Raw genomic sequence first — 117,052 nt, 5'->3', positions numbered from 1 at the left:
GTTGGATATTAGGAAAACCTTTTTTACTAGGAGGGTGGTGAAACACTGGAATGCATTACCTAGGGAGGTGGTGGAATCTCCTTCCTTAAAAGTTTTTAAGGTGAGACTTGACGAAGCCCTGTCTGGGATGATTTAGTTGGGGATTGGTCGTGCTTTGAGCAGGGGGTGGGACTAGGTGGCCTCCTGAGGTCCCTTCCAACCCTGATATTCTGTGATTCTATGATGATCCCATATAAGGTGTTTTTCTAACCTGTTTTTAGAAACATTCAAAGCCGGGGATTCCAAAACCTCCCTTGGTGTCTCTTCCAGAGCTTAACTAGCCTTAGATTTTCCCCCTAATATCTCACCTAAATTTCCTTTCCTCCAAACTAAGCCAATTTCTTCTCAACCTACCTTCAGTGAACGTGGTGAACAATTTAAAACTGTCCTTTTTATAACAAATGTTTACGTATTTAAAGACTGTGAACAAAGCCCCCCTTCAGCCATCTCTTCTCTAGACTAAACATTCCCAGCTCTTTCAACCTTTCCTCGTCAGTCATGTTTTCCAAACTTCTTGTCATTTTTGTTGCTCTCTTCTAAATTTTCTCAAATTTGATCACAACTTTCTTAAAGAGCATCAATGGATGCAATAATCCAGCTGAGTTCTCACCAGTGCTGCGTAGAGTGGAGCAAGTCTCTCTTGTGTCTTACATGACTCCGTACCACGAGATTTGCTTTTTTTTTCTGCAGCATCACACTTTTGACTCTTATTCCATTTGTGATGCATTATAGCTCCGAGATTCTTTTCAGCAATACTGCTGCCCAGCCTGCTATTCCCCATTCTGTATCTGTGCTTGTAATTTTTCCTTCCTAAGTGTAGCACTTTGCACTTTCTTTATTGCATTTTATCTTCCTGATTCCAGACCCATTATCCCATTAAACAACATCATTTTGAATTTCAGTCCTCTCCTGCAAAGTGTTGCAGCCCCTTCCAGCTTAGTATCATCTGTAAATTTTATAACCATATCTTCATCCAAGTTGTTAATGGAAATAATGAATAGCACCAGTCTCCAGGACAGACTCCAATGAATATGTCCTTCCAGTCAACCTCGTATACACACAGTAATTTCATCTAGACTCTATTTCCCTAGTTTAATTATCAGATTGTCATGAAAGACTGTTTCAAGAGATTTAATAACATCAAGATATGTCACATTTACTGCTTCCCCTATATCCATTAGGCCAACAACTCTATCAAATAAGGAAATTAGATTGGTTTGAGATGATTTGTTCGTGACAAATCTGTGTTTCATAGAATCATAAAATATCAGGATTGGAAGGGACCTCAGGAGGTCATCTAGTCCAACCCTCTGCTCAAAGCAGGACCAATCCCCAATCAAATCATCCCAGCCAAGGCTTTGTCAAGCCTGACCTTAAAAACTTCCAAGGAAGGAGATTCTACCACCTCCCTAAGTAACGCATTCCAGTGTTTCACCACCCTCCTAGTGAAAAAGTTTTTCCTAATATCCAACCTAAACCTCCCCCACTGCAACTTGAGACCATTACTCCTTGTCCTGTCCTCTTCTACCACTGAGAATAGTCTAGAACCATCCTCTCAGGTAGTTGAAAGCAGCTATCAAATCCCCCCTCATTCTTCTCTTCTGCAGACTAAACAATCACAGTTCCCTCAGCCTCTCCTCATAAGTCATGTGTTCCAGTCCCCTCATCATTTTTGTTGCCCTTCGCTGGACTCTCTCCAATTTATCCACATCCTTCTTGTAGTGTGGGGCCCAAAACTGGACACAGTACTCCAGATGAGGCCTCACCAATGTCGAATAGAGGGGAACGATCACGTCCCTCGATCTGCTCGCTATGCCCCTACTTATACATCCCAAAATGCCATTGGCCTTCTTGGCAACAAGGGCACACTGCTGACTCATATCCAGCTTCTCGTCCACTGTAACCCCTAGGTCCTTTTCCGCAGAACTGCTGCCTAGCCATTCAGTCCCTAGTCTGTAGCTGTGCATTGGGTTCTTCCGTCCTAAGTGCAGGACCCTGCACTTATCCTTATTGAACCGCATCAGGTTTCTTTTGGCCCAATCCTCCAATTTGTCTAGGTCCCTCTGTATCCTATCCCTGCCCTCCAGCGTATCTACCACTCCTCCCAGTTTAGTATCATCCGCAAATTTGCTGAGAGTGCAATCCACACCATCCTCCAGATCATTTATGAAGATATTGAACAGAACCGGCCCCAAGACCGACCCCTGGGGCACTCCACTTGACGCCGGCTGCCAACTAGACATGGAGCCATTGATCACTACCCGTTGAGCCCGACAATCTAGCCAGATTTCTATCCACCTTATAGTCCATTCATGCAGCCCATACTTCTTTAATTTGCTGGCAAGAATACTGTGGGAGACCGTGTCAAAAGCTTTGCTAAAGTCAAGAAACAATACATCCACTGCTTTCCCTTCATCCACAGAATCAGTAATCTCATCATAGAAGGCAATTAGATTAGTCAGGCATGACCTTCCCTTGGTGAATCCATGCTGCCTGTTCCTGATCACTTTCCTCTTGTGTAAGTGCTTCAGGATTGATTCTTTGAGGACCTGCTCCATGATTTTTCCAGGGACTGAGGTGAGGCTGACTGGCCTGTAGTTCCCAGGATCCTCCTTCTTCCCTTTTTTAAAGATTGGCACTACATTAGCCTTTTTCCAGTCATCTGGGACTTCCCCCGTTCGCCAAGAGTTTTCAAAGATAATGGCCAATGGCTCTGCAATCACATCCGCCAATTCCTTTAGCACTCTCGGATGCAACTTGTCCGGCCCCATGGACTTGTGCACGTCCAGCTTTTCTAAATAGTCCCTAACCACCTCTTTCTCCACAGAGGGCTGGCCATCTACTCCCCATGTTGCGATGCCCAGCGCAGCAGTCTGGGAGCTGTCCTTGTTAGTGAAGACAGAGGCAAAAAAAGCATTGAGCACATTAGCTTTTTCCACATCCTCTGTCACTAGGTTGCCTCCCTCATTCAGTAAGCGGCCCACACTTTCCTTGGCTTTCTTGTTGCCAACATACCTGAAGAAACCCTTCTTGTTACTCTTGACATCTCTTGCTAGCTGCAGTTCCAGGTGCGATTTGGCCCTCCTGATTTCATTCCTACATGCCCGAGCAATATTTTTATACTCTTCCCTGGTCATATGTCCAATCTTCCACTTCTTGTAAGCTTCTTTTTTATGTTTAAGATCCGCTAGGATTTCACCGTTAAGCCAAGCTGGTCGCCTGCCATATTTACTATTCTTTCGACTCATCGGGATGGTTTGTCCCTGTAACCTCAACAGGGATTCCTTGAAATACAGCCAGCTCTCCTGGACTCCTTTCCCCTTCATGTTAGTCCCCCAGGGTATCCTACCCATCTGCTCCCTGAGGGAGTCGAAGTCTGCTTTCCTGAAGTCCAGGGTCCGTATCCTGCTGCTTACCTTTCTTCCCTGCGTCAGGATCCTGAACTCAACCAACTCATGGTCACTGCCTCCCAGATTCCCGTCCACTTTTGCTTCCCCCACTAATTCTTCCCTGTTTGTGAGCAGCAGGTCAAGAAAAGCTCCCCCCCAGTTGGCTCGTCTAGCACTTGCACCAGGAAATTGTCCCCTACGCTTTCCAAAAACTTCCTGGATTGTTTGCTGTTACTTATCACCTAGGTTCGATGACTAATTTTAGTTATACCAAAAATAAGTACTGAAACCCAAGAATTTCCAAATTAATGTTTGTCATAAAAATAAAGCGAAGGGTAAACACTGTTAAAATCCCTCCTGGCCAGAGGAAAAACTCTTTCACCTGTAAAGGGTTAAGAAGCTAGGATAACCTCGCTGGCACCTGACCAAAATGACCAATGAGGAGACAAGATACTTTCAAAAGCTGGGGGGAGGGAGAAACAAAGCCTCTCTCTCTGTCTGTGTGATGCTTTTGCCGGGGATAGAACAGGAATGGAGTCTTAGAACTTAGTAAGTAATCTAGCTAGATATGCGTTAGATAAATGGCTGAGAAAAATAAGCTGTGCTGAATGGAATGTATATTCCTGTTTTTGTGTCTTTTTGTAACTTAAAGTTTTGCCTAGAGGGATTCTCTATGTTTTGAATCTAATTACCCTGTAAGGTATTTACCATCCTGATTTTCCAGAGGTGATTCTTTTTACTTTTTCTTCGATTAAAATTCTTCTTTTAAGAAACTGAATGCTTTTTCATTGTTCTTAAGATCCAAGGGTTTGGGTCTGGGGTCACATATGCAAATTGGTGAGGATTTTTATCAAGCCTTCCCCAGGAAAGTGGGGTGTAATGTTTGGGAGGATTTGGGGGGGAAAGACGTTTCCAAACAGTCTCTTTCCTAATAATACCGGTTAGACGTTTGGTGGTGGCAGCGAAAATCCAAGGGAAAAAGGAAAATAGTTTGTACCTTGGGGAAGTTTTAACCTAAGCTGGTAAAAATAAGCTTAGGAAGTTTTCATGCAGGTCCCCACATCTGTACCCTAGAGTTCAGAGTGGGGAAGGAACCTTGACATGGTGGCAGAGCTGTGGGATTAACCTGAAATCATTTTGAGATCAATTTGAGATTTTTTGAACCAGAAGCACAGATTTTAAAAGGAAAATATTTTTTTTTTCCTTTGGGCTGCTGGAAAGCGGGTTTTAAGCTGAAAGCAGTTAGAGGTTTTTTTTTTTCTATGCTTGGGGGCGAGAGCAGAGACAAAAGGGAATTGTCTTTTGTGAGCTGGAGTTATCTCTACCGAAAGGCAGGGTAGTTAACCTCCTGCAGGGAAATTCATAAGTCTTCACAGACCTTAATTTTTTTTTTCCTAAGAGCAACTAGAGGGGTTTTCTGCCTATTTACCTGGAGACAAAGGTGTTAGGGTTTTTTTTAAGGATTTTTCTGTAGGCTGACAATCACTATCAGAGAACATAGGTATCCGGACAGCACAGAAAAATTTTACAAGCCAAGTTTATTTTTGTTTTCTTTCTAACTTTCAGATGTAAAGTTAGTAAAAAATAGAGAGGTTAGGATGACAGACTCCACGGTTCACCAAAAGCTGGAATTAGCCAGAGTTAAGGCTGAGGAAAAACAAAAGGAACACGAAAGACAGATATAACTCATGCGGATGGAAATGGAGAAGAAGGAAAAAGAGAGGAAGCATGCACTGGAGATGGAGAAGGCAAAGGCTCAGCAGAATATACTAACAAACCCTAGCAATGCTTCTCCAGGTACCACTTCCCATCCCAGAAAGTTCCCCACCCACAAGGCAGGCGATGATACCGAGGCCTTCTTAGAAAACTTTGAAAGGGCCTGCCTTGGGTACAGAATCTCTACAGACCAATACATGGTAGAGCTGAGGCCGCAACTCAGTGGACCCTTAGCTGAAGTGGTGGCTGAAATGCCTAAGGAACACATGAACCAGTATGAACTGTTTAAAACCAAGGCAAGAGTCAGAATGGGGCTAACACCCGAGCATTCCTGTCAGCGGTTCAGAGCCCTAAAGTGGAAACCAGATGTGTCATTTACCCGACATGCCTACCACATTGTGAAACATTGGGATGCCTGGATATCAGGAGCAGGTGTTAAATCTCCAGAAGATTTGCCCTTCCTACTACAAATGGAGCAGTTCTTAGAGGGTGTTCCTGAGGAAATAGAAAGATACATCCTAGATGGGAAGCTCAAAACTGTAATCGAGGTGGGGGAGATTGGAGCCAAATGGGTGGAGATGGCAGAAAAGAAAAAAACTGGTTGCAGTTGGAACGGATACCAGAAGGGACAACCTCAGACCACACCCTACTACCGGGGGCCACCCAAGGCCCCAGCTACCCCGCAAGGAACACTCCAGCCACCTTTTCGTCCCGCCACACCGTTCTCTAACAACCCACCTCGCCCCAGTGACCAGTCAGCTGGATGATGTTTTAAATGTAACGAGCCGGGGCATGTAAACGCCAACTGCCCCAAGAATCCCAACAGATTACAGTTCATTGCACCGGAATCACACCAGAGGTCCTCAGGCCCAGACACCTCCCAGATACCCTTGGAGCGGAGGGAAACTGTGAGCGTGGGCGGGAAGAAGGTCATCGCGTGGAGGGACACCGGAGCACAAGTGTCGGCTATCCATGCTTCCTTAGTGGACCCCAATTTAATCAACCCAGAGATCCAAGTGATGATTCAACCCTTCAAGTCCAACTCTTTCAATTTGCCTACAGCCAAGTTGCCTGTCCAGTACAAGGGCTGGTCAGGAACATGCACTTTTGCAGTCTATGATGATTATCCCATCCCCGTGCTGTTGGGGGAAGACTTGGCCAATCGTGTGAAGCCAGCAAAGAGGGTGGGAATGGTCACCCGCAGCCAGGCTAAACAAGCCATGACGTCTAGCTCTGTTCCGGAAACTTCTACCAGGACCCGGTCAGAGGTGATGGACACGTATCCCAGGCCAATGTCTGCAACAACAGTAGTAGATCCAGTCCCAGAGACCCAGACAGAGCCAGTCCCAGAACCGGAACCGGTGGAACAACCAGCACCAGACCCATTGCCAGCACTGAATCCAGTACTTGCAACCTCAACACCAGAGGGCCCCAGCGAACCTGAACCGGCAGCGGCCGATAACCCTACACAAGAGGCTCAGCCGGAGCCTGAACCCCAACATAGTGCCCCAGCTGAGAACGGTTCACAGTCAACGGAAGCAGCCCCATCCCTGTACATCGCTTCCAAAGGGACCAAGCCTAGGTCCACAATCCAATGAGGAACTGATGTCTCCAGCATCAAGGGAACAGTTCCAGACAGTTCCAGACTGAATAGGAAGCAGATGAAAGCCTCCAGAGCGCTTGGATGGCGGCACAGCACCTGCCACCTCTCAACTCTTCTAATCGATCCAGGTTTGTTGTAGAAAGAAGACTTTTATACAAGGAAACTCTTTCTGGTGGACACCAGGAAGACTGGCATCCTCAGAGACAGTTGGTAGTTCCAACTAAATACCGGGCCAAGCTCTTGAGCTTAGCCCATGATCACCCTAGTGGCCATGCTGGGGTGAACAGGACCAAAGACCGGTTGGGGAGATCATTCCACTGGGAGGGAATGGGCAAGGATGTTTCTACCTATGTCCGGTCTTGTGAGGTATGCCAAAAAATGGGAAAACCCCAAGACCAGGTCAAAGCCCCTCTCCAGTCACTCCCCATCATTGAAGTTCCATTTCAGCGAGTAGCTGTGGATATTCTGGATCCTTTTCCGAAAAAGACACCCAGAGAAAAGCAGTACATACTGACTTTCATGGATTTTGCCACCCGATGGCCGGAAGCAGTAGGTCTAAGCAACACTAGGGCTAAAAGTGTGTGCCAGGCACTAGCAGACATTTTTGCCAGGGTAGGTTGGCCCGCCGACATCCTCACAGATGCAGGAACTAATTTCCTGGCAGGAACTATGGAAAGCCTTTGGGAAGCTCATGGGGTAAATCAGTTGGTTGCCACTCCTTACCACCATCAAACAAATGGCATGGTGGAGAAGTTTAATGGAACTTTGGGGGCCATGATACGTAAATTCATAAATGAGCACTCCAATGATTGGGACCTAGTGTTGCAGCAGTTGCTTTTCGCCTACAGACCTGTATCCCATCCCAGTTTAGGGTTTTCACCATTTGAACTTGTATATGGCTGCCAGGTTAAGGGGCCATTATAGTTGGTGAAGCAGCAATGGGAGGGATTTACACCTTCTCCAGGAACTAACATTCTGGACTTTGTAACCAACCTACAAAACACCCTCCGAACCTCTCTAGCCCTTGCTAAAGATAACTTACAGGATGCTCAAAAAGAGCAAAAAGCTTGGTATGATAAACATGCCAGAGAGCGTTCCTTCAAAGTAGGGGACCAGGTCATAGTCTTAAAGGCGCTCCAGGCCCATAAAATGGAAGCATCGTGGGAAGGGCCACTCACAGTCCAGGAGAGCCTGGGAGCTGTTAATTATCTCATAGCATTCCCCACCTCCAACCGAAAGCCTAAGGTATACCATATTAATTCTCTAAAGCCCTTTTATTCCAGAGAATTAAAGGTTTGTCAGTTTACAGCCCAGAGAGGAGATGATGCTGAGTGGCCTGAAGGTGTCTACTATGAAGGGAAAAGCGATGGTGGCGTGGAAGAGGTCAACCGCTCCATGACCCTTGGGGGTCTGCAGCGACAGCAGATCAAGGAGCTGTGCAGTAGCTATGCACCGACATTCTCAGCCACCCCAGGACTGACTGAACGGGCATACCACTCCATTGACACAGGTAATGCTCACCCAATTAAAGTCCGACCTTACCGGGTGTCTCCTCAAGCTAAAACTGCTATAGAACGGGAGATCCAGGATATGTTACAGATGGGTGTAATCCGCCCCTCTGGAAGTGCATGGGCATCTCCAGTGGTTCTAGTTCCCAAACCAGATGGGGAGATACGTTTTTGCGTGGACTACTGTAAGCTAAATGCTGTAACTCGCCCAGACAACTATCCAATGCCACGCACAGATGAACTCTTAGAGAAACTGGGATGGGCCCAGTTCATCTCTACCTTGGACTTAACCAAGGGGTACTGACAGGTACCACTAGATGAATCCGCCAAGGAAAGGTCAGCCTTCATCACACATGTTGGGCTGTATAAATTAATGTGCTCCCTTTCGGGCTGTGGAATGCACCCACCACCTTCCCAAAACTTGTAGATGGTCTCCTAGCAGGATTGGGAGAATATACAGTCGCCTACCTTGATGATGTGGCCATATTTTTGGATTCCTGGGCAGAACACCTGGAACATCTACAAAAAATCTTCGAGCACATAAGGGAAGCAGGACTAACTATTAAGGCTAAGAAGTGTCAAATAGGCCTAAACAGAGTGACTTATTTTGGACACCAGGTGAGTCAAGGAACTATCAACCCCCTACAGGCCAAAGTGGATGCTATCCAAAAGTGGCCTGTCCCAAAGTCAAAGAAACAGGTTCAATCCTTCTTAGGCTTGGCCGGATATTAGAGGCGATTTGTACCGCAATACAGCCAAATCGCCACCCCACTGACAGACCTAACCAAAAAGAAATAGCCAAATGCCGTTCAGTGGACCGAAGAGTGTCAGAAGGCCTTTAACCAGCTTAAAGTGACACTCATGTCTGACCCTGTGCGAAGGGCCCCAGACTTTGACAAACCATTCCTACTAACCACAGATGCGTCCGAGAGTGGTGTGGGAGCATTTTTAATGCAAGAAGGACCGGATCAAGAACTCCATCCTGTAGTGTTTCTCAGCAAGAAGCTGTCTAAGAGGGAAAGCAACTGGTCAGTCACTGAAAAAGAATGTTACGCCATTGTCTATGCTCTGGAAAAGCTACGCCCATACATTTGCTGACGGCATTTCCACCTGCAAACCAACCATGCTGCAATACAGTGGCTTCATACCACCATGGGAAATAACAAAAAACTTATTCGGTGGAGTTTAGCTCTCCAAGATTTTGATTTCGACATCCAACACACCTCACAATTTTCTAACAAAGTGGTTGATGCACTCTCCCATGAAAGTTTCCCAGAATCAACTGGTTAAAATTGTCCTTGAGATGTGGAAAATATTGTTAGTCTTTATGTACTTGGTAGTATATTTAGAGATGCATGTGTCTTATTAACTCTGTTTTCTCCTAGAGCTCCAGGAAGAAATTACAGCCAGTGTTTCACCCTATCTGTGATTTGGGGGGCGTTTCATAAATATAAAGGGAAGGGTAACCACCTTTAAAATCCCTCCTGGCCAGAGGAAAAACCCTTTCACCTGTAAAGGGTTAAGAAGCTAGGATAACCTCGCTGGCACCTGACCAAAATGACCAATGAGGGGACAAGATATTTTCAAAGCTGGAGGATGCCGAAGTCTCTGAGTAATTACTACAACTCCTGAGGAAGCTCGTAGAAGGTAGGTAATATGGATGGGGGGTATTCAGCTGTTGTGACCTGCACTGGATGTGCTATGTTTGTCTTTCTTCCACAGGACAGAAGCGACTTTGTCTGTACAAAGTGCAAGCTGGTCGCCATATTGGAAGAGAAGGTTCAAGGTCTGGAGCAACAGGTATCGACCCTGCGTTGCATAAGAGAAACTGAAGATTTCCTGAACAGACGTCAGGATATGCTTCTACGGGCACAAGGTTCTGAAGATTCAGAGCAGGCTGCACATCAGGGACAGGAGGATGGTGAAGAAATTTGGCATCATATGACCTCCAGAAGAAAAAAGGGGAACGTCCATGTACCAGCAACACAGATACAGGTAAGTAACCATTTTCATGTTCTCTCCACAGGTACTAATGCGGAGAGTGGACCAGATGATACGTCTGAGGGAAGGGAGCAGAAGGAGACTCCGCCGATTGGAAGGCATGAGATGCACTATCCTAGGGTTGGGGGTTCCATGACCACCACTCCCAAAAGAAGGAGGCGGGTGGTGGTGGTCAGGGACTCTCTCCTCAGGGGGACTGAGTCATCTATCTGCTGCTCCGACCGGGAAAAACGAGTAGTCTGCTGCTTGCCAGGAGCTAAGATTCGCGATGTGACGGAGAGACTGCCGAGACTCATCAAGCCCTCGGATCGCTACCCCTTCCTGCTTCTCCATGTGGGCACCAATGATACTGCCAAGAATGACCTTGAGCAGATCACTGCAGACTACGTGGCTCTGGGAAGAAGGATAAAGGAGTTTGAGGCTCAAGTGGTCTTCTCGTCCATCCTCCCCGTGGAAGGAAAAGGCCTGGGTAGAGACCGTCGAATCGTGGAAGTCAACGAATGACTACGCAGGTGGTGTCGGAGAGAAGGCTTTGGATTCTTTGATCACGGGATGGTGTTCCAAGAAGGAGGAGTGCTAGGCAGAGACGGGCTCCACCTAATGAAGAGAGGGAAGAGCATCTTCGCAAGCAGGCTGGCTAACCTAGTGAGGAGGGCTTTAAACTAGTTTCACCGGGGGAAGGAGACCAACGCCCTGAGGTAAGTGGGATACCGGGAGGAAGCATGAGCAGGAGCGCATGAGAGGGGAGGGCTCCTGCCTCATACTGAGAAAGAGGGGTAATCAGCGAGTTATCTCAAGTGCCTATACACAAATGCACGAAGCCTGGAAAACAAGCAGGGAGAACTGGAAGTCCTGGCACAGTCAAGGAATTTTGATGTGATTGGAATAACAGAGACTTGGTGGGATAACTCACATGACTGGAGTACTGTCATGGATGGATATAAGCTGTTCAGGAAGGACAGGCAGGGCAGAAAAGGTGGGGGAGTTGCACTGTAAGTAAGAGATCAGTATGACTGCTCAGAGCTCAAGTATGAAACTGCCGAAAAACCTGAGAGTATCTGGATTAAGTTTAGAAGTGTGAGCAACAAGGGTGATGTCGTAGTGGGAGTCTACTATAGACCAAAAAGAAAAGGAGTACTTGTGGCACCTTAGAGACTAACCAATTTATTTGAGCACAAGCTTTCATGAGCTACAGCTCACTTCATCGGATGCATACTGTGGAAAGTACAGAAGATCTTTTTATACACACAAACCATGAAAAAAATGGGTGTTTACCACTACAAAAGGTTTTCTCTCCCCCGACCCCACTCTCCTGCTGGTAATAGCTTATCTAAAGTGATCACTCTCCTTACAATGTGTATGATAATCAAGTTGGGCCATTTCCAGCACAAATCCAGGTTTTCTCTCCCCCCCCCCCCCAAACCGGACCAGGGGGATGAGGTGGACGAGGCTTTCTTCCGGCAACTCGCAGAAGTTACTAGATCGCACGCCCTGGTTCTCATGGGAGACTTCAATCATCCTGATATCTGCTGGGAGAGCAATACAGTGGTGCACAGACAATTTAGGAAGTTTTTGGAAAGTGTAGGGGACAATTTCCTGGTGCAAGTGTTGGAGGAACCAACTAGGGGCAGAGCTCTTCTTGACCTGCTGCTCACAAACCGGGAAGAATTAGTAGGGGAAGCAAAAGTGGATGGGAACCTGGGAGGCAGTGACCATGAGATTGTCGAGTTCAGGATCCTGACACAAGGAAGAAAGGAAAGCAGCAGAATACGGACCCTGGACTTCAGAAAAGCAGACTTTGACTCCCTCAGGGAACTGATGGGCAAGATCCCCTGGGAGAATAACATGAGGGGGAAAGCAATCCAGGAGAGCTGGCTGTATTTTAAAGAACTCTTATTGAGGTTACAGGGACAAACCATCCCAATGTGTAGAAAGAATAGTAAATATGGCAGGCGACCAGCTTAGCTTAACAGTGAAATACTTGCTGATTTTAAACACAAAAAAGAAGCTTACAAGAAGTGGAAGATTGGACAAATGATCAGGGAGGAGTATACAAATACTGCTCGGGCATGCAGGAGTGATATCAGGAAGGCCAAATCACACCTGGAGTTGCAGCTAGCAAGAGATGTTAAGAGTAACAAGAAGGGTTTCTTCAGTATGTTAGCAACAAGAAGAAAGTCAAGGAAAGTGTGGGCCTCTTACTGAATGAGGGCGGCAACCTAGTGACAGAGGATGTGGAAAAAGCTAATGTACTCAATGCTTTTTTTGCCTCTGTCTTCACGAACAAGGTCAGCTCCCAGACTACTGCACTGGGCAGCACAGCATGGGGAGGAGGTGACCAGCCCTCTGTGGAGAAAGAAATGGTTTGGGACTATTTAGAAAAGCTGGACGTGTACAAGTCCATGGGGCCGGATGCATTGCATCCGAGAGTGCTAAAGGAGTTGGTGGATGTGATTGCAGAGCCATTGGCCATTATCTTTGAAAACTCATGGCGATCGGGGGAAGTCCAGGACGACTGGAAAAAGGCTAATGTAGTGCCCATCTTTAAAAAAGGGAAGAAGCAGGATCCGGGGAACTACAGGCCAGTCAGCCTCACCTCAGTCCCTGGAAAAATCATGGAACAGGTCCTCAAGGAATCAATTCTGAAGCACTTAGAGGAGAGGAAAGTGATCAGGAACAGTCAGCATGGATTCACCAAGGGCAAGTTATGCCTGACTAATCTAATTGCCTTCTATGACGAGATAACTGGTTCTGTGGATGAAGGGAAAGCAGTGGACGTGTTGTTCCTTGACTTTAGCAAAGCTTTTGACACGGTCTCCCACAGTATTCTTGCCAGCAAGTTAAAGAAGTATGGGCTGGATGAATGGACTATAAGGTGGATAGAAATCTGGCTAGATTGTCGGGCTCAACGGGTAGTGATCAATGGCTCCATGTCTAGTTGGCAGCCGGTATCAAGTGGAGTGCCCCAAGGGTCGGTCCTGGGGCCGGTTTTGTTCAATATCTTCATAAATGATCTGGCGGATGGTGTGGATTGCACCCTCAGCAAGTTTGCAGATGACACTAAACTGGGAGGAGAGGTAGATACGCAGGAGGGTAGGGATAGGATACAGAGGCCCTAGACAAATGAGAGGATTGGGCCAAAAGAAATCTGATGAGGTTCAACAAGGACAAGTGCAGAGTCCTGCACTTAGGACGGAAGAATCCAATGCACCGCTACAGACTAGGGACCAAATGGCTCGGCAGCAGTTCTGCAGAAAAGGACCTAGGGGTTACAGTGGACGAGAAGCTGGATATGAGTCAACAGTGTGCCCTTGTTGCCAATGACAATGGCATTTTGGGATGTATAAGTAGGGGCATTGCCAGCATATCGAGGGACGTGATCGTTCCCCTCTATTCGACATTGGTGAGGCCTCATCTGGAGTACTGTGTCCAGTTTTGGGCCCCACACTACAAGAAGGATGTGGAAAAATTGGAAAGAGTCCAGCGGAGGGCAACAAAAATGATTAGGGGACTGGAACACATGACCTATGAGGAGAGGCTGAGGGAACTGGGGATGTTTAGTCTACGGAAGAGAAGAATGAGGGGGGATTTGATAGCTGCTTTCAACTACCTGAAGGGGGGGGGTTCCAAAGAGGATGGCTCTAGACTGTTCTCAGTGGTAGCAGATGACACAACAAGGAGTAATGGTCTCAAGTTGCAGTGGGGGAGATTTAGGTTGGATATTAGGGAAAAGTTTTTCACTAGGAGGGTGGTGAAACACTGGAATGCGTTACCTAGGGAGGTGGTGGAATCTCCTTCCTTAGAAGTTTTTAAGGTCAGGCTTGAGAAAGCTCTGGCTGGGATGATTTAATTGGGGATCGGCCCTGCTTTGAGCAGGGGGTTGGACTAGATGACCTCCTGAGGTCCCTTCCAACCCTGATATTCTATGATTCTATGATAAAGAGAAGTTAGTGAAACAGAAATTAAAAGGTACAGTGACAAAAGTGAAATCTTGCCAGTAACTTGCTGGCAAGAATACTGTGGGAGATCGTGTCAAAATCTTTGCTAAAGTCAAAGCCTCAAATCTGGCTAATTCCAGCTTTACATCTGAAAGTTAGAAAGAAAACAAAAATAAACTTGGCTTGTAAAATTTTGCTATGCTGTCCGGATACCTATGTTCTCTGATAGTGATTGTCAGCCTACAGAAAAATCCTTAAAAAAAACCCTAACACCTTTGTCTCCAGGTAAATAGGCAGAAAACCCCTCTAGTTGCTCTTAGGAAAAAAAAAATTAAGGTCTGTGAAGACTTATGAATTTCCCTGCAGGAGGTTAACTACCCTGCCTTTAGGTAGAGATAACTCCAGCTCACAAAAGACAATTCCCTTTTGTCTCTGCTCTCACCCCCAAGCAGAGAAAAAAAAACCTCTAACTGCTTTCAGCTTAAAACCCACTTTCCAGCAGCCCAAAGGAAAAAAAAATATTTCCTTTTAAAATCTGTGCTTCTGGTTCAAAAAATCTCAAATTGATCTCAAAATGATTTCAGGTTAATCCCACAGCTCTGCCACCATGTCAAGGTTCCTTCCCCACTCTGAACTCTAGGGTACAGATGTGGGGACCTGCATGAAAACCTCCTAAGCTTATTTTTACCAGCTTAGGTTAAAACTTCCCCAACGTACAAACTATTTTCCTTTTTCCCTTGGACTTTATTGCTGCCACCACCAAGCGTCTAACAGATATATAACCGGGAAAGAGCCCGCTTGGAAACGTCTTTCCCCCAAAAATCCTTCCCAAACCCTACACCCCCTTTCCTGGGGAAGGCTTGATAAAAATCCTCACCAATTTGCATAGGTCAACACAGACCCAAACCCTTGGATCTTAAGAACAATGAAAAAGAAATCAGGTTCTTAAAAGAAGAATTTTAATAGAAGACAAAGTAAAAGAATCCCCTCTGTAAAATCAGGATGGTAAATACCTTACAGGGTAATTAGAGTCAAAACATAGAGAATCCCTCGAGGCAAAACTTTAAGTTACAGAAAGACACAAAAACAGGAATATCCATTCCATTCAGCACAGCTTATTTTCTCAGCCATTTCTTTCAACAAACAGAATCTAACGCATATCTAGCTAGATTACTTACTAAGTTCTAAGACTCCATTCCTTTCTGTTCTTGGCAAAAGCATCACACAGACAGAGAGAGCCTTTGTTTCTACCCCCCTCCAGCTTTTGAAATTATCTTCTCTCCTCATTGGTCAGTTTGGTCAGGTGCCAGTGAGGTTATCCTAGCTTCTTAACCCTTTACAGGTGAAAGGGTTTTTCCTCTGGCCAGGAGGGATTTTAATGGTGTTTACCCTTCCCTTTATATTTATGAGAGTCCCGAACCACTTCTTTCTTCACAGAGGGCTGGTCACCTCCTTCCCATGCTGTGCTGCCCAGTGCAGTAGTCTGGGAGCTGACCTTGTTCATGAAGACAGGGAAAAAAAGCATTGAGTACATTAGCTTTTTCCACATCCTCTGTCACTAGGCTGCCGCCCTCATTCAGTAAGGGGCCCACACTTTCCTTGACTTTCTTCTTGTTGCTAACATACCTGAAGAAACCCTTCTTGTTACTCTTAACATCTCTTGCTAGCTTCAACTCCAAGTGTGATTTGGTCATCCTGATTTCACTCCTGCATGCCTGAGCAATATTTGTATACTCCTCCCTGATCATTTGTCCAGTCTTCCACTTCTTGTAAGCTTCTTTTTTGTGTTTAAGATCAGCAAGGATTTCACTGTTAAGCCAAGCTGGTCGCCTGTAATATTTACTATTCTTTCTACACATCAGGATGGTTTGTTCCTGCAACCTCAATAAGGGGAATTGGGTCACCCTTCGGTGGCTTTCAAAATCTTCCCCTATACTGATTTCATTCAGAGCACGATTTAGAGCCTACTCCAATTTCCATTCAAGTTAGTCAGGGTCTGCTCCATCAAAACCAAACCTAAATGGGAAAGAGTTGGTTTCAGCAACTTTCCCATTTCAATATATATAGTGTTTAAGAAACGGCTTTCAAATTGTCAAAACGTTCCATTTCAACATTTTGTAAATGAAAAGTTACATTTTTCAGTTCTAAACAACTTTTTGTTTAGAAAGTAAGTCTATAGTAAAGAAAGTTTAAAAGGTCAACATAGAAAAAACAAAACTTGTTTTGATTGACCTAACCCCCGACTCCCCCACCCACAAAATCAACCAGTATGCAAAAAGTTTGAGATTTGGAGATTTTATCCTTATTCAAAATGGGTAAGAAATAAAAATCTCAAAACTTCTCACAGCACAGGAAAACCATTTCCTGCCAAGTACTAATTTAAACACCTAACCTGCTTTGGCATTTTTGAAAATCACACTAGGCACCTTTGTACATCTCCGAGTGCCTACATATCCTTGAAAATCTGGCCATAAAGGCCAGATTTTTTAAAGTATTTAAGCATCTAGTAGAATTTCCAAAAGTGTCTCAGCATGTAAAACTCACAGGGTTGCCAACCCTCCAGGATTGCCCTGGAGTCTCCAGGAATTAAAAATCAGTCTTTAATTAAAGATTACATCATGCGATGAAACTTCCAGGAATGCGTCTGACCAAAATTGGCACCTCTAAAAACTCATGGATTTCAATGGGTGTAAGGTGCTGAGATGCTTTTTAAATCCTACTAGGCACCTAGGTTCCTTTAAGAATCTGGCCATTAGGACTTTTGAAATGTTACCTCTGTCCCTTCGTTCTTAAGGCCCATTGAGATAAGGTGCAGAGCTTCCCTGGACTTTCATTAACCTGTGTGGGAATCGATGATTCTCAGAGCTTCATAGGAGTTACTTTTTAGGCCTTATTAATGCAAATACTGCAGCCAGCAGCTACAGCAGCACCACTATGGCGCTGTAGCAGTCCTGCTGTAGCACCTTTGTGTAGATAGTAACTACATCAGTCGAAGGGGTTTTTCCAGCGATGTAGCTGATCCACCTCTCTGCCAGGCGGTAGCTAATCAATGGAAAAATCTTTCCAATGACCTACCTACATCTACACTGGAGACGAGGTTGGCCTAGCTACAGTGCTCAGGATGCAAAATGTTCCTCAGCCCTGAGAGACATAACTAGGTCAATCTAGTTTTTAAGTGTTGATCAGACCTGAGGCTGGAACTTTTGAAAGATCATAACGGAATTAGACACCTAAATTATAAGTAAATTCAATGGGATTTAGGTGCTTAACTCTCTTTGCCTTCTTGGAAAATCCCAGCATGAATTCCATGGGGATTCTTGTGTGTGTATAGAAAGCTATGCAATGCCTATACACCACTAAAATCCTATTTTCATGTGTGGTTAGTGGGACATAAATCTATAAGGGGTGAATTTCAGGGCCAGTTGGAAATTTTCCACCCACACAGTTTTTCAATGGAAAATTAGGTTTTCAATTAAACATTTTTTTTTCTCTTTCCACTGAATGCTACATGACATTTTCATTCAAAAAATTTCAACCAGAAACCCCAACTATTTCTAGACTGAAAACTCATCCACAAAGCGGCACAGGAACCATGATTTCTGCTGTGGTGGAAATTTTACATTCAAGATATTGTCTTTTCCATTTCAAATGGAAACAAAAAGTTGGAGAACCGGAAGAGAAAATTTTGAACAATTCTGAGTGGGGAGTTGGCTGCCCAGGGAGCAGGATGGCCCAGGAGCCAGCTGCCCAAGGAGTCAGGGAACCAGGAGGCTGTCTAGTCCATATTCTTACCCCACAGATGGGCAGTCCAGAATCTGGCTCCCCAGAGAGCTGAGCAGCCCAGGAACATTCAGGGACCACAGGGAGCTAAGGAGACCAACCGCCCTCCAGGCTGCCAGCAAGGGAACTGGCCAGCTAGGGAGTCAGCTACCCAGGTACCTTGTGGAATTGGACAGTATGTTTCCAGGGAACACTTTGATTCTGCCAATTCAGAATTTTCAGTGCAAAACCGTTCTCTGTAAATTTTTTCAACTGGTTCTGCTCACCACGCCAAACCCAGAAAGTTTCCTTTTCTGGCTTGTGAACAAAAATGTTCCACAAAAAAATTCAGCAAAAATGATTTTATGGTTTGTTAGGTTTTGCCCAATTTCTTCCATGGGGGGAGGGGAAACAAAAAAACCCCTTTCAACCAGCTCTAATAAATTTCACCCCCAGGCACATAAAGTGATGCAGAGGATCAGGGCCTGAAGGTTGGGATATAAAATGGGTTCTAAGAGTGTTAGGTGCCTAAATCCTTAAAACACAATACATATCAGGTGCCTAATTCTCTAAGTCCCCTTTGTAAACACCAATCTAAGCATGTACCATTTTATTATTCAACAATTCCAATTTCTGAAACTCTTGGAGTTTATGACGGAGTGCTGGTTCTATTCCTCTGCACAGCAAAGCAATTGGAAGAAATCACACAGGAAACAGCTGGGTCCCAAAAGCTAAATATTTACACAAACATGCACAAGGCCCACATGCACTGCTGCTCTAATTGGTTTCTGGTGGCTTATGAAACATAGAACATGGTAACTGCAATGACAGGGCTTGCAAATTATTTAAGGGGATACTATCTAATTCCCATATACTGCACTGCTATAAACTGAGTACATTATATCGAGGGTTGTCAGAATTCATTTTTTTATTGATGCTATATATTTATCAATGATATCAATGTTATTTAAAGCATTTTCCCATTTGTCTTGATTTATTTTTGTACATTTGCACAAAATTATGGGTTTTAAGCATTTTCCCTATTTTTAATCAATTTAAATGTTCACTGTTGCAGGAAATGGGGAGGTGCGGAGGAGGGGTCAGGCAAAAGGATGTGTCAGAAAATTATTTAATGACAGCAGATGCTGAGATTCAAAAAGTTACAGCTTTATACACCATCAAAACACAACTTGTTGACATCATATCAAAATATGCAAAGTAAATATCCTCAAATTAGACTCCAGCTGCATTTTCCTTACTTGGCCAATCAGTAAATTTCAGTTATTATCGATGGAAATGTTTTTCCTTGATTTATGTGTGTATGGTGAAATTGGGATTTACTGACATTTAGGGATAAAAATCTAATTCTTCCAAGCCTACTTATAGCCCAGTTTTCAGCCTCCAATCTAAGTATATGACTAAAGACAAAAGATGGAGACAGACAAACGGCACAAGAATACAATGTGGCAATAGTGCAATAATGCAATCACTCCTGTAAACGTTTGCAAATCTATTGTTATTCTTTTCACTTTCCAGTCAGAGCCAGTCTACACAATAATATTTACCTCCATCTCTCTTGGGAAGGCTGGGGTAGTTTGCTGATATGGAAGGGACTCTCGGGTGGTTCAAAGTGTTCTGGCCCAGAGGAACCACCAGAACAAAGCAAATTGATCTTCTCTGGGGAGAACAGATGTCTATTCAGAGCGGGATGATGATAAAAGGGCTTCTTGTTACAGACTCATCAAGCATTTCCGAACAATGTGAGCTCGCTCCCCGATTCCTGTCCAAACAGGCTGAAGTCCCTGATACTTTCCCAGTGGTTTGATGTTTTGTTTGTTTGTTTTGTTTTCAGTCATGGTTATAATATGTCAGCTTGAAGGACGATTGCACCCAAACAGGTATGATCTAAAAGTTCAGTCTTCGGAATTTACAAATGCAAATAAGTGAGGTGGCACTGCTTCCTGAAATTAGTGACTGACTGACTTGCTTGCTTGCTTTCTACATGACAGCAAAGATAAAACAAGTTGAGCTGGAGACATAGAAGGTACAGTGCAGAGGATGATAAAGACACAGGAAATATGTTAGGGTCTTGTCAGACTGACAGACATATCTGATACGTCTCTCCAGAGGTGGCTATGGTGGAGTTTTCCAAAGGAATCTACAACAGATAGGTGCCCATATCTCAGTGCATTTCATTGGGGTTTGAGCACCTATCTCCCTTTGGAAATCCCAGCCTAAGGGCTTCAGTGAGGTTAGTGCAGTTTATACAATTAAAGGAGTCTTTATGAAGCATTTTGATATGTGCAGTAACATTCAGATTTTTCAAATGAACTTAAAAGCACTAGGCACCTAAATCCCATTGACATTGAATTGGAGTTAGGAGCACAACTCCTTTAGGCTCCTATAATAGAACAATTATATTATTATTAATAATAATTAATACCAGGTTAACATTCAGGGCCCTCTTATGCTGTGGAAGGTACAAATAAATAAAAAGGGATGCCACAAGGGGCTTACAAATCGAAGTAAGAAAATTATCTGGGCAAATGACAGTATTACCTTAATGCCCAACCTAGCCCCCACAGTGATAAGGGCAGTAGATGGTCTGTAATAGAATAGGATGTTCTATCTAATTTAGTTCTTTATAGTGCCACCCATCACCCTAGTAATTGAGCACCCTCCATTTAAAATCAGTACCCATAGCTAAGTCCCCTCTGAACTTCATGGGGTCTCTGATATGACTCCTTTTCCAGAGTTAGAGCTGGGCTTGGGCTAACTTGTTTGTTTTGTTTTCTCTGGATATTTTTAGAGTTTATTAATTTCTTCTTCTTCTTCTTCTTCTTCTTCTTTTCTTTTATTTTGCTCCTCCTCCTCTTCCTCTTCCTCTTCCTCTCTCTCACACACACACACACACACTTACTTTGGGGAGGTTTTAAAGAGGGAAGGAGATTTCAGCATTGTGAAAACCATTTTGATGGTGGAAAGGCTATTTGAAGGGAATGATATTGCAGCATTTCCTACAGGCAGTCACACTCTGGCTTCAGCTGATCTCCTTGGGAAGGTTGTTGAGTAACAATAGTCCTACCCCATTTTTATATAGCACTTTTCATCAGTAGGTCTCAAGCAGTTCTCAAAGAGTCACAAAGTTTAAGGCCAGAAGGGACCACCAGGCCATCCAGTCCGACCCTCTGTAGATCACAGAACACCAGCACCACCCAGCATCTGCACGCTAAACCCAAAAATGAAAATTAGACCAAAATGTTACAGCCCACAGGACACTAGATGGTTATGTGCCACAGGCAAAGAATAGTAGGGACCAAAGTTCACCAGTGCCTGAGGCCCCGACAAAGACAGGGCAATGATTAAGTGAGATGTACTGTATATCGTTATCGCCATTATACAGACAGGGAAACTGAGGCACCAGGCAGGGATGTGATTTGCCCAAAGTCAACCAATGGGCTAATAGCATAGCTGGGAATAGAACCCAGAGCTCTTAAGTCCTTCTCCCACCACTGGGACTGATTGCTGTAGTTAGCAAGACCTGCTGTTAAGTGATGGGGTGGGCAGGGAATCACAATCAGACCCCACAGCAGTCCTGACCTACATCATGGAGAGGCCAGCTCAGCATGCATAGGTAAAAGCACATTTGTCATGTAACCTCCTGGCCAGCCTGTGTGTTATGTGGCCCGCAGAGAGCGTTTGGTGCAACTTTGGACTTGAGCCACAGAGGTTTGCAGCTCTTAACTCGGCAGGCATCCAGTTCAACCCTCTTGTCATGCCCGAGACGGGGGTCAGTCATGCTAGCTCTTTGTCATGGATTCCAGGAAGGGGGAGCTTATATCAGGCATTCAGTCACCAAAGAGAAATCTGTTCCTGTGAAGCAGGATGTGTGGGGTGCTCATAACATTATTAGAACCCCCCCAACCCCTGGGGAATTACTCTTTTGTGGGCTGAGGTAATAACAACAGACCAGGGAAGTTTGACCTTCCTCACCATGACTCCTGAGGTGCACCTCCCTCCTTTGTTTGAGCACTGTCGTCTCACTCTCTCAGATCCTCCATTTCTGAGCCTCTCACTGCTTTGCCGCTCAGCAGAGAGGCAGGTGAGCTTTATGTGTGTTCTATGACCAAGACTTGGACCTCATTATGGTAGGCAATGTACTTACACCTAGCACAAGCCAGCCTCTACATTGAAGAACAGTTTAAAAAGACAAGACAAAAAACAAAGGTGAGAGGGGAAACTGAGGCATGGGGAGGGGCAGTAACTAACCCACAATCACACAGCTGGTCAGTGGCAGAGATGAAAAGAGAACCCAGCTTTTTGATGAAAAGTCCAGTAATTAATATCAAATCGACTTAATGACCTGCATCATATGGATTCCATGGTCCGGATGGACCCTGGAATCCAAACTCTCAGGAGGAGGTGTTTTTTTCAGTGGCTATGGATGAGTAGCAAGGCACAGCTTACCACAGAGCCTTCCCCCAGGAATGACACCAGAGAGAGAGAGAGAGAATACTCAGAAGCGTACGATCTTCAAATCCATCTACGGGAATTAGCAGAACAGCTCTCACTGAATGTCAATAACTGAACATTGGAATATAAGAGCAACAATACTGGGTCAGACCAAAGGTCCATCTAGCCCAGTATCTTCTGACAGTGGTCAATGTCAGGTACTTCAAAGGGAATGAACGCAATAGGTAATCATCAAGTGATCCACCCCTGTTGCCCATTCCCAGCTTCTGGCAAAAAGAGGCAAGGGACACCATCCCTGCCCATCCTGGCTAATAACTATTAATGGACTTATTCCCCATGAATTTCTCTAGTTCTTTTTTGAACCCTGTTATAGTCTTGGCCTTCACAGCATCTTCTGGCAAGGAGTTCCACAGGTTGACTGTGTGTTGTAGGAAGGAATATTTTTTGTTTGTTTTAAACCTGCTGCCTATTAATTTCATTTGGTGACTCCTGGTTCTTGTGTTATGAGAAAGAATAAATAACACTTCCTTATTTATTTTCTCCACACCAGTCATGATTTTATAGATCTGTATCATATCACCCCTTAGTTGTCTCTTTTGCAAGCTGAAAAGTCCCAGTCTTATTCTCTCCTCATATGGAAGCTGTTCCATCCCCCTAATCATTTTTGTTGCTCTTTTCTGAACCTTTTCCAATTCCAAAATATCTTTTTTGAGATTGGGCAACCACATCTGCATGCAGTATTCAAGATGTGGGTGCACCCTGGATTTATATGGAAGCAATATGAAATGTTCTATCTTATTATCTATCCCTTTCCTTATGATTACCAACATTCTGTTCAGTTTTTTGACTGCCGCTGCACATTGAGTGGATGTTTTCAGAGAACTATCCACAATGACTCCGAGATCTCTCTCTTGAGTGGTAACAGCTAATTTAGATCCCATTATTTTGAATGTATAGTTGGGATTCCAATGTGCATTACTTTGCATTTGTCAACACTGAACTGCCCTAGATGTTTTGGAAAATCCCAGCCTCAAGAAACAGGTCCCTTAACCTGCTTTGGGGAAGTGAGGGCAGAAAATAATTTTTTGATTTGACATCTAAGCCTTTGAATTGTGTCTGATACATAAACAGCCTGGTGATGAAGACCTTTTTAAACACCATAGATGGATGCTTAGTTGGATGAATATGTATGGCAGTATATGGATACATGAGACAGATGGCTACATGGAAGTGTATGTATCACAATAGATAGATTGACAAGGAGCATTAGGTAATATCTTTTATTGGACCAACCTCTCTTTGAGGATGAGGCCAGCTACACAGTGATCTATCAGTCCTCATTCTCAGAGGTAACCTGCACAACGCTTTCAAAAGATGAGCCTGGGAGTGTAAATTGATAACTCTGCTAGACATTAAAAATCCTGCACTGAACAGAGGCACTGAATTTATGGCTTATTACAACAATCTGTAACCCACTAACAATCCCCCCACCCCCAGCTGTCTTCCTTTTCCCTTTCTCTCCCCGCCTCCCTCAATGACTGGTGGGGTGTTAATTGGCCACTTCACTTTGAAAGGTCTCTTGAAATATTTGTTAACTATTTATGCTAAACAAACATTTCCACCTTGTATTTAGCTGGGACACTCTGAGTACCTTTCCCAAACCCAAAGAAGAGCTCTGTGTCAGCTCGAAAGCTTGTCTCTCTCCAACAGAAGTTGGTCCAATAAAAGATATTACCTTACCCACCTTGTCTCTCTAATATCCTGGGACCACCTGGCCATAGCAACACTGCACATGATAGATAGATAGATAGATAGATAGATAGATCTGCAAAGTGGATCTGACACTGAGATGCAGGGAGTTTCAGGGCTCATGTTACCCAGGGAGCAAATCTGCTCAAAGAAATGCTAGCAAAACTGTTGAAATGTCCAGAGCTGCAAAGAGGGATAGGATGTCAACTTTTCATTAATTTAAAAAAGAAATGGGCATCCGAATACCTAAGGCCCATTGAGAACCTCAGCCTCTGGTTCATATGCCTCCTTTTTTCTCTTTGTTTCCCCCCCCCCCCACTGCGATGGAGAACAGGACGGAGGTGAGCGAATTCATCCTCATGGGCCTGACCAAACTCCAGGGGTTGGAGCACTTTCTCTTTGCACTCTTCCTGCTTCTCTATGTGGCCAGCCTGCTGGGTAATGGGGCCATGGTAGTCATGGCACTGATGGAGCCCCGGCTTCACACCCCCATGTACTTTTTCCTAGGGAATCTATCCTGCCTGGACATCTGCTATTCCACAGTCACTGTGCCCAAGATGCTGTCTGGTTTCCTCTCGGGATGCCAAACCATCTCCTTCGCCGGCTGCCTGGCCCAGCTCCACTTCTTCCACTTTCTGGGCAGCAGCGAGGCTGTGCTGCTGGCCATCATGGCCTATGACCGCTACGTGGCCATCTGCAACCCACTGCGCTACAGGCTGGTCATGAGCCCACGGGCCTGCCTGTTCCTGGCAACAGCCAGCTGGGTCACTGGCTTCCTGCATGCACTAATGCACACAGTCATGACCTCCCGGCTGTGCTTCTGTGGTCCCAGCCGTGTCCCCCACTTTTTCTGTGACATCAAGCCCCTGCTGACCTTGGCCTGCGGCAGCACCCACCTCAACCTGAGCCTTCTCAACATCATCACTGGGGGCATTGTAGTCATCCCCTTTACCCTCACCCTCCTCTCCTACCTTTACATCATCTCCTTCCTGCTCCTGAAGGTCCAGTCGTGGGAAAGCAGGAGAAAGGCCTTTTCCACATGCGCCTCCCACCTCACTGTGGTGTCTCTATTCTATGGGGCGGCCATCTTGACCTATGTGCCCCCCTCCTCCGGGGAATCCCCTAAATGGGACATGATGATTGTTCTCCTCTACAGTGTGGTCACTCCTGTCCTGAACCCCGTGATCTACACCCTGAGGAACAAGGAGGTGCAGTCTGCCCTGAGGAAAAACCTGCACAGAAAACTTTTCCCAGACAGGATATGAATAAAGGGAATGTTTTGTCTCTTTCTCTGCTCTTCATGAGGACTGTGGGAGCTGGGAATATGGTCCAGGCATCACTGGGTGGTGAGTAATATAGGGAAGGGACCGCAGGGCCATGGGCACTGGAGTGCATAGCGAAGGGACCATTTCATCTTTGTACATGAGACACTAGGGATTGTAGTGCAGGAACCATTGTGCACCAGCAATGTGAATATTGTGCATTGGTCAATACAATCCAGGGTCCATTGTCCACTGGATGCAGGGAATAGAGCATAGGGACTAATGGGGGGAAATAGAATGTAGGGACAAAGCAATGGTCAGTCAAGGACCTGGATGACTCTCTGTTTCTTTCTGCAGCCTGAGGAACAGGTAAGATTAAATTTCTCCAGCTCTCTCTAGGACCCTTGTCCACCTCTTTCCACCCTCTCTCCACTCTCATTTGATGCCCTGTACTGAGTCCATGAGGAAGGAAACGGAGAAGCTTTCTGTGCTCGTGCTATGCTCTTAGGGACTACTACATCCAGGGGGTATGCCAGCACAGGACTTGCAGTAAGTTTTCACTGGTGCTGACTGGAATACAAGAATTTCATTTGGAAAAAAAAATCAAAGTTTTAACATTTGCTTTCATTCCTCATTAGAACAAAATGCAGATTTTTAAATATTTTCTCACCAGAGAGAGAGAGAGAGATCCCAGAAATAATAATGGAAAAACTAATATTGGAGTCAACTGATAAACAACTGAATGATGGATATAATTACTGCCCATCATGTGGCTTTATGCAAAATAGATTTTGTCAGAGAAACATGATTTAATTCTTTGAAGAGATTAGAAGTTTAGTTGGTAAAGGTACTGCATAAATGTAACATATTTGGTAATGCATTTAACTTAGTATGACACAGTACTGTGATTTAAAATGAGCACTATATAATATAAATAAAGCACACATATTTTTTTAAAAAAACTGGCTTGCTGATAGATCTCAAAAATTAGTTGCTGGTGTGAATTATCATGGAATGAGGGTGTTTCAAGTGGGGTTCTGTGTTGATCAATACTAGCCCCAATGCTATTCAACATTTGTACCAATGAGCTGGAATTCAATACGAAATCTCTGCTGATCCATGAACTGTGGATGAGACAAAGGTTGGTGAAGTGGTGTGAGCCGGACCCATTGAAACAAAATGTATTTTATCACAGCCAAAGGCAAAGTTTTACATCTAGGAACAAGGAATGCAGGACAGACCTACAGAATGGGAGACTGAATCCTGCAAAGCAGTATCCTACCTACAAGCAAAATGCTGAAAAGGATCTAGGAGTCATAGTGCACAAAAAACTCAGCATAAGCTCCTAGTGTCATGCTGTGGCAAAAAAGGCTAATGTGATCCTTGGATGTATAAACAGGAGAGTATTAAGTAGGAGCAGAGAGCTGATTTTACCTCTGTATTCCGCATGGGTCAGACTGATTCTGGAATATGGCATAGAGTTCTCTTGCCATCAATTTTAAAAGGATGTTGAAAAATTAGGGAGGGTGCACAAAAGTGACTGGAGGTCTAGAGAATATGCCTATAAAAGCTCGTTTGGTTTAGCTTATCAAACAGAAGATTGAGAGGTGATTTGAGTACCATTTATAAGTACCTTCATGGGGAGAAAATAGAGGATAGTAAAAGATAAGAAAGGCAAAACAAGAACCAATGGCTGGAAGGTGAAGCCAGACAAATTCAGATTATAAATAAGGCACAGATTTTAACAGTGATGGTGATTAACCATTAGAACAAACTACCAAGGAAAATGTTGGATTCTCCATCTCTTGATGGCTTCAGATCATTCCTGGATGTGTTGCTGGAAGATATGTCTTGGACAAAAGCACAAGTTATTCTTAATCAATTAAAAGTTATTAGGCTCATTAGCCAGGGTCAGACCCATATTGCTTATGCAATTGTCACAACTGTTACAAACTAGCTGACCAAACCTGGTTTGAAATGGGAGTTTTTCTTCTCCTAGGTGCACTGCTGGCCACAGATGATGAGCCCACCTACCCGATAGGGGCACAAGGAGGCAAAATGACATGCCCCTGGTCATGCAGAAACAGGAAGAGAACCCAGCTGTTCTGAGCCACAATCTTGTTTCCTCTCCACTCTACTGTACCACAGCACCCCCCTCTGAAATGTATTTATTTTACATTCTTTTCTAATTTCAGTGGCTATTAATCTTGGTCCAGACCTTGAGCTGCTGCAAGCTAATGTAGCTTCAGGCTGGGATTTTCAAAGGAGCTTAAAAGAATCCAATCAAATATTTGCACCTAATTCCCTCTTTTGAAAATCCCATCCCTATAGACTTGTGAAAGATCAAACAGTTTGTACCAGAGCCACAACGTGAAAGGAGAAAACTTTGCCCAGTGCTTTATCCCCCAAGCCAGTCTTCTTTCTAGACAGATACATATGTGGTCTCATCTTTTTAAAATGCAACACGTTAGAATAAATGGCAGTTAAGTGTCTGGACATATATGAAAATCCACCTAGACACTCACCCTCATCTTTAATAATTTGGCACTTAGGAATCTAATCACTTTCAAAATCATTGAGACTTAGGAATTGAAGCTGTTTAAATACTTTAGAAATATCCTGGCACTTTAGAAATGCAAATTTAAGCGGATTACAATTATTGAGAGCTAGCCACTGAGGCATATTTTAAAACACACTTAGACACCTATATGCATCTTTAGGAATTTTAAAATTCTGGCCTGTGGGAATCTAAGTAACTTTGTAAGTCATTAGGATTTATGAAGTTAAGGGTATGCCTACACAGTGATAAAATGCTTCGCCGGGTCTCAGAGTCAGGACTCCAGCCTGAGTCCTAATGTCCAAACTGCAATTTTATACCCCTGCAGCCCATGTTACACAATCATGAGTCAGCTGACCCAGGCCAGCTGCTGGCCTTTCATTGCAGTGCGGCCACAGCCTAACTCACTTAAATGCTTTTGAAAGATCGTGGCTCTTTCCAAATCCAGAATGAAATAGCAGTGTCTCATCCTATCTTTATTATTTTTTCACCTAAGATTGAAATGATCTTTAGGATAAAGAGATGTTTCACCAGAAATCATCCATGTCAATTAATTATTTTGTTCTAACATTCAGGAATCCATTTAGGATCATTCACATCACTAAACACTACATAACACATATAACAAACAAAAATTATGAAGACCTGTTCAATCATACCAAATATAAAATTGTATAGGAAGTCCTGACACCAAGGTGAGAGACAAAATATTTTAACAACCAGAAACCACCCAAAGGCATCCCAGACCAGTGTGATGTAAAATGTAGCATTTTTCCTGCTTAGAGAAGAGAAGGAGATGAAATGTAGCTAAAATCTTGAATTCCACTGTGTGGAATGTGGCGCACATGAGACTTACGATTCCAGTTGGGGTAGCAGTAAGTGTCAACTCTAATCAACAAGGAATGTAGCCATCCCAAAACTTTGCATGTCTTCATGTTCCCCAAGGAAACTCCCATTAGCATGAGTTAGGGACAACCTTAATGCTAACTGCCTTCCTAGTTGTGACGGGGGTCACAGGGGAGCCAACTGAGGTCACTCAGTTAGGATGAACTGCAAATAATGGGGTAGACAATCCTCAAAGCTGGTGGATATTCCAACACTCAGATTTACCAAGCCAGCAGAAAACAGCTTTTAGAATACCTCACTGGTTATCCAGAAGCCAACAACACAGTTTCCTTAACATATCCCAGCCTCAGGCCTCCACCCAGAAATTGAAGTAAAATCTGATGAGGATTACTGAAAATCTTTTTCATCATATAAAAAAGTTCTACGAAACCCAAAGGATCAGAAACATGGCCTCCCAGGTTAATGTATGTTCCAGATCTTACCGAAATATACGCTTACAGCCAATTCTTATTAACTAAACTAAAATGTATTAAAAAATAAAAGTTAGATAGAGAGCATTGGCAAAAAGATCAGTATACATACAGATATGATTATAATTCTTGAGGTCAGATTCATAGCAGAGATGGTGAGCTTTGTAGTCACAAACCATTATTTCAGAAACAGTTCATTGGTTATAGTCCAATGTTTACATTCAGGGTGATCCAGTCAGGACTGGGATCTCAGTCCTTATGGCTTAGGCTTTCCCTGCATGAAGCGTCAAGCAGATCTGAGATAAAAAAGGATTGGGACCCAAACATCTTTATACAGTTTCAGTCCTTCTTGTGACAGCTAGGAGTCCTTTGCGAACAATAGGCATTCATGGGGGTTTTGAAGTGGACCCATTTCCTAAGCATCCCTGGTAATTATCCACACAGATTAACATAAGGCTATTGCCTGTTTTTCCACCATTCACAGATGATTTGATATGCATACCAAAGACATATGAATACAGTGATATCCTATGTTTACAGTTCATATAACTGTTACAATGTCCTTTTGATCTTAGAATTAACAGAATACAGCATAAACAGGGACTGTTTGATTACATTGTTGACCTTTAACAATATATATGTAAATACACAAAACCACAAACATTTTCTACCCATACGTCTCTAACAGCTGAATTTCAGTTATTTATCCTGCAGGATGCTTTACCCTTCCAGGTCATGCATCACACAAGATATGACAGATTGATTCATTCCCATATCAGTCACTCTTCCTGAATTGCTGAGAGCTCCATACATTTATTGAAGACTTTTTCCAGGGCCTCCTTGACACCAGTCAAATAAAAGATTCAATACAAGACACCGAGAGAGGGTCTGCGGGGATGCAACCATCCCTCAGATTCAGAAGTGGGATCTGTAAGAGCTTAAACTATGGCTAGAGGATTGAAGGTTAGGTGAGACAAGAAGCATATGGGACTCTTTCTTCTTTTAACCCATTTTCCTCAATCCTGTGTTTCCTTAGGCAAATAAATCCCACTCTGTTTTGAAGAAGCTGTTCCTGTTTCAATGCAAACTCTCTGTCACATGCTCAGGGAGGAAAATCTATAGCAGGGCCAAACTAGAGTTAGACCTGCTGCGGTAACACAACTGAAACTAAAAAGGTGGTAAACTGGGGATTAGAAGAATGGTTGGACCTCAGAATCTCACCCAAGAGAAGTGAAAGCATAGGCTTGTCACTTGAAAGGGGTGGGCTCAGGGTAGTGGACAATGGTTCAAGAACGGACAGCATACCGATGGACCATGAGAGCAAATCCTCCAGAATGGCTGCCAGTCTTGATTTTGAAGACGTCAGGAGATTTATAATCCACAACTTTCCTCTGCACTTTGTTCCAATGGTTAGCCACCTTCCCCATTCATAATGTGTGCATTATTCCTCAAATGATTTTTTCTGGTTCTTGTTTTGACTTTTTCTGCTGTATTAAAGAGCCCTTTAGCCCCTTGTATTTTCTTCCCATGAAGGTGCTCATCATCTGTAAGCATGTCACCTCTCAATCTTCTTTCTGATAAGTAATGCAGTTTCAGTTCCTTCACTCTGACCTCACTCTGTGCCTAAGTGTCCACTGTAAAAGTTCCTTAGGAGCCTACATTTCAGCCTCTGCACACGGGCACTGCTGACTCTAGTTGTCCTGACACCTACTGCCTGCCTAAGCCCTAACACGATTCTCAAACTAGGGGAAGATATCTTGTCTTTGGGACTAATCCAGTAGGTGTGCTCAGAGCACTGCTACCTACACACAAAGTGGAGGAGGAAGAGGCTGACCTGCCTTTTAATAACATTTAGGCCAGCGGTGAGGGTACTCACCCTGGCATGAGAGATCCTGATTCTATTCCCCTCTCTAACTGATGAAGAGAGGCTCCCCATATGTCAGTGGAGTACCTTAGCCACTGGACTAGATGATACCCTGAAGTGGTGTGCACTATGTCTAGCCAGGTCTCCTACTGAAGTTCTTTCACTTTAATTAAATATTAAATGGTCCAGAAAAAGAAGTGAGAACCACTCTACCGTCTTCTGCTTGGGGTGCTCTCCTGAGAAGTGGCAGATCCCAAGAAGGCCAATGGCATTGCCAGCAGATTGAGGGACATGATCGTTCCTCTCTATCCGACATTGGTAAGGCCTCATCTGGAGTACTGTGTCCAGTTTTGGGCCCCACACGACAAGAAGGATGTGAAAAAAACTGGAAAACATCCAGCGGAGGGCAACAAAAATGATTAGCGGACTGGAACACATGACTTATGAAGAGAGGCTGAGGGAACGGGGGTTGTTTAGTCTGTGGAAGAGAAGAATGAGGGGGAATTTGATAGCTGCTTTTAACTACCTGAAAGGGGGTTTCAAAGAGGCTGGATCTAGACTGTTCTCAGTGGTAGCAGATGACAGAACAAGGAGTAATGGTCTCAAGTTGCAGTGGGGGAGGTTTAGTTTAGATATTAGGAAAAACTTTTTCACTAGGAGGGTAGTGAAGCACTGGAATGTGTTACCTAGGGAGGTGGTGGAATCTCCTTCCTTTGAAGTTTTTAAGGTCAGGCTTGACAAAGCCCTGGCTGGGATGATTTAGTTGGGAATTGGTCCTGCTTTGAGCAGGGGGTTGGACTAGATGACCTCCTGAGGTCCCTTCCAACCCTGATATTCTATGATATTCTATGATCCCTGTTCAAATCCTTTTGCCTAGCTTTGCAGATATGGAAAATGAACCTGGATGTATTACATTACAGAGGGGTACCCTAACCATTGAGCTACTTTTGCTCAATCCCTTCCCCAGACATTTTGTATGGAGTTAGGCCGGTGCCCGACTCATTCTCATAAGCAGAGAGAGGCACCTCCCTGAAGCCCTGACATCTGGTATGCCTATACGTACAGTACTGCAGATATACTGATAAAGCTGTGCCCTGTAGTGCCTCTGTTGAAGACACTCCATGCAGACAGCAGACAGCTCTCACATCAGCATTAAAAAAACCACCTCCACGAGCAGCAGAAGCTATGGAATATTCACACCCCTGAGCAACATAAGTTATGTCAACTGTGATGGGTTCGATCACAGAAACCCCCTTGTGAACTGCGATCTGATGTGCTGAGACTACCTCTGAGCCCATTGTCCCTGGCAGCTTGGGACTTCAAAACCCTGCCTTGTTGAGCCAGACATGCCAGTCTGCTCCAAAGACAGACCCAGGTCTGAACCACGTCCCTCACAAGTTTCAGACTTAACTGAAGCTTATACAGGGTAAACTCATAAATTGTTCGCCCTCTATAACACTGATAGAGAGATATGCATAGCTGTTTGCTTCCCCAGGAATTAATTACTTACTTTGGGTCAATTAATAAGCAAAAAGTGATTTTATTAAGTGTAAAAAGTAGGATTTAAGTGGTTCCAAGTAATAACAGACAGAACAAAGTACATTACCAAGTAAAATAAAACCAAAACACGCAAGTCTAAGCCTAATACAGTCGGAAACTAAATGCAGGTAAATCTCACCCTCAGAGAGGTTCCAATAAGCTTCTTTCACAGACTAGACTTCTTCCTAGTCTGGGTCCAACAATCACTCACACCCCCGTAGTTACTGTCCTTTGTTCCAGTTTCTTTCAGGCATCTCTTTGGGGTGGAGATGCTATCTTTTGAGTCAGCTGAAGACAAAATGGAGGGGTTTCCAGGGCCTTATATATTCTCTCTCTTGTGGGTGACCCCCTTTGTTCTCCTGAGCAAGATCACAGCAACAATATGGAGTCTGTAGCCACCTGAGCAAGCCACATATCTATGGATGATTCAACATTTTGCAGGCCGACACCATTGTTTACATGTTAATTTGAACATTCCCAGGAAAGCTCAGATGTGGATTGGCATCTCCCAAAGTCCATTGTTAGTTAAGTACTCCCAATTACTTGAATAACCCTTCACACTATGTTGACCAAATCTGCCTTATATGCTTCCTACAGGAAACACTTTAAATACAAGCATAGAGCCAACACTCATAACTTCAGATGTAAAAATGATACATGCATACAAATAGGATGAATATATTCAGTAGATCATAACCTTTGCAAAGATATGTTACATGGCATATCTAACATAAAAATTATTCCAGTTATGTCATATTTACACTCATAAGCATACTTCATAAGCATTATGGGGTACAATGTCATACCGACATAGACTGTAGTGTAGACATAGCCTTAGGCACTGAATTTTCTGACAGGGTGGAATTTCAGTCATTTTGCTAGCTGAGGCAGATTCATGCCTAGCATGCTGGCTTTTGTGAATTCTATTCTCTCCCCATGCATTGTGTAGGGAGCCTGGGTGGCTAACTCAGATTATGTGGATCCAATTGTTGTTCCAGATATTTTGTAGGCATCTAAAAGTTAGGCATTGTGAAGATCTGTGCCACAACCCTTTTGTAGGTCCGTGACATAAAAATACACATCCATCACTTACATACTTGTTCTGACCAATGCAGTTTCAGTCCAAAATTTTCAAAGCACTTCTCACAGGCATGTAAAGATCAATATTGCCATTTAAAGGTGGGGAAACTGAGACACTGGAAGGGGAAGAGATTTGCCCAACACCTCACAACAGATCACTGCAAGAGGCAGGAATCAAACCCAGCACTCCTGACCTCAGCACATGTAGCATATTCATTGGACAATGCTGTGTGTTAATTGTGGGTATTAGGTGATATGAATAGCAACAACAAACCAATAGACACACATTTTAATCTTGAACAATGAAAAATACAGATATATGAGTATCTGATAACTGAGGCAAATGCATAAGAAGGCTGATTCACATTTACAATGAGGCCCCTTTATACCGTAAACAGAATCATCTCCTATTTTAATGCCCCTTAAAACACCCAGAATGCTTTCAAGTGATCTGAGTGTAAATGAGAAACAGGCCCAACAGCATAGTTGACTACTCACTACATACATGCTGGTGTAGTAGTTATATGGCATTTTAATGTCAGGTTGACAGGTACTGTCAGGGTTCCTTCCCCACTCTGAACTGTAGGGTACAGATGTGGGGACCCGCATGAAAGACCCCCTAAGCTTATTCTTACCAGCTTAGGTTAAAAACTTCCCCAAGGTACAAACTTTGCCTTGTCCTTGAACAGTATGCTGCCACCACCAAGCATTTTAAACAAAGAACAGGGAAAGAGCCCACTTGGAGACGTCTTCCCCCAAAAAATTCCCCCAAAAAAACCCCTTTCTTGGGGAGGCTTGAGAATAAACAAGATGAGAACAAACCAGCATTGGATTTTTAAGACTGTTTTGGTTTTTAGATTTCTTGAGAAAAAGTCAAAACCAGATTGTTTCCTTGAAAATTTTCATTTAGTCAAAACCCAGCTTTCTGTCACAAAACAGGTTGAGTGGATTTTTTTTGACCAGTTCTATTTGTTAACCCTTTCTGTGTCATTATAACTGAAGCAGCTCAGCAAACTTCTTTGACATTCTACAACAGAGCACCAGAATTTCAGAAAGCTCCCGAGTCTACCTCACACTCGGTGAAGAAGGGGGAACTGAGGCAGGATGGCACCCAGAGCCTAGAATGAGCTAATCCACCGTCACACATGTACTTGCAACAAGCCAACACCATGTGGTCTGAGTCATATGTCTAGATTGATTTTGCCCAACTCAATGTTGGGTTTGCCTTATCCAGCTTCAGTTGGCAATTCTCTGCCTCAGGGTCATGTTGTATTTGAGGCAGCGAACTCCACACCTCCACACAGTCCCATTCCCCAAAACATCATGAGCTACACCCCTAACATAGAATATGGGGACAGATATTCACCCCAAAATAACTTCCTGTAGACAGGTTCTCTAGATACCCAGTATGCTATTCACACTGTATAGGACTGCACTCTGAGAATTATCCCTTTGACACCAGTGGAAGAACGGGCACAGTAAGGCATTTCTGGACATCAGGAGAGTATTAACATCTGACCCTCACCTAATATGGTGGTGGGGGACATGTCTGTATGTAGGACAGATTAGACAGACAGACAGATAGATAGATAGATAGATAGATAGATAGATAGATAGATAGATAGATTCTGAACTGATATGTCTTAATATTTACTCTGTGCTTTTAAGATCCGTGGAGAAAAAGGTGCCTAATGAGTTAAATCACCAGCCCTCTGCACTATGATGTAATGTTAGTCCAGAGTTTACACTGGTAAATTTACAGGCCCAAACTAAACTGATCATTCCAGGTTTAAATTGATACAAATGCCCACCCAGGAGGCTAACTAAATCAGTTTAAAAATGCAGCTTTAGTTAAATTGTTTTAAAAACCAGTTGTAGTTAAACTGCTGTAACTTCTGTGTATGGATGCGGCCATGCAGAATTAACTAACTCTTCTTTTTCTTTCCTTCTTTCCTTCTATCAAGAGTAGGACAAGAAGTAATCAGCTAAACTTGAAGCAAGGGAGATTGAGGTTAGGTATTAAGAAAAATCTTTCTAACTCTTAGGCTAGTTAAGCTCTGAAACTGTTTACATAGGAAGATTGTGGAATCCCCATCGCTGGAGGTGTTCAGAACAGGTTGGGACAAACACCTGTCAGGGATGGTCTAGGTTTGCTTGGTCCTGCCTCAGCTTTTGAATTTGCTCCCCAAGCTTATCTAAAACAACCCAGATCAGATAACCTTTAGGTCATGGTGCAAATGCATAGCAGTGGGGGGTTCAATTTATCCTTTGGAGCCAGCAAGGCAGACAATCCCTGACCTTGTAATTCCTCCTGCTTTTCACAATTTAAATGGTTTCTGATACATTTAATTTAGGGCTGATGATTAATCACAGTTAATTCATGTGATTAACTCAAAAAAATTAATTATGATTAAAAAATTAATCACAATTAATCACACTTTTATTCGCATTGTTAATCAATAGACTACCAATTGAAATTTATTAAACATTTTGGATGTTTTTCTACATTTTCAAATAAGTGATTTAAATTACAACAAAGAATACAAAGTGTACACTGTTCACTTTATATTATTTTTATTACAAATATTTGCACTGTAAAATCATAAACAAAAGAAACAGTATTTTTCAATTCACCTCAAAGTACTGTAGAGCAATCTCTTTATTGTGAAAGTGCAACTTACAAATGTAGATTTTTTTTTGGTTACATAACTGCATTCAAAAACAAAACAATGTAAACTTTAGACCCTACAAGTCCACTCAGTCCTACTTCTTGTTCAGCCAATCGCTAAGACAAACAAGTTTGTTTACATTTACGGGAAATAATGTTGCCCACTTCTTATTTAAACTGTCACCAGACAGTGAGAACAGGCATTCAAATGGGACTTTTGTAGCCGGCAACACAAGATATTTACATGCCAGATATGCTAAAGATTCTTATGTCCCTTCATGCCTTGGCCACCATTCCAGAGGACATGCTTCCATGCAGATGACACTTGTTAAAAAATAACGCGTTATTTAAATGTGTGACTGAACTTCTTGGGGGAGAATTGTATATCTCCAGCTCTATTTTATCCGCATTCTACCATATATTTCATGTTATAGCAGTCTTAGAAGATGGCTCAGCACATGTTCATTTTAAGAACACTCTCACTGCAGATTTGACAAAACGCAAATACGATACCAATGTGAGATTTCTGAAGATAGCTACAGCACTCAAACCAAGGTTTAAGAATCTGAAGTGCCTTCCAAAATGTGAGAGGGACGTGGTGTGGAGCATGCTTTTTTGAAATCTTAAAAGAGTAACACTCTGATGCAGAAATTACAGAACCTGAACCACCAAAAAAAGAAAATCAACCTTCTACTGGTGGCATGTGACTCAGATGATGAAAATGAACATGCATCGATCTGCACTGTTTGGATTGTTATCGAGCAGAATCAGCGCGGGCACATGTCCTCTGGAATGGTGGTTGAAGCATGAAGGGACATATGAATCTTTAGCACATTTGGCATGTAAATATCTAGTGACACTGGCTACAATAGTGCCATGGGAACGCCTGTTCTCACTTTCAGGTGACATTGGCAACAAGAAGCAAGCAGCATTATCTCCTGCATATGTAAACAAACCTCTTTGTCTGAGCGATTGACTAAACAAGAAATAGGACTGAGAGGACTTGACATTGTTTTATTTTTGAATGTAGTTATTTTTTGTACATAATTCTACATTTGTAAGTTCAACTTTCATTACAAAAAGATTGCAATAGGGGAATTGAAAAATACTATTTATTTTGTTTTTTTTACAGTGCAAATATTTGTAATCAAAAATAAATACAAAGGGAGCCCTGTACACTTTGTATTCTGTGTTGTAATTGAAATCAATATATTTGGAAATGTAGAAAACATTCAAAAATATTTAAATAAATGGTATTCTATTATTGTTTAACATTGTGATTAATTGCACGATTAATCACAATTAATTTTTTTAATTACATGATTAATTTTTTAATTGCGCAATTAATCACAATTATCTTTTTAATCACTTGACAGCCCTAATTTAATTCAAATAAATTGGCTTTTTGCAGTACTGTTACTATAACCTAGCCCAGAAATGACCAGATAATTGCAGATTTCTCTTAAATGCTCATCTCTTAGTTCTCCTAGCTCCATAGGATGATTCTCTAAGCCACCGCCAGGTTTGGAAAGATATTTAGGCACTTAACTCCCACACAAATTAAGGGGAATTAAGTGCCTAACTACCTGTTTACTTCTCATTCCTTCGGGGGAGTGGGAGGTGTGCTGGTGAAAAGGGAGAATGGAACACCCATTGCATTACACTGATTTAACAGGTACATATATCTAATTCCCCCAATCACCGTCACTTAAAAGTGATCATTAAAATCAGCTGTCTCAAGGCAGGCTGCTTTAGCTGCTAGAGCCCAGGCTAGGCAGTACTAAGCCTTGGTGTAATGCATGCAGTCAAGTAGAGCTGCAGAAACCAGGTGACCCTCTGGGTGCATAGAGACATCTCAGCAGATGGAGGCAGACCCTGCAAAGGGACCGAGGAAAGCAGAGACAGTGAACACCAACTTCAGCTCCCCAAGCTGAGTCCACTTCTGTGGTGCGGTCGCCACTTCACGGTCAGGATTAAAAGTAAGTGCTGAAATCCTTAGGGCAAATCCTGAGGCTCTGATTCATTTGCTCAGTGTTTTCTCCAGTAAAACTCCCACTGAGCAGGATCAATGGGAGCTTTTCCTGAGTCTGGACTTCAGGATCTGTGCTTTTTTACTGTTGGGGTTATTGCTTAGCTAAATAGAGATGTTTCATTTTTGCTATCCCCTACAGTGAGAGATGGGGGCATTCAGTACCTTTTACGAGGCATTCATGGTGCATGGAAAATCCATGCAGATCAGGAAACAGCAGCCTCATCTGTCACTGTGGCATGGCCGTTAACTGTGCCATTACTGTTCTGTCTCACTTCCTATTCTCCTCTTGATGTGTCTCCTACTGCCTCCTGTTATTGCTGTGCTGCAAGGCTGCAGAGAGGGGCTGGGAGCAGTGAGTTATGGCTACTACATAGCAGCAAGGACACAGCAGAGACTCAGTTTGCAGTTCCAGGCTCCTATCAGCTGGGCTGCAGTGTGCAACCAGGGGCAGATGGATGCTCAGGGTTTGCTGGCCAGTCTGTGGGGAGCTGAGAGGGGCCAGGAAGGATTTTTCCCCTGGTTCAGATTGGCAGAGACCTTCTCTGCAGCATGGGGCACTTGCAGGTTTGAACTAGTGTAAATGGTGGATACTCTGTAACTTGAAGTCTTTAAACCATGATTTGAGGACATCAGTAACTCAGCCAGAGGTTATGGGTCTGTTACTGGAGTGGGTGGGTGAGGTTCTGTGGCCTGCAATGTGCAAGAGGCCAGACTAGATGATTATGATGGCCCCTTCTGAACCTAAAGTCTATGAGTGACCTGTGCATGTGTCTGATGGGGATATTTCCTTTGTGCAGGGCTCCGGTCAGATTCAGATCTGCCCTCTTTCCTGTGGCACTGATCATCCTGGGGGTAGATTGCAAACCATTTGCTTCCGAACCAATGGGACAGGACCTCAGAAACTCTGGTTCTCAGTGCTGTAGGGCAGGGTCTCTCCTCTTCCCTTCACCCCTGCAGGAGCCTGGGAGGGGAGCAGAGAGGAAGCTAAGATGTACGAAGCTTTCCCTGAGCTAGGGAGAATGTAAGGCACAGACCCTCCCCCACTGCATGGATGTGGCAGAGCAAAGCAACATGAACCTGGAGCCCCCTCCTGCCCCCTCCCTCTCCGTCAGTTCTTGCTGCTTCCCCAGGCCCTGAAAGGAATGACTGAGCGATGGGAGCCTAGTTCAGCCTGGTGGATTTGCTGGGAAGTTTTCTTCTTCACCCCACAGATGCCTGTGCAGGGCCCTGGAGAACAAGGAGCCTGGTGGGAGAACAGTACAGAGGAGTGACCACTGTCAAGGGTCCAGGGATCACTGGGCAGATACAAGGTACAGTGCCCTACCCCCATGGATGGGCAGAGGGCACAGAACAAAGAGTAAAGGAGTACTTGTGGCACCTTAGAGACTAACCAATTTATCTGAGCATAAGCTTTCGTGAGCTACAGCTCACTTCATCGGATGCATTCAGTGGAAAATACAGTGAGGAGATTTATATACACACAGAACATGAAAAAACGGGTGTTTATCATGCACACTGTAAGGAGAGTGATCACTTAAGATGAGCTATTACCAGCAGGAGAGTGGGGGGGCGGGTTTGAAGAAAACCTTTTGTAGTGATAATCAAGGTGGGCCATTTCCAGCAGTTAACAAGAACGTCTGAGGAACAGTGGGGGCGGGGGGATAAACAAGGGGAAATAGTTTTACTTTGTGTAATGACTCAACCACTCCCAGTCTCTATTCAAGCCTAAGTTAATTGTATCCAGTTTGCAAATTAATTCCAATTCAGCAGTCTCTCGTTGGAGTCTGTTTTTGAAGTTTTTTTTGTTGAAGAATAGCCACTTTTAGGTCAGAAATTGAGTGACCAGAGAGATTGAAGTGTTCTCCGACTGGTTTATGAATTTTATAATTCTTGACGTCTGATCTGTGTCCATTTATTCTTTTACGTAGAGACTGTCCAGTTTGACCAATGTACATGGCAGAGAGGCATTGCTGGCACATGATGGCATATATCACATTGGTAGATGTGCAGGTGAATGAGCCTCTGATAGTGTGGCTGATGTGATTAGGCCCTATGATGGTGTCCCCTGAATAGATCTGTGGACGCAGTTGGCAACGGGCTTTGTTGCAAGGATAGGTTCCTGGGTTAGTGGTTCTGTTGTGTGGTGTGTGATTGCTGGTGAGTATTTGCTTCAGGTTGGGGGGCTGTCTGTAAGCAAGGACTGGCCTGTCTCCCAAGATTTGTGAGAGCGATGGGTCGTCCTTCAGGATAGGTTGTAGATCCTTGATGATGTATTGGAGAGGTTTAAGTTGGGGGCTGAAGGTGACGGCTAGTGGCGTTCTGTTATTTTCTTTGTTGGGCCTGTCCTCTAGTAGGTGACTTCTGGGTACTCTTCTGGCTCTGTTAATCTGTTTCTTCACTTCAGCAGGTGGGTATTGTAGTTGTAAGAATGCTTGATAGAGATCTTGTAGGCGTTTGTCTCTGTCTGAGGGGTTGGAGCAAATGTGGTTGTATCGTAGAGCTTGGCTGTAGACAATAGCAGCAGAGTGTGGTCTGGGTGAAAGCTGCAGGCATGTAGGTAGGAATAGCGGTCAATAGGTTTCGGGTATAGGGTGGTGTTATGTGACCATCGCTTATTAGCACTGTAGTGTCCAGGAAGTGGATCTCTTGTGTGGACTGGTCCAGGCTGAGGTTGATGGTGGGATGGAAATTGTTGAAATCATGGTGGAATTCCTCAAGGGCTTCTTTTCCATGGGTCCAGATGATGAAGATGTCATCAATATAGCAAAAAGAAAAGGAGTACTTGTGGCACCTTAGAGACTAACCAGTTTATTTGAGCATGAGCTTTCGTGAGCTGCAGCTCACTTCATCGGATGCATAGCATATCGTGGAAACTGCAGAAGACATTATATACACACAGAGACCATGAAACAAAACTTCCTCCCACCCCACTCTCCTGCTGGTAACAGCTTATCTAAAGTGATCATCAAGGAGGGCCATTTCCAGCACAAATCCAGGTTCTCTCACCCTTCCCCCCCCCCACATGTGTGTCTGTGGGGGGGGGAAGGGTGAGAGAACCTGGATTTGTGCTGGAAATGGCCCTCCTTGATGATCACTTTAGATAAGCTGTTACCAGCAGGAGAGTGGGGTGGGAGGAAGTTTTGTTTCATGGTCTCTGTGTGTATATAATGTCTTCTGCAGTTTCCACGATATGCTATGCATCCGATGAAGTGAGCTGTAGCTCACGAAAGCTCATGCTCAAATAAACTGGTTAGTCTCTAAGGTGCCACAAGTACTCCTTTTCTTTTTTCTTTTTACGAATACAGACTAACACGGCTGTTACTCTGAAACCCATCAATATAGCGTAAGTAGAGTAGGGGCATTAGGGGATGAGAGCTGAGGAAGCGTTGTTCTAAGTCAGCCATAAAAATAAGCAAAGTGCATGTATCAGAGCTGCTTGAAACGGGGAACACTGCTTTTTTTAGGGGTGGGGGTGAAAACAATTGCAAATTCCTTTTGGATCCCCCATTTTCAGAGAGGAAACTACCAAGCCCTATTGAAAATCTGGCCCCAGTTTTGATTGCCGGACCCTCAGAAATCTAGCCCAGAGTTCCTTTGAAAATCTGTTTTTGGAAGGGCTTTTAAAAATGTATTAACTTCTTCTCAGTAAAGTAGCCCAAGGGAATTCACTGATTGTGTCAACAAATTGCCTAAAAATAACCCTGGTGGCACAGGCAGAGACTTGGGCTAACCACACAAGTATGTATCCATGGGGTTAGGTGGGATTGTGGCTGGGAGGTAGCCTGAGCAGCAGGGGGGCTGGAACAGTTTTCACAGTGGGGGTGCTGAGAGCCATTGAACCAAGCTGTAAACCCAGTGTATAACAGAAACCCCTTCAAGCCAGGGGGTGCTGCAGCACCCCCCGCACCCCTAGTTCCGGGACCTATGCTGAGTAGCCGCTAGTCAGCATGACCTGGAATTGTCCATTTGGCGATCTTCCACACTGATCTCTAGCATCTGCTCATGGCTACTGTCAGAGATAGGGTACAAGACTGGATGTAAGAGTGGGCTGGTCAGATGTGAAAATTGCTATATTTCTTGTTTCTTACAAAGTTTGCAACATATTAATTACTTGACTCTATAAGAGAATATAAATCCTCATTTCAGTTTGCTCTTTGGATTTTTAAAGCTAATTGGTTGAATATTTATTCTGGTTTAGCCATGCTTTATGTTCTAATTATTTTTCATAATCTCTTCTTAAAGTAGCTAAATGGCATGGAGAAAAGAAAATGGGGAAATCAAACGTCCATCACTGAATTCATCCTCCTGGGTTTCAGGAATCTCCCTGGATTGCAGATTCTTCTCTTCCTGCTTTTCCTAGTGATGTACATTGTTACCATGGCAGGGAACATCCTCATTGTTGCACTAGTTGTGGCTGATCAGCACCTGCGCACCCCCATGTACTTTTTCCTGGGGAATTTGTCCTGCTTGGAGACCTGCTACACTTCCACCATCCTGCCCAGGATGCTGGCCAGTCTCTTCACTGGGGACAGGACCATCTCGTTTAGTGGTTGTATCATACAGCTTTATTCTTTTGGTTTCCTAGTGGTGACGGAATGTTTTCTCCTAGCAGCAATGTCTTATGATCGGTATTTAGCGATATGCAAACCCCTGCACTATGCAGCCCTTATGAATGGCAGGTTCTGTCTCCAGCTAGCAGCTGGCTCTTGGATAAGTGGCTTTCTGGCTATTACCATAATTATATTTTTGATGTTGCAGTTAACATTCTGTGGCCCCAATGAAATAGACCATTTCTTTTGTGATTTCATTCCACTGCTTAAACTGTCCTGCAGTGACACGCAACTGATTTCAATGGTAAGTTTATTCCTTTCCTTCTTTGATACATTTCCCCCTTTTCTATTAACGGTGGCATCCTACATATATATCATCGCCACCATCCTGAGAATCCCATCCACCACTGGGAGGCAAAAGGCCTTTTCCACCTGCTCATCCCACCTCATTGTGGTGACCGTTTTCTATGGAACCTTAGTCATTGTCTACATGCTACCAAAAAACAACACACTGAGAGACCTAAATAAAGTGTTCTCTGTCTTCTACACAGTCCTGACTCCTCTGCTCAACCCCCTCATCTACAGCCTAAGAAATAAGCATGTAAATATGGCCCTAAGAAAAGCTCTGACTAAGTTCACAGGATCAAATTCGCAGTAGGTGTAAACTGGTGTGTCTCTGCAGTAGTCAATGCAACTGTGCTGATTTACTCCAAGTGGTTATCTGGTCTGTAGTGATCACCAGAATTCAACTGGGTATAATATCATGAGGATTAATCAATCTGTTTTAAATGCTCTGATGGGGCTGCCTGTTGATGGTTCCATACTTAAACCACATGATGCATCATAGGAGACTGTGAGGATGTAGTGAGTTCTGTGGCAGCTTCTTCAAATTTAGTGCCTGTGTCTGGGGTGCGGGGCCATGGGAGTCTTTGGGGTGCAGGCTTCTTGTAATACAACTAATGTCCCACCTTCTCCCTCAAAGTGGAGAATCTGAATGCGGGTAGGCAAATCTGACCAAATTGCATAGGACAAGATCTATGCCAAGACTGAGTCTAGTGAAATATATAACTAGGTGAAAAGGTAATTGACCTGATGGATGTCCATAGTGTCTGTATATGTAGCATTTTAATATTCTGTCAAATTTCCAATAAAAATGAAAAAAAAATAAAGTATCTCATTTGTTGTCTCTTTCTTTTAATGTATCCCTCACAGTCTGTGAAGTGACATGCATTCATTATCAGATAGGTGAAGAAATACCTTTTTATTGGGCCAACTTATGTTGGTGGAAGGAACAAGCATTTGAGCTACACAGAGCTTTTCTTCAGGTTGTTCTATCAAGTCATTTTCAGATATTGGTTCTGGCGAATGGTCAACAAGCAAAACAAACACACACAACCCAAATATAGTATCTTCCTTCTTATCTATATTATCAGATTCCAGAATTGTCACTCAGAAGCCTAGAATGTCTATTGAGTCAGTGCGAAGGGATGGAAACAGCCACAAGATTGGTAGAGAACACTTTTTGTTTGAAATATAACCACGTTCAGTCACCACTGGTGTTCACGGTCTGGTCTCATCCCATTTTTAAGTTCTCAGACACTTTCAGCTTTTTTTACACATAGGACTTCATGAGAGCATAGGATTTCAACTACTAGTCTGCAAATAATCCATCGGTTCAAACCATTGTCTACTCCCACAAGCTTTTAGCCTGTAGTGTACTTGTCTAAACTGAAGGCTTTTGCTTAAATATCAAGAAGTGCCAACCTAGCTGTAAGTAAAATACAAGATCAAATGTCTCCTAACACCTATGTTTTGCCCATCCAGATGTCATGGGCTTGATACAGGAATGACTTGGTGGAATTCTCTGCCTTGTTCTGTGCAGGTGTAAGTGGGGGAATAGTCCCGCTCTTGTGGGGAACTTTCCTGGCTTCTGCACTACCCCAGTGAAGTGGGCTAGTGAAAGGATCTGAGTCCTTGCTCCCACTTCCTTTACCCAGTGGCCTCCCTGCCCTTGAGGACTCCTCTTCCACTCCCCTGTCTGGCAGAGTCCTCGTACGCCCAACAAGGCTGGGCCCAGGATTCCTGGGGGGCTCGACCCCCAACCCTGCTGTGGTCACCTAGGACAGGGGCTAGGGTGTCCCCACTCCGGGGTACTCTCTCTGCACTGGGTACTTCTCTGACCCACTGACCATTACATACAAGTTAAAGCAAATGCAGGTTATTTAATCAACAATTAATTTTAAAAAGAATAAGGAATAATGGGAAAGGTTAAAGGAAAGGTTAAAGGAAACACATCAGCCCGCTCTGTGGCAGGGAACATCACAAACAGTGTCTCTGGAACATCAGGGCAGTTCACAGTCTGTCCCTTGTAAGTCCCAGGCCTCCTCCTCAGGCCCTGGCTGTGCTGCAGGGATGCTGTGGGTTGGACACTTGCTCTGGTGGTGGCCACAAGCTCTCAGGCTCTAAGTGGTAGGACCCTTCTTCCCAGCGTCGCCCCTGCCCTGTCGGGGTTACGATCCAAGCCTGGCCTGCAGAGCCTCTTGGCTGAGGCATCTCCCTGTGCTGGGCCCGCTGCCCAGGGTCCCCCTCAAACTCCCCAGCTGCTCACCGCACCCAGCTCCGGACTGCTCCAGCCCCAGCTCCACCACTCGGTCTCTGCACGGCTGCTGCTCTGCCTCCAGCTCCCTGGGCTGCTTCTCTGGCCCCTCTGGCTCTGGTTGCTGCAGCTCTGCTCCCAGGACAGGGTCTGCTCTCTCTGGGCTGCTTTTTTGGTCCCTCTGGATCTGGCACAGCTCTGCTGCCCAGCTTAGCTTGGACCCCTGCTTTCTCCTCAGCTCGGCCCCATTCTGTCTGACGCAGGCAAATCCAGCTCACGGAGGACGGGACCACCCTGGCCTCCTGACTGCCTGATTAGCCTGCTTGCCCTGTCATTCAGGCTGACCTGGAGCATTGGCCTCTCCCCATTGTTCCTGGGGGCTGTCAGTCTCAGGGTACTGATTCCTCATCAACCCTTCCCCCTTTTTAGTAGTGGGAGCTAGCCAACCTAAACACCCCCACTGAATGTTAGTAAGGGGGCAACAGTCCCCTTACACAGGGGATGGGTCATGCTGGTCTTTGCTTCTGCTAAAATCAGTGGATGAAACCCTGGTCCCATTGAAGTTGGTGTCATTTGCTTTAACGGGGCCAAGTTTTTGCCCTGTGAATCTACCACCCACTGGCAGGAACATGCCCAGTTGAACAAGGTATGGGAGTGACAGGAGAATCCAAGCCAGGTGCGACTATGCTGCGCTGGCTTTGCAATGGTGTTTTTTGTGCAAATATTTTTGATTCAGTGCTTCCCAGTGAGGGACGGTCTGCAATGGTCCAGGCAGGAAGGTGGAGATGGCTCAAGATAATTCCTTCATCAGCTTCCCCTTAAGGGTAGTTAAGGGAAAATACTCAAACTATGGGCTCTGCTGACTCTGGGTTGGTCCCGCACAGTCTGCAGAGCTGGTTTGATTAGGAGGGACGAAAGCCTAACAAGACTTGAAGAAGCCTCCAGGGTTTGAAAGGAGAGTCTTTTGGAAAGGGGCTCTGTAGGGGAACAGCAGGGCTCTCGAAAGCAGCTAGGCTTGCCATTACAGCATGGCATGACTTCAGGTAAAACAGACATGCATACAGGTGCTTTCTGTTTTCAAATCCTTTCTTATCTAACATTTTGTTCCCACTGCTGAATAAAAGTACTCTATTTTAAGGAAGCTACTAGTCACAGGTTCCCAGAGGGAGGAAATTCAGATGCCAAAAACCTAGTGGGACTTCCATGGTGGTAACCCATTGCTATGCCTGGCGTAGCCTGACCCTGGTCCTGGTCTCAAGGGTACGTCTACACTGCTGCTGGGTGTGTGCTTCACTACCCTGTGCTCTAGTTAGCTCAATAACAATAGAAGTGAGGATACCATTGCAGGGGTTTCAGAGCAGGCTGCACAAGGGAGTACATATCTGGGGGGTCAGTGATGCTATCTTCTCCTTGCTTGTATTTTTAGTGCATGAGCTGGAGCACAGCTAGAATCATAGAATATCAGGGTTGGAAGGGACCTCAGGAGGTCATCTAGTCCAACCCCCTGCTCAAAGCAGGACCAACCCCAACTAAATCATCCCAGACAGGGCTTTGTCAAGCCTGATCTTAAAAACCTCAAAGGAAGGAGATTCCACCACCTCCCTAGGTAACGCATTCCAGTGTTTCACCACCCTCCTAGTGAAAAAGTTTTTCCTAATATCCAACCTAAACCTCCCCCACTGCAACTTGAGACCATTACTCCTTGTTCTATCATCTGCTACCACTGAGAACAGTCTAGATCCATCCTCTTTGGAACCCCCTTTCAGGTAGTTGAAAGCAGCTATCAAATCCCCCCTCATTCTTCTCTTCCACAGACTAAACAATCCCAGTTCCCTCAGCCTCTCCTCATAAGTCATGTGTTCCAGACCCCTAATCATTTTTGTTGCCCTCCGCTGGACTCTTTCCAATTTTTCCACATCCTTCTTGTAGTGTGGGGCCCAAAACTGGACACAGTACTCCAGATGAGGCCTCACCAATGTCGAATAGAGGGGAACGATCATGTCCCTTGATCTGCTGGCAATGCCCCTACTTATACAGCCCAAAATGCTAGTGCTGATATGTCTACAAGAGCTGCCAGTCATATCCCTGGCTGCAGTGCAGATGGATCTTCAGAGGGTGAGAACTGTGAAATTCCACCCTGAGGCAGGTCAGAGCATGGGCCTTGCAGGTGTGCTCCCAGAGAAACCTGAGGGGCAGCCAGCCCCATAACTGTGACAATGGGATTTTCCAAGTTGCTCATTGGAATTAGGAGCCCAAAGCCCACTGGGTACAAAAGAGAGTTGGATGACTAACTGCCTTAAGCTCGGTGGAAAATCCCAACCTTTGCATACAATGTAACTGGCACTATGTTTTCTAGTGCTGCAACTTTCTGCCTTTTCACTTGGTCTCCTGCCCTGCAGTGGGATGCACACAAGGGAAAACAGGAGGTGGATTTCTCAAGGCTTGTGGTAAAGGTTCAGCTGAGCCCAGACACAATAGGAATGGTTCTTAGATGTCCCGGTGAGGTTTGGGGTCCCATCATGCTGGTTCTTGAATACAAGTGAAATTAAAAGGACCCATCTGAAAAGGGTAAGGTCTAAAGCTCCAATCTCAGTAGCTGATTCCATGTCAGCGGGTCCCTGCAGTTCCATGTACCCAACTAAGATCAACAGAGCACTGATGGGACGAGTTTGTAGTGGGGGACTGTTGTAAACACTCAGAGAGAACAGACCTCCTGGGAAACAGTGCGTCATGCTCTCTCCCAGCCATGCATACTCATCTGTCTCTCTTCCTATCCCCATTCCTACTCACATATCTACCTACCTACCTGTTCTCCTGTATACTTATCTATTTAGCCCCATACATACTCCTCTATCTACTTATCCCCATACAAGTGTTATGTCTGATCTGACTTTTTCAGTCTATTATCTACTAGAATTTTTTTTGTGTTTGACAGATAACTGGGTTTTGGATAAACTGGATTCTTCTGCAGAAATCCTTCATTATTTATTATCATCACCATTATTGTTTATTATTAGTGCCTCACAGGACCCAGACAGGATTGGGACTGTTTGTTCCAGGTGCTATTCAAACATAGAAAGAGAAAAGTCCTGCCTTGAAGGTCTTCATGGTATGTCTGCACGGCAGCTGGAAGCCAGCCTCCCAGCCTGTGGAGATAGACGTGCGCTACCAGGGCTTGAGCTAGCATGCTTAAACTAGCAATGTGGTTGTTGCAGCGGTGGTGGGGGCTTGGGCTAACTGCCCATGTTTGGACCCACCTGAAGGAAAATTGGGATTTGGGGTAAAATAAAATTTTCATGGTGTCTGTTTTCCTCAAAGAAAAGATTTTTCCTCAAAAAAAGAGAGGAAAAAAACCATCTCTTGTGTACTGGGCTGAGCTGGGAGTGGAGATCAGCTTCTTGGCCACCATTTTGCTCTTCTCAGCCTGGAATAGATAAGTCACCTAAGGTCTGAACAGTAAGTGTGCCCTGCCATGCCAAAGGCTAGGGGAAAGAAATGTCCTAGGACCTGCACATAGCTTGTCATTGGAGCTTCTCCATCCAAAGGAAGATATCTCTAAGGAGATGTTGATATCCTTAGATTGGTGTTTGGTTGCTCAGCCTAATATCCCTACACAGTATGGGTGAGATTTTCAAAGCCATCTGTGGGATTGATCTATCAATCTGTCTGTCTGTCCGTCTGTCTGCATTAGGTACCTATATAACCCTCATCACTGCAGTATCCAAGCGCCTCACAGTGCTTTGATACACAAGGACTCGATGTAATGGAATTTCTCAGCTTGTCTGTTTGTTGTTCCACCTGTCTGCTTGCAATGCAGTAACGTCTGAACACCACATCTGATCCAGTCGAAAACTTCAGGGAATGTTCTAGGACTCAGTGGGCAGAATTGTATTGCTGTTGGATGAAAATTGGAAAGCACAAAAGGGGAAAATGGGGGATACACAGAGTTCTGGCCTCTGGTTAGCAGACCCATCCTCTTTAACAAGGGCTTGGTCTACACTTAAAAATTAGATCAACCTAGCTTCATCACTCAGGGCTGTGAAAAATTCTGAACCCTGAGTGACGTAGCTAATTTGAACTAACCCACAGTGTATGCACAGCTAGATCCATGGAAGAAGTCTTCTGTTGACTTAGCTACTGCCTCTCAGAGAGGTGGTTTAAGTACATCAATGGAAACATCTCTTCTTGTCAATGTAGCAAGCAACTACATGACAACTCTACAGCAGCCACTTCAGTAAATACTCAACTGAAGCAAATGGGAATTGGACTCAGTAAGAAGGAGGAAGGAATGTGACTGAATATGGAGTAAGGATGGCATGCTTAAGAACCTCAAGATCTGACACTGTGGAAATTTAGATGGATGGATGGATAGATAGCCAGATAGATGTATGCAATAGGAATAATAAAACCACATAATAATTTTGGTAACAGATAAACAAGAATCAGGGTCCCATAGAAGATGGTCACCACAATGAGGTGAGAGGAGCAGGTGGAAAATGCCTTGTGCCTCCTGGTTGCGGAAGGGATTCTCAGGATGGTGGCGATGATGCACATGTAGGAAGTCAGGGTTAATAGAAATGGGCCCAGGGCTATTCAGGAGGAGAGTATGAAAGCCAGAAGTTCTATCAGTTCAGTGTCACTGCAGGAAACATTTATCAATGGGGCCAAATCACAAAAGAAATGGTCAATTTCATTGGGGCCACAGAAAATCAAATGGGACAACAAACATATAATTATGGAATTAATTACACAGCAGATTATCATATAATCATAGAATATCAGGGTTGGAAGGGACCTCAGGAGGTCATCTAGTCCAACCCCCTGCTCAAAGCAGGACCGATCCCCAACCCAGATCCCTAAATGGCCCCCTCAAGGATTGAACGCACAACCCTGGGTTTAGCAGGCCAATGCTCAAACCACTGAGCTATCCAGGAGCCAGTCATGAGAAATAAGCAAAACCTGCTATTCATTATCATTGTATAATGCAGAGGTTTACATATTGCTAAATACCTATCATAGGACATTGCTGCTAGGAGGTAACATTCTGAATCTGCAAGGCAACCAAAGAAATAATATTGTACAAAACAGCCGGCAATAGAAATGGTTCTGTCCCCAGTCAGGAGACTGGCCAGCATCCTGGGAAGGATGGTGGAGGTGTAGCAGGTCTCCAAGCAGGACAAATTCCCCCAAAAGAAGTACATGGGGGTGTGAAGGTTCCGATCAGTCACAATTAATGCAATGATGAGGATGTTCCCAGCTATGGTCACAATGTAGATCATCAGGAACAGCAGGAACAGAGGGGTCTGCAGTTCCTGGGGACTCCCGAATCCCAGTAGGATTAATTCTGTGATGGACGTTTGATTTCTCCATTTAGTGTTTACCATGGGTCTGATTTCCTAAGGACAAGGAAATGAAATGGAAAATGTAAGTGAATAATACAGGCAAAAATCTCAATTGCCATCCATACATTTTCACAGAACAAAGTGATTTTTTGTAAAGGGTAACTGTCGAAATTCTCTCGCCATGTGTATTGTACTCCAGAATAAATATTGGTGAAATCGTTGACAGAAACCTCATAAATTTGAAAGAAAGAAAGAAAGAAAGAAAGCAAGCATGCTGTCAAGGTTCCTTCCCCACTCTGAACTTTAGGGTACAGATGTGGGGACCTGCATGAAAGACCCCCTAAGCTTATTCTTACCAGCGTAGGTTAAAAACTTCCTCAAGGTTCAAACTTTGCCTTGGCCTTGAACCGTATGCTGCCACCAGCAAGCATTTTAAACAAAGAACAGGGAAAGAGCCCACTTGGAGATGTCTTCCCCCAAAATATCCCCCCAAGCCCTACACACCCTTTCCTGGGTAAGGCTTGATAAAAATCCTCACCAATTGGTACAGGTGAACACAGACCCAAACCCTTGGATCTTAAGAACAATAAAAAATCAATCAGGTTCTTAAAAGAAGAATTTTAATGAAAGAAAAGGTAAAAGAATCACCTCTGTAAAATCAGGATGGTAAATACCTTACAGGGTAATCAGATTCAAAACATAGAGAATCCATCTAGACAAAACCTTAACTTACAAAAAGACACAAAAACAGGAATATACATTCCATCCAGCACAGCTTATTTTACCAGCCATTAAACAAAAGGAAATCTAATGCATTTCTAGCTAGATTATTTACTAACTAACAGAAGTTGTAAGGCTGCATTCCTGATCTGTTCCCTGCAGAAGCATCACACAGACAGACAGACCCTTTGTTCCGCCCCACCCTCCAGATTTGAAAGCATCTTGTCCCCTCATTGGCCATTTTGCGTCAGGTGCCAGCAGGGTTACCTTAGTTTCTTAACCCTTTACAGGTGAAAGGATTTTGCCTCTGGCCAGGAGGGATTTTATAGTACTCTATACAGAAAGGTGGTTACCCTTCCCTTTATATTTGTGACACATGCCTTACTGAAACTTAATATCCAGATACACTTCAGGCTGGAAAGCTGATTAATATTTCATAGCCCATCAACACTGTCATACGCTTTCCCTGATATATAGGTAAGAACCACTGACTCATCGTTATCATCTTAAACTATGAGAACAGAGAGAAGTATGTAGGACCTGGCTCTCTTTCCTTTGTAATACGATGATGTTCATCTCTTGTGTCAGCCTTTCATTTACATTGATGTGCATCAAGTCTGACTGGGACTTACAATATAGTAGTGGCTGGGGCATTGGAGTTGGGCTGAAGACTGCTGGATGCTTTTCACAGCTTCCCTGGTGACATTTTTTTTAATTTGATTTTTTTTTCATCTTGAATATAGGATTCTTTTTCCTTTTAACTAGAGTGACACATTCTGAAGTCCCTATTCTGACTCACTCCAGAAATGCCTAAAAATGGCGTGTCTGTCCTATTGGAAATTCTGACGTTTCAGATTTCCTTTTTGTTCCTCTGTTGCGAAGAACCATCAAGATTTTGAAATTCACCATGTAATGAAAATTGCAAAATATTTAAATTTTTCAGTATTTACATCAGCTGGACTTTATAGAAACATGTATCAACCAGCTCTACTCATTTCTTACTCTTACTCAATTAAAAATTACATTTGAGGAAAAACAAAGTAAGGACGTCAGGATTTGGGGTCAGATTTGAATAGGAGTCAGGTATGTAGGTGTGATGTTATCTGAATAAAATATGACCTTATAGATCATTGTTTCAACCACTGTTATGTATTTGCAGCGAATATTGTACAAAGGTTGTCAAGTGAGGTGTCTATGAAAAGGTTATGATTTGCTGGTTATGATTATGCTATGTGTGTGCATGTATCATTTCTGTATGTGAAGTTATAACTATTGACTCTATACTTGGATTTCAAATGTTTGCTCCTGGAGTACCGCCCACAAGGTAGCTAACCAGCACATCTTGGAGGGACTATTCAAAAGAGTGGCCCGTCGAAAGAACATTTAACTGACAATGGACCATGGGAGACACCCATCTACATTTAATGGAATTTCCTGCTGTGACTAGGCAAAATGCATGGGCAGGGGACTTCCCCACATGACTCCAAAAGTCATCTTGTTGCTGTAGTTTTCCAAAATAAGAACAATGGAATGCCCTCCACATGGCTATAAAAGGCCTTGGAAACACCTCCATTTTGTCTTCAATCCTTCTTCAATCCTTACCTCTGGGAAAACTTTACTACAAACTGAAGCTCTGAACAAAGAATTGAATGACCCATCCAAGCTGTGGATGTACTCCAGAGACTTGACTTAAGCCAGCAGTTTATTCCATCACTGATACAAGCCTGAACCAAGAACTTTGCCATTACTGTATGTAATTGATTCCTTCAACCAATTTTAACTCTCATCTTTCTTTCTTTCTTTCTTTCTTTTTCTTCAAATAAAACTTTAGATTTTAGATACTAAAGGATTGGCATCAGCGTGATTTTTGGGTAAGATCTGAGTTATATATTGACCTGGGTATGTGGCTGGTCCTTTGGGATCAGAAGAACCTATTATTTCCTGAGACTGGTTGTAAAGAACCACTCATCTATGAATCCAGTGTTTTTTGGTGCTGATATAAGGACTGGAATGCCTGAGGAAACTGCCTTTATGTTTTCTTGTTAGCCAGTGTGGTGAAAAAGGAGTTTATTTTTGTGGCTGGTTTGGTATATCTTATAAAAGAATAACCACCAGTTATGGGTTGTGTTTTGCCCTATTTCTCAGCAGTTCATCCTAAATTTGGCATCCTCAGTTCTGACCCACTAAGGCACGGTTACAGTAGGTGCTTTTGAAGTCATAAAAATGATCACAGAAATGTAGGACTGGAAGGGACCTCGAAAGGTCATCTAGTCCAGTCCCTTTCACTGAGGCACAACTAAGTATTGCATATACCATCACTGACAGGTTTCTATCTAACCTATTCTTAAAAACCTCCAAGGACAGAGATTCTACAAAGTCCCTAGGTAATTTGTTCCAGTGGTTAAGTACTCTGACAGCAAGTTTTTTCTAATGTCCAACCTAAATCTCCCTTGCTGCAATTTAAGCCCATTGCTTCTTGTCCTGTCCTCAGTGATTAAGGAGAACAACTTATTAAACTCATCTTTACAACACCTTTTATGTACTTGAAGACTGTTATCATGTCCCCCCTCCCTCCAGAGTCTTTTCTTCTCCAGATGAAACAAACCCAGGTATGGGGTTTTTTTTTCAATCTTTCCTTGTAGGTGACTATCTGCATCTTTAGGCACCAAAATAACTTGTCCAATAATGATCAGTGACAAGTTTTTACTCTTTGTACTTCGATTCACAGAACAGAAGGGAAAGTAATTTTCTTATGATTGTGTTAGTATTCTCTCTGGTCCCCAGATGTCTAACACATAAGATCTTACGATACTTTTACTTTGCTAGTCCCACTAAACCTATCCCTCCCAGCTGTTTGCTGTGTAAGTTATCCAAGCTTTATCTCCTTTGCATTCACTTTGATTCACCTCTGAATTTGCCCCACTGTATTCAACAATGTCAAAAATTAAGCAAAGCAAATTTGTCCACATGTAGCATAAACACTAAGGAGAAAAAAGAATTACTTAGAGCACCAGTATAATAATGATGCTAAAGTGTTCAAGATACATCTTAGATTGGCCATAAATAACATTTTTGGAGAATGATGTCCACTTGGCCATCCTATAATTTCCTACAGAAGTTGATGGAAGACCTATAATTTGACGTGTTTAGAATTAAACTACACAAGTCTCAATAGCAGATTATTTGAGACAACCATGCATTGTTCATGTTCCAGTAAACTTTCTCTTCTTAATGCTATGATCCAGAACTTAAAGTACTTACTCTGGGGTTTTCAAAGGAGCCTAAAGAGTTAGTATCCAAAACCTATTTAAATGTAGGTACCTAACTACCTTAGGCCCTTTTATAAAATTCCTGCATTAGCCCTTATCTACATGAGAAAGTTACACCACTGAAACTTACATAGATTTTGTTTGTTTGTTTTTTTCGTTTCAGTTTAAGTAGTTTACTAATTGATTTAAGTTAAAATGAAATATGCCAGGTTTAAACCAAAATCAGAATGTCCACATCTTGACTAAGGAACATAGGAATTGCAAGGCTGGATCAGAGCCATGGTCCTGTCTCTGACCAGAACATTGTTTCAGAGTACAGTGAAAGAAACCATGCAATAGGCAGATGAGGGATAATCTGTAACCCAGAAAGGTATCATTCTAATGATTTGGATCGATTTAAACTCTGAAGAATGAGATTTTATATCCCCTTTAAAAATTCTTTCTTTTTAAAAATTCTAATAACTATTATAACTTTGGATGTTGTTTTAATACATATGAACATCCTCTTTTACTCTTTAAATTCCTGGCTTCAATAACTTCCAGTGGCAATGAGTCCCACAGTCTAATTACACATTATGTGAAGAGGTATTTCCTTTTATGAATTTTGAAATTTGCCACCTTTCAATTTCATTGAATGACCTCTTGTTCATGTGCTATGACACAGGGAGAACAGAAGTTCCTGATCTCCCTTCTCTAGGCCTTTCATAATTTACAATGGATGCCACTTAATAGCAATCCTAATAGTAGCAACTTTTGTTTAATAGCAACTTTTTGCTGGGCACAAATTCCTTCCCATTGACTGTAAAGTTAATGGCATATGGATATTGGCAGCAGATATGCTGCTTAACAACTTTTTTTGGAAGAAAGGCCCCGGCTGCAGTCAAGTTTCTGAAGCTGCAGTCAGGGAAGGCAAGGCCCAGGGCTTTGTTCCCTGGCTTTTGCTTATTGGCAGCTCCTGGATAACTGTAACTTTTTCCCTGGGAAACAAGAGGTTGCTAATAAGCGGAATCCACTGTATTTCATGACTGAGTAAACACTGACTACGGAATTCAGTATTTCACTCTGTGATTTCTCAGTGGCGGTTCTCAGGGCTGGCAGATGACAGAACAAGGAGCAATGGTCTCAAGTTGCAGTGGGAGAGGTCTAGGTTGGATATTAGGAAAACACTATTTCACTAGGAGACTGGTGAAGCACTGGAATGGATTACCTAGGGAGGTGGTGGAATCTCCATCCTTAGAGGTTTTTAAGGCCCAGCTCGACAAAGCCCTGGCTGGGATGATTCAGTTGGGGATTGGTCCTGCTTTGAGCAGGGTGTTGGACTAGATGACCTCCTGAGGTGTCTTCCAACCCTAATCATCTATGATTCTATGATTTTTCTATGATTCTATGATTTCACTGCAGCTAACAACCATGGAAAAGACTTATGTTACCTTAATTATCTGCTTGAAGTTCTGATGCAACTTCTTCAATCAGGCTTTCTGTAACTGGGTTGTATTTCCCACATGCCAACCATTTTCCTGATATTCTTCATACACTGGTGAAAAGACATTCCTGAGACAGTGCACTAATCTCTCTCTGCTACTCCATTCATTTTGTTGGATGCTCTTAGAAAACAACTAATGTTGCCTTCTCTTCATGTTTATATGAATTCTAGGATCATGGAGAGTTTTCACTGATGTCACCAAGGAATTAATTATATGTTTATGTGAGAGTAAATATAAACAACACCGTTAATAGATAATGGCCAAGCTTAGTGGACATCCCTATTCACAAAGGGAAAAAGTTGTTAATTGTAAATTATTCATCATTATTCATAAATTATTAATTTACCAACATAGCATTTAAAATATATATAGATGGAGAAATTACGCATGCAAAACTATGGGAATTTTGTCATATTTTATTTTATGGTTACATTTTAAAATAGTTTATATATGATTAATAATTAATTGATTTAACAAAGAGAATGTTGAGGGGTGACTCGATTACAGCCTGTAAGTATCTACATGGGGAATAAATAATTAATAATGGACTCTTCAATCTAGCAGGGAAAGGCACAACACAATCCAATGTGTGGAAGTTGAAGCTAGACAAATTAAGAGTGGAAATACAAGTAAATTTTCCATGGTGAGAGTAATTAACCATTGGAATGATTTACCCAGGATAATGGTGGAGCTTCATCAGTGACAATTTTTGGGAATGGTTGGAAGGACTTTGACCTACTGAGGGCCTATAAGATTGATGGGTGACCTCAGGTACGCTTTTAACCTGTGTATAGGAACTTTTATTGTTTTCTCCCATAGGGAAGAAAGGGAGCAGAGATTCAGCTAGTTCATTGGCTCAGTATCTCGGATTACATTTTAAAATGTTTGAGACCAAAGGAAAAAATAAAGACATGAACTGCAGACTGTCGGAGGGAAGGAAAAAAAGTTTTTTATGGGGGGAACTGTCCCGGGTGTATCATAATACAATGATGTCTGCTTGAGTATGCTAAAAGCCTGAGACAATGGGGTGGGGCGGGAAATTGTTGCAGGTGTATCCTATATAGCAATGTCTACTTGATTGCAAGGAGCCTCAAACAATAACCCTGAGATGGAGAAATGGACCCACATGTAACCGATAAGATGTCTACTTGGGTTTCCAGAGAGCCTGCCATCGTAACAGTGAGAGTGAGGAATTTCCCCAGGGATTTGGATTGGTGTTAACTTCGAAACCTACTGATCCAGGCCCCCAATGAACACCACCCGGGCAGAGGATTCCTGTGCAATGGGCCCCAACTGCTACTCACCCCACTGTGTTTCCGGGAGACAGCATGTAGCCCACTTTGGGACAGGGATTGGTGGCCCAGGGAAGAGTGATCTCCACCCTGCCCAAAGAGGAGTTGTGGGTGTCCTGCACCAGCCCCGTAGATGCCACTGCTACCAGCAAAGGATGGTTGGGACCACAGTCAAGGGGCGTGGCCAAACAAAGGAGTGGGCTCACGGGTGACCTCCATGTGTGGGTGTGTCCAGGACCCTAGATTCCCTTAACCTGGACCCAACCACAATGTGTTACAGTGTAGATATTTCCAGAGCCAGATCTATGGACATGGAGACTGGTGTACTCTCTCCCTCATAGGGAAACTCCCTTTAGGTTTACAGGGGACAAAATGGGTTGGTATCTGAGCCACTTTATCACCACTTTCTTGTCGATTGGATTCCCAGTGGAGACTGATGGGACCTAGGGACCCAACTTGCGTTGCAATTTGATGGGGGCTGGGTACCTAACTCCCATAGGGTCCTCCAAAAATAGTAGCCATACAGCATGGTGAGTGGTATAGAGAAGGTCTATCGGGTGCTCCTATTTACTAGAGATGGTCAGAAAAAAAAATTTTTTATCAATAAAAATGAAGAAAAATTGTTCATTTTATTTGGAATTTTTGTCAAAAAATGAAAAAAGGAAAAAATGAAAACTGTTTTTCTCTTAAAACTGCCAAGAACTGACTATATACATACTATCTGTCTGGTTGTGGTGACACTTGCCTCGGGTGCTCTTAATGGTAAGCCACAGTGTTACCTCTCTGCCTCAGCAAGGGAGAGGTTTGCTGGACGCTCATCTCCCTGCCACACCAGCAAACTACTTGAGACTCTGCCAGGCTTAACAGTACCTTGCAGGTAACCTTCAGTGAGCCCAGGTCCTCAGCTCCCGCAGGGAGTCTCTCTGCAATGTCCAGTCCCTGTCACTGGCCAGCCACAGACCATATTATGTTCACTGCCTCCAAAAAGACAGTACACCCACTGGCCTCTTGGCTCACTGAGGACATGCTGTTTAACTTAATACACAGCACTGAGATGGTTTATAGTAAAACCGAACATGAGTTTATTAATATAGAACCTACATTTAAGTGATACTAAGCAAGGACAAAGAGACAGAAATTGTTACAGACAAAGCACTAGTAAAAACACACATTCTAGTGACTAAATTCTAGTAAAATTTAACAGGTTAAAATTGTGGTCTCAGGCAATTTTTCACCTATAGTCAGTTCTCAACCTCTTCCACTCACATGGTTCAAGGTTCGACTTTTCACAGATTCCAAAAGCGCTGGCTCCTTTTGTCCCTTAACATAACTAAGGGATTTTTTCCCCTTTTTCTGATAGCCCAGTAAGCCTGTGAAATGTATTCCTCCCAAGTGCACACCCCAGGAAGAGTTCTTCTGTCCCAGATGCCATGCCGTCTTTCTGCCTTCTTCTCCTGTTGACTCAGATGCAAAGGTAATTTCCATTGTTTCTGATCTCACCTTGCTCAGTTTACCTCAGAGGCAGGCAAACAGGCAGAAAAGCATTTCTTTATCTGGGACAAACTTCTTTATTTTCTCTATTTAGATTGCTTGGTTTGAACATATTTTAGAACATATTTCCAGTGCACTTACATAACTCTTTACACACTACCCGTACATGCATTGTGCAGTAATATTAATGACCAACATGTCACCAGTTTCTGTATGATACCTTACAAGGCACCGTTCGGCTAAATATTCTGACCACAGTGTGTTGGGTGCTCCCTTTGCCAGCTGGCATAAAGGGCTCTTAGCAACCAACAATTTTCAGGTTTTCTGGTGGAAATTGGCATATTTCTGAGGAAAGTAGGCAGGTTCGGAGAAAATTTCTTCAATCAAAACACTATTTGCCATTGAAAAAATAAACTTTTAATGGAAAATTTTGGACCAACCAGCTATATACTCCTTTTCATAATGTCTAGACAAAAAAACTACATGAAGAGGGAGTTAAGTTGGAGAGCACAAATCAGTGACTTATTATAAGCTATATTAAAGTGATGGTGTCATTATTGAAAAGCTAAGTGTTAGAAACCCAGGAAAATCAGATTTAAGGTTAAATTGAAAAGAAACATAAACATGTTAACGTCTGGAACTGCACAATTAGTGCACTCAAGCAACCTTATTTCTGCTCTGTAAAGACACCAACCTACAGCTGTTTGGCTGTGGTGAAGGCTTTCAGAATTTGTGATCCCAGGTTATATTAAACTGACTTTTAAAAGAAATTCATTTTCCCCCTATGGTAAAAAAGAGGGTGATAAATCCTGCTTTTGATGAAAACTCAAACTAGCCTTAAATAAGGGACCATGAAAGACATATGCTTAATATGGGAATCAAGGGGAAATTTAAGGAAACAACTTTAAAACGTTTCTCTACAATTCATATGTTACTTTCAGAATGCACTGTAGGAAATATCACGGAGGTAATTAACTTAGCAGGAATAAAAAAGGACTAGACGTACATAGACAAGAATATCATCAGTTACGTGATATCATTATTAAAAGAAAGTAAATTTGAAAAGTATATAAGCCTTCTTGCTGACAGGTATAAACTAATAGGGGAAAGGGAGACATTTCTCATAAGGGCAGTTTGTACCACATGTTCCTGGTTTTTTCACCTGCCTCTGAAAAGGAGATGGTTGAGAAATGGTGAGTGTATTCAGCAAAAAATCCAAAACATCTCCCCCAAAATTCTCATTTCACTTACAATTTTCCATGAATGTTTTCTGTGTTCCAACAAAAAAAATGTAGCCCAATTGTTTTCTCTTTGATCCTCCACTTTTTCACTCTTCTCCCTTCATGTCCCCCAGCCCATTCTCTCTCTTTCTCTTCTTTCCTTTGGCATTTTCAGAGTCAAAACCTAAACCTGATCTTTTTTTCCCCAGTTTCCTGTTTTCTAAATTCAGTTTCATTTTTATTTTAAAAAATGTACATTTTTAATTGAAAAATCTTTTTTTATCAAAACATTATTTTAAAATTTGACCAGCTCTATTGTAATGTATCTGGAGTTAGGCCCCTTTTAACAACAAGCTACTGGAGTAGATGGACCACTGGTCTGACCAAGGATGGCAGGTGTTATGTGCCTATGTTTTCTCTCATGAAAGCCCTAATTTTTCTGACACCTTTACTGAGTACATTTTTAACTTCTTTATTTCTCAGGGTATATATGAAAGGATTGGCCATGGGGGTCAAGACAGTGTAGAAAAGAGAAAAAACTTTGTTCAGGTTTCTCAGAATATTGTTTTTTGGTAACAGATAAACAATGATTATGGTTCCGTAGAACAATGTGACGACAATGAGGTGAGAGGAGCAGGTGGAAAAGGCCTTTAGCCTCCCGGTGGTGGAAGGGATTCGCAGGATGGTGGAGAGGATACATAAATAAGATGACAAGGTGAGTAGTAATGGTGGCAGAGAGAATATGGAAGAGAGTAGGAAAACCACAAGTTCCATGAGGTGGGTTTCAGTGCAGGAGAGTTTAATAACTGGAATTAGATCACAAAAGAAATGGTCAATCTTGTTGGGGCCACAGAAAACTAACCGTGACAACACATATAATATAATGGAATTACCCAACAAGCCACTTATCCAAGATGCAGCCACTAGCTGGAGGCAGAACCGGTGATTCATGTGGTCTGCGTAATGCAGTGGTCTGCATATTGCTAAATACCGATCATAAGACATGGCTGATAAAAGATAAGACTCTGAGCCCGCCAGGAGACCAAAAATATAATTTTGTATGAAACACCCACAAACTGAAATAGCTCTGTTTCCAGTTAGGAGACTCTCCAGCATCCTAGGCAGGCTGTTTGAGGTGTAGCAGGTTTCTAAGAAGGACAAATTCCACAGAAAGAAGTACATGGGAGTGTGTAGGTGATGATCAGTCAAAATAAGGAGAATGATGAGGAGGTTCCCACCCACGGTCAAAATGTAGATGGCTAAAAACAGCAGGAAGAGAAGGAGATGCAGCTCTGGAAGATTCCCGAATCCCAAGAGGATGAATTCGGTGATGTATGTTTGATTTTCCCATTCTGTGTTTGCCATGGATTGTGTCTGGAGGATAAATGAAGAAATTATAATCTTTGAAAATATAGCAAGAAAGGAAAACAAACATTTGTGAGTCATACAGAGAGATAGGTACACAGTTAGACAGAGAGTCTGGGATTTGGGTAGGTTGAAACTTTTCCATAAAATATTATTTTTAATGGTAAACTGAGTTTTCAACTACATGAAAAAATTTGCAGAAAGTCTCTGTTTTCCTTTAACCTTAAAACAATTTTTTTTAGCAAACAACTTTTTTCAAATTTTCAATGAAAAGTTGCAATGTTCTGCTGAACATTTCTATTAAATGATTCCCCTCCCCAACGCACACACACACACACAGTTTTGTCAAAAAATTTTGTGGAAAAATAAAATTTCTGGCCAGTTCTAGATGTAAGTGAAGAAAGAAAGAAAGAAAGAAAGAAAGAAAGAAAGAAAGAAAGAAAGAAAGAAAGGAAGAAAGATTTTAGTGACATTGAGTGAAATTTTCAAAGTCTAACGCTGCTCCTATTAATGTAAATGGATAAAATTCCCACAGATTTCTGTGTGAGCAGAGTGAGTTCAGTGCTGCATGTTTTTTGAAAATGCGTTCGGAGCATGTGTGTGGACATTAACACTGGATTTCATCATGATAAATCAGATTACTTGTACAAGAAAAATCGTAGTATTCTAGTAATAAATTCTTTGCCAGAGAAAATGAGCCAGAAGTTATTATTGACAAGAATATTATAAATTGGCAACTTTAATTTTATTAAACTTAAAGATTCACTGATACATGACCAAATAATTTGTGGTATAAATATAAGACTCACACCTACTTTGGGATATTTAAGATGGGAGTTAGATTTAGAGTCCACGTGAAAATCCTTTTATAGTGTAAATTGACATATCCCTATCAATTCACACTAGCTGTGTTTCAGAACCTGGAGAACTGAGGGAAATAGAGCTGTGAAAGAAGGAAGGGTGGTGCAGTGGTTAGAGTGCTAGGTTTGGATTTATGAAATCTGCATTAAATTGCTTTTGGTGCCATGGATTTCCTGTGTAATCAGCAGCAAGGTATTTAGGTTCTTTTTACCTTATTTCTCCTTGGGCAAAAAATGGACATAATAGAACATCCCTACCGCACAGGAGTGTTGTGAGGACGAATACATGAAAAGATGGAGGTGCACAGATACTGTGGTAACAGGGGCCAGAGAAGAACCTTAGATAGATGAGAATATAGGAAAGCTTATAACATCAAATAGTTCCTATTGTGATGAGTGTCTAGGGGGAGAGAAGACAGGACCAGCTATGAATATGAACTGTGAGAGGCTGGGTTGTATGAGGGAGAGCGGCTTTCGTGTCCTTTACGGGGCTTGTCAATATTTTCCCATATGAACTTTGTTTTCCAAAAGAATGACTGGGTTTTCAGCTGGATGAGAAATTTCATGGGAAGTGTCTGCTTTGCTCAAAATGTTCATTTTTTTCATTGGAAAACTGAAAGAACAGAAAACTGAACATTTTCCATCCAAAATATTTGTATTTTGCCAGTTCTCAGCTGAAGTTGTACAGGTTTGGGGCAAGTTTTGGCTAACGACGGTTGAGTTGTCAGTTCCCAAAAATAATGGTCAGTTTTTGGGTGTTAAATATTTTTAGTCAGAAATTTCAGGAGAAAAAAATGGTTTCCGACCAGCTCTTATCCTGATTTAAGAAGTAACTACAGTTTGTTTCATAAATCCAGTTCTTGCTGTTTGAATCATACCAGTTGAAGGGGACATTGAAACACTCAGTTTAAGGGATATATCCTTCTCCTGCATACACATCACCCACAGCACATTCCCTACTGCCATCACTTTTAAACAGACCCAACCAATACAGTGTAAACACAAAGTGCTGGGAAATTTGAGGTCACCCCAGCTTTTGTAAGGAGTCATGCCTCAACAATCTATGAGAATTATTTAAGGGTTCAGACAAGGGGGAGCCAGTGGATATAGTGTACCTGGACTTTCAGAAAACCTTTGACAAGATCCTTCACCAAAGGCTCTTAAGCAAGGTAAGCAGTCATAAATCAGAAACAAGTTGAAATACAGGAAACAAAGAGTAGGAATAGTCAGTTTTCACAGTGGAGAAAGGTAAATTGCAGGGTCCCCCTGGAGCCAGTGGTGTTCAACACATTCATAAATTATCTGAAAAAAGGGGTAAACAATGAGGTGGCAAGATTTGCAAGTGGTACAAAATTACTCAAGACAGTTAAGTCCAAAGCTGACTGCGAAGAGTTACAGAGGGGTCTCACAAAACTGGGTGATGTGGCAACAAAATGGCAGATGAAATTCACTGTTGATAATTGCAGACTAATAAACTCATTAGAAAAAAAATAATCCCAACTATGCATACAAAATTATGGGATCTAAATTAGCTGTTACCACTCAAGAATAAGATTTTGGAGTCATTGTGGATAGTTCTCTGAAAACATCTGCTCAATGTGCAGTGGCAGTCAAAAAAGCTAACGCAATGTTAGGAACCATTATGAAAAGGATAGATAATAAAACAGAATTTATAATAATGCCACCATATAAATCCATGGTACACCCATACCTTGAATACTGAATGCAGTTCTCGTTGCCCCATCTCAAAAAAGATATATTAGAATTGGAAAAAAGATGCAGAGGAAGGCAACACAAATGATTAGGTGTATAGAACAGCTTTCATACAAGAAGACGTTAAAAAGACCAGGACTGTTCATCTTAGAAAAAAGATAACTAAGTGGGGATATGATAGATGTTTATAAAAATTATGAATGACATTTAGAAATTGAACAGGGGAGTGTTCTTTACTCCTTCACATAACACAAGTACTTGGGGGTCACCCAGGCAGAGGTTTAAAACAAACATAAGGAAGTACTTCTTCACACAATGCACTGTAAACCTGTGGAACTCATTGACAGGGGATGTTTTAAAGACCCAAACTATTTTCTGGATTCAGAAAAGAATTCAATAAATTCCAGAAGAATAGATCCATCTATGGCTTAATAGCCAAGATGGTCAAAGACACAACATCATGCTATGGGTGTCCCTGAACCACTGACTGCCAGAAGCTGGGACTAGATTATGGGGATGCATCACGTGGTAATTGCCCCTGTTCTGTTCATTCCCCTCTAAAGCACCTGGCACTGGCCACTGTTGGAAGACCGGATACTGGGCTAGATGAACCATTTGTCTGACCCAGTACAGCTGTTCTTATGTTCTAACAGCACTGGCAAAGAACTATGCTACCTGGATCACCAGCTGGAAGTTCTCATGCAACCTCCTCTCTCAGGGTTTCCATGACTGGGTTGTGGTTTCTGCTGGATGTCTGTTCAGCTGATATTCTTCATAGATCTTGCTCCCTTGTTTAAAGAGACCCTGCATACTCCTAAGAAGATGCACTCGAATGGCTGCACCACTCAGTTGATTTTGCTTTTTATCCTTACAGAAAAATGGAAGTCTTCTGTTCTTCATCTTTATATTCATTCTAGGAATAGGCAGCACCTTCTTTCATACCATCGATAAAAGGGACTTGATGTCATTGTGACCAGGGAATTAATTATATATTTATGCTGGAGACAATATAAACAACATGTTAATTGCTAATGGCCAGCCTCAAAGAACTGCTTTTTTGCCTAAGAGAAAATGTTGCTGATGGTTGAATTATTCCCCATCTGCAGAAAGTGCGGTGGGGGGAGGGGGGAGAGCAGGGAGAAGGGGGTGAAAGAAACATATAGTCACCAGACTTTAAATATGCAGAAGTTTGTGTAGTCTTTCTCAAAATTGCCGCTTCCATTGGTCTTAGGTCACCAATCAGACATTATCATCAGAGCTGTCATCTAGATTTTTTTTCATTGAAAAAATTGGTTTCATTGATGCTAAAAGGAGTTTTTGAGTCAGTTCTTCAGAATCTTTGAAAACAACAAAAAAGAAAACGGAATAAAACAAAACAAAACCCACAATAAACAAAACCTGTTTGTTCCAAAATTATCATTTTCTCACCAAGTTCCAAGTTCCCACCATCTCTTTGTATCTCTCGACTTACAAAAGTTAGAAAATTGTATCTATTGGTATGTTTATACTGTAAAAATAACACTTCCATTGACTTGGGCTCATAGAACTTGGGATGCGCAGCTAAAAAGAGCAGTGTAAACGTTCTCACTCAGGCTGGAGTGTGGGACTGAAAACCTGGCTGTGGGAAGGGTCTGGGATCCCAGGCTCCAGCCTAAGCCCGGACAGGGATTTTTTCTGCTGTGTAGACATACATTAAGTGACTTGCCCAAGGTCTGACAGGAAGTCTGTGGCAGAGCAAGGAATTTAACTTAGGTTTACCAAGTCATAGCTAATACCTTAACTACAAACCCTACAGTGGCTGCATGATGGATTATTCCATTTACACGTAACAGACTTGAGTATGAGGGTAATTAACCATCAGAGCATAATTAACCACTGGAAGAACCTTACCTGTAGATGTGATGTATTTTCCATCTCTTCAAATCAAGAGTGGGTGCCTCTTTCTAAAACATATGCTTTAGCTTAACTATAAGTTGTGGACTCACTGGGTCAAATTCTCTGGTCTGTTCTATGTAGGAGGTCAGAACAGGTGATAATAAGGGTCCACTCTGACATTCAAGTCCATGAGATTATTAAACCATTCAGTGAATTATTGCAAAAAACAAGTCAGGATTGGCCCACATATAGGAACTCATCAAGAGAAATGAAATTCTAAATGCATTGGCAAATTCATTTTAAAAAAAACTCAGCCATATCTGCCATTACTGTCCATTAGTTTATTCTCATTATCATCTGTGCAGTGTATCTCTTAATAGACACGTCAGTGGACTATTAATAATGAATATAGAAAGATACAGAAACTGACATTCGTGATCTCATAATGGTTTTATGAACACTGAAGGAAAACTTTTTCTTTCCTTTTCTTTTCTTTCACTGGAATAACTATTTGCAGAAGAAACTGACTCTACATCTAAGCAAAATTACCCGTATTGTCCACTGTGTTGCATACAGCACTGAGCACATTGGCAGATGTCTATAAAGCACAGTATTAGGAATAAAATAAATAAAAAGGACAATGGTTTGTTTTGGCTGAGATTCTGAAATAAGCCTAAAGAGCTAGGTGCCCAAATCTCACTGAAATTCAATGAAACTGAAATTGAAATGTAATGGGAGTTTGCTCTCTAAATTTCTTAGGTTGCTTCAAAAATCCCAGCCTATATTTATAGTTCAAATGAGCTTTAGCTGAAAAGCTAAAACCAATCTATCTATCTAATATAACAGAGGAGGAGATACTGCCAGTACAAAGTAAAAATGCAAACTGTGAATGATGTAGGAATGTATTTACGCTTTCTCTTTAAAATAGTAGGAGACCTTACCATTCATTATGAAGATCTGAGTTGCTTTAGGACACAAAATACATTGTTGTAACTCCCAGGCCCTTCAGCAAGAAAGACTAAGTAATTAAAATCACCTCAATCATTACAAAATAGCTTGATAAAAGCCACTCAGAGTTCTGTGTTATTTCTATACGTCTGCTACTAAAGATACTAAGTGTTAATGTAATGCAAAAATAAATAATAATGTTAATACCTGAATGGAAAGATAAGTAGGCAGCAGGCTGTGTGATAGATAATATAAATCAGAGCAGGGAAATAATGCAACAGTTGATACACAAGCTTATCCGTTTCAATAGAATGCAAAAAAAAAAAATGATGCCAATTAACAGGATTTCATGGCAAATAGATCTTGCCAAACAATCTTTCTTAGACAAAATTAAAAGTCTGGTTCAGAGATGTAACTATGTGGACATAATATACTTAGAGTTCTGGAAGGCTTTTGACTTAGTACCAGACAATCTGATTAACATATTAGAAGTATGCAAATCAATCTCATCCATATTAAATAGGCTAAAATATGTGTGACATATAGTTCTCAAAAAATAGTTGTTAATGGGGAAGTGCTAACCAGTGGATGTGTTTTAGTGTGTTCCCTTAGGGACTGGTTCTCTGCCAAACAATATCCACTATCTTTACCAATGACCTGCAGGAAAATACAAAATTGTTGCTGATACAGTTTGCAAATAAGGCAGTTGCCGTGAGTGGGGAATAATGATGAGGTTAGGTCACTGATACAGAGTGGTCTAGGTTGCATGGTAAGCGAGGCTCACTTGATGCCACATGCATTTTAATACAGCCGAATGTGAGGTCGTACATTTAGGAACCAGGAATGGAGGACATGCATACATGTGGGGTTGTATCTTGGAACACAAGGGGGACTGTGAAATGGACCTAGTGGTCATAGTAGAGAAACAACTAAATGTGAATTCCCAGTGAGATGCTGTGGTGAAAAGGGCTCACATGATACTTGGATGTTTAAACAGCAAAAGAGATTAAATTAATCTCAATGGTTTCTCAAAGGTGAACCAAAATGACCAGGCCCATGCTCGGGGACAATACACAGTTGGTACCTCTCAGATTCAGGGTATAACTGCTTCATTGTAACTTAAGGGAATTAACTCTGATTCACCAAATTTGAATACATTTATTGAGATTTTTTTTCAAGGTCTCCTTGACCTCTTTGTTTCTCAGGCTGTAGATGTGGGGGTTGACCAGGGGATTCTGGACTGTGTAGAAGAGAGAGAACACTTTGTTGAGGGCTCTCAGTTTATGTTTTTGGTAGGACATACACAATCATAAGCGACCCGTAGAAGGATGTAACTACAATGAGGTGAGAGGAGCCGGTGGACAATGCTTTTTACTTTCCAGTGATGGTTGGAATTCTCAGGATAGTGGCTACAATAAAGCTGTAGGATGCTAGGCTTAAGAGGGATGGGGGGAAGGTATCTACGGAAGCGACAACGAAAGCCATAAGTTCCACCAATTACGTGTCACTGCGAGAGAGTTTTAACAATGCAGTGAATTCACAAAAGAAGTGGTCAACTTCACTGTGGCCACAGAAAGTTTATTGTGATATCAAATATGTGAACATGCCAACAATCACGAAAGAACTGATCCAAGACCCAGCTGCTAGTTGGAAGCAAAACCTGTCTTTCATAAGAGTTCCATAGTGCAGTGTTTTGCATATTGCTAAATACCGATCGTAAGACATCACTGACAAGAAATAACATTCTGCAGCTAGCAAGCCACCAACAAGTATTGTACAAAGCAGCTATTAACAGAAATGGTTCTGTCTCCAATCCAGAGACTGGCCAGCATTCTGGGCAGTATGGTCGAGGCATAGTGGGTCTCCAACCAGGACAAGTTGCCCAGGAAGAAGTACATGGGGGTGTGGAGATGCTGATCAGCTCGTGCAATGATGAGGATGTTCCCAGCCATGGTCGCAATGTAGATCACTAGGAACAACAGGAAGAGAAGAGTCTGTAACTTAGGGAGATCCCTGAATTCCAGTAGGATGAATTCTGTGATGGCCATTTGATTTCCCCATTCTGTGTTTGCCATGGATTCTATCAGAGGAAAAGAAAATAAACAGCAACATCGGGGGAGAACAGTAAGTCATTTTTCAGTGTAATCCCTCAATCTCATTCCAGAAATACTCAGTCTCCCACCTCCCCTGCTGGTTATGTTTTCAAGATCCCAAACAGTGATGAAACACTGACTCCCTACATCAGATCATACATATTCTAGTTTCACACTTTTTCCAAGAAGAGATCAAACTAATTCTCTCCCTATCCACCCTGTGGAAAATTATAAATTTAGAAAAAATGGTTGAATTCCTTTTAGCTGCATACAATGTTGCTTGCCCAATAACCCACTTACTGTTATTAGTATTGCTACTAGAGTATAGTATAGAATAAGATGCACACAGCTGCTCTTCCCATATAAGAATTACCAACAGACTAATGTCTGCACTTAATTATTACTTAGTCTCTGCAGATTTCTATTTTGTCAATCTTGAGTTCTTAGATTCATAGATTCTAAGGCCAGAAGGGGCCATTGTGACCACCTAGCCTAACATGCCTTATAGGGGGCAGAGTGTGTGTGTGTGTGTGTGAGTGAGAGAGAGATATTTATTTTAGACATTTCCTTTTTTTTTCCCCTATCACTTTTTTTCTTCTTCTGTAGATATTAACCTATGTATCTCTATAGGATGGTTAAGACTTTCAAAAGTGACTAGAGATTTTGGATGTTCTTCTTGATACATCTTAAAGGTATCTGATTTTCAGAAAGTGCAACTTCAAGTTGTTTCAATCTGGGCTTCTTAAAACTTAGACACCCCAGAATTACTAGACACTTGAATATTTGCCCAATAACCCACTCACTGTTGTTGGTGCTACTGTGAAGCTGCTCTCCCCATGCCTGAAAGTAACTCTGTCACTTCCAGTGTGAATGAGAATAGAACTGAATCGCTCCCGATTTACACTGATTGGAGAGTGTAATCTCCTTCCTTACCAGGAGCATATGGTGATATCACTGGTGACTATGAAATAAAGACTTCAGAGTCCAAGGAGAGTAGCTTGCTGGAAAACTATTACACAGTTTTTCCACGTAGTTGCTAGAACAGGACACTGGATAAAACAGAGTGGAGTCCATCCCCCATATCTGCAGGGTGGGTGGAGAAGGATGGAAGTCATTGGGTGGGATTTTCAAAGAGACCACTGACTTTGCAGTGGACTTATCCTCTTAAATCATGCAGGTACTTTTGAAAATCCCACAAAATTTTCAGAAATTTAAGGGAGTTAGGCACTCAACTCCCATTGCCTTTTGGTGGAATTTAGCTGCCTAACTCCCTTAGGCTCGTTTCAAACTCATCAAAGATCTACAATCTATCCTGAAAAATGAGCCCTCACTCTCACAGGTCTTGGGAGACAGACCAGTCCTCGCTTACAGACAGCCCCCCAACCTGAAGCAAATACTCTCCAGCAACCACACACCACACAACAAAAACACTAACCCAGGAACCAATCCTTGCAGCAAAGCCCGATGCCAACTCTGTCCACATATTTGTTTAAGTGACACCATCATAGGACCTAATCACATTAGCCAAGCCATCAGGGGCTCGTTCACCTGCACATCTACCAATATGATATATGCCATCATGTGCCAGCAATGCCGTGCTGCCATGTACATTGGCCAAACCAAACAGTCTCTACGCAAAAGAATAAATGGACACAAATCTGACATCAGGAAACATAACATTCAAAAACTGGTAGGAGAACACTTCAACCTCTCTGGCCATGCAGTAAAAGACTTAAGGGTGGCAATTTTGCAACAGAAAATCTTCAAAAACAGACTCCAATGAGAAACTGCTGAGCTTGAATTAATATGCAAACTATCCTCCATGAACTTACCTAGTTCTTTTTGAAACCTCTTTTAGTCTTGGCATTCACAACATCTTCTGGCAAGGAGTTCCACAGGTTGACTATGCATTGTGGGGAAAAATATTTCCTTTTGTTTGTTTTAAACCTGCTGCCTATTAATTTCACTTGGAGACCCCTAGTTCATGTGTTATGAGAAGGCATAAATAACACTTACTTCCTTATTTACTTTCTTTACACCAGTCATGATTTTGTAGACCTCAATCATATCCCCACTTAGTCATCTCTTTTCCAAGCTGGAAAGTCCCAGTCTTATTCATCTCTCCTCATACGAAAGCCGTTCCATGGCCCTAATCATTTTGTTGCCCTTTTCTGAACCTTTTCCAATTCCAATATCTCTTTTTAAAGATAGAGTGATCACATCTGCATGCAGTATTATACGCAGATGTGGGCGCACCATGGATTTCTAGAGGCAATATGATATTTTCTGTCTTATTATTGATCCCTTTCCTAATGATTCCCCACATTCCCAACTTTTTGAACTGCCACTGCACATTGAATGGATGTTTTCGGAGAACTATCCACAATGACTCCAAGATCTCTGTCTTGAGCGGTAACAGCTAATTTAGACCCCATCATTTTATATGTACAGTTAGGATTATGTTGTCCAATGTGCATTACTTTGCAACATTGAATTTCACCTGCCATTTTGTTGCCATCACCCAGTTTTGTGAAATCCTTTTGTAGCTCTTCTCAGTTTGCTTGGAACTTCACTATCTTGAGTAATTTGGTATCATCTGCAAATTTTGCCATCTCACTGTTTACCCCTTTCTGCAGATCATTTATGAATGTGTTGAATAGGACTGGTCCCAGTACAGACCCATGGGAGACACTGCTATTTACCTCTCTCCATTCTGAAAACTGACCATTTATTCCTACCCTTTGTTTCCTATATTTTAACCAGTTACCAATCCATAAGAGGACCTTCCATCTTATCCCATGACAGCTTACTTTGCTTAAGAGCCTTGGGTGAAGGTCCTTGTCAAAGGCTTTCTGAAAATCTAAGTACACTATATCCACTGGATCCCCCTTGTCCACATGCTTGTTGACCCCCTCAAAGAATTCTAGTAGATTGGTGAGGCATGATTTCTCTTTACAAAAACCATGTTGACTTTTCTCCAAGAAATTATGTTCATCTATGCTTCTGACAATTTTGTTGTTTACTATAGTTTCAACCAGTTTGCCCGGTAGTGAAATCAGGCTCATAATTGCCAGGGTCACCTCTGGAGCCCTTTTTAAAAATTGGCGTGTCATTAGCTATCCTCCAGTCATTTGGTACAGAAGCTGATTGAAATGATAGGTTACAAACTACAGTTAGTAATTCTCCAATTTCACATTTGAGTTCCTTCAGAACTCTTGAGTGAATATCGTCTGCTCCTGGTGACTTATTACTATGTAGTTTATCAGTTTGTTCCAAAACCTCCTCTAATGACACTTCAATCTGGGACAGTTCCTCAGATCTGTCACCTAAAAAGAATGGCTCAGGTTTGGGAATTTCCCTTACATCCTGAGCTGTGAAGACCGATGCAAAGAAATTATTTAGTTTCTCTGCAATGTCCTTATCATCTCTGAGTGCTCCTTTAGCATCTTGATCATCCAGGGGCCCCACTGGTTGTCTAGCAGGCTTCCTGCTTCTGATGTACTTAACATTTTTTTTTTGCTATTACTTTTTGAGTCTTTGGCTAGCTGTTTTTCAAATTCTTTTTTGGCCTTCCTAATTATATTTTTACACTTCATTTGCCAGAGTTAATGCTCCTTTCTATTTTCCTCACTAGGATTTAACTTCCACTTTTTAAAGGATGCCTTTTTGTCTCTCACTGCTTCTTTTACTTTGCTATTTAGGCACGGTGGCACTTTTTTGGTTCTCTTACTATGTTTTTTTAAATTTAGGTTATACATTTAAGTTGATCCGCTATTCTGGTGTCTTTAAAAAGTTACCATGCAGGTTGCAGAGATTTCACTTTTGACACTGTACCTTTTAATTTCTGTTTCACTAACTTCTTCATGTATGTGTAGTCCCCCTTTCTGAAATTAAATGCTACTGTGTTGGGCTGCTGTGGTGTTTTCCCCATCACAGGGATGTTAAATGTAATTATATTATGGCCACTATTAACAAGGGTCCAGCTATAGTCACATCTTGGACCAGATCCTGTGCTCCACTTAGGACTAAATCAAGAATTGCCTCTTCTCTTGTGGGTTCCAGGACAAGCTGCTACAAAAAGCAGTCATTTAAGGTGTCAAGAAACTTTGTCTCTGCATCCCATCCTGAGGTGACATGTACCCAGTCAATATGGGATAGTTGAAATCCCCCATTATTATTGAGCTTTTAAAAATTGTGTAGCCTCTTTTATCAGCCATGTGAAAACCACAACATTGTGTATGGCACCACTTGGCCTCCACACTGGCAGGCACAGAAGACATGAAGTGTGAATTCACTTAGAGGTTCTGACACACAGAATGGATCTCCTTGGGTTGCTTTTGAAGCACATTGTCTGAAGGGAGGGTGGTGTGTGTGTGTGTGTGTGTGTGTGTGAAATAGTTTGTATACCCTCTGCCTTATCTAATCATTTGTCCACTTTCCATCCTTCTAACTATCCATCTGCATAACCATAAGTGCATCCACCTACTAGTCTATCTGTCCATCAAGATATGCATTTAGCTGTAGCCGAATCAGTCCCAGGATATTAGTGAAACAAGAGACAACAGAAGTTGGGCCAATAAAAGATATTATCTAACCCACCCTGTCTCTGTCCTTCAAGATGTCTGTTCATTTTTTCCTCCCTCTTCTATTTGTCCATCCAATTATCTACCCATCTGGCAATCTTAATGGCTCATCTAAACATCTGTCAATCTGCCTTGTCATCTGTCTAATCATCTCTCTGACCAACAATCTGATTGAATTTATTTCCTGGTCACCTCAACCATCCATCCATCCATCTATCATGAATGGACCCATCTCTGTGGAAAGTGGACGTCAGTGGGCAGGGGCAGTCACAAGCACTCTATTAAGTTGAAAACTGTATCAGTATTTTTGCTTACAACCGAATATTCCTCCTGTCTCTGTGTGCAGCTGATTTCACAGGCAAAGCAGGTGGGAATTTCAGCTGACAAGAGGCTTGCAGAGTGGCTGTAACACTCTGCTCAGGACAGCAGCAGCAAGGGGACAGACTGTAACAAGTGCTATCTTGTTCCCTGGTGGCTGATCAGAGAAGTGGCAATGAACGGTTTGTCCGTGGTGCATAAGGTATTTGACCTTAAGGATGCGGCTGTTTCTATAAGTCTTATCACAGATCTGCTGTGACAGATCCCCAGCATGAAGGAACCCTGATCAATTTCATTTGAAACACGTTAATTTAATTGAATCTTGCATAAGATAATAAAAATAATTTATTAATAATAAAACCTCTTCATTATGTGCTCGTTAAAACCATCCCCATTAGCAAAGCACCTACTAAAAAGAAATCTTCCAATTACCCATTTAGCACTTGTGACCCTGTGGAGGTCTACAGGAGGACACATAGGTCATTATAACTTCACATGCCTTAATGCGTACTCCAAGAAGCGTTCAGCCCAGCCAAGAGCTGGGCACTGACCAGAGATTTAACAAACCTCTCAAGGAGTTATAGACCAGTGGCAGAAACAAAGTTACTCCTTGTTTTAATGGGCCCCGTCCAGGGCCATTAGAAAGGAAACACTGTTGGGAAATGCAGGTCTCAGAGGCAGTCCCATTGGGGCTGATTAGAAAAGGAAGTCAAAGGCATTGATTAATGTTAGACAAAGGAAGGGACAGGTCTGTTCCAGTGTTCAAGTAGCCCCTGCTGGTTCATGCGAAAGGGGTCAGGCCAGTCATTCCCGGCCCCTGTGAACGGCGACCCCTTCCTTCGTAAATTCCAGACGACCCCAGGGAGTTAATGAATGCAAGTGGGAGGGATGGCTCAAGGAAACTGCCATGTAAACACACCTCAGAATCCCACTAGGTTAGCCAAGGCAGTACGGACCAGGCAATTCCAAGTTTCCAGGCCTCAGGGACAGAGCTCAGCTAACGTACCTGGGTCATGACAGGCTTTGCTGTCCTGCCCACAAACCCCAGCTCTGCCAGTGCCCTTCAGTCTGAACCCACAGCCCCCTCCACCATTCCATCTCTAGGTTCATACGCACACAGTTCTGATGATGCACCTCAGACCCAGCCTGCAGCCCCCCTGCTATCCCTGCCCCGGGCTGCCCCACAACACACCACTCTGCCGATGGGCTTTAATCCTGCTCTGCAGCCCCCTGCAATCCCAGCCCCGGGCTCCCCCACAACACAGAGAGCTCTGCTGGTGCCCCTCAGTCCTAACTCCCAGCCTCTGCTATACCAGCCCTGTCTTAGAGTTCTGCTAATGCACTTCAATCTTTCTGACTTACAATACTCCTACTATTCCTGTCTTAACTCTGCTCCCCAGGTCTGCCAATACATCACAGCAATGAGCAATAACCCCGTCTATCATTGCTGTCCTACTCCAAACACACAGCACTGACAATTCCCCTTGAGCCTGACCCTCTGCTGTTAGTTCAGCCTACCACACCAATCACGCTTTCAGTGCACTGATGTTGTGACCTGCAGCGCCCCGTTGTCTGGACAGTGCACTGCAGTGCTGGCCTAACAGAGCCTGGGGTGGGGCCAGCATCCTCCGGGCTCTGGTATTTCTGATGCATTCTGACCTGTGGCACCCCCTGCCGGGCCAGGCCTAGGACACAGCTGAGCCTGTCTTAATGCACCACAAAGCAGCTGGCAGTCCTCAGCCTCTCCACACACATTCACACTGAGCAGGGCTCATTTACTCCAGTGAGGGGCAGCAGACAGACACACGCACATAGCAACACATATCACAAAACTGCTTAATATCCTGCTCTTTCTGTTCTGAGCCTTCACAGTGTTAATCTGAAGCAGTGGTTCTCAACCTATTTATCATTGTGGGCCACATATGCGGCCCTCAATGTGTTACCTGGGCTGCAGGTTGAGAACCACAGCGCACCCCCCTTGCCCCCTTCAAAGACCACTATTCCCAGTGCCTCCCACCCGCAGAGCCCGGGGAGGGGACCAGCGGCAGCCCTGACCTGCTGAACCACATCGTGCAGGGCCGGGCAGCAGGGCAGCCGGGCAGCAGCCCTGCATCCCACCACCTTAGGGCCAGCCAACAGCCCTGGATCCTGCAGGGCTGGCTAGCAAGCCGGGCAGCCCGCACCCAACCACACCAGGCAGTCCAGAACCTGCCGCGCCAGGCAGCCAGGATCATAGATCATAGAATATCAGGGTTGGAAGGGACCTCAGGAGGTCATCTAGTCCAACCCCCTGCTCAAAGCAGGACCAATCCCCATTTTTTGCCCCAGATCCCTAAATGGACCCCTCAAGGATTGAACTCACAACCCTGCGTTTAGCAGGCCAATGCTCAAACCACTGAGCTATCCCTCCCCCCTGGAATCCGGACCCTGCCATGTGGCCTGGTGACCTTTAGCACACAGCTGTCCCACAGCTGTGAGCTAATTGGGCCGCATGTGGCCCTTGGGCCACACATTGAGAACTGCTGATCTAAAGTGACCCCTTAGATGTAATCGGACTGATGCCACATTCACACTGTTTACACGTCACCCCCAGGGACTTCCTTTGGGACCTCAGGCAAATCACTTAGGCAAAAGATTTCAAATTCAAGTGCCTAAAGGCAGACAGCAAAAATCCATATTACTCAAAGTGGCTTAATTTGCAAGGTTATTGGGCAGCCACTTTTCACAGAGACCCCACTGGGATTCAGGGCTGCCCAGCAACCTAAAGATATCAACACTAAACGGAAACACGAGGGCTAAGATTTTCAAACTGCCTAAGGGATTTGAATGCCCGGTTTCTATTCATTTCAATGGGAATTGGACCTCCAAATCCTTGAGTTGTCTTGAAAAAGCAGCAGCCTAGTGCAGTCATTGGAGGCATCATGGGCCAAAAAAAGGGGTTTGGGGTCCCAAAAGCTACCAGTCTGAGCTCTGCCAGTGACCTCCTGCATGAACATGAATAAGTCTAAATTTAAAAAAGTGTCTAAGGGTCAGCTTTTCAAAGGTATTTAGGTACAAAGTGGTATTCCAAAAAAATGCTTAAGCAGATTATAACCCTGGGGCCAGATTTTTAAAGGTGTGTAGGAGTCTGAAAACTCAGAAAGGCACCTAGGGTCAGATTTTTAAAGGTATTTAGGTGACTTTAGAAAACCCCACTGAGTGCCTAAATACCATCAAAAATCTGGCCCCTAGTTAGATATTCAAAAACATGTAGGGGCCTAACTCTCATTGAAATCTATGGGAGTTGGGTGCCTCTGTGCTTCTAAAAATCCCACTAGGCCCTTCCTTGCTTCTTGTGTCACCTAAATGCCATAAAAAATCTGGCCCTAGGTGTCCAAATCCCACTGAAACCTGATAGGATTTAAGTACCTGTCAAGGTTCCTTCCCCACTCTGAACTCTAGGGTACAGATGTGGGGACCTGCATGAAAGACCCCCTAAGCTTATTCTTACCAGCTTAGGTTAAAAACGTCCTCAAGGTACAAACTTTGCCTTGGCCTTGAACCCTATGCTGCCACCACCAAGCATGTTAAACAAAGAACAGGGAAAGAGCCCACTTGGAGACGTCTTCCCCACAAAATATCCCCCCAGGCCCTACACCCTCTTTCCTGGGAAAGGCTTGGGTAAAAGTGGGAAGACCCAAGGGATGACCCAACAGGAAACCCCAGCAGGAACCATCCCTTTACCAGTGATTGTCTATTGAGAGGGCCATTGGACCCCTGGATATCTTTGAGGATGTATGACTACAGTTATAATTATTGCGCAGGTTTTTATGGGATTTCTATATTGTAACTTTACTCATTGCTTTAATAAAACTTGTAGTGCAGATAAGACCTTGTGATTGTGTCTGTGGTAATTATCATTGGATTGCATGTGTTCCTAGAGCCTCCAAATTTGAGACAAACACCAGAGGCAATTTCACTCTGTTGAGCTTGAAACAGTATCAGCTGGAGCCCAACCCATGGTAGTGTAATACAGCATCACTAAATTCACTTTAAATAAAATATAATGCTACATATTTTACAATGATATTATTGCCCAGTATGGTTTTAGTTTCCAAAACATACCTTACAAGACATATTTTGTACCAAAATAATGTCAGTAGTATGTAGGGTGTGAATACAGGGGTGTGTGGGATCACACTATCCCCATCTAATCTATCTATCTATCCTAGTTGCTTACATGTCCCTCACCACCATAATACTTAATGGTTGGAAGATAAATCTCAGCCGATGTTGAGTTTTGCCTAACTTCACCCAAGCTTCCACTGATTTCAAAGGGACATCTCTAAGGGTATGTCTACACTGCAATTAGACACCTGTGGCTGGACCATGCCAGCTGACTCAGCCTCCCAGGGCTCAGGTTGTGGGGCTGTTTCATTGTAATATAGATATCTAATCTTGGGCTGGAGTCCAGGCTCTAGGACCCAGTGAGGTGGAAGAGTCCCAGAACTCAGGCTGGAATGTCTACACTACAATGAAACAGCCCCGCAGCCCTAGCCCTGTGAGCCCGAGTCAACTGGCATAGGCCAGCCATGGGTGTCTAATTTCAATGTAGACATGCTGTAGGAGTACAGTCCTACACAGTGTGAATAGTGTACCGGGTATCTAGAGTACTGTCTGCAGGAGGCTATTGCATTTGGGGTAGACGTCTGTCACTGTACTCTGTGTAAGGGTGTGGATAGTGATGTTTTCAGGGAGCGGACCTGCGTTGAGGTGTGGCGTTGGCTGCTTCAGATACAACATGGTCCCCAGGCAGAGAATTGGTGGTGACCTCCGAGGCTGGGTAAGCAAACGAGACGTTGAACGTGCTGGGCAAGATCAATGTAAATATATGACTTGGCTCAAATGGAGCTTACATGTTGAATGGTTCCAGTTCCCATAGATACTTGGTTTTCCCTCACTTGTAGAGAGCTAGGTTGCATTGGTAGCTGTCTGAAACACCCGTGCTCTGTTGCAGAATGTCAAAGAAATCTGCTGAGCGGCTTCAGTTATAAGGACACAGAAAGGGTTAATGAACAGAGCTGGTCGAGAGAGTCCCATCAGCACAGTGTTTTGATGGAAAATTGGGGGTATGAATGAATGAATGAATGAATGAATGAATGAATATGTGCCTGGAATGCACCTGATTTCTTTGAAATGGTTTTGGCTTTTTGTCAGGAAATTTGAGAACTAAAACATTTCCCATTTTCCACAGACCAAAACATTTTATCCCAGCTAGCTCTAGCATTAGCTCATTAAACACAGATAAAATATTTCAGGATTCGACATTTTTTAGTCCACAACTCATTCATCATTTAAACAGCTAGAAGAAATAAATGAATGGAAAAGGGCTTGTTTGTACATTAAAACTCAGTCAGGAGGGGCCTTCCTATACAACTTTCTATCTTCTAACGTATGCTGAAGGCATGGTTTGGGGATCACGCAGGGTGATGGGTGTCCGAAGGCCTGGAGTGAGGGATCAGTGTATGTGCCCAGAGGCAGATATGTAGGTGTCTAGGGAACATTTAGAGTGGAAAATTAGGGGCAGAGAGAGTTTGGGAACCGGCAGGGTTGGATGGCAGCCAAGCTGGGGTCATGTAGATCACAGTGGCACCTAAGTCTGGAATTTAGGACCTAAAACTGGGGTTTGGGCATCTAAGTCCCTGTGTGTATCTGGGCCTTAGGCTCTTGACACATACACCACATGCAGGGCATGGCAAAAAGGGAGATGTCCCTGGAGGCTGCAGTGGGCATTGCAAAGGCCTTGGCGTGTGCACTGGTTTAACAAGCAACTTGGGATTTAACTCCCCGGGAGGATAATTTTAAACTGACCATTAGCAGCAGCCACATGGGAAATACCAGTAGCAGCACGAGTCTGCGTGAAGCGGCTCTCCCTTTTAAACCGTTTAAGAGTCCAGAGCAGGAGGCATTAGGGTTCTGTGTTATAGACACAACCATGTGTATCAAGCCGGAAAGAAAGAGAAGCCCAGGCCAGTAGCACAATGTAGGTGTCGTTTCAGAGAGAATGAGAGTGAGTGAGACACAAAGGAGAGCAGAGTGATGGTGGGATCCAGAGTCTGATCTCCGCACCTAGTCACCATCAATGGAGAGGTTGTCACTTCATGCTGAGGATTAAAGGTAAATCTGATCATTTCTGGGTCAAATCCTGAGGATCTTAGGGGGGGAAAACGGCTATATTAGGAAGCTGAGAAGCCTGAACCGTCTCTTGGGTACAGAGTTGGTTTGTGCATTTACTGTTCTGTATCATTCCCCATTCTCCCCACAATATGTCTCATCACTGCTCTGAATATTGCTGAACTGGGACCCTCCAGAGAGTGCCTGTGAGAACTGCAACACAGAATCGGCCTGCAGTTCCTTGCCAACAGCACACACATGAGCTGAGTTACTGTGTGCAGCTGGGGTTGGAATGTGTCCCAGGGTTTTCTGGAGGGTCACTGGGGGGATAAAGCATCTGTGGAGTCTGCTCAGGGCATTCCCTTTGTGCATGGGGCAGAGTCATCTTCTCGTCTGTGCTGTTGGTCAGTGCCACTGCCTAGCCTCAGGTGCTAGCATGATGCCATCACATTCACGTCCCTCTCTGGGGTAGCTCACGTGTGTGACCCTCACCACCATCACAGCATGTTTCGGGGTCACAGTGGACAGCAACTCAACCTGAGTTCCCAGCGTGATGCTGTGACACAAGGAGCTCATGTTTCAGAGTAACAGCCACATGGCCCCACAGTATGCCAACATTTTTATGGCTGACTTAGAACAACGCTTCCTCAGCTCTCGCCCCCTAACGCCCCTACTCTACTTGCGCTATATTGATGACACCTTCATCATCTGGACCCATGGAAAAGAAGCCCGAGGAATTCCACCATGATTTCAACAATTTCCATCCCACCATCAACCTCAGCCTTGTCCAGTCCACACAAGAGATCCACTTCCTGGACACTACAGTGCTAATAAACGATGGTCACACAAACACCACCCTATACCCGAAACCTACTGACCGCTATTCCTACCTACATGCCTCCAGCTTTCACCCTGACCACACCACATGATCCATTGTCTACAGCCAAGCTCTGTGATACAACCGCATTTGCTCCAACCCCTCAGACAGAGACAAACACCTACAAGATCTCTATCAAACATTCTTACAACTACAGTACCCACCTGCGGAAGTGAAGAAACAGATTGATAGAGCCAGAAAAGTTCCCAGAAGTCACCTACTACAGGACAGGCCTAACAAAGAAAATAACAGAACGCCACTAGCCGTCACTTTCAGTCCCCAACTAAAACCCCTCCAACGCATTATTAAGGATCTACAACCTATCCTGAAGGATGACCCAACACTCTCACAAATCTTGGGAGACAGGCCAGTCCTTGCCTACAGACAGCCCCCCAACCTGAAGCAAATACTCACCAGCAACCACATACCACACAACAGAACCACTAACCCAGGAACCTATCCTTGCAACAAAGCCCGTTGCCAACTGTGCCCACATATCTATTCAGGGGACACCATCACAGGGTCTAATAACATCAGCCACACTATCAGAGGCTCGTTCACCTGCACATCCACCAATGTGATATATGCCATCATGTGCCAGCAATGCCCCTCTGCCACGTACATTGGTCAAACTGGACAGTCTCTACGTAAAAGAATAAGTGGACACAAATCAGATGTCAAGAATTATAACATTCATAAACCAGTCGGAGAACACTTCAATCTCTCTGGTCACGCGATTACAGACATGAAAGTTGCGATATTACAACAAAAAAACTTCAAAACCAGACTCCAGCGAGAGACTGTTGAATTGGAATTCATTTGCAAATTGGTTACAATTAACATAGGCTTGAATAGAGACTGGGAGTGGCTAAGTCATTATGCAAGGTAACCTATTTCCCCTTGTTTTTTCCTAATCCCCCCCCCCCCCCAGAGGTTCTTGTTAAACCCTGGATTTGTGCTGGAAATGGCCCACCTTGATTATCATACACATTGTAAGGAGAGTGATCACTTTAGGTAAGCTATTACCAGCAGGAGAGTGGGGGGTGGGGGGAGAGAAAACCTTTTGTAGTGGTAAACACCCATTTTTTCATGCTTTGTGTGTATATAAAAAGATCTTCTATGCTTTCCACAGTATGCATCCGATGAAGTGAGCTGTAGCTCACGAAAGCTTATGCTCAAATAAATTGGTTAGTCTCTAAGGTGCCATAAGTACTCCTTTTCTTTAAGGAGCTCATGCAATCCTATAATGTATAAACAGGGGAATGGTGAGCAGGTGTACGGAGGTGATTTTACCTCTCTATTAGGTATTGGTGAGACCCAACTGCATCCAGTCATGGTGGATGTCTACATTTTAAAAATATATATATATTGAAAGAAAGGAGCAGGTGTAAAAAAGAGGCACAAAAATCTGTGAGGGCTGGAGAAAATGCTTTACAGTGAGAGCTAAGGAGCTCAACCTGTTTAGCTTTTTAGAACAAAGATTCTGAAGTAATTTGATTACAGTGGATAAGTGCCTTTGTGGGCAGAAAACCCTGGATACTAATGGGTGCTTTAATCTAGTGAAGAAGCCACAAGAACCAATGGCTGGATGCTGAAGTCAGACAAATTCATTTTAGAAATAAGGCACAATTTGTTTAAGAATGAGGGAAATTAAACTTTGGAACCAAGTGCCAAGGGAAGTGATGGAGTCTCCATCTCTTGATGTCTTCAAAATCAAGACCAGCTGCCTTTTTGGAAGATTTGCTCTCATGGTCCTGAGGCGGCTGCCCCTTCTTGGACCCTTCTTCAGTCCCTCAGGCACACCCCTTCCAAATGGCTGGCCTATGCTTCCCCTTTTCTTGGCTGGGATCCTGCAATCCAACTACTTTCCAAGTCACCACATTACCACCCGTTTGGTGACAGCGGTGTTACCCCAGCAGGTCTAAGTGGACATTTGTTCTGCTCTAGATTTCCCTCCCAAAGCCTGTAACAGACTGAGTTTGCAGGGCACAGAAACAGCTTCTTCAAAATAATGTGGGATTTATATGCCCAACTGAACACAGCATTTAGGAAAATGGGTTAAAACAACAAAGAGTCCTAATAGCTTTTGTCTTACCTAAGCTTAACTTCTCTCTTCCTAGTTCAGGTTCTTCCATATCTCACTTCTGAGTCTGAGGGATAGCTTGCCTCCCTGCAGACCCTCTCTCTGTGTCTCCGGGTGAATCCTTTACCTGGCCAGATATTTTGATCTCTCCCTTCTTAGCCTTGGTAAAACAACTGTGTAACTTTGCTGGTTGTTGTGTATGACTGTTTGCTTGGATACGTCTTACCTAGGTTGCTGATTTTCCTTTCATGTCTGTTTCCTCTAACAACCCTATTTGATCTCACCCCATGGCAAGTCATTCATCATAAATTAACACAGAGAGTGATGCACAGTAGCCATGCAAAATAATGCAGCTACTTCCCAGTTTGTCACTTATGCTTTGCACAACCAGAAGTTATTGGTCTCAGTGCAGGGGTAACTGGAGAAGTGATATGGCTTGCGTCATAAATATAAAGGGAAGGGGTTAAGAAGCTCTGATAAAGTACTATAAAATCCTCTTACCTGTAAAGGGTTAAGAAGCTCAAGTAACCTGGCTCACACCTGACCCAATTGACCAATCAGGGGACAAGATACTTTCAAATCTGGGGGTTGGGGTGCGGGGAAGGCTTTGTCTTTCTGTGTGATGCTTCTGCCTGGAGCAGATCAAGAAAGCAAGCAATCCAACTCCTATAGAGTTAGTAAGTAATCTAGCTAGAAAATGTGTTAGATTTTCTTTTGTTTTGGCTTGTGAAATTCACTGTGCTGGAGGGAATGTGTATTCCTGTTTTTGTGTCTTTTTGTAACTTAAGGTATTGCCTAGATGGATTCTCTATGGTTTGAATCTGACTGCCTGTGAAGTTATCTTCCATTCTAATCTTACAGAGTTGTTCTTTAATCTTTTCTTTGTGCTTCTAATAAAGTTCTGTTTTTTTAAGAATCTGACTGGGTTTTTAGTGTCCCAGGGTTGGTCTGTGCTCATCTTGTTTATTCTCAAGCCACCCCAGGAAAGGGGGTGTACGGCTTGGGGGCATATTAGAGGGGAGATAGGGATCCAAGTGGCCCTCCCTAAATGTTTGTTTGAATCACTTGGTGGTGGCAGCGTTTACGTAATCCAAAGTACAAGGGAGAATTTGTGCCTTGGGGAGTTTTTAACCTAAGCTGGTAAAAATAAGCATAAGGGGTCTTTCATGCAGGTCCCCACATCTGTACCCTAGAGTTCAGAGTGGGGAGGGAACCCTGACAGCTTGCGATATACAAGAGGCCACAATGGCTCCTTCTAGCTATTTTTCTGAAAGCTCTACTGTAGTATAAAGAAGAATTAATGCAGGGAAGTTCTGTGTTATACAGGAGGTCAGACATGATGGCCTTCAAATCTAATGGTCTGTTTTGGCTTTTAAATCTATGAACAAAGTTGGGGGCTGAAGAATGAGAAATTAATGGCTTAGCTGCTCTTTGGGACTGGTGAGTGGGGAATCTCTATTTGAAAATCTTGTGTAAAATCTGGGATTTAAGGAGTTTTTTTATCTTAATGAGAGCATATAACCATACTCTCCATTTGCACTTTGAACTTTCCTTGAATCAAACAGCTGGAAATCCAATGAGTTTAACTGTACAGTAAATTGTTTCAATGCTCAGTACTTTTTTAACTATCACTAGGTAAATCTCATGGAGAATAGGAAAAGGGGCACCCTGCATGAAGAAAGCTCATGAAGAAAGAAGTGAAAAATCAAACATACATAATGGAATTCATCCTCCTGGGATTTGGGGATCAACCTGAACTGCAATATTGTCTCTTCCTGCTGTTTTTAGTGGTCTACATTGTGACTGTGGCTGGGAACATCCTCATTGTTGTGCTAGTTGTGTCTGATCAGCACCTTCACACCCCCATGTACTTCTTCCTGGAGAACTTGTCCTGCTTGGAGACCTGCTACACCTCGACCATCCTGCCCAGGATGCTGGCCGGTTTCCTGACTGGGGACAGGACTATTTCATTCTGTGGGTGTATTGTGCAATTTTATTTCTTTGGTTTCCTGGAAGCTACAGAATGTTGTCTCCTAGCAGCAATGTCTTATGATCGGTATTTAGCAATACATAAACCACTTCACTATGCAGCCCCTATGAATGGCAGAATCTGCTTCCAGCTAGCAGCTGGATCATGGATGAATGGATTTCTGACAACAACCATAATAATGTGTTTAATGTCACAGTTATATTTCTGTGGCCCCAATGAAATTGACCATTTCCTTTGTGATTTCACCCCAGTGATTAAACTCTCCTGCAGTGACACCAGCATGATTAAACTAGCGACCGTGATATTCTCTTCCATAGACACCCTGCCCCCATTTCTATTAACCTTGGCATCCTATGTTTGCATCATCTCCACTATCCTGAAAATCCTTTCCACAACCAGCAGGCAAAAGGCCTTTTCCACCTGTTCCTCTCACCTCATGATGGTGACAATTTTCTATGGGACTGTAATCATTGTCTACATGTTACCAGACACTGACATACTCAGAGATCTCAAGAAAGTGTTCTCTGTCTTCTACATGGTCCTGACTCCCCTGGCCAATCCCCTCATCTACAGCCTGAGGAACAAAGAGGTCAAGGAAGCACTGAGAAAAGTCATCAGTAAATATATGGTGCTCCCGTAAAATGAGAAGGAGTGACTGGTATGGGAATAATTCAATGTGGCTTAACTAGCAAGGGAGTTGGCATCTAGGTTGTCCCGAGTTCATGCCAATGGGAGCTTCCTTGGGGAACTTGAGGACACAGTAAATTATGGGATGGTGACATTCCTAGTTGATATTTGCTACAGCCCTAACCAGAATCATAACTCTCATATGCTCTGAACATAAGAACAGCCATATTGGGTCAGATCAGTGGTCCATCTAGCCCTGTGTCCTGTCTTCCAACAGTGGCCAATGCCAGGTGCTTCAAAGGGAATGAACAGAGCAGGGAAATTATTGAGTGATCCATCCCCTTTTGTCCAGACCCAGAATCTGGCAGTCAGAAGTTTAGGGATAACCGGAGCATGGAATTGCATCCCTGGTCACTGAGACTAATTGATGGACCTATCCTCCATGAACTTATCTCATTCTTTTTTAAACCCAGGTACAGTTTGGGGCAGGTTAAAAAAAGAATGAGAGAGGTTTCTGGAGAATAAGTCCATCAATGGCTATCAATAACTCTGCATTCTACATAGGGTAATTCAAGATTTTAGTTATGTGTTTTATCAGCTTTTCTGCTCTGTTTGATTGGGGAAATATCCACATTTTACATGGCACAAGTCTTGGATTCCTGGGTGTGGGTGTGGCTTGTTATCATATTTTGTCTCTGCTTGGTGTCCTGGATTCCCAAATGCTGCATAATTTTACATGTGGGAAGACTGTACTGGTCTTCCTAAATATATGTTCTATTGCAATAATTAAAAAGTGTAAAAGATCCTAAACAGATTACTGGCTATCAAAATAAATAAATAAGTGATGTGATTATTTTGTTTGTTTGTTTTGTTAGAACATCTCTTTATAACAACAACAACAAAAGCAATGTCAAGTAAAAATACGAAAAACACCTATCGAGAAAATGCTTTTCAATCCTATATTTGTTGTTCTCTGGAAAATGGGCACTGAAATCTGGGCACACATTTCTGAGACAGGGGATTGTCTATATGCTGTTTGTGACCACCTTTACTCCATGACTGGTGCATATAATGTACACAAACAAATCACAATGAGAATAAACCCAGACTCCACATTACTGATTTTTCCTCCAGCTAAACTGGAAGGACCCAATCTCTGCTACCACTCAGAAGAGGAGAGATAATAAAATGGTTATTTTATTCTACTTTTCTTTCTTTTATTTTAACATCCTGGAGGGGGTTTTCAGGTCCCATGTGGAATGGATCCATGCTATCATAGAATCATAGAATATCAGGGTTGGAAGGGACCTCTGGAGGTCATCTAGTCCAACCCCCTGCTCAAAGCAGGAACAATCCCCAATCAAATCATCCCAGCCAGGGCTTTGTCAAGCCTGACCTTAAAAACTTCTAAGGAAGGAGATTCTACCACCTCCCTAGGTAACGCATTCCAGTGTTTCACCACCCTCCTAGTGAAAAAGTTTTTCCTAATATCCAACCTAAACCTCCCCCACTGCAACTTGAGACCATTACTCCTTGTCCTGTCCTCTTCTACCACTGAGAATAGTCTAGAACCATCCTCTCTGGAACTACCTCTCAGGTAGTTGAAAGCAGCTATCAAATCCCCCCTCATTCTTCTCTTCTGCAGACTAAACAATCCCAGTTCCCTCAGCCTCTCCTCATAAGTCATGTGTTCCAGACCCCTAATCATTTTTGTTGCCCTTCGCTGGACTCTCTCCAATTTATCCACATCCTTCTTGTAGTGTGGGGCCCAAAACTGGACACAGTACTCCAGATGAGGCCTCACCAATGTCGAATAGAGGGGAACGATCACGTCCCTCGATCTGCTCGCTATGCCCCTACTTATACATCCCAAAATGCCATTGGCCTTCTTGGCAAGAAGGGCACACTGCTGACTCATATCCAGCTTCTCATCCACTGTCACCCCTAGGTCCTTTTCCGCAGAACTCCTGCTGAGCCATTCGGTCCCTAGTCTGTAGCTGTGCATTGGGTTCTTCTGTCCTAAGTGCAGGACCCTGCACTTATCCTTATTGAACCTCATCAGATTTCCTCATCAGATATCAATCTCATCCTCTCTTGGATTTGCATCTCATTTCTGGCCTAACACCTAACTGTTGGTTCTGGCACTTCTCTTCGTGATGACATTTAACACTGTCTACAACATTATGGCCACATTCACCATTCTACTGCTCCATGACTCAGTCTCCAAGTAGTGTCACTTCTCCTTTGTTGGTCCTGCCACTGCTTGCTTGTATGCCTAGAGTTCCTGATGAAACACCTGTACTGGAAACTGTGGACATATGTTAATTTTGGCTTTACTCTGTAATAAATAATTAAGAAAGGGGTTTTCAAAGAAGAGGCAGTCTGGAACCCAAATCCCATTGGATGTCAGTGGAGCAAGGCATCCAACTCTGCTGGGACCCTGAATATCCCAGCCCATGTCTTTAATATTTATGGGTAGAAAGGATGGACTAGTGACTAGGCCACCGGGTCTCTCAGCTGCCTCCTTGAAGAATCCCCCTTATATTCACTGCCACTGAAGTTGTTCTTTGGCTCGAGGGGTAGAGGACTCTGTCATTAGGAAATGAGGTCTATCTAGTCGACAGGAATTGCCCAGGGATTCAGGAAATGGGAGATCAGTTCCTGACTCCGATACAGACTCTATGTGTGGCTTTGTGTAAGTTACCTAGGGGAAAATGAAAGTGCATGCATTCTATTTTCAAAAGAGGCTTCGGGCTCGATTCACAATGGGGTTTAGGTGCCTAAATCTCAGAATCAGTCCCCACTGGGATTCACAAAGCCCCTCTCGGCTACCACTGAATACTGTAGGTGCCTAAATTTGTTTAGCATCCAAGGTTTTGCAGTAAAAAAGCTCTTAAACATCTAGTTTTCTGCCTCTGGGTATGTACACTGCTGCTACACATTAGGCATCTGGACGCCTATACCCCAGAACAATACATTGGGTGGGCTAAAATGAAGACACCTGAAATCAATAGTCACTTTTGAAAATTGTGGCCTGCATGCTTCTTTTGAAATCAGTGACAAAGGCTAATTGAACAGGAGATGCTGGGCTATTTTATTAAAGGGGTAGTTTGCATGGTGTTGAAGTCTCCCAACACAATGAAGTCTTCTGAACTTCCTCTCTGTGTCAGGCAGGATCTCTCAACTACTCAGGGAATCCTTTGGTACCGGGGGGTTTATGGATTAGAAGGGTACCCAGGAAAGTCCATCTGAGGATAACCACTGGGAGGGGAAGAGTGGAAGTCTTGGAGAAGACCACTGGGGGCTTGTTATACCAGTCTGTTTTCCTGGGAGGTGCTCAGATAATACCATGATGGGCACCAAGATAAATGGATGGATGGATAGATAGATAGAGAGACAATGAAGTCAGTATATGATGAAATGTTGCCTGTAAGCCAACAGAAAGGGGTTCTCCCATCAAAAGCAAAATATTCCCGTTGGGACACTAATTCAATTTAATTAATGGCCACTGTTTTCTCCTAACAGAGAGTGATTCTCTGTAATTATTCCTGCTGTGTATAAACTAGAGCACATACATTAATAAAAGCAGGGTATAGTGTGAATGAGAGGACCCAGGGAAGATCAGTATTGCTGCTGACAGATTCTTCATATATGAAGAAAGATGAAGTCAATAGCCACGTCTGTTTGTTTTATTTATTCAAAATCATTTATTTAAAAAATAAGTGGGTTGGGGGCTATCAAAATGGGGAGTGTTAGCTCTGGCCTCTGAACAGCTGGGATGGTTTATTATGTAAAAGACTCAATCAGCTCAATCGTACAATGTTTCATTCAACACAAAGTCCCTTTAGCATTTGCCTTTACCTAAATCCTGGAATGTTCATAACCCTCTTGCTCACCCAACCATCTCAGTCACTTTGTAGAGATCTGGGACCAAATTCAGCACCAACATAAGTGGATGCCATGGTCATTGACATGAGTGGAAAATTCAGAAAGTATCTATCTAATCACATACCCATCCCTTGCTTGATCTAATATTTTAAAAGACAATGGCATTTTTGTGAATACACATTTTCCCATTCTGAACATTTTTTTCCTGAATTTATATTGCTAGAGCTAGTTTACCAGGCACGGGATGGACAATACTGTGGGAATGAAACAGCCTCTGGTAAATGAGGCTGTTTGTAGAGTCCCTGTGTCATTTGCTCTAGAAGTTGGAAGGCGTGTAGTAGATAGCTGGAATAGGTGCACAAGTATACTCAAAAATATAAGTGTACGCATGATCAGAGCCCTAGTTTAGATGAGGAGAGTTGAGCTTTCATACCAATTGAACTTTGCTGACCACTGCTTGAGTTAATATTGTGGGGCTTTTTTCAAATATATATATCTAGTGGGACACCATTGCCAACAATGCAAAGGAAAATCGAAGTGCCACCACATAATTCATCCTGCTTGGGTTTGGAAACCTCCATGAACTGCAACTCCTACCCTTTGTGACATTTTTATTTATCTATTTGATTGCTGTCTCTGGGAACATGCTTGTTGTCATCATCGTATTGGCTGATCGCAGCCTTCACACCCCCATGTACCTTTTCCTGGGCAACTTACCCATCTTGGAGATCTGCTACATCTCAACTATTGTCCCTAAGATGCTGAGAACCTTCCTTACAGAGCATGAAGTGATTTCACTCCTAGGCTGTATCACACAGTTGTATGTGTTTGGTTCCCTGGGTATTTCTGAGAGTTTGTTCTTATCAGTCATGTCCTTTGACCGGTATTTAGCCATCTACCATCCACTAAATTATTCAGCAATAATGAACTTCAGGGCTTGCCTTCTGCTAGCAGCTGGTTCTTGGGCTGCTGACTTTGCAATTCCTGTGATAAGCATAGTTATGCTATTCAGGTTGCCTTTCTTTATTTCCAATGAGATAGACCATTTCTTCTTCGATTTAATGCCTCTGCTAACACTGATGTGCACTGGTGCTTATAAGACTGAGGCTGTAACTTTCACCTTTGCTGCCTGTGTGGTTGTGGTTCTATGTTTACTAACCCTGGTTTCCTACTATAGGATCATATTGACTATCTGTAGGATCCCTTCCACCACAGGGAAGAAAAACAGCCTTCTCCACCTGCTCCTCACACCTCCTTATCATTAGCATTTTCTATGGGGCCCTCATTATTATCTATGGTTTCCCAATAGGAAATCAGTTGCCTGGTCTAAACAGAGTCTTCGCCATGCTCTACACTTTCCTGACTCCCACAGTCAACCCCCTCATATACAGTCTAAGAAACAAGGAGGTCAAGGATGCCCTGAGAAGGATAGCGATGAAGGCAATCGCTTTCAGAAGTTAAATGGTTATCCCTTATATCAGATGTTTGGCATGAATTGCATTTTTTTTTCATTTCTGTCAATGTAGATAGTTGCTAAGTTAAAAATTCTGGGCTGTACATGGGGTGAGTGTGAACAGGAGCTCTCTACATTTAGTGCTGATGGTTTGTCACCCTCCTAGGTTGTTTTGTAAATGTCAGGCAGAGTCACATGTTATTGGATGGCTATAAAAATAGTTTAAAATAAAGGCAATTTTGATGAAATAATGTTAACCATTACTTCTAGTATCTCTTGCATTTTACTTCTAGAGGAATTCTGCACCACTGAACAATGCAGAATTTGCACAGAATTAAAGTTCTGAGCAGACTTTCATGTTTCCCACATAGAATTGGGGCTGCATTTGGGGCTGCTTGTGTCTGCAGAGCCCAGTTCTCCAGCTCGCAGTGAGTGGAGCGCCCGGCCTGGTAGGGATGGAGGCTCTGCACACTCTGGCACCCAGCTTGATCCTCATCCACCCAGGGACCGGAGAGGGCCCAGGACACCCAGCTCTGGCAAAGGTTGAAGAAGGGCTGGGCCACACTGCGTCCCCTGATGGGACAGTAAAGAAGGTAGGGAGAGTAAAGACTCTGGAGGGAGGGGGTGCATGTGGCTGGGCCGAGGGTGCCCTGTGGCTGGGCCCTGGGAAGAGGGGTGCAAGTATCTGGGGTGGGAGGTGACCTTCAGCTGGACTCTGGAGGGAGGGGATGTGGATATCTGGGCTCTGGGAAGCCTCATGTAGCCCCCTCCAGCAGCCCGCAACTGGAACTGGTTGTTATAGGGGGTTTCTTTTGCTCTCTGCTCCTCGGGGAATCTTTGCTTTGTTGTTTTCTTTTTTGTTGACATACTTGTTGAGAGGTATTTTGAAATAAATTAGCAAAACAATTGAAACTGGACTGATTATATTGTGTTATTCTGACAAATAAAGTATGCAGAAGTTTTAATTTTTTGGTGCAGAATTCCCACAGGAGTAACATTTGTCAGCTCCTCTGGAAGGTTTGACCCAAAAGCCATAATTATTTGGGTGCTGTCATTTCTGGGTGGTCAGCTTGAGACACTTTAAAGAAGCATGATTCTCAGAAAATGCTTAGGACTCAACCTATGCAAATCTGAGCCCATTTACATTCAATTATTTTTGGCTGGCATTTTCCAAAAGTCCTGAAGGAGTTAGGCACCCAAATTCCATTGAAATTCAGTGGGATTTGGTCTTTCACGTCTGGATTTTAAAGGAATTTAGGTATTGTGATAAAGCTCTGTCCTTGTCTCAGTGGGTCCCGTGATTCCTGGCGGATTTCGCTAGCCTCAGAGGCTCAAGTGACTCTCCATGTAGCCCTTCTCTCTCTAGAGAAAAGGGTCACAGCCTACTGAGCCATTTTCATCATAAGCCAACGAGGGAGGTGAGGAGAAGCCACCCTCCCTTGCACAGTCTCTGTTGTCTCCCAGTCTCAGTGATTAATCGAGGAGGGGAGGGGGGAGACCAGGCCCGCCCTCTACTCTGGGCTCCAGCCCAGGGACCCTAATAGTAGCAGCTATGGTAGCTGACTTTTTGGAAATAGGACACATACAATTCCCTGGGCCACTTCTCCACAGCAGCCCCCACTCAGTATCTCCTTCACTGTTACCTCAGGGCCGCCTTCCTTGCGCCTGATATGGTTTGTACTGCTTAGTTCCTCCAACCACACAGCTTCCTCCTACAGCTCCTGACACATACATCCAACTGACTAACTGGAAGGCTTTTAACTAGTTTCAGCCAGCCCCTAATTGGCTTCAGGTGTCCCAATCACCCTAGCTATCTTCCCTGCCTTCTGGAAAGATCTTACTTGGCCCCAGGTGTCTTAATTGACCTGGAGCAGCAGCCATTTACTTATCCTGGTAACAGGGATTTGTTTAGCCTGGGGCTAATATATCTGTCTCCCACTACTTTTCTATAGCCATCTGGCCTTGTCCCGTCACAGTATCTAGCGGGATTTTCAAAAGTATCTAAACACTTAAAAATCATCTTTTGCAATGAGAGTTAGTATGGAGGTGTATTGGAATATGCCACTAGCTGCCTAAATACCTTTTAAAAATTGTCCATTAGGCCCTTTGGACATCTCAGCCTTAAAAGTGTAGCTTGAAACAGCCGTTAGAGAAAAATAAACACCATGTGGGAGGCACAAAGAACAATGCAACATCCAAAGGCACTTAATGTGTCTTTGTAACTTTGGAAAATCTCACCCTATTTTGATTAAATGAATACCATCCATTTCTTCTGTCATCTGTCCTTCTTGAGGAATGCCTTTGTTTTATGTCACCTGTACTAACACTGAGCTAATTGTTGGTATTAAATAAATAATAAGAAGATTTCACCATTATCATCATGGCCATGAACATTTTTTCTATAGAGCCATGAAATTGGCCTCCCCTGCCCCCATGCTGTAGTGGAGCCAGATGGCATCAGAACAGCATACCGGTAATATTGCCACATGGAGAACGCCATGTTGTTCTCAAAATGGCATCCTCTGCACGACATGACCTCACATGCACCATACGCGAGAGGTCTTACTGCATGGAGGACGCCCTTTGAAGAGCTGCACATCTCTCTCCCTCCTGACTGGGGTATTTCCAGGCTGCATAGTCCCCTGCCTGCACTATGTTACTCCCAGCAAGCCAGACTGCCTTACCAGGTTGGCGTGTGGGCTTGGCTTTCTATTCCAAGGCTATGAACTACTGTAATTGAGAGCAGTTATAAGTCACCATGCGGCAAGCACAGTTAAAACATTGCAGAGAAAACCTCTTCAAAACAAGAAAAGAACCTATGAGCATCCTAATAAGGTTAGCAGAAATCACCCCAAATCCCACCTTGAGCTCTGGTCCATGTGAATCCTTCCAACCCATCCCTAAAGATTGGGGCCCGCACAGGACAGAAGGTCCTGTCCATTCGCTGGATCAGAAATAAGGCCCCGTGTCAGTTTAAACTCAGGCTAGTTCTCCAGAAGTCCTTCCATTGTCTGTGGGCCACAGGAGAATCCAGTCTGAGCCAGTATATGGGGATACCTCTCTGGAGGTGTTACAGACTGAGTGAATTTGTATAAACACCCCCACCCACATTTTCTTAGTTCCTGGAGGGCTGTAGTCACCTTTCTCCATGGAATTACACACAATCCCTGGTCTACAGCGATACATAAACTTATCTCAGTAAGATCTTCCAATGATATGGTAGCTACTTGCCAGATATGTCACAGCAAATGTTTATATAGCACCATGCCTGTTGGGGTTCTCACCATGACTGGGAGTCGTACGCACTACAACAGCAATAAAATAATAGTAATAATATATTTCAGTGCCTCACAGTGTAAATTGCAAGACTGAGGCCCAGATGTTTGAAGTTATGTGTAAGGGGACTTGTTAGGGGGCTTATTCCTTCACCCACTTACTTCCCTGGTCCTTCTCGCATGAACAGAGAGCAACAATACCCGAAGTCCAAAGGTGCAAACAATTCGATGTTTATTGGGGTGAACTTCCAGCAAGCATGATTCCAGTTTCCTTCCTTAGTGTCCCCCTTCCCAGCTCTGACACCACAGAGCCTTACATCTGTGTCCCTGTTCCCATTCCTGCCCTTAGCCAAACATGATTCCAATTTCCTTACCCCTATTCCCTGTTCCCAATTCCCCCTTTAGCAAAACATGATTCCAATTTCCTTATCCCCATTCCCTGTTCCCATTTCCCCCTTTAGCAAAACATGATTCCAATTTCCTTACCCCCCTTCCCTATTCTCATCTCCCTCACCCACCCCCTCACTTCCTGATTGACTGCAGACTATATAGTAAAACTTGAGTTCTGCTTAGCTATACCTTAACCAATCATTTTCCTGAAATTTAACTAACCAATCCTAACATATTGTAATATGATTATGTAACCAGTTATATCCCACCACCTTAATTAGTTTACACCCAGCAAAATTAATTATACAGCAGACAGAAACAATCACAGAACCAAACAGAGATTATACAGACAAACAACAGCAAAGTGGGAACTATAATGACAAAAAATACAAAAGTGAGGATTTCACATCCCAGCTATTGATAAGTGAGTTCTTGCCAGAAAGGACGCTATCAAACTAAGTTTCCTTTTACATCTTCTAGGCATTTCCCTTTCTCTGGAGGTGATAGGCACTATCAGGAGAGGATTGTATTCCTAACAGCCCAATAGCACCTTCTTTCAATGTGACTGGTTTGGAATGTGAGGATATGACTGGTCGCTTCCCAGCATATGGCTGCCTCTGCTGCTTAGCCAAAGGCCTTAGCCTAAGCACAGGGCCTCAGACTGTCACAGTAAGAGAAGGACCTTACACCGGCAGACAGTGATTTTGATTCTTTCTTTTATACCTCTAGAACTAGCCAAGTGATAAGAATACACCTAAATTCTTAGAGTACAGGCCTTTACCAACAGGCCTGAATATATATATTCTAACAGGACTGCTGGTCCCTTACTAAAACTCAGTGGGGGTGTTTTGGCTGGCTAGCTCCCACTACTAAAAGAAAGGGGAAGGGTCGATGGGAAATCAGGACCCTGAGACTGACAGTCCCCAGGAACAATGGGAAGAGGTCGATGCTTCAGTTCAGCCTGATTGACAGGGCGGGCAGGCTAATGAGGGGTCCCCGTCCTCCATGGGAGCTGGAATTGCCTGGGTCAGACAGAGTGGGGCTGAGGTAAGGAGAAAGCAGGGGCCTGAGCTGAGCTGGGGAGCAGAGCTGTGCCAGATCCAGAGAGACCCAGAGATGGATCCCAGGAAGCAGGTCGGTGCTAGGAGCAGAGTCACAGAAGCAGCCCACAGAGCAGACCTGTCCTGGGAGCAGAAGGGCAGCAACCAGAGCCAGGGGGGCCAGAGAATCAGCCCAGGGAGCTGGAGGCAGAGCGGTGGAGCTGGAGCTGGGGCTGAAGCAGTCCGGAGCCAGGTGCGGTGAGTAGCTGCGGAGAGCAAGGGGGACCCTGGGCAGTGGGCTGAACGCAGGGAGATGCCCCCAGCTGAGAGGCCTTGCAGGACAGACGTGGAGGGGGATCATAACCCCGACAGGATGGGAGCGATGCTGGGAAGTCAGGTCCTGCCACTCAGATCTTGAAGGCGTGTGGCCACTGCCAGAGCAAGTATCCGACCCTCAGCATCTCTGCAGCACAGCCAGGGCCTGAGAAGAAGGCCTGAGACTTACAAGGGACAGATTGAAGTGCCCTGACATTCCAGAGACGCTGGTTGTGACATCCCCATGCCACAGAGCAGGGTGACATGTTTTCCTTTCACCTTTCCTATTTTTTCCTTATTTTTTTTAATTTGGTTGCTGTTTAATAAACTATATGTAATGATCAGTGGGTCAGGAAAGCATCCAGTGCAGAGAGGGCACCCCGGAGTGGGGACACCCTAGCCCCTGCCCTAAGTGACCATGACAAGGTTGGGGGTTGAGCCCCTCAGGAATCCTGGGCCCAGCTTTGTTGGGGTTACGAGGATTCTGCCACATAGGAAAGTGGAAGGGGAGTCCTCTAGGTCAGCAGGCCTCTGGGTAAAGGAAGTGGGAGTGAGGCCTCAGATCCTTTCGCTAGCCCATTTCACCGGGGTAGTGTATGAGCCAGGAAAGTTCCCCACAATAGCAAGACCATTATTCCACTTACATATGCAGGAGTAGCTATGCTCAGCATTGGAATGCCTAACTTATTTTACAGCTTAACTCACATTTTCAGAAAGGATTTTGGCACCTAGGAGCCAAAATCCCACTGACTGTTGATGGGGCCTTGACTCTGAAGTGCCTAAATCCCTTTTCAAAATGAAACTTAGGCTCCTAAATCACTTAGATGTTGCAGAACTGAGTGAAACAACACCTAAATATCATCAAAAATCTTCACCTAAGTTTGGTATTTTTTATTTTATTGTAATTATTTTATTTTATTATTATTTATTTTGTTAGTAAAATATCTAAAGGTATATTCATATTTTCATGTGCACCATCCAAATCCTTTGAAAGGCTGCCATTGACTTCCATGGGATTTGGATGAATCCCTATCTTCATAGGAAAGTTTTGTGCCTGGGCTGATAAAGTCCCATAAAAATTCAGCCAAGCCATTTGCAGACCACAGAGAAATATACTGTCCCTCTTCTGTAGGGAGGTGTAACTTTAGATCTTCATTGCCATGTTGTTTTCCATCAACCATGTCTCCTTAACTTTGACCTCACAAACTCTCTGTGAGATACACTTTGCACTATAATCCCATGTGCAGTGCATGCATCATGGGAAGGTCTTCAGACACCAAGCCTCAAACGGTTGCCAAGGCAGATAAAAGGTCCCTGCCTATGTTCCAGCATCTGGCTTTTGGACTGAATTGAAGAGACACAGCTCTGCTCCCCAGGTAGGTGGAAAAGCAATTTTGTTGCCTTTTCAAATGGGTAAAAGCTTCTCAGTTCTGACTCTATTATTGGGACAATGAGTTTCACGGCTATCACAATTCAGGGTAACAACAGATCTGGAAGGGATAGAAAACCTCTTGTTTCAGGGATTAAAGCAATCTCTAACTATAGAGACCACCAGGGAAGCAGATTATCTGATATCTGCTTAAGGCAAAAAGCATCTTGTGTTGGCCTCTCTCAGAGACAGGATACTGGGCTATCTGAACCTTGGATCTGACCAGCTGGCAATCCCAGTGTTTCTAATGGAAATCAGTAAGCATGATTCTCCTCTCGCTGGCAGCAGCAGCAATCAGGGGGAGCTCCACACATACCTGATAAGTATCTAGCCACGACTGGGTGGAAGAACAGGAGGCGTGGATGGCTTAAATGGCTGGGATGTGATACGAGAATCAATCAGTGATTCAAGTGCATGCCATGTCAATCTATTCGTATAACTCTGTTATCATCACTCAGGAATTTGTGGACCTGATACTATTCAGGTGCAATATCAGATGGCTGAGGTGTATCAACACTGACAACCAGGTGTTGTGCTTATCAGGAGACCAGGACAACACACTGCAGTTAGTGCTAGCAGGTGCAAACTCAAAATCTGTGGAACTGATGGCATAGGACATATGCTTATGAATTACTTTCTTGATGAAAAAAGTCATTTCAGAATGTTTATTTCTGAAAGGGATCATTCAACAAGTTTCTTGGAGAAGTTGGCACCACTTGGCGCTTGTTTAAATTTGCACAATGTTGCACCTAGCCGATCCTTATCAAAGCAGTGCAAAAGGCCATCCCAGGGTCTTATAGACCAATGACACTATTCAGTACCAGCACACTAATTAAATCAATAATGAGAGAGAGAGTTCTAGAACACTGAGAAGAATGGCTCTTGATAAGAAGAATGATGTATGGCTTCTATAACATCATAATGTACCTCAGCACATTATGTGTGCTGTGTAAGAAAGAGAGAGAGAGTCAAGCAAGAGGTGGATGACAGGAGTACATCAAATGTATTTGGACTGCCAAAACAAACTTGATAAAGCCACTCGCCAGAAGCTGTGAAAGAAGCTGCATAGTACGTTGGTTAGTATTCTGCCACGGATTGAAATGGCAAAAGGTTAGCGGGTTACATTTAATAGTGTTTTGCACCCATATAAATGAAAAGGGGAAACAGCCCCACTGATTCCAGTGGAGTTACTCCTGATGTATGCGGGAAGGTGTGAGAGAAGAGCGAGCCCCATTAAAGAGAGCAAATCCTGCGGCGAGGATTTTAGAGATGAGGCACCCAATTCTTGTTTGTTTGCTTTGAAAATCCCAGTCAAATCGGTGTTATTTGCAGAATCTTCTTGTCTCTAAAACAAGGCCACTGCGGAGACAAAGGTAACAAATGATCTTGTAAATCGGATTTGATTGACAAGGAAATGTAAGTTCTGGGAAATTAACTTTGGATTTTCTTTTTCCATTTAATATTCTGTTCAGTGCAGGGGGGAGGAGAGAAGAGCAACCTACAGAGAAATCATAATTTTTTTTAGCATTGATGTCAGTCCCACCAGGTCATTCCAGAGTAACTTCTGAGTTCTCAGCATGGGGCAAGGAGTTACTTTGGTTGATACTAGTTGAAAAGAGAAGCAAATCTGCCCTGCTAAAGAAAAGATCATCTCTTTAAAAAGAACTCACTGTTGCTTAATGGCATGGAAACTTCCAGGCATGAAATCTCCTTAATCTAATCTATCTATCTATCTATCTATCTATCTATCTATCTATCTATCTATCTATCTATCTATCACTATAAGTCTAACATACACTATGCATCTGTGGCTGAACAGTACAGTCCCTTCGTGCCATCTTCTTTCTCCAGACATGCAGAATCTCAGCCCTTTATCAATACTTGGCAGAGGCAGGCATTTACTATGGGACAGGAAACACTGATTGGTCCCTGTTAAAACAACATGGGGAATGACCATTCTGAGCACCTTTGGAACCTATTCTGTGCCTATTTTTATCTTAATCAGCAAAGACTGCTCTTTCTATCACCTGCCCAGAAACTTGCAGGCTTTCTGCAGTCTGAGTTCTTTATGGGCAGTTCGTGTCATCATGCTATTAATGTGCACTTTCCTTTGAAACCTCTGACAGTGAGTGGTACAGGGGATCGAATATTAGATTATTTTTATTATTTGTATGATTAGTTCACATAGGAGATGTTGTATTAATTTAGATGTAATATATGGGCCAAAAGTGTTCACTTGACCCAGTCTCTGTCCAACATTAAACAGTTTTAAACAAGCTGTGGGGTTTGGTAATAAACAGACCTCACCCTGCTTAGTCCCATGGCAAACACACCATTAAAAATCCTTTTAACCTTTTTTAATATTCAGAAGATAAGAACATAAGAATGGCCATATTGGGTCAGACCAAAGGTTAATCTAGCCCAGTATCCTGTCTTCCAACAGTGGCTAATGCCAGGTGCCCCAGAGGGAATGAAGAAAAGGGACAATCATCCAGTTAAAAGAAAAGGAGTACTTGTGGCACCTTAGAGACTAACAAATTTATTTGAGCATAAGCTTTCTTGAGCTACAGCTAACCTAAACCCTAACCCTAAAACCTAACCCTAACCCTAACAATCATCAAGTTTTCTATCCACTGTCACCGATTCCCAGCTTCTGACAAACAGAGGCTAGGGACACCATCTCTGCCCCTCCTGGCTAATAGCCATTGGTGGACCTACCCTCCATGAACTTCTCTAATTCATTTTTGAACTCTGTTATAGTCTTGGCCTTCACAACATCCCCTGGCGAAGAGTTCCACAGGTTCCCTGTACATTGTGTGAAGAAATGAGGGAAAAACATTGAAAGCATTTGACATCTGAAGAATTAAGTAAGCTTTTATTTTAGCAACATAGAATCATAGAATATCAGGGTTGGAAGGGACCTCAGGAGGTCATCTAGTCCAACCCCCTGCTCAAAGCAGGACCAATCCCCAATTAAATCATACCAGCCAGGGCTTTGTCAAGCCTGACCTTAAAAACTTCTAAGGAAGGAGATTCTACCACCTCCCTAGGTAACGCATTCCAGTGTTTCACCACCCTCCTAGTGAAAAAGTGTTTCCTAATATCCAACCTAAACCTCCCCCACTGCAACTTGAGACCATTATTCCTCATTCTGTCATCTGCTACCACTGAGAACAATCTAGAGCCATCCTCTTTGGAACCCCCCCACTTCAGGTAGTTGAAAGCAGCTATCAAATCCCCCCTCATTCTTCTCTTCCGCAGACTAAACAATCCCAGTTCCCTCAGTCTCTCCTCATAAGTCATGTGTTCCAGTCCCCTAATCATTTTTGCTGCCCTCCGCTGGACGTTTTCCAATTTTTCCACATCCTTCTTGTAGTGTGGGGCCCAAAACTGAACACAGTACTCCAGATGAGGCCTCACCAGTGTCGAATAGAGGGGAACGATCACGTCCCTCCATCTGCTGGCAATACCCCTACTTATACATCCCAAAATGCCATTGGCTTTCTTGGTAACAAGGGCACACTGTTGACTCATATCCAGCTTCTCGTCCACTGTAACCCCTAGGTCCTTTTCTGCAGAGCTGCTGCCGAGCCATTCGGTCCCTAGTCTGAAGCGGTGCATGGGATTCTTCCGTCCTAAGTGCAGGACTCTGCACCTGTCCTTGTTGAACCTCATCAGATTTCTTTTGGCACAATCCTCTGATTTGTCTAGGTCCCTCTGTATCCTATCCCTACCCTCCAGCGTATCTACCTCTCCTCCCAGTTTAGTGTCATCTGCACACTTGCTGAGGGTGCAATCCACGCCATCCTCCAGATCATTAATGAAGATATTGAACAAAACCAGCCCGAGGACTGACCCTTGGGGCATTCCGCTTGATACCAGCTGCCAACTAGACATGGAGCCATTGATTACTACCCGTTGAGCCCGACAATCTAGCCAGATTTCTATCCACCTTATAGTCCATTCATCCAGCCCATACTTCTTTAACTTGCTGACAAGAATACTGTGGGAGACAGTGTCAAAAGCTTTGCTAAAGTCAAGGAATAACACGTCCACTGCTTTCCCCTCATCCAGAGAGCCAGTTATCTCGCCATAGAAGGCAATTAGATTAGTCAGGCATGACTTGCCCTTGGTGATCCATGCTGACTGTTCCTGATCACTTTCCTCTCCTCTAAGTGCTTCAGAATTGATTCCTTGAGGACCTGCTCCATGATTTTTCCAGGGACTGAGGTGAGGCTGACTGGCCTGTAGTTCCCAGGATCCTCCTTCTTCCCTTTTTTAAAGATGGGCACTACATTAGCCTTTTTCCAGTTGTCCGGGACCTCCCCCGATTGCCATGAGTTTTCAAAGATAATGGAATGGCTCTGCAATCACATCCGCCAACTCCTTTAGCACTCTCGGATGCAGCGCATCCGGCCCCATGGATTTATGCTCGTCCAGCTTTTCTGAATAGTCCCGAACCACTTCTTTCTTCACAGAGGGCTGGTCACCTCCTCTCCATGCTGTGCTGCCCAGTGCAGTAGTCTGGGAGCTGACCTTCTTCGTGAAGACAGAGGCAAAAAAAGCATTGAGTACGTTAGCTTTTTCCACATCCTCTGTCACTAGGTTGCCTCCCTCATTCAGTAAGGGGCCCACACTTTCCTTGACTTTCTTCTTCTTGCTAACATACCTGAAGAAACTCTTCTTGTTACTCTTAACATCTCTTGCTAGCTGCAACTCCAGGTGTGATTTGGCCTTCCTGATTTCACTCCTGCATGCCCGAGCAATATTTTTATACTCATCCCTGGTCATTTGTCCCATCTTCCACTTCTTGTAAGCTTCTTTTTTGTATTTAAGATCAGCAAGGATTTCACTGTTAAGTCAAGCTGGTCGCCTGCCATATTTACTATTCTTTCTACACATTGGGATGGTTTGTCCCTGTAAACTCAATAAGGATTCTTTAAAATACAGCCAGCTCTCCTGGACTCCTTTCCCCCTCATGTTATTCTCCCAGGGGATCCTGCCCATCAGTTCCCTGAGGGAGTCAAAGTCTGCTTTTCTGAAGTCCAGGAGTCTATTCTGCTGCTCTCCTTTCTTCCTTGTGTCAGGATCCTGAACTCGACCATCTTATGGTCACTGCCTCCCAGGTTCCCATCCACTTTAGCTTCCCCTACTAATTCTTCCCGGTTTGTGAGCAGCAGGTCAAGAAGCGCTCTGCCCCTAGCTGGTTCCTCCAGCACTTGCAACAGGAAATTGTCCCCTACGCTTTCCAAAAACTTCCTGGATTGTCCGTGCACCACTGTGTTGCTCTCCCAGCAGATAGGGTGATTGAAGTCTCCCATGAGAACCAGGGCCTGCGATCTAGTAACTTCTGTTATTTCCCTTGTTCCCTTTCCCTTTAGCTGGAGAGAATGTTTAGAAGGAAAAAAACTCCCTTACTTAGTGGTATCTCAGAATATCATGGTTGGAAGGGACCTCAGGAGATCATCTAGTCCAACCCCCTGCTCAAAGCACAACCGCTCCCCAATTTTTGCCCCAGATCCCTAAATGACCCCCCCTCAAGGATTGAGCTCACAACCTTGGGTTTAGCAGGCCAATGCTCAAACCACAGAGCTATCCCTCCTTCCTACCTAATGGCAATAATTGTCCATTTGGGGAAAACAGAAGTTTGTGGAGGAGTGCTGGTAAGCATTGGTTGTGGTGTTGTTACAGACTGAAACCATGTCCTAAAAGAAAAAGCAAGATACAAACACACACATGGGCCGGGGGGAGAAGAACAGCCAATATCGGAAATGCATATTCTGTCTCTGGTGACTTTTACAGGCAATCTCACTGCTGGAAAACACAGGCACAGCACACAGTGTTATCAGCCACTCCGACCAGCAACTGGTAAACTTGTACCAACATAAGGCTGTTTAGGGCATTGCTTTTAGCTGCCTCTTTCTGGTCACAGGCTTACAGCAGTGTTGCAAAATAACCAGTCTTGGCCGGCTAAGCCAGACACTCCTTAGATAGAAGGACAAAGGAGAAGGACAGGAAAGAGGTTGGATATTAGGAAAAAACTTTTTCACTAGGAATGAGTTACCTAGGGAAGTGGTGGAATCTACTTCCTTAGAGGTTTTTAAGGTCAGGCTTGACAAAGCCCTGTCTGGGATGATTTAGTTGGGGATTGGTCCTGCTTTGAACAGGGGTTGGACTAGATGACCTCCTGAGGTCCCTTCCAACCATGATATTCTATGATTCTATGAAAGAGAAGAAATAAGGTGGAGAAGGGAAAAGACACATGGTGGTTGGAGAGACAAAGTCTCACATTCCAGCTGGTATTCAGGATTTAGCAGAAGCTGGTGCAGGTGGCCATGTTATCTGGGTGTCTCTCTCTCTGGCATGGTCTGCTCAGTACATGTCTCCAGATTAGGATCACAACAGCCCGGGATCCTAGGAAATAGTGGGGGTGGCAGCCATGATGGTGAAGCTCTCTCCAGCAGCCATTTTTTCTCCTAAATCCTCTTTCTTTAAGGACCCCAAAGGGAGTGATTGGCAGAATAGCCCATTCTCTCGATATTTTGTCCTCCAATTATGCCTAGTTTCCAAAACTCCAATTTTGGTTAATTGATTTCCAGTCCACTTTTTCTTGTTTACCAGGTATGATCTTAACACAGACCTTGAATTATATTGGGAGGGCTTTTTGTTTGAACGAATTCTCTCTTTCTATCTCTCTTTTGTACCTTTTCACATTGACATTTCTTGTTATCAGTCATTGTGACACTTTATAAACTGTTATCCATTCCCACATTGTTATGCTCATGATCAGAATAAATTTATAGGTTCAGTTATCACAACAGAGCCCGGGTCATGGAGCGGGATCTGACTGCGCTAGGTGCTGTACAAACACAGAACAAAAAGACAGTATATGGATCACGAGGCTGATCCAATCGGGCAGTTCTTGGGTTCCTATGTAGTACAATGTTCTCCAAACCCAATTCTGTCCTGAGTTACACCTTTGGAGACCCACCACCTTCATTGTGGCTGCAGGGATGAAAATGATTGGCCCTATAAGTAGTCCTTGATAAGCAAACCTTCCTGCCCCCCCTCTCCCCAGCCTGAATATGGGAGATTTTACCACACTCTGTGGAAGATATGATGGTTGGGAAGTTGGAACCTTTTGTGGTGGTGAGGTTGGGCATGGAATTTGGAGAAGCAAGGGCTGGAAGGCTGGTCTCCCCACCAGCGGAGAGTTAAGCATATGGTCCTGCTAGCAGTGACTTGTGGAGGAGTAGAGGGCATGAACTGCCAGGTCAGGTCAGTTTTTGTTTTTCTTTCTATGCTGGTTGTGCATCAGAAATGTGCTGGGTGTAGCAACCTGAACTGACACACAATAGAGGCTGAGGTTTCCAAGGCCACCTAAGGAACTGGGGGCCCCAATACCTATTCGAATGGATGGCAATGAGGCATCTGCCTCTCTTAGGTAGCTTTGAAAATCCCAGGTGCAGTTTTTGTGCCTCAGTTACGCTGGCCATGCAGTGAGGACCACCAAGAGACCCAGCTGGCCTCATGTTAGGCCTGCCAGTGCTCTTGCTTCATGTCTTTCTGTAACTGAGGGACAGAGACATGTCCTCTGAGGAAGCTCGGTTGGTAAAGTCTTGCATGGTAAGAGGATGGGTGGCGTAGTGAGTATGGTCTTTGGAAACCCCTCATTCAATTCCTTCCTCTGTCACAGGCCCCTTTGTCGAGTCACTTAGTCTCCCTCTCCCTGGGTTCCTTATCTGTAAAGTGGGGTAATCATAGAATCATAGAATATCAGGGTTGGAAGGGACCTCAGGAGGTCATCTAGTCCAACCCCCTGCTCAAATCAGGACCAATCCCCAACAAATAGCGCTTCCATTTATGAAAGGGATTGGGGGGAGGGGTGATGGTGGTAAATGTATTACAGGTTGTTAGATGCTGTTGTAATGGGAGTAATGTAAGTGCATTAGATATATAAGAAATGCTACTTTCAGACTGATGTAGTCATGAATTAAGTTGACACCCTAATAAATACATTGCAATTCCATTGGGTTTCACAGAAGAGAAAGTGGCTCTGTCTATCTGCACCCAATTTTTCTCTCAGGCACTTCAGTGTAGATCCAGAGTAACTCAATTGGCTTTGAGAGAACAGATAACTCAAACCTTTGGGGGCAAATTCTTCTCTCAGAAACCCTCGTATAAATCCAGAGTCAGAGCCAAATTAACAACTCGAGCTCTTCTCACCCACAGACCTCACAGCACTTTAGGCTGAAGTTCAGTATCATTACTTCCATTTTACAGGTGGGTAAACTAAGGTACAGAGGGGGGATGGGACTTCCCCTAGGTCACCCAACAGGCCATTACCAGAGTGGGGGATAAAACCCAGTAGAGCACTTTGTTCACTTGTGCACACTATCCTCTGGCTTAATTCCAAGATAGGACTCTGGCCTTTTCGGCCCAGTTCTGTTCTCATTTAACCCGGTGTCAATCCAGAGTGACTCAGTGGAATTCTGCTGGCCCAACTGAGATCAGAGTCTGTCCCCCAGCATTAAGATGTGGAGATACTAGGGCCAGCAGTGGAGGTTCCCAGCCCCTCTGAGATATTTCCCTTTTTCCTTTCCCACCATCAGATCCCAAGCATGGGCAGTGGAAACAGCACCTCGGTGACGGAGTTCATCCTTCTGGGCTTCACATCAAGCCCAGAGCTGCGAGCCCTGCTCTTCGCGCTTTTCTCAGTCAGCTACGTCACCATCCTGCTGGGGAACGCCAGCCTCCTGCTGGTCATCCACCTCAATGCTTGCCTGCACACCCCCATGTACCTCTTTCTCAGGCACCTGTCCTTCGTGGACCTCTGCTACGCCTCTGCCATCATCCCCAAGGCTCTGAACAGCTTCGTGACAGGAGACGGGACCATCTCCTTCTTGGGGTGTACCGTGCAGTTCTGTGTCTTCGGCGGCATGCTGACCACTGAGTGCTGCCTGCTGGCCGCCATGGCATACGACCGCTTTGTGGCCATCTGCAAGCCACTGCTCTACACAGTTGCCATGTCCGATGGGGTTTGCACCTGGCTCCTGGCCTGCTCCTATGCCAGCGGCTTCCTGAACTCCTTAATCCAAACTCTCTGCACATTCAGCTTGCCCTTCTGTGGGGCCAACCAGGTCGACCATTTCTTCTGTGACATCACACCCCTGGTGAAGCTCTCCTGCACCGAGACCCAGAGCAACATGACCATCATCTTGGCCTCGGCCTGTGTCATCGGTGTCAGCAGCTTCCTGACCACGCTGACTTCCTACCTGTACATCTTCTCGGCCATCCTCAGGATCCCCTCCCATCAGGGCAGACGCAAGACCTTCTCCACCTGCACCTCTCACCTCACAGCCATCTCCATCTTCTTCGGGACTCTCATCTTCATGTACGTGCGGCCCAAGCCAAGTTATTCTGCTCAGCAGGACAAAGCTGTCTCTGTGCTGTACACCCTAGTGATTCCCATGGTGAACCCCATGATCTACAGCCTGAGGAATAAGGAAGTTAAAGAGGCATTGAGGAGAAGGCTTCCTGTCACAGTCAGTGGTTTGCATCTTCCCACCCTTCCCTCTTCCAAAGAACCTGGCCTAAACAGAGCTTTCTATAACACATAGAGGGAGAAGAGCCAAAGACTAGATTACATTCACAAGGGGCTTTGCTAATGCTGATCCATCAAAAGTGGCCACAATTTTCAATGGACCCAAGGGATTTAGGTGCACAAATCCGTTCATATGCAATGAGAGTGGAATGCCTTTCTCTCTTAGTATCCTTTTAAAATCCATGGCCAAGATACCACAGTGATGGGCAACAAAATAAAAACATGTTGGATAAATAGACAAACGAACAGACAACACGTAATGATAGATAGATAGATAGATAGTGAACAGAAGTGGGAGGGGAATAACATTTTAATTTGTATCTACTTCAAGGAAGGGGTTAAATTACTAACCCATGGGGGTAACCTGAAAATATCTTTATAGTACAGAAAGTCAGATGACCAACTTTTTCCAAAGTGGCTCTTGGTTTTGCTCCCTTGATTTGTGAGAACTCAGCTTAGACACCTTAGTCCTGAGATGTCAGAGGAAATGAGCAACTGCAGCTCCTATCATCCATCCGACTCTCCCTCTCTATCTCAGATGATAAGCTCTCCAGGTTGGCTTCCCTTTGGAGAAACGAGCTACACAGATTCAAAGTTTTGCTTTTTTATTTACACTATATACATGTGGCCTGGAACAGAGGGGGCCAGAAAGATCACACAGGCAATCCTTGCTATTAGAAATCTCAGCCCCCAAACCAACGCCCGATTCCCATACAGTATCTTTGCCCAAGAATTGCCTTTAGATAAAGAACAAATTTTCTTGCTATTTGCAAGAGCTTCCTGCAAAAAAAAAATTATATTAAATTAACAACAATAGAATATTTCTTCAAAGACTGAAAAGAGCTATCACACTAAGAAAAAATGTAAGAGCACCACCTATTGACTCCTGCCATAACAATATTTTAGGGCAGTGGATGTATTTTGTTAAGAAAATCAATCAATGTAATTGTGAAGCAGAATATATTCAAGTTATCAGACTGGATGGAATAAACATTTAAAGGTGCCTTGAATTATACTTTTTTTTTTTTTGGATTTTTTTTTAATTCTTTCTTTCTTCAGAATAATTTGTTAAAAGTATTCTCAGAATAATCAGTAATAAATTACTTCCGTAGAAAAGGAATTATTAATATGTAATCATTTATGATTATTATTATTATTATGCAAATGTCTACAAAACAAAGGCTGAAGGGACCTATTATTGCTCTCTCTAAATGCATCAGAAGGTAAAACACCAGGGAGGGAGAGGAGTTATTTAAGGGCCAATACTGGCACAAGAACAACTGGATATAAACTGGCCATTAATAAATTTAGGCTTCATATTAGAGGAAGGTTTCTAACCATGAGAGGAGTGAAGTTCTGGAACAGCCTTCCAAGGGGAGCAGTGGAGACAAAAAAACTAATTTGCTTTATGACTGATCTTGATAAATTTATGAAGGGGATGGTAAAATGAGACTACCTACAATGACACATGGCAGGGGTAACCAAAATTACTGACCCTCTGAGCTGCACATGACAATTTTCAGAAGTTCAAGAGCTGGGGCACACCTGCTGGGACTCAGGGATTCACCCTGTGGGAGGCACCTGCCAGTGTGGAAAGGGGGTCTTGGGGTGCATCTGCTGTGACTCAGGGTTTCAGCAGGAGTGGGGCTGAAGCCCTGAGTCCCGGCAGAGGCACCCCAAGACCCCCTCTCCACACCGGGCAGAAGCCTCTACCCCACGACCCTTCTACAACGCAGAGGCAGAGGTCCCAAGCTCACCCCAGCAGTCTGGTAGGTAGAGAAAAAAGGGAAGAAGGAGGATCCTGGAAACTACAGGCCAGTCAGCCTCACCTCAGTCCCTGGAAAAAATCATGGAGCAGGTCCTCAAGGAATCAATTCTGAAGCACTTAGAGGAGAGGAAAGTGATCAGGAACAGTCAGCATGGATTCACCAAGGGCAAGTCATGCCTGACTAATCTAATTGCCTTCTATGACGAGATAACTGGTTCTGTGGATGAAGGGAAAGCAGTGGACGTGTTGTTCCTTGACTTTAGCAAAGCTTTTGACACTGTCTCCCACAGTATTCTTGTCAGCAAGTTAAAGAAGTATGGGCTGGATGAATGGACTATAAGGTGGATAGAAATCTGGCTAGATTGTCGGGCTCAATGGGTAGTGATCAATGGCTCCATGTCTAGCTGGCAGCCGGTATCAAGTGCAGTGCCCCAAGGGTCGGTCCTGGGGCCGGTTTTGTTCAATATCTTCATAAATGATCTGCAGGATGGTGTGGATTGCGCCGTCAGCAAGTTTGCAGATGACACTAAACTGGGAGGAGAGGTAGATACGCTGGAGTGTAGGGATAGGATACAGAGGGCCCTAGACAAATGAGAGGATTGGGCCAAAAGAAATCTGATGAGGTTCAACAAGGACAAGTGCAGAGTCCTGCACTTAGGACGGAAGAATCCAATGCACCGCTACAGACTGGGGACCGAATGGCTCGGCAGCAGCTCTGCAGAAAAGGACCTAGGGGTTACAGTGGACGAGAAGCTGGATATGAGTCAACAGTGTGCCCTTGTTGCCAAGAAGGCCAATGGCATTTTGGGATGTATAAGTAGGGGCATTGCCAGCAGATGGAGGGACGTGATCGTTCCCCTCTATTCGACACTGGTGAGGCCTCATCTGGAGTACTGTGTCCAGTTTTGGGCCCCACCCTACAAGAAGGATGTGGAAAAATTGGAAAACGTCCAGCGGAGGGCAGCAAAAATGATTAGGGGACTGGAACACATGACTTATGAGGAGAGACTGAGGGAACTGGGATTGTTTAGTCTGCGGAAGAGAAGAATGAGGGGGGATTTGATAGCTGCTTTCAACTACGTGAAAGGGGGGGGGGTTCCAAAGAGGATGGCTCTAGACTGTTCTCAGTGGTAGCAGATGACAGAATGAGGAATAATGGTCTCAAGTTGCAGTGGGGGAGGTTTAGGTTGGATATTAGGAAAACCTTTTTCACTAGGAGGGTGGTGAAACACTGGAATGCGTTACCTAGGGAGGTGGTGGAATCTCCTTCCTTAGAAGTTTTTAAGGTCAGGCTTGAGAAAGCCCTGGCTGGGATGATTTAATTGGGGATCGGCCCTGCTTTGAGCAGGGGGTTGGACTAGATGACCTCCTGAGGTCCCTTCCAACCCTGATATTCTATGATTCTATGAAAAGGTTGTTACAAGGAGGAGAGAGAAAAAATATTTCCATTAACCTCTGATGATAGGACAAGAAGCAACGTGCTTAAAATGCAGCAAGGGAGGTTTAGATGGGACAATAGAAAAAACAAACTTCCTGTCAGGGTATTTAAGCACTGGAACAAATTGCCTAGGGAGGCTGTGGAATCTCCATCACTGGAGGTTTTAAATAACAGGTTAGACAAACATCTGTCAGGAATAGTCTAGCTATTACGTAGTCCTGCCTTGAGTGCAGGGAACTGAACTGGATGACCTACTGATGTCCCTTCCAGTCCCACACTCTGTGATTCTATAATAGATGCTTTACCAGATGAAGAGACTCCAGTGTGCAAAGTGATTTTTCTGCTTCTGTATGTTCAACAGGAGATAAGCTGTGGTTGTGTAACTTGAACAGAGTGGGACAGAAAGAACCAGGCTTGTATAGACCAACAAATGTCTACTGAAGTCAATGACTCAATGGAGGTATGATGATCTACACCAGCTTGGTATCTGGCCCCATTGACTGCAGTGTAGCTACGGCTGCTTCACACCAACTGGGGTTTCAAAGAGTTGAATTCAATGGATCTTTGACAATTGACGCTAGCTGGGGATCTGGGCTTTTGAAGTTGAACTGGGCCTCTTAACGAGAGGCATTTTGTGGATTTTCTCACATAAGCATCATAATCTATTCTATCCAACTTGATTTGATTCAGTTCTGATGAGGTGCTTTCCAAAATCCCTCTTTAGGTGCCTAAATATCTTTGAAAATATGTCCCTAAGTGACTTGAGAGCCTAAGTCCCATAGTTTATTTCTCTGAGACTTTTACATTAGCATCCATGGAAAGGTGTACGTGCAGTCTGACAATGTTCAGAGGAAAAGGTAAACAGCTATGCAAAGTAGAATCGCGAGGCTGGCTTTCATCACCTAGGGTTGGCTGTCAGCTGTCCCTACCAGTGCATCTCCAGGGTTCAAAATTATCTTATTAGCAATGACTATAGATTTCACTTACATTCAGGTTTTAATTTACCAGCTGCTGCACAGACACACAACCAGAGAAAGTTTGTGTTCCCAAAAAACTCACCATGTAACCAGACAGTGCTGGAGAAAGGAATTGTCAATATCCACATTTTACAGATGGGACTTGAGAAACAGTGGAATTAAGGTTGAGATTTTTAAAGCGCCCTAAGCACTTTTGACACTAAAATCCTAAAAAAGTCAATGAGATTTGGGCACCCAAATCCATCAGCATTTCAGCCTAAGCAGATTGCCCAGAGTCACACAAGGAGCTAGAAATAGATAGGGATACCCCAGGGATCCTCAGTGGGATCAGAGGGTAATGGCTTGTAGAAAGTGGTGTTGGAGAGCTGCCTAGCAGCCTCTTGTTCATATTCCTACCTATTCATGATGATGACAGCACCTCCTTTGTCAGCCTTTTTGATTATGAGGTCAGAGTTGTTTCTGAGGCTGTGGATGGCATTGTGTTCTGCATGGCTGAGGTTATGGGGCAAGTGATGCTGCTTTTCCACAATTTCAGCCCGTGCACGTCGGCGGAAGCACTCTATGTAGAAGTCCAGTCTGTTGTTTCGACCTTCAGGAGGAGTCCACCTAGAATCCTTCTTTTTGTAGTGTTGGTAGGAAGGTCTCTGTGGGTTAGTATGTTGTTCAGAGGTGTGTTGGAAATATTCCTTGAGTCGGAGACGTCGAAAATAGGATTCTAGGTCACCACAGAACTGTATCGTGTTCTTGGGGGTGGAGGGGCAGAAGGAGAGGCCTTGAGATAGGATAGATTCTTCTGCTGGGCTAAGAGTATCGTTGGATAGATTAACAATATTGTTGGGTGGGTTAAGGGAACCACTGTTGTGGCCCCTTGTGGCATGCAGTACTTTAGATAGTTTAGTGTCCTTTTTCTTTTGTAGAGAAGCAAAGTGTGTGTTGTAAATGGCTTGTCTAGTTTTTGTAAAGTCCAGCCAGGAGGAAGTTTGTGTGGAAGGTTGGTTTTTTATGAGAGTATCCATTTTTGAGAGCTCATTCTTAATCTTTCCCTGTTTGCTGTAGAGGATGTTGATCAGGTGGTTCCGCCGTTTCTTTGAGAGCGTGTATTCTTTTTGCGAATACAGACTAACACCGCTGCTACACTGAGACCTAAAAGTTGCAATTCTTCAACAAAAAAACTTCAGTAACAGACTCCAACGAGAGATGGCTGAATTGGAATTAATTTGCAAACTGGATACAATTAATTTAGGCTTGAAATGAGACTGGGAGTGGATGGGTCATTACACAAAGTAAAACTATTTCCCCATGTTAATTCCCCCCCCCACCTCCCACTGTTCCTCAGACATTCTTGTCAACTGCTGGAAATGGCTCACCTTGATTATCACTACAAAAGGTTCCCCCCACCCACTCTCCTGCTGGTAATAGCTTACCTTAAGTGATCACCCTCGTTACAGTGTTTATGGCAACACCCATTGTTTCATGTTCTCTATGTATATAAATCTCGCCACTGTATTTTCCACTGAATGCATCCGATGAAGTGAGCTGTAGCTCATGAAAGCTTATGCTCAAATAAATTTTTTAGTCTCTAAGGTGCCACAAGTACTCCTTTTCTTAAAACAATGTGTGTATCTGGTCATTGGAATTCACCATTCTCATTGGTTAGGTCTTGCAGTGGTTGTAAAGCTTGGCTATTTCTTGGAAAGGCACCAGATATTGGCTGGCCTTGGAATAGTTTCAGGCCTTTGCTAGGGACTGGAAAGGCTGCAAATAAGATTACCACCTGGCAATTATTTGATTGGCCTGCCTGGTTTTTTATGGATTTGTCAGTTGCCAGAAAAATAATTTAATCTGCTGGGTTTTTTTTTAATGTGGATCTAAAAATTTGCATTATTATCACACTTCACTTGGATAGCTAACGTTAAAATGTCTGTGTCCAGCTAAAGATTCTGCAGTGTTCCAACTTCTGCAATTTAAGTGATAACAGATCAAAACTACTGAAAATACAGCAGCTGTCTGCCCACCAACACACAAGCTGCACCGTGTGTGTGTGAGAGAGAGAGAGAGAAAGAGGGTTTGACCATGCAAGAGTAAGGAGTCGTGGGATGTTGTGAATCTTATCTATGTGTTAGCTCTCTAGGTACTATAAGTGGCTGTTGAAGGGGAGGGGTTCCTGAGTTGCCTTGTTGTTGGGGGTTGTGGTTGTGGTTGTGGCAGGCTTGCTTTGTGGTGGAGGTTCATTTGAAATGTGGTAACCCTAGCTGCAGACCCTGATTAGCCTGTATAATGGCTATATGTCTTTATTAGGCCTTAAAATGGATGCAGGCCTGGTTAGGTATCAGAATAGCTGCAGGCTCTGTTTAGGTCTTGGATTTTGACACTGATTAGGTTTTTGACACTGATTAGGCTTTGAAATGTCTATAGACCTTGGATGGGCCTTGAATTTTATGCCAGCCCTGTTTAGGCCTCAGAACAGCTGCACACATTGATTAGGCCTTAGATTGGCTATAGACCTTAGTTATACCTTGGGATGGCTGTAGGCTATGGTTAGGGTTTGAAATGGCTGCAGGCCTTAATTAGCCCCTGAAATAGCTATATGTCCTGGTGAGCTCTTGGAATAGCTACAGGCCTTGATAGGCCTTGGAATGGCTGCAGGTGTTGGATAAACCGTGCAGTCACAGATTGAGCCTTGGAATGGCTGCCAGACAAAAAAACAAGCTCCCCCCTCCCAATTTTCAGCTAAAACTCAGACTTTCAGATGAAAATGTAAATGTCTATTTGGAAATGCCACTGTGGTATCTCATGGCCACATTTTCCCCCATGGTTAGGCTTGAAAAGACTAGATTTTTATCAGTAACTGTCAGTAAATGTCAATTTCACACTACACACACACAAACCAAAGAAAAATATTTCAATTGATAATCATCAAAATTTATAGAAAGGCAAAGGAAAAAAAATGCTTGTTGAGAACTTGTTAGAATTTGATTTATGGGTATTTATGTGTGTGTGTGTTTTGACATTTGATGTTTACAATTTGTGTTTTAATAGCGATAAAGATTTTAACTTTCTACATCTCAGTGGCTACTGTCATTAAACCGCTTTGTCAGAGCCGCCCATTATTTGAAGCCCCCATAGTTTTGGGCAACTGTGAAAATTTAAATCAATAAAAATAGGAAAACACTTAAAAATAAGCATTGATATTATCCATCAAAATTATTAAAACATTAAAAGCAAATTCAGCCAAGCCTACCTATGGGACAGGCTCCCTTACTGGACAACATCTGTACCATGGGATTCCTTCTTCCTGAGCAACTGTGGTGCATCATGGGAGTCCTATGGCTGCTGTGCATCATGGGGAATGTAATCTGGATAGGGAGTCCAGACTGTAGAGGAGAATGGTACCATGACCGAAAGCAGACAGGTTTTCCAAAAAAAAACCCATGCATTTAGTCAAGAAATAGAATTTGGTTTTGCTGGTTCCTGCACCACTAATCACAGCACGCAGCAAACAGTCCATCCCAGCTGGCACTACTTGTCCCCTTTGGGCAGGCTCAGCCTTGAACTGGATAAGCCACTTTCAAAGGGGGCAGGGGAATTTATATGCCAGGTCCTATTCACTCCTGGCCTCTCTGTGGACTCTGCTAAGGGGTCATTAGCCAGTTCAAGTGATTTTAGTAGAGATGGGTCATACCCACATACCCAGACCCAGAACACCCGTGGGAAAAAAATAGTGGGTGCTCAGCACACACCAGCCCCCAGCCGATCAGCTCCTTCCCCTCCCCGCCAGTGCCTCCCACCCACTGTCGATCAGCTGTTAGGTGGCGGGCGGGAGGTGCTGGGAAGAGAGAGAGGAGCAGAGGTGGGATGAGGCAGGGCAAGGGACAAGCCTTGGGGGAGGGAGTAGCGCGGGGGTGGGAAGAGGTGGTGTGAGGGTCGAGTTTTGGGGGAAGGGGTGGAGTGGGGGCGGGGCCGAGTGGAGCACCCCCAGGGAAAGCTGAAAGTCAGCGCCTGTGCCAAGACCCTCATTTATTCCTCTCACCTTATCTCAGTCCAACACAATTTATTAGGCTCAATAAAGGAGTAACTGGGTGAAATGTAATGCTCTGTGCACTGCAGGAACTCAGACTAGCTGGCCAAATGGTCCCATCTGGCCTGATACTCTGTGACTCTATGAATACAGTCACGAGGAAGTGATACTGCAGTGCTCATGTGAACAGGGCCTGCGGCTTGGACTGATAATGTGAGCGAGGAAGCTCTAGTCATATGTGATTATTCAAGTGACTCTCTGGGCATTAGTATGGCTGCTCATGTGAGTGGGGCTCATCTCGGGGGGGAGGTGTCCATCCATTTAAATAATACATCCATCCACCTACTATATCTATCTACCTGCTCTATGTATCAGTCCCCCTGGCTACTGTTTCCTTCCATCCATCCACATAATTATCCAATAACCTCCTCTTCCTATCCATCTACCTAGCCACTCCTCAATTCTTCATTTGCATGTTTCAAGGGAACCCAAGGGAGTTAGGTGCTCCAGTAGGGTGTCTTAGGCTAATTTTAGAACCCTAGCCTCCATTGCCGTAGGTGTACTTGAATAGGATTCAGGACATTTGGAAACCATTGCCAGCTCTGGCACTGACCTACTTTATGAACTTGGACAAGTCACTTCATTTCTCCTTCAGGCCTCTGCTTTCCCTCCTGAAATTTCTCTCTTGTCTATGAACTCTTCCAGGCAAGGACTGATCCGCACTGTGTGTTTGTCGAGTGCCTGTTGCACTGGAACCTGATCTCCGCTGAGAACTCGAGCCACTGATGTAATATAAGTCATAGAATTATAGAATCAAAGGACTGGAAGGGACCTTGAGAGGTCATCTAGTCCAGTCCCCTGCACTCATGGCACAACTAAGTATCATCTAGACCAGTGGTCCCCAAACCTTTTACTTCACACACACCGCTTGCCCCTATCCCTCACCCACTCCAGAGCTGGGACTGGGAGTGGGGCCTCAATTCCAGGAGGGGGGATGCAGACAGGGTAAGGAGGCTGAGGCTGGGGCCACAGCTGGGGGCAGGGCTGGGAGCAGAGTCTCCACCAGGACAGGGCCAGCCCAGGAGTTGGGGCCCCTGACACAGGGCTGGCAGCACGGACCCCAGGTGTTGGGCCAGAAGGCAGGTCCCCAGGCATGGGACTGGCAACTATGGCCAGCAGCCAAGGCCAGGGCCAGGGGCGGAGCTGGGTGGTGTTCCCTTCCCATTCCCTGTGGGGGCTGTCCTGGGCCCCAGACGTGCACCCATGAACATTTCTCCAGTTGGGGAACCTCTTATCTAGACCTTCCCTGATGGGTGATATTTCAACAGCTTCTTCATCATCATCATCAGGTTTTGGGTTCCAAACTCTCTCAAATGTGGAAGAACTGTATCCTGCAGGGTTGGCTCAGGCCCATCGCCATTCAGAACACCCCACCAATAAATGAGGTAATGGTTATCAAACCAACTATATGTGTAGAGTTGCACTAAGAAATAATGGGTCCCCAGGAGACAAGCC

General features: G+C 43.7%; 5 protein-coding genes and 2 pseudogenes across 5 annotated transcripts; 5 read left to right on the top strand and 2 right to left on the bottom strand.

Annotated features, from left to right (window-relative positions):
• The first annotated feature begins 24,498 nt into the window (after window positions 1–24,498).
• On the top strand, window positions 24,499–25,440 carry LOC141997458 (olfactory receptor 12D1-like). Its single transcript, XM_074969839.1, has one exon. The coding sequence runs from the start codon at window positions 24,499–24,501 to the stop codon at window positions 25,438–25,440; it is 942 nt and encodes a 313-aa protein (XP_074825940.1).
• Window positions 25,441–39,760: 14,320 nt separating this feature from the next.
• On the top strand, window positions 39,761–85,955 carry LOC141997702 (olfactory receptor 5AP2-like). The gene is made up of 2 exons (XM_074970139.1): window positions 39,761–39,803; window positions 84,961–85,955. Exon 2 carries the CDS (start codon window positions 85,011–85,013, stop codon window positions 85,953–85,955), a length of 945 nt encoding a protein of 314 aa, XP_074826240.1. The 5' UTR covers window positions 39,761–39,803; window positions 84,961–85,010.
• On the top strand, window positions 42,745–46,832 carry LOC141997707 (olfactory receptor 10A7-like). The gene is made up of 2 exons (XM_074970141.1): window positions 42,745–43,676; window positions 46,778–46,832. The coding sequence occupies exons 1-2, from the start codon at window positions 42,748–42,750 to the stop codon at window positions 46,830–46,832; spliced, it is 984 nt and encodes a 327-aa protein (XP_074826242.1). The 5' UTR covers window positions 42,745–42,747.
• On the bottom strand, window positions 49,969–51,023 carry LOC141997704 (olfactory receptor 6B1-like; annotated as a pseudogene).
• On the bottom strand, window positions 60,857–61,849 carry LOC141997703 (olfactory receptor 6B1-like). Its single transcript, XM_074970140.1, has one exon. The coding sequence runs from the start codon at window positions 61,820–61,822 to the stop codon at window positions 60,857–60,859; it is 966 nt and encodes a 321-aa protein (XP_074826241.1). The 5' UTR covers window positions 61,823–61,849.
• A 4,119-nt stretch (window positions 85,956–90,074) lies between the features above and the next one.
• On the top strand, window positions 90,075–91,291 carry LOC141997701 (olfactory receptor 10A2-like; annotated as a pseudogene).
• Window positions 91,292–106,353: 15,062 nt separating this feature from the next.
• LOC141997700 (olfactory receptor OR9H1-like) lies at window positions 106,354–107,352 on the top strand. Its single transcript, XM_074970138.1, has one exon. It carries the CDS (start codon window positions 106,354–106,356, stop codon window positions 107,350–107,352), a length of 999 nt encoding a protein of 332 aa, XP_074826239.1.
• Window positions 107,353–117,052: the final 9,700 nt, after the last annotated feature.

This window comes from Natator depressus, chromosome 13, assembly GCF_965152275.1.
Source record: "Natator depressus isolate rNatDep1 chromosome 13, rNatDep2.hap1, whole genome shotgun sequence".
In the NCBI taxonomy this organism is placed as follows: domain Eukaryota; kingdom Metazoa; phylum Chordata; order Testudines; family Cheloniidae; genus Natator; species Natator depressus.
The sequence above is the reverse complement of the archived record's forward strand: the minus strand, read 5'-3'. Positions and strand labels throughout refer to the sequence as shown.

Excerpts from the sequence above, each read along its gene's own strand:
- LOC141997458 (XM_074969839.1), top strand. The coding sequence starts at position 24,499 with ATGGAGAACAGGACGGAGGTGAGCGAATTCATCCTCATGGGCCTGACC.
- LOC141997707 (XM_074970141.1), top strand. The coding sequence starts at position 42,748 with ATGGAGAAAAGAAAATGGGGAAATCAAACGTCCATCACTGAATTCATC. Across the intron at positions 43,677-46,777 it reads CTAAGAAAAGCTCTGACTAA|GAAGCTACTAGTCACAGGTT; the intron begins GTTCACAGGATC and ends CTCTATTTTAAG.
- LOC141997703 (XM_074970140.1), bottom strand. The coding sequence starts at position 61,822 with ATGGCAAACACAGAATGGGAAAATCAAACATACATCACCGAATTCATC.
- LOC141997702 (XM_074970139.1), top strand. The coding sequence starts at position 85,011 with ATGAAGAAAGAAGTGAAAAATCAAACATACATAATGGAATTCATCCTC.
- LOC141997700 (XM_074970138.1), top strand. The coding sequence starts at position 106,354 with ATGGGCAGTGGAAACAGCACCTCGGTGACGGAGTTCATCCTTCTGGGC.